This window comes from Enoplosus armatus, chromosome 1 (assembly GCF_043641665.1).
Source record: "Enoplosus armatus isolate fEnoArm2 chromosome 1, fEnoArm2.hap1, whole genome shotgun sequence".
Classification (NCBI taxonomy): Eukaryota; Metazoa; Chordata; class Actinopteri; order Centrarchiformes; family Enoplosidae; genus Enoplosus; species Enoplosus armatus.
The window spans coordinates 13,753,987-13,875,882 of record NC_092180.1 but is presented as its reverse complement, the minus strand read 5'-3'; the positions used below and the strand labels follow the sequence as shown (position 1 = coordinate 13,875,882).

General features: G+C 40.7%; 6 protein-coding genes across 14 annotated transcripts in view; all 6 read left to right on the top strand.

The window, feature by feature from the left end:
- Nucleotides 1–1,360: 1,360 nt before the first annotated feature.
- dennd5a (DENN/MADD domain containing 5A) lies at nucleotides 1,361–33,408 on the top strand. Of its 6 annotated transcripts, none has more exons than XM_070923444.1 (25): nucleotides 1,361–1,460; nucleotides 11,016–11,081; nucleotides 11,910–12,019; nucleotides 12,405–13,089; nucleotides 17,308–17,495; nucleotides 18,296–18,607; nucleotides 20,063–20,278; nucleotides 20,371–20,605; nucleotides 21,083–21,172; nucleotides 22,205–22,355; nucleotides 22,493–22,586; nucleotides 22,811–22,915; nucleotides 23,720–23,851; nucleotides 24,318–24,470; nucleotides 24,581–24,668; nucleotides 24,760–24,847; nucleotides 27,894–28,022; nucleotides 28,575–28,696; nucleotides 28,787–28,932; nucleotides 29,797–29,915; nucleotides 30,012–30,193; nucleotides 30,486–30,568; nucleotides 31,495–31,618; nucleotides 31,867–32,035; nucleotides 33,067–33,408. In XM_070923444.1, exons 1-25 carry the CDS (start codon nucleotides 1,361–1,363, stop codon nucleotides 33,248–33,250), a joined length of 4,071 nt encoding a protein of 1,356 aa, XP_070779545.1. In that variant the 3' UTR covers nucleotides 33,251–33,408. The 6 variants fall into 6 exon arrangements, with proteins under 6 accessions (XP_070779545.1, XP_070779707.1, XP_070779630.1 ...); XM_070923606.1 differs by lacking the exon at nucleotides 22,811–22,915 and adding an exon at nucleotides 21,525–21,527; XM_070923529.1 differs by lacking the exon at nucleotides 21,083–21,172.
- A 3,223-nt stretch (nucleotides 33,409–36,631) lies between these two features.
- On the top strand, nucleotides 36,632–38,337 carry sinhcafl (SIN3-HDAC complex associated factor, like). The gene is made up of 5 exons (XM_070908335.1): nucleotides 36,632–36,759; nucleotides 36,926–37,025; nucleotides 37,115–37,229; nucleotides 37,891–38,041; nucleotides 38,154–38,337. The coding sequence occupies exons 1-5, from the start codon at nucleotides 36,632–36,634 to the stop codon at nucleotides 38,335–38,337; spliced, it is 678 nt and encodes a 225-aa protein (XP_070764436.1).
- A 6,037-nt stretch (nucleotides 38,338–44,374) lies between these two features.
- scube2 (signal peptide, CUB domain, EGF-like 2) lies at nucleotides 44,375–63,121 on the top strand. Its single transcript, XM_070914212.1, has 23 exons — nucleotides 44,375–44,462; nucleotides 44,945–45,064; nucleotides 45,423–45,548; nucleotides 45,863–45,997; nucleotides 46,881–47,006; nucleotides 47,133–47,249; nucleotides 48,443–48,532; nucleotides 49,140–49,256; nucleotides 49,360–49,482; nucleotides 49,931–50,047; nucleotides 50,235–50,357; nucleotides 50,668–50,784; nucleotides 51,937–52,026; nucleotides 52,167–52,289; nucleotides 52,994–53,161; nucleotides 53,520–53,726; nucleotides 58,341–58,511; nucleotides 59,792–59,959; nucleotides 60,439–60,600; nucleotides 60,750–60,947; nucleotides 61,167–61,319; nucleotides 61,439–61,518; nucleotides 61,889–63,121. The coding sequence occupies exons 1-23, from the start codon at nucleotides 44,375–44,377 to the stop codon at nucleotides 62,033–62,035; spliced, it is 3,066 nt and encodes a 1,021-aa protein (XP_070770313.1). The 3' UTR covers nucleotides 62,036–63,121.
- Nucleotides 63,122–64,443: 1,322 nt separating this feature from the next.
- Nucleotides 64,444–69,081, top strand: tmem9b (TMEM9 domain family, member B). The gene is made up of 5 exons (XM_070903357.1): nucleotides 64,444–64,598; nucleotides 65,188–65,279; nucleotides 65,360–65,468; nucleotides 65,892–66,026; nucleotides 67,796–69,081. Exons 1-5 carry the CDS (start codon nucleotides 64,527–64,529, stop codon nucleotides 67,949–67,951), a joined length of 564 nt encoding a protein of 187 aa, XP_070759458.1. The 5' UTR covers nucleotides 64,444–64,526; the 3' UTR covers nucleotides 67,952–69,081.
- Nucleotides 69,082–69,762: 681 nt separating this feature from the next.
- dennd2b (DENN domain containing 2B) lies at nucleotides 69,763–115,678 on the top strand. Of its 4 annotated transcripts, XM_070929262.1 has the most exons (21): nucleotides 69,772–69,851; nucleotides 84,175–84,273; nucleotides 88,823–90,100; nucleotides 91,730–91,875; nucleotides 95,069–95,077; nucleotides 95,873–95,994; nucleotides 97,056–97,271; nucleotides 97,665–97,761; nucleotides 97,936–97,980; nucleotides 98,409–98,593; nucleotides 99,724–99,833; nucleotides 99,977–100,046; nucleotides 102,113–102,190; nucleotides 103,378–103,518; nucleotides 103,681–103,829; nucleotides 110,363–110,540; nucleotides 111,538–111,579; nucleotides 112,145–112,256; nucleotides 113,895–114,134; nucleotides 114,431–114,517; nucleotides 115,160–115,678. In XM_070929262.1, exons 2-21 carry the CDS (start codon nucleotides 84,200–84,202, stop codon nucleotides 115,192–115,194), a joined length of 3,414 nt encoding a protein of 1,137 aa, XP_070785363.1. In that variant the 5' UTR covers nucleotides 69,772–69,851; nucleotides 84,175–84,199; the 3' UTR covers nucleotides 115,195–115,678. The 4 variants fall into 4 exon arrangements, with proteins under 4 accessions (XP_070785145.1, XP_070785363.1, XP_070785217.1 ...); XM_070929044.1 differs by lacking the exon at nucleotides 95,069–95,077 and having other exon boundaries at nucleotides 69,763–69,851; XM_070929116.1 differs by lacking the exons at nucleotides 69,772–69,851; nucleotides 95,069–95,077 and adding an exon at nucleotides 75,071–75,100.
- Nucleotides 115,679–121,048: 5,370 nt separating this feature from the next.
- trim66 (tripartite motif containing 66) overlaps nucleotides 121,049–121,896 on the top strand; it is a 12,982-nt gene continuing 12,134 nt past the window's right edge. Inside the window, exon 1 of the mRNA XM_070906067.1 lies at nucleotides 121,049–121,057. Within this exon, the coding sequence (XP_070762168.1) occupies nucleotides 121,049–121,057 (9 nt within the window). The remainder of the gene's footprint in view (nucleotides 121,058–121,896) is intronic.

Here is a 121,896-nt window from a genome sequence, read left to right as displayed (position 1 = left end):
TTGAACAAAGTTAAACTGGACTTTCAGATAATTGATGTGCTTTTTAAACATTGTGTCAGTCATCAGTCCGGCTTGTTTTGTTGATCCGTAAAACATTAATCTTGTCATGAAATGTGTAGCATCTATGTCATAACAGCTGAATCCAGTATGGATGTACAAATGTAACAAGGGTAACTCTTCATAAAAAAAAAATCAGATAAATAAGAAATTATGCTCCACTATGCAATTTTCTGTATTTAACATTCAGTATTACATCCAAGCACCGTTCCATGTGTACATTTGCAGATATGTTATAACCTACACTTTTCTTTTTTTCCAAGAATGTTGATAAAATACAGATTGTTCCACTTCATGATCTATTTAAAGGCCATTGACATTTACGTCACATAAAAAAACACAGCGTCAAATGTTGATGCATATCAAGAAATAAACAACTGAAACCACTAATACATTGCCTCAAAACAAAGTGCTAGATAAAATAGAATACAACGCGAAATAACTGCTGCTTTGGCTGCTGGGCAGTTTAAGACCTGCCAGTTTCATGCAAAACAGTATCAGCCTTGTGTTGCTTTATGGATTCAAGACAGATGGTTACAGCTGTGGTGTTGTTGATGGACCACAATGCATTTCGACTGCAACGCTCTGATTTCTATGGATGTGTAAAGCCAGATAGAGTTAGAATTAACCCGGAGAAAACGAAAATATCCTTCAAAATAAATCAATTGTACAAATAAGGCTAAATTTGCTGGTCTTAAATCACTGCTGAATAGACGATACTGTGTATATTAACTAGGACGATTCATTTGACATATAGAAATAGTCAATTTTTTCATCTCCAAATGTGTTGGCTGACTTTCAAAGATTTTTTTCTTTGCTGCTAGATTTATGTATTTATTTATTTTACCTTTCCTTACTCAATATAAGTTTATATGTTCTTGTCATATATTCATATTTGCCTTTATAACTTTTAAAAATAGTAATTTGTACTTGTTTTATGTATTCACTTATGTATTCTTTTTTTCAATTTAAGTTTTTTAAAAGCTATCTACAGATACAACACTACAGATTAAATGACAGTTTAGGATACGGCAATATCTTTGACGAATGATTTTTGAAGTTTGGTGCAAAATCAAAGTTTCTTAGTCCGTTTAAGTGTGTGGCGATGACGTTTTATTGTGAAGGATCACGGCCGGATGTAAGATGGCCGTTGCCGTTAGTCGAACAGGTTAGCTTTATTGATACTGATTTCCGAGCTTCGCAGTAACGTAGCATCCGTGATGGCAGAGAGAAATCACCTCTCCGAGTTCCTTTAATATGCTCCCTGTTGAGGGGATAAGGGAACCACCGGGCCAGTCTCAAAATGACCACCGGCTTCAGCTCCGGTTCCTGCCGGTTCGCAGATTATTTTGTGATCTGCGGACTCGACACCGAAAGCGGGCTGGAACCCGACGAACTGTCCGGTAAGCACATTAGCCATCGGGGTAAATGTCGGGCTGATGCTGGAGCAAATAAGGCAGGAGGGAAGGGGTGTTAGCTATAACATCAGGTCAGCGTTGTTATTGAACCTTTGGTGTATCTTAACGCGACTGTCGTTTATTTATTCGTTTAACATATAATGTAATATATTAAGATGAATTCACAGCGAACATAACGTTAGGCCTCGCTCATCTTCTCTCAGCCTGTCTGTCTGTAATGCTCGATGAGGAGCGAGAGGATTACTGGCTTGTTATGTCTCTTTAACGCACTGACATGCATTTTAATTCAAAGGTCGATTAATTCCCTCCAGATTTCTATCCTCTACATATCAAAATGATTTGCTATTGCGCAGTTATACATATTTTATGTGAGCAACACTCCTCTTACAGCTAATTCAGCCATTGGTGTTGGTTGATATCCATATAATGTTATTACAACTGAAGATGTTGTCGTAGCTGTCATTTAGAGGAGATCAGGTATCAAGGTAGCAACACACATGGGCGGATTAACCTCTCAGATGCCCCAGGGCAAACATGTATAATGCCTCTCACATCCTCAGCATCCACCAGAGATCCACGTTGTGCAGGCAACCAACCTCTTCAAGTAACCTCTTTAGAGGGCACACCCTTCCCTTCACAAACAATTATATAGGTATCTTAAACATCTATTTAGAGGACAGTAGGTCATGATGTTTCTGCGACTGTGACCTTTTCTATTATGATTTTGCCTGCATGAGCATGTAGATTTGCATATATAGATATACATCTGGGTCCCTGGATAGTCTGGGCCCTGAGCATGAACTGGCATGGCAACAGTGCTGTTTTTAATTCTCATAATATATTCCTGATCAGCAGATTTGTTGAATGATACATTTGATAATAAATGAGAATACATTTTAGCATTAGTCAGTAGGGGTGGGCAATATGATGATATTGTTGGAAGGCCCACTTGCAGACAACACATGCGTTTACCATCTTCTGGATTCTGAGAAATGATGAGGACACTGAATCCAAGATGCAACCTACCAAGCTGCAGTTGTTACGTGACAAGCTAATTCCAAACATGAACAAAGACGTTTACCACTCTGCGCAGCTTGTTGGTTAGCTATGACAACTGACAGAAGAAGAACGTGACAGGGTATGTTACCAAAACTGCACATTTATTTATTGTCCTTATTTGTTACACGACAGAAGTATGATGTTTTGAGCCCAAACTGGGTCAGGTACAGATGAGCCAGTTTTTACAAAAATCTCATTGTTTACAGTTAGATCTGTGACATCAGTGAGTAAAACCTCAAGTCTGTAGCAATGTTGCATTCCCCAATCTGCCACAGATATTATTGGATTTCCCCTCAGAAATATTGCTTCAATGTATTAATGCATCTAATTGCATACTGTGTTTACCAACGTTGGATTATGCTGATAGTTGGAAAATTATTATTCTTAAATGTTCATGCCTGTAATCAGTGTTATTGAAGGCTTTTGTTGATGCAATGCATTTGATTTTCTGTGACAGATAGGTGCATTGGAGTTGTGTGGTTAATATAGTTTGCCCTAAAGGTGCTTCCACCTGGAGAAAAAACGATAGTAGTAATTAACACTCTTGAGTCTTTGTCTCATCTGGTAGTCGTGACAGTCCCAAGATATCAGTGGAGGTGGGAGTTCTGTGTGCTAAATAATAGTGTTTAGACTTCTGAGAATGAAGATTTGTATCATTTGGAGTGTATGCAAATATCTGGCCACACCAACATTTCCTCCACCAAGTAATGTCAGCGTTTCCCACAGCAACACCCCTGCTAACTAATATCCTAATGTTGGAGGGAACAAACTGGTAATGTATTAATGTAGTTTCAACTCAAGTGATGTCACTGCATTATCATTCAAATGGTGTGTATCTCACAAAGAATCACTTCAGTCCGACAAACTACAGTGCAAATCTACTAATGTGAACTGGCCTTAAGCCTGTTGTGAGTAACTGTGTGTAGGTGTATAAGCTCTTGTTGACCGGGTCACTGCTCCTGTACTCTCAATCCAATTAGTTCAGCCATTTTTACTGATTTTTATTCTTGTGAAAACAAAAAAAGAAACGTTTTTTGTACAACTGCTGTTCACAACACAGTGATCGATAATGATCGGCCTCAGTGAAGAGTCTGTTTTATCTGTATTTTCTGTGTGATTTGTTGTGACTCAGCAGGTAGTGAGAGGCCCGCAGAGTTGGCTGTTGTAGTTGAAAGAAAGTTCTTTCCTCCTTGAAGCAATGACTAAACCAAAAAAATTAATTTTCAAAGACTAAACCGCTGTAGTTCCTATTTTTACTTCCTTTAATTCAAGTTCCTGCTTACAAGTTCAGATTTACTTGAAATGAATTTCAAGAACAGTCACTACTCCGTTTTAAATTGAGCACAACCATGAGCACAACACAGGTAGTTCTGGTTGACCAGACTCTGGCCATGTCCACACTTATGCGGTTTAATCTGGAAATGCATTTTTTCCTCGCTGTTTTGGTCTTCCACCTGCAGTGGCCTCCACTCAATGTTGGCTTTACATCAGTGTGGTCAGAGAAAACTCCAGTGTGTGATTGTCATTCTTCAAAATGTGGTTCGGTACCATTTAGCGGCTGTAAAATTAAGAAGGCAAATTCTTATTTTGTGTCATCTAATTAGACAGTTGTCATTAATCTCTCAGACACTAACATTATCAGCTGCGCGAACACCATGTTCGTTTTTTGACAGATGTGGAAGATATAAATCAGTATAGATTCTTTTAATGTCCCATTGATTGACTTCCCCTCTCACCTTTTAAAAAGATCTAAATTACAGTAGCTTTATTATCATGTTATCAAATTACCCTTTTCAAATGGCTTTAATAGCATGGATTAACATGTACAACAATATGTGTTTCTGTTGTCGTAACTCGTTGAATGTGTGATAGTGGTTCTTTTAGGCCTCTCTGACTAGACAAAATGTAACCTGTTGAAAATCTGCACAAAAGTAGAAAGTGGGGTTCTGTGGTCAAATGTCCCTGACGCTGCTCTACTTACTGCATCATGCTGCTGTTTACTGTAGAAAGAGGTTAGGGGCTTGCCCTTATCGACTTTCAGTCTTGAGAGAGGAAATGGTGCGGAAATTCCATTGTTACAGGTTACATGTGATTATGTCAGCGAAACATCTGCTGTAGGTATACCTACAATCTCTTTTGCATTTTAATTCAAAAATAAAGAAAAAAAACACGCCTGTTTGTGCACGTTGTTGCGGGCATGAAAGGGTATCATAGTGTCAGTGTTTAATCTCTACTTGATGAAATCAACATACTTTACGTTTTTGGTAATTCAGTGATGTTTCAGATATCATTAATGTATATGTGGATTAGCAGTAAATGCAAGTGATGGGAAACTGCAGAAACCTAAGTGTTGATATGTGACGTCGACAATTAAAGTGCCAATTTTGCAGATGGTCCTCACATCTGAGGAATCTATTTGAGCTGCTTCTCTGTGTCACATTAAACTGAATATCTTTGGGTTTTGGACTGATGGTTGGGTAGAACAAGGAATTTGAAGACGCCATCTTGGGCTCGGGGAAAATTACAATCTATTAATTGAGTAGTCAGTCGATAGAAAATGAATCGTCAACTATTTTGATAATCAATGAATTGTGAAAGTCATTTTTTTCTCTGCAGAAATGGCCCACATTAATTGATTCCAGCTTCTCAACTGTTTGAATTTGCTGCTTTTGTTTGTCATAAACGACAGTAAACTGAATATCTTTGGGTTTTGGGCTGTTGGTCAGACAGAGACATTTGAAGACAAGACCTTTATAGACCAAACAATTGATCCATTAATTGAGAAAAAACAACATTAATCAAGTATAAAAATTATTGTTTGTTGCAGCACCACATTTTACTATTTTCTGACTTTTCGTGGACAAAACCATTAATCGACAAAGCAAGAAAAGAATCGTAAGATTCATTGATAATAAAAGTACTCAGTAGTTGCAGCCATATTAAGTACTGTACTTGACTTTATTCTGAAGAAATACTCGCTGCAGCTGTAATCGAAGAATAGTTTTGTGCATCATCAACAAAAGAAAGACCGACGAGGCAGTTCATCTTACAGAGCGAGATACTAAGGATGGTAACTTACTCACTTAGTAATTATTGTAATCACTGAACAGTTGACTAGACATTATTCAGTAATTATATGCCCAATTATTTAATCATTTAGAATGAATTAAAGTAACCTTGTCTCAAACTTTGTTGACAAAGCTGTTGACTATTGGTAGACACTTGAATGAAATGAGCCAAATCAAACTCTGTGGTGTTTTTTCTCCAGCGATTTAACCGTATGTGCCTCACTTTTAATATGCTGCAAATGGTGTTTCATGTACAGTGAAACACAAAGAAACGACCAAAACTTTCTTTAAGCTCAGTGTTTGGCAGCACAGGGAGGACCTGATTAGCATATGTATGACCTTGCAGCCTCACAGGCGACACTGGAAACACAGGGAGCTGAGGGACATAAGTACACTTGCACACAGGCTCCACTTATTCAAATGCTAAATATCCTTTTGAATTTCCCAGGCAGCCTCTCTCCCCCAATCCTACTCAGCAAACAAATGAGGATGAATGGCTCAACATGAAAGCTGCCTTTAAATGCATAATGTGGGCTTTCATATTTTCACTCAGTTGTTTATTTATGGGCCTGTAAAGGGTCTCCTGTCAGTGTTTTAAAAATGTGCTTGAAAATGTATTGGGACATTTTGGATGCAGTTTGAAGACTCGTTACAGATTTCACATAGGCTTTGAAGGTGCAGTTTAATTTGATCTTTACACATGAAATTATTACAAACTCAGAACCTGACCACAAGTGAGAAAAGACTGGCTCATAGGGCTGTAACTAATTATTAGTTTTAGTTTTATTCTAGATTAAACTCATTCATCATAGAGTAGCGACGTGGGAGCACCCTGCCTCGAGAAGTGAAGATCCCATTCATTTTTCTCAAAGACGATGTTACATGACTCTACACTATTTTGGATGAATTCGATAACTATGTGGCCGTGCTTTGTTCGTAATTTTGTGAAAATGAAGCAATTTGAATTCGTTACAATTCTGATTGGTGCAATGTTTGCAGAGGCTCATGGGTATTGTAGTATTTAGACCTGTCCATGCTGCAAAATGATATACAAAACATGTTTTCTTAGAAACAAAGTTTAAATAATTAATACTGGCGGTCATAATATAAACCTATAGGATTTTTCTGTAGGACATTATGGGCAGAGTGCTGGGTTTCTATGTTTAGTAACATATTTTAAAAGAAATGGGACCTTGTGATGGTTGTTATGCATCGGCGTTGATGTGCTCCTGAATGGTGAAGGTTTACATTCTTTCCCGTCATGGCAGAGTAATTAAACCTGCACGTTCTTGTCTAACAGACTGCGTATTTTCTGTGGGTCAAGTTACTCTGCAGTCCAACCCTGTGGCTGTTAACAGATGTTTTGTGAGCTGAACTTTCAGGCTGTCATGTTACATCAAACCAGTGTAAGATTTAAAGACTCATCGACAATTAGCTGTAGATGTGATGTACATATTGTTCTGGCTGGTCTTTGTAATTCTCATTGGCTTCGTAACTGACTTTATATTTACTTGTTGATTTTTTTTACTGGTGTGTCAAGACATTATGGACGTGAACAGCATCAGAACATGTTTTTATGTTGCAAGGCAAGTAGGACACGTCAAAGTAGGGAAAACACAGGTGCAATTAATAACAGTAATTATGACTGCTTTACGTTTGGGCGAGCCAGTTCCACGGCCCTGGAGTTGTTCAAGCATGCGCATAATTTACTGGGACACCTAAATGACACAGCCATAATTACGTTATTAGCTACACCTGTGCTCTGCCTTGTCAAAATGTGCATGGTGACAATGGCTTGTTATGGGTGCAGCAACAAAAAGCCGTGGGTGAAATAGGGCAGCGAGTTTACGAGTGCTGTTGAACTTGTCCTTCCTTTATGTTGTCAGCTGGATGTTTTGTTGCAGGTTCTTTGGCAAGAAAATCATTTCCCATCATATGTGGGTCTCCAACAGGTCCAGTGCAATTAAAGGAATTTCTTGACATATTGACATTTTTCTTTGACTCTCACTTTTTTTCCTTAAAGTTACCCAAGAAACAGGATGTTGGTATTTTGTGGCAGCTTGCGTGTAAGTGGTGTTACCCACTGATTTGAATGTTAGTGTGCCAGTTTTCAGTACACTGAAGTGCCAGTTTAGAAACCTTTCCCACACTGTAACAAGTAAAGAAATCTGAGAGAGTATTTGTGAAATTTTGTCCATTTTATTAAAAAAAAACATATTGTCTCGGTTGGGAATATAAGCTGTGAAGGCGGTGAGTTTAAGCTGAGAGTGAGCTATCATGCTCTGTCAGCGCTGGGTCCTCGGGGTGAATGAGTGTTGATGTTTTTTGCTGCTGAGCTATTTTGAAGTGTTAGCGGCGTCCTCACCACATTCTGCTGCCGGCAGTCGAGTCATGTTTCAATATAGATTTTATATTCAGAAAGGTACATCCCTTTTATGTCTGAGCCTAGTGGGCCATGCTACAGTAGTTGTGAGGGCGTATGAGCACAGAAGGGGTGCCGAGCTGTGGGTGGTCCCTGGCTTACAGGATGAGGGAATACGGCGAGAAGCCAGAGCTCAATGACGCTCCACTCCCACTGCTACCGGTCCACACTCTAATGGCATCACGGCCCATTTGTTGGAAAATATGACAGATTAAGAAAATGTTTACAGTAGAGTTTGTTGGTGCTCCTGTTGACGACCGTCTCCCCCAGTTAGCTTGTAATTAGCACTAATTACCAGGTGAAGACGTTGGCTGGAGGGAACACCTGTGTAGTCTCAGCCAACTGCACTGTGCACAGGAGCAGGGAGAGGCAGCCAACTGTGATAGACCAGGTCAACCTATGTTAAAAAACAAGGCATCTTTCTTCAAAAATAAAAGTATATATTTCATTTATTTATCCTGGAGAATAGTACAAGTAAAGCTGTGAGTCGAGGTGTACAGGGATGACACCGCTATGGAGGATCATTTTTCCAGAATTAAATTAAAAAGGGAAATATCTTATATCATGTAATTTTTTCTTTCCATTTTTCTTAAATATGCATTTGTTTTATTCATCTATTACATTTTCCATTTCATATTACATGTTCCAATTTTAGCTTTTGCATTTAGACTTTTAGTTTTACCATTTACATTTTCTGTTTTCCGTTTCAGGAATTTCAATTTTCACGTTGGCGTTTTAAAATGTCCCATTGTCATTTCAATATCTGACTTCCTTTTTTCAGTTTTCTTTATAACATTTAGTTGGGGCCTGGTTTAGGACGCCTCGAGTGGCTTAGGGGTTAAGACACTGATCTTGAACTCATCTGCCTACTGACTTGAAAAAATTGAACGTTACTATCAACCATGATACATGAAAGTCTGATTACTTTAAAAGAACCGTAATTGAGGCTGCTGGTCGAGTAAAGCAACACCAACTCACCCCACAGCCAGATGCTCCCAGATGTTTGTTGTCTTATTGCAGTACTTACAAACAGCTTCAGTCACATCATCGTGCTCCACGCCTGTTGTCACTTTCTGTCTTGGAATCTGACCTACATGTACAAGCTCATGAACAACGGAAGTCAGTTTGTGATGTCAGCGTTTTTTATCCTCTTTGAACAAAGTCAAAAAAACAATTATACGCCTTTTAAATATAGTGATTAAACACTGATTCTGGAGTCATCGTAGTGGTATAAAAAATGTCAAAGAAATTATAAGGAATTTGATAATTCTTCCCATCCCTACTAATCTTAAAAATCTCACTGTCTGATCTATCTTTGGTTGCTGACGTTTTTGTCGTCTGAGTTGTGTTTCTGGCCTAGTTTCTTCCCTGTAGGCAGTTTGGATGTGAAATTAACCAACAGATTAAACCACATAATCCTTACGACTTTTATTCCCTTGCCAGGATTTATTTCACTGTTCTTAACAGTCTAATGTGAACTTGTTTGTTCCTTCAGTCAACACCTCCCTTACTGCCAGGCTGGAGAAGGATAAGACTGTGGAATTAAGGGGATTTTAAATCATTGATACGTTCGGGGTCAGATATTGTCAACCTCTTTCTTCAGTAAAGATCTAGGATTCTCAGTAAATGCTTTCCAAGATTGAGTCAAGTGTCTTGTTCAAACAAATGCAACAGAGAGAATTACTGTAGTCATAAGGGAAGTGAGATGAGAGAGTCATCATGTCTTGTCTGTGTGTGTGTGTCACCACTGAGTCATATTATAAATTGATTTTCATCACCCACATGGTCCACAAAAAGTCCAGCAAGGAAAGTCCTAGTTTCACATCTCACAGGCCACATGAGCCTTGCTTTGGTTTGAAGCTGACGTGGTGTAACTACAAAAGAGGCGATGGCATGTGTCGGCTTTGACATGCTGCATGAATGTGTGTTTCTGCCAACAGGACTGTTTCATTGGTGCTTGGCAAATGTCATGCATGATGAGGACAGCAAAAAGCATTGCCTGGCTACATAAAGGGTTTTTTATGTGAAATGTTGGATAATCTAACTCAGCTCCAGGGCCAGTCAGTCTGCAATACAAGAGCAGTCTTTTACTCATTCAGTCCCACGACCGTCTACTGATGGAATACACACATTAGACCAATTTGCCACACACTGATATGTTTTTTCACATTGAAATTAAAAGGGCGAACTGTTGAAATGTCACATCATGTCTTGTAAAGTAAAATACTTGTGCTATGCATACCACTGGGTAAATCATGAAGCATGAGGGTAACGTTACTCTATATTTTCTTTATTGTCTTGGTCTTTTTGTTGGATTTGTTAACAATAAGAAAGATGCAGAATATTGCCAGTCTTATCCTTCAAATAGCAACATTTATGGTAGCCGATAAGAAAAAATATGGTTACAACTTTGAGCTCTTAGTACTCCTAGCTTAAACTATTCAGTAACATTGAATTATCATTTGAAGCTTGATTTGATTCATTTTCAGCCACAGACTGAAATATCTCAACTGTTGGATCTGGTGCTGTGAGCTTTTGTACAGACATGCATGCATGCTAACACGCTAAACTAAGATGGTGAACAACATGGTAAACATTATACTATACTATATATTGTGGGCATGTTAGCATGCTGACATTAGCAATTAGCTCCAAGCACCACTGTGCCCAAGTACAGCCTCACAGAGCTGCTAGCATGGCTGCAGGCTCTCTGCGGGGAGAATATAATCCATATATGAGCAATATGGATTTGCATGATCTCAAGAAGAAGAGGAAACTATGACACACAGAATCACTGTATTCTTGTTTCAAACCCCCACCAGCCGGCTTGAATTAGCATACCCACCTGACACAATAATGTCCCGCGTCTGTTTGCAGCTTGTTGTCCGAGCAGAGCTGTCAGGATGTGTTTGCACAAAAACTGAGAAGTGATGCGCGACCCATCCAGAACCAGGCTTTTAATTATATTTTTTTGTTTTATTTGTTGTGTAGCTTTATGCCAGTATATAGAAGCTACTAAATTCAGAGATGGGGCCAGAGGAAATTTGGCAAATGAAGGTAACCCTCCCACCACACACACTCCTCCCTCCTCTTAACCTGAGCTCAGCTTTAACGCTTCAACCTGTAACCTGGCACACCTTGTTTTGTTTCTCAGCAGCCCTCTTTTGTTACTTCAAATTCTGAGTTTTCACAGTTACTTTTTCCTGCACAGGTGTGGGGACTTGCCCTTTCTGTTTTGCGCACTCTGATTTCTCTCCTCCTGGTTTCTCTTTTCGCCTCCTCCCTCTCCCTCACATCCTTCAGCAGCAGCTGAACAATGAGCTGATGTTTGACAATCACTGCTTCTGTCTCTCTCTCACACACACACACGAATCCAGTGCTGCCTGCGCCGGCATTGCTTGGTCAGTGTTTACTCTCCCCCCTACACTCTGAATGACTTTTCAGTAGTGCCTTTGGTGTGTGCATCACTTCTGCTTTACTCTGGGTTCAAATCAACTCAGTTTGTGCTTTCTATGATTGATTATTTTGTGTGTTCCTTTGTATTGCCATTAAAGCTGTCAGGAAGCATTTAGATCTGTAAAGTTAGATTGATTTTTTTCCTCTGATAAATTATCTATTTTGCAGTATGAGATGCTGCCTGAATATTTTATTTTGTTTACTTTCCAGAGCAGGATGCAGATGGCAGCTTTACATGATGCAATACAATCTTCCTCTCAAGACAAACATGCTGACTAGCTCTTTCCTCTGGAGTTGCTCCTGGCACTTGAAACCTGCTTCTGATCAGACTGTTCTTCTGCTCCTCCATCTACATCGGAAAACCTGTGCTAACTGTTTGTCCCCTTTTTTTGTTTTTTTTGCTCTTCTCTCTGTTTGTTTCACTTTCAGGTGAGAATTTTGAGCAGAGTCCATTGCGGAGAACCTTTAAATCCAAAGTTCTTGCACATTTTCCAGACAATGTCGAGTGGAATCCATTTGACCAGGATGCAGTGGGCATGGTATGAGCTCCATACAGTCATAACATCTTCCTCATATCCTTTAAGGGTAATAGTTTGGCTGGGCGATAGGATTGAAATCAGTATCACAAAATGAATGAGTATATTGTATCATGCAAATGTATGAAAAATCACATGAATAAAGTTGCAAGCAAAAAATTGCAGCTAATAAACATGTGCCCAAAATGTTTATTATAATATTATGATAATATTTTGAGAACAAACTATGCCCTAAATAGTTGTTCCCTAAATAGGCTGAATTTTTCGACATGATGAGCTCGTATAACTTCTTTTCAACAGTGAATTAGACTGTGATGTAGTCTGATGTCCCCTCACCTTTCCTCTTTTCTGAACCCTCTGATACCTTTTTCTGCCTGTCCCCTCACAGCTCTGCATGCCAAAGGGTCTGGCGTTCAGGACGCAGGTTGATTCTCGGGAGCCTCAGTTCCACTCCTTTATCATCACCCGAGAGGACGGCTCTCGGACCTACGGCTTTGCCCTCACCTTCTTCGAGGAGGTGACCAGTAAGCAGATCTGCAGTGCAATGCAGACTCTTTACCACATGCACAACGCAGAGCAGTACGACATCTTGCACACTCCCACCTCGCCACAGGGACCCGAGGCCCAGCGACACCAACACGCCCAGCCTCGTCCCGTGCTCCACGCTGCACCCGCCATCTCCCGCCTGCAGCGCTTCAACTCGTATGACATCAGCCGTGACACGTTGTACGTATCAAAGTGCATCTGCCTGATAACGCCCATGGCCTTCCCTCAGGCCTGCAGGAAGGTGCTGCAGCAGCTTCACCAGGCGGTCACTTCCCCCCAGCCCCCGCCCCTCCCACTGGAGAGCTACATCTACAACATCCTCTATGAGGTTCCCCAGCCACCCTCTGGGCGGTCCCTCAAGTTCTCAGGCGTCTACGGGCCCGTGGTGTGCCAGAGGCCGAGCACATCTGAGCTGCCTCTCTTTGACTTTCCCATTGGTGAAATGTTTAGTCTGCTGGGGGTGGAGAACGTTCTTCAGCTGTTCACCTGCGCTCTGCTCGAGATGCAGATACTGCTCTACTCACAGCGTAAGTAGCTGCTTTGCCACAGTTACATTCAATGTGACCTTTAGCGACCAGTCCCATTAGGATGTATTGATTACAAGTACCTAAGTGTCCTGCTCACATTACAAACATATTTAAAAACAAATAGATAAGTAGTCTGGCTTACATTGAAATCCTGTGTTGTGTGGATGCAATTCATTAACACTATACATGTTTTCTAATGAGCTGTAGAGCAAAGAATAAAATCATGCATTATCTGTAACAGCTGTTTTTTTTTTAGAATAGTGGGGTCATGTGATCCTGTTAGTAGTCTCAACAGATGTCTCTGGAGCTGGCAGACATATCAGTGTCATGACATGAGATATTGCCTGGGGACCTGGTTATTACACGCTGACGTAGCTTTAAGGTTTTCCTTCCTGTTTATACATTTTGGATGGATGGATGGAAGTTGCAGAAACATAATGGAGAACCTCAGGTGCTCTTGAATACTTTGAGTTTGTTACTTAACTCACCAGGGCTTAATAGAAACACCTTAACTCAGTGTGGTCTCCAGTGGCACAAAACAAAACTATTTGGCTGCTGAGCTCTTTGTGCTCGTCAAGATAAATCTGACCACCATCCCTTTCATGGCCTGACATAGAAAATTTGTACATGTTTCACGTTGTGTCATTGCTACACAGTCGCTTCATAATCCAGCTTTATGGCCAACTTCAGAGATTTTAGGATTTAAAATGTCTGGATGGTTGTTGTATGGGAACAAAAACCACGGCCGAAGGCTATGACACATGTCTGATATGCATGGTGGAACCATTATCCAGGAGATTACATAACCTGTTGAGTGTTTCCATTAAAGTGATGCATGGTGAGTACCAGCCTGTGTAAATGTTGGCCCCCTCACCCATCACAGGCAGCTATCTCCGGGATTCACATGTAAATGTGTGTGAGTTGCTATGTAGGTTCGTCTTGTTTGCACATTTGAGCTCCTGGGCTCAGCAGGCCTCTTTTGGTAGCTGTGGTTCGTCCTCTTTGTGATTCATCCTTTAAGAAAAACAGGCAGCAAGAGTCTGATTATGAATTACCTAATTTCATAGAGTTTTTGATTAAATAAACCCTTTGGCAGGGAACTCCCTGTAATCCCTGTTAGTATTTATTCATTAGTAGTACCATCCTTTGCTAAGCAGAATAGTATTTTAGAAAAGGTGGCATTCATGTCATTGTTCACCATTTGTGTGTGTGTGTGTGTGTGTGTGTGTGTGTGTGTGTGTGTGTGTGTGAGGAGAAACAAGGAAATCATTTAAGGATGCTGGGTCTGGTGTGGTGATTGGATCCATTACAATGGCAAATGGTTTACAAAACGCCAGGGGCCGGGGGGGGCTCTTAAGGAGGAAAGCTGTGTTGTTGCTAGGCAACCCAGAGACAGGGAGGATAGCAGTGATGCAGGTTGATTGTTATTGGTTGGAAGTGACATCATGCCACCACCCCCCCCACACACACACACACGAGGCTCATCACTGCAGAACGTGTGACGGATGTTGTGTAGAGTTAAGCCCTGGCAGTCTTCCACTGAGAAGAAACGAGGGATTGTTAGCAGAAGATGTTGCGCACTTAAACACACACACACTGAGGAGAGGGATGCTCCGCAAATAAGGAGAGGACTGTATGTGCTATGTGCTAAAAATAGCACTGGAATTCTTAACTCTGATGACAAGAAATAGAAAAGACTCTGGCCAGTATTTCTTCCTTGAAGACATAGAAGAAAATATGTTCAAATACTGTCTGCTGCTTCCGTCTTTCTCAAACAGGAAGCTCATCATGTGTCAGCCATTGTGACATACTACAATTAAGCCGTTATTTGTTATTTCGTGGGCATTTTTTGTCTTTATGTGATTTGTGTGGTGCGAGTGACAGGATAGATGAGGGGACAGGGAGATCAGGGTGTGAAGGAGAGATCTGAACTGAGGATGTTGCAGTTACACGGTGCAGAGTTGCTTCATCTGAACTGAACTGGAAAATAAATATGGAGATACTTCTTCTAAATCATTTCTAAATATAAAAGAAGATTAAGCTCTCAGTGCTGGAGGAACTGTGGTGAAAGTAACGCAAACTATTTACATATATTTTACTCATGCTAATTGTTGAGTACATTTTGGTTAGAAGTTTTTAGACACGTCTTGGCTCTTTGGCTTTTCCATTCACCTCAGACAAATGAAAATATGAATTGATCAAAATCAGTAAGTAGCCTCCATTATTGCCAAACTGAGGCTGTTTAAATGAACACAGAACCCATTTTGTCAAACGAGTTGTTTGATCAGAAAAGTACTGAGCTGTAAGATCTGTAGCAGCAGTTTCACTTCTGTGTGTTCAGTGTATTTTTATCCTGCTGTACTGCATATATTTGCACTCAGTATGTAAACTGAATAGTTCAAGCATCACTTCAAGTCCAAACTGCTACCATTCTCAGTGTGGACATTTACAAAATGTCCATGCATCTGTGTATATAAGCAACAGCACTTGAGTTAAAGTGGTTTCTTCTTGTTGTTGTGGCCCAGTTAAAGAGCAGGCGGTGATGTTAGTATTCTTGTCCCCATCCTGGGAGAGAAAGCCTGCTGAGAGGGGGGATGAGGGGGAGGCCCAGTCCGGGCGTGAGAGTCTCTTCTCATGGACCAGCACATGACCAAATGAAGGAATGGTATTTATCTTGGCTCCATAACAGGAGGGGCAGAGCTGCTGCTGAATGTACAGTAGGTGTCAACAGGATAGAGCAGGAATGCAGATGAAGAGGAGCGGACACATATTTGCATGTATACCAGCTGACTTAAGTGTGAAACCCTGAACATGAAGGAGTGTTGCTGTGTGGAGTCATGGCAAAGGAATTTAATGGCAGCCTGAGGGCCAGCTGACTGTCGCTGTGTCACAGGTCAGAGTCTCGAGCCTCCAGAGCACACAGGCCACGAAGGAAATCCTCCTCAAATGAGTTGGTGTAGCCTCAAAGAGACTGAAACTGTTCAGGCAGTCAAGAATTTCAAATATTTGCAAGTTTATCACCAGTACAGTGTCTGGCCTACCAAATGTAAATACAGTGGTAAACAGCGGCAAGCAATACCACAATGTCAAAATACTCATTACATAAGTAAAGTTACTAACTTCACAAATTTATCAGCACATAATAGGTTTATGGAGCACTGAGGACTACAGAAAACACACCAGTTTTGTTGTCCAATTTCAGGCATTTCTTGACACATTTTTATGACTGTTTATCATAGTACAGGCCATATCAGCATGTTGTGAATCTACAAATATGGACTTCAGTGGATCCACTCCCTAAATTTGGATGTGGCTTGTGTGACATCAAAGCTAATTCTTTTAATGTTGGTCATTGGTGCCACTCCACTCCCACATTTACAGAACAGAGAATAACAAAGACAACCGGACTAATGAGTTAACACTGTGGTAGTGTTGTGTGTTTTCTTTTTGTCTTGTCAAGTTAGTCCACTTTGTCTCCACCGGGTAAAGCCTGTGCTCTTAATAACAAAAAGATTTTGAACAGCTGCACTGGCTAACAAAGCCAATGCTAATATTCTGGATGAACCTGTGTGTTACTGCAAACACTGCATGATTGGCTGGCATGCCGTGTGGGGCGGTTCATAGGTTTCAAACTCAGAGAGCAAACAGGAGAGCTGAGGCATAAACAGTGTAATCCCATTTAAATAACAGACATGCTGCACAACTCTTCTGTCAGATGTTGTTTATTGGAGGAGTAAACAACATTTTTCAGACAAATGCAGTGCAGCCCAGAACACTGGGGGGTAAAATATGGGAAAAGAGTTGTGCGACCTTTTTTTCCCCTTTTATTTTAATGTCAGGGATAGTTTAATAGTATAGAATCGTTTTAATAGATGTTGCGAAGACTGTCTATCATCAGCAGTACAGCAGGGTTTCAGTGTAGCTTTACTCTTTAAAGTCCTCTACTCTTGTCCAGTAAACATTGATTTTATCACTTCTAACGTCATTGAACAGGCATGTGGTGATTTTGATGACTGTGCTGTGGAAACCACCAGTCAGGAAAAGTTAAAACGCGAGTGATCATAATCATTATAATCGCCAAAGCTTTAAAGTAATAATCAAGTCAGGAAATGAGCCCTAAAATCTTTATGTACGTATATATCTCTGTGAATACTGCTGCCACATATCATTTACATGGTTACCATCATTCCTTCACCACTGTTTTTGTGTGTGACACAGATTATCAGCGGTTGATGACGGTGGCAGAGAGCATCACAGCATTAATGTTCCCCTACCAGTGGCAACATGTGTACGTCCCCATTCTGCCCGCCTCCCTCCTCCACTTCCTGGATGCCCCTGTGCCGTATCTCATGGGCCTCCACTCCAATGGACAAGATGACCGCACCAAGCTAGAGCTGCCACAGGAGGTACAAACACACCGGAGTGTCTTCCTGCACTGAGTTTAAACTTTCTTCATTTGGTTTATTTGAATATGTTATCTCTTGCAAAGAAAATAACTGTTCGGTCATGTCATGTCTGCACCGACATGGTAGTAATGCTGCTAAATTTACTGTTGTAGGATTTCCATATTAGTAGTGAGAGGTGTGAACAGTACTGGAGGTCCTCCTACGTATATTTGTCCCGCAACCTTCGCCTCTGCACACTTTTGTCTGTTGATCTAACAAGCAGGTTTATTATTGTCTTTCTGCATAGGTAAGGCCTTTGTTGTACTGCTGACAGAAGCTATGGAGGACAGTTTTTCTTCTTCTCATTCCTCTAATGGCTGCATTTTTAAGATTCTTTGAAGTATGTAGTTACTCCTGATATTCTTATATTTAACCAGCACAGTGCCCTCAGTGTACAGGGGTATTTCAAGGTCAGTTACTGCTCTCAGCACAGTGTGCCAGGTTGACTTGTCAGTCAACAGTTAGCTCATTAAAGAACAAGTCTTTTTTCTTCCTATTTTATACAAAGACAGACAGACATTTGTAGAATGTGCTGTCAGACATGTCAGGTAAATCGGGAGGTTGAACTGTCGGATCTAAAAGGGATATAAAAATAGGCCTTGTTGGCTGTTATTAGGACTTGTTAGACTTGTTAGCATTAGCACAGGTTGACTTGTAGGACTAGTAGCACTGACAGTGTTAGTGTTACTCCTGTTTTTGTGCATTAGGAAAAATATATATGATTTTCATACTTAATTATCTCGCTCCGCGCCTTCTTCCAGGCTAACTTGTGTTTTGTGGACATCGACAACCACTTCCTTGAGCTGCCCGAGGAGTTGCCCCAGTTTCCCAACAAACTAGAGTTCATTCAGGAGATCTCAGAGGTGCTCATGTCCTTTGGCGTGTCTCCAGAGGGAAACATTCACTCCAGCGACACCCAGGCCAAGTACCGGGGCTTTCGATCCGTCGATATGGTCTCTGACAAGCGTAATGGCAACCTGGCCTCCCCCCTCAACTCCTACCTGCTGAGGGAGAATGAGACGATTGCCAGACTGCAGGCTCTGGTCAAGAGGACAGGTGTCAGCCTGGAGAAAGTGAGAAAAGATGTCATCTCATTAATTAAAAATGCATGAAAGTGTCATATTTTGTCCCCAGGTTTGACTTTTACCAAAAATGAAATGGTGACTGTAGATACAAAAAGTGCAATATGATGATAAAGAAGATCAATTATTTCTCCAAGATCATTTAAATAATAAGTGTGATCTCTGTATCAGCCAGTTAGGTCATCAGGATCTTTAAATAATCAATGCATTCAATGTAAAATTAGCCTTGCAAATGTTGTTTTAAATCCTTATGTTCAGCAACTCCATCGCAATGCAGATACATTTTCAACTGGAATTAATGTCTTCTCATAAATGTGCAACTATATTTTGCCAGCTTATAAATGATGTAGTGGATCAAAGGTAAGAACATAGGGACGACAATCAAAATGACTGCATGAACTGAACGAAAAATACAAAGGTTCATTGTATCATTACGTTATTACCGTTCTTGTTGCAGTAACGGACAATAAACAAAAGGGGGAGCCTTTTCACACTGGACTGTATACATGGTTTGTCAGTACAGACTGAAAAGGAGCATTTTATGTTTTTTGTTAAGTTGTTTTAATCGTTAAGGTATGTTTTGATATTTAATTTTGAATATTCTGAATATTTTTTCCAAAATAATCATAGAGATTCTTCTGTAGCTGCCCTCCCATCCGTGTTTTGAGCATCATGTTAATAGAAGAGGGAGTCTCGAAGATGTTTTGCTTCATCAGTTCAAAACATCAGCTCCAGTGGCCTTTGAAATGCTGCTGGTTGATGCCTCACAGCCTAGATGACAGAAACCCTTTATAGACACTGACATCAACAGATGTAGTTGGCGTCTGCACCGTCTCATTTCCATTTGGCTCGAGTATCTCACAAACAGTGGTAAGTAGTATGATGAAATACTCACTCAAAGGCTGATGGATGGACGAATTAGCTGTTAATTAGAGAAAGTCTAATCAGCTTATGCACTGGTGGTCGGCATTAGCTTTCCGTGAACGGATTAGCTCATTGCCTGTGTATAGTTTTCCATCTACGAGGTCAGACCTCACTTATGATTATCTTTAAACTCACTGCTGAGCGCAAGGCAGTGATTTGATAGATTCTGGGGTTGTGTCATTGGATTGGGACGTCTTTTAAAATCCAGTGGTAGGCCTGCTCTGTGTTATTTTAGCCCCCTAATGCTGGCATCTGTCCAGCTGACCTACTGACATGCTAAAAAAAGAACTTGTTTTGGGTCATAAATCAAAATGGATGTCCTTGACCTCCTTTCCCATAACTCCGCTGTTTCATCTGCAGCCTGGTCAGATAAGATAACATGAAAAACATCCACCATTCTGCTTCTTTTTTTCATCCGAATTCCTCACACGCTTTCCTCTTTTTCTCTCCTTTCTTTTTCCTCTGTGTGTGTGTGTGTGTGTGTGTGTGTGTGTGTGTTTAATGAATGCTTGTGCACATCAGCTGGAGGTGAGAGAGGATGCCAGCAGCAATAAGGACGTGCGGTTTCAGTGTGATGAGGAGGAGCTGAAGATGCACCAACTCAACATCCAGGTGCGCGAAGTCTTTGCCAACCGATTCACCCAGATGTTCGCAGACTACGAGGTGTTTGTCATCCAGCCGAGCCAGGACAAAGAGTCCTGGTTCACCAATCGAGACCAGATGCAGAACTTTGACAAGGTAAAGTGCTTTGTTAGCATATATCATAGTAGAGTGAAGGGTATTATTCTTTCGTAGTATATGACATTGTATGTGTGTGTGTGTGTGTGCAGGCCTCCTTCCTGTCTGACCAGCCAGAGCCCTACCTGCCCTTCCTGTCACGTTTCCTGGAGACGCAGATGTTTGCCTCCTTCATCGATAGTAAGATCCTCTGTCATGACGATGAGGAGAAGGAGCACACGCTGAGGGTGTTTGACTCCCGTGTGGATAAGATCCGCATGCTGAACGTCCGCACACCCACACTGCGCACCTCGATGTACCAGAAATGCACAAACATTGAAGAAGCGGGTAAGGGAAAAAAATATCAGCCCTGAAAATCCTTGAAAAGCTTTGTGGATTTCAGAAAAAAAGGCTTTGGGAAGTTTTTGAACACAGTTGGATTGCTTTTAAAGCACCAGCACCATCAAATGTGTCAATATTCCTCAGCTGTCTGGACGTGTCTCTGTATCTTGGGATAAACAACTCATCCTGAGGAAAGCCTCAGGTTTTAGTTTGAAAATGAATAGCTTCACCACAGTATCTTGAGACAGTAAAATGTGGACTTGCATCATGTTTAAATATGGCCCTGAGTAAAGCCAAAATGTTTGTGAATGTAATTAAAGAAGACCTTAAAAGTCTACTATAAAACTCTTTTAATTGAACTTTTAATTTGAAGTCCAAATGAGCGTGGTCACAAATTAATTTGAAGGTGTGAACTTCTGACTGACTTTTTTTGACATTTGCTCTCTTCAGTGAACTGACTGGTAATTGCTGTCTTGTTTGCAGACAACCTGCTTAAAAAACGATATGAAAAAGCTGATTTTGTCGCTCCTGGACCTCATGCCATTGGGCTCGAGAACGACAGCACTCACCTTCGTAATATTTGCTCTCGTTACCTGAAGCATGCTTGGGTGGCAGCTCTCTGAATGTGTGGGCAATGCATTACGTTATTTACACTCACAGAGGATGGATGGGTGTCACTTCACTTTAACTCCAAACACACGATAACAGTGTGGTATACAGAAAGCCCTCTAGTTTGGAGATGTTAAATGTTTTTTATTTACTCCTTTATGCATTGCATACATGTCAGTTTTTACAAAGCTTGGTGAGCATAATGTTTAAAAGCACTATCACTGATCTTTCTGGTGGTGAGCTGATGACTCGGAGCATGCAGGTGATTGGGTGATAATAAACTTCAGATTGTTGTACCTGTGAATCACAGCTTCAGACAGTAAAGTTGTTTTTGGGGTTCTGTACTTTTCACTATTTTCATGCTACATTTCCTGTTTATCTATTTAAGGTCTATTGTATTTCTCCAAACTCGTGGGTGCTTTTGTTAACACAAACCCCATGTGTGGGTGGGTTGTTAATCAGGCATCAGAAAATCACTGTCTAAAGCTGCATTCATGGAGGACTCTGATCTGGTTCCTTTGAAGAAAAAGAACATCTATTCTGAGCCTTTATTCTGTCTGTTCTTTTGGTTCTCTGGGTGTTTGGGAGGAAATGTCTTTTTCGATTTTGACTTGTTCTCTTTCTTCTCTTGTCGGTCTTTTACTAAAAGAGAAATTAGAGATTCTTCATCATAGTTATCCTGTAAATATGAATTAAGTAGAATATGAGAATCTTAGTCTGATGATTGGTGAGAAGATGAAAAAAGAAAATTATGTTATTTCTGACTATATGATATTTCAAGTGAGATTAGCCCTATACATTATTTTATTTATCTCTTTTTATTGATTTTTTTGTATAAATGGCAAGGATGTGTCTTTTTGTGATGGTTATTTCGATGACATGATGTGCAAAGGACACTCACATCTTGACAATGAAAGCACTATGATTTGGGCAAATTAACAAAATGATGAATCCATCCTCACTGTCGTGTCACTGCCTCCCACGTCTCCTCCGCAGAGAAAGCCATTGAAATGAGAGTCGCAAAGATCGACCACACTGCCCTGCACCCCCACCTGCTGGACATGAAGATCGGTCAGGGACGCTACGAGCAGGGCTTCTTCCCCCGACTGCAGTCTGACGTGCTCTCCACTGGACCCACCAGCAACAAGTGAATATTTCACGTTATTGTCGCATCAAAACTTGTACTTATATTCATTTGAACCTTCGCTGTCTGTACTTGATCTGAGCTTGATGGCTGTCGTTTCTCCATAAAGCTGATCAAAGGTGTGTTGTTTCGTGGGACAGGTGGACCAAGAGGAGCGCTCCTGCCCAGTGGAGGAGGAGGGACCGACAGAAGCAGCATGCTGAGCACCTTTATTTAGACAATGACCAGAGAGAGGTGGGAGGTCACCGTAGTGTTTTTCTTCTCTCAGCTCATATTCACACAGATTGACTGCCTGAGCGTTGTTGTCTTTGTTCATTTTGCATGTCCTGTTCTCTGTTTGCTTTATTTTGACTTCGCTTGTACCATCTTGTCTGTTCTCACACTTCTGGTCGCCGTCTCTTTTCACTGTCTCTTTGTCTTTCTCTGCCTCTCTTGCACTCACGCTCGCACACTCTCAGCATGTAGAGTGTTTGTTTCCGGAGCTGCAGCTCCTGCTGTTTCTTGACTACTACTGGCTCTCGCAGTCCTTCAGGCCCTGTCTAAAGTCGGTGACTGTGGACGTGGTATGTGTTGGTAGTTTGTGAGGCCTTTAGCTTTAACACTGGGACCACATGACCTGTCCACCCATGTGGTCTTTTCCTCCCTCCGCTTCCTTCACCTCCAGCAGCTGAATTTTATTTGATAATCCAATGTCACTTTCTAAAGCATGTCATGTTTGGGGATACAGTCATTGGCCTCACTTGGAGAGAGCCCTCTTAGTTTTCTGGTTTTACTTGTATATAAATAAACAATATCATGTTAGCAGGAGCTCTTATTGACTAGTCACACTTTGATGTCAAAGTAAAGAAAATGTTCAGCTGTGTTAGTGTCAACTGGAGTTCTTAATATTAGTTCTTCTTTTATTAAAACAAAAAATCATGTTTATCAAAAGAAGTCAAAATTCTGAGAGCAAATCTTCCAAGTCAGTTCTTCTTTGATAAGCTTATATTTCATTTTTGTGAGTTTTGCTGCTTACACAGGGTGCTGCTTTAATATCTGAAGTCTGGATATTTACCACAGCAATCGAGCAGTTTGTTTTGGTGTCTCTTTAAAGTGTAAAGTCTGAAGTCCAAGTAGTGAATGTGTGGCACCTTAAATTATGTTTAGAACAGAAAGATAGTACAGCAACGTATTGTCAAGACCTCCATTACTTGTCACTGTAAAACAAACTGATTGAACTCCTGCAGTTATTCTAGTATTCCTTGTTCCTCTGTGGTAACCTTCACCAGTGATGTGAGCCCACCAGAAAGCTGAGTATCGAACAGATTTCTGTGTTTCCTTCTATGATTCGTTGATTGCTGACTGAATTCTCTCTGTCTTTTTATTAGAAGTACATCCAGGAAGCCAGGAACTTGGGCACGACCATCAGACAGCCCAAACTGTCCAACCTGTCGCCTTCTGTCATCGCTCAGACTAACTGGAAATTTGTCGAAGGGTTGCTGAAGGAGTGCAGGAACAAGGTGTGTGTATGACTATGTTTCCTGTGATCTCTGCTGCGCCACATTATTTCAGTTGAAAATAAGTTCACATTTATATACATGTATAAATATTTTAGCATCAAGCTGATTTTATAGCAAGCAACTTTGAACGAGTACTGCCGTGGAATAAAGTCAGCAGAGAATCCCAATCATTTGGAGTTATGGCCAACTTTGTAATGTCTACATTTAGTTTTCAATTATTAATCACTGAAAACTAAATGTAGTTTGCACTGTTCCTTTTAAAAATACAAAGTGTATGGTGTCTAACCTTGCATGAAAGTAACTGCTGTCTTGGCACCAGTTGAAGGCTTTGTGTTTACCTTGATTAGTCCTCTTGTAAAATATTTTTCCTTCTGCACAAAAATGAATATCAGAACACGGCCAACATTATTAGTTTGATTGCCCTGAATGTCCGGTAACAACAGTGTGTCTATGTGTTTCTCTGCAGACCAAGCGTATGCTGGTAGAGAAGATGGGTCGGGAGGCTGTGGAGTTGGGTCATGGAGAGGTCAGCATCACTGGTGTTGAGGAGAACACTCTGATCGCGAGCCTCTGTGACCTGCTGGAGAGGATCTGGAGCCACGGGCTGCAGGTTAAACAGGTCAGGAAAAAAATAATAAAATCAATGCAGTCGTTTTTTCACCACATTGATCCTCCATAGCTGGTGGACATACAGCAGATAATGGCACTAGTGCATGTTTTCTCTTTCAGGGTAAATCTGCCTTGTGGTCCCACCTGCTGCACTATCAGGAGAGCAAAGAGAAGAAAAATGCAACTCCAGGTGGTTTAGGACCTCCAGGTAAATGCTGGAACCAGTTCACCTAATGAACAAAATGAATGAATGAACAAATTAGAAACTGCCTAACGTCATCTTTTCCCCCCAACACCAGGTTTCATTCATGACGCTGAAAGACGCAAATCTGATGGTGGTGGATCAGCCATGCCCCCTCTTAAAGTGTCCCTGATCCAGGACATGAGGTGAGTAGGACTGGAGGGTATTTAGATGTGAGCTCAATGAAAGACGCAGTCTGCCTTGATTTCATCCAGTGTACCCAGAGCTGGTTTACAAATGTATTTATTAGCTGCTGGTCACTATCAGAAGAAAGGAAGTTGGACTAAGACTGCCCTCTTGTGGTAGACTGCCAAACAGTGGAGTTTCTATGTTCTGACGATAATCGATGCTCTAAGTCGGGGTCTGTGGATCCTCAGGGGATTTTCAGGGGGTCAAAATTAGTAATAATTTAAAGTTATCCCAATTAAGTCCTGAATAAAACTGACTGTTTTCATCCTGGGTCACATTCTTACGCTGGTTTCAACAACAAATTTCCCCCTCAGACAAAATGCACTTTGTGGCCTGATGTTTGTCTGTTTTTGGTTCAGTGACTAAAACAGATCCCATGTCTCAGATAAAAAAGGGCTTCTTAAAAGCTTTCACAGTTTACCAGATACATGTGATGCTTCACAGTTTGTTAGTTACAGTGGCACTTTTTTCTGTTTCCAGATAAAGTCATGAGTCTCCGAGAATATATCTTCAGAAACCAGTAAACGTTTGCTGTGAAAAATTAGAAGTCCCACTCTGTCCTGGTCAAAAAACGGTCTTACTTCACATCATGTACATTTTATAATAATAATCTAATAATAACTTTTATTAATGTAGCACTTGTGAAAATCAGCGATTACAAAGGGCAAGCATAAAGCAAAAAAATAAGACCAAATAGTAAGAACAGTGGACAAATAAAATACCAAATACACACATATGTATATATATATACATATATGTACACACACATTTCCACCTAAGTATACAGTACATGCACAGAGATATTCACATACACACATAACCTCACCTGTTTGCCAGATTAAAAAGAAATTCTTACAATAAACATGAGTTTTCAAGAAGTTTTAAAAGAAGTCTTGAGATTCTCTGAGAAGCTCTTATTATTTTTTGGGCACTTTTTGCTGTTATTACATAATAGAAGTGAGATATGTGACTGGAAATGAGATGAAAGAGAGAGAAGGTGATATGCAGCAACAGTCCCCGGACAGACGTGAACTGGTGACGCCGCAATTTACATGACCACCATCCCGAACCCCCAGAACAACCTGGTGCCCCAATTAGCTCAAACTTTTTTACACTCGTATATTTATATTCATTAAACCTTTCAATGATCCTGAGAGCTCCCGCAGCACACCTGCACGCTTAAACACCCGTGTGTGTGTGTGTGTGTGTGTGTGTGTGTGTGTGTGTGTGTGTGTGTGTGTGTGTGTGTGTGTGTGCGCGTGTGCGCGAGATCACTTTCGTCATGTTATGTACTGTACCCAGACAGAGTTGAGGAGTCAGGGCTTGTGTAGTGAGAAGGAGGCGCAGAGTGAGTCTTTGTAACAGCACGTTACTTCCAGCCTAATTACCAGACCCCCTGCCAGTCTGACTGAGAAGAGAGGAGGGGTCAGCTCAGGGCACAAACACTCGTCTCTACCCTGCTGATGGATGAACCCTCCTCCACACGATCATGGTGTAAACGTATGACACCATGATCGTGAACACACTCAGAAGCAACCATCAGCCGCCCTCAATGAGTTTTAATAATTGATAATATTGTCTCAACAGTAAATATTTTTTCTAAAAATCAATTACAAGACTTTTAAGCTTGTTAGAGATGATACCTCATATCTGTGTTACCCTGTGATTTCTAGGTAAGAGGCAACAACAATAGTGCATATAGTAGATGTTTTCCTCCGTTGCCATGGAGATAACGAGCGGAGAAAACTGGGTTACTTGGTGTGAGTGTGAGCATGGAGGGTGGAGACAGGGAGGGGGATGGATGCCTGAGTAGGAGACATGAGGAGCTCTTAGCAGACGAGCTTATGGCACAGGTGGAGTGGAAGGGAATGTGTCTGGACATCAGAGGCATGATGGTGGCTCGGAGCGATGACATGGGACCAAGTCTGTGGTTAAAAATGCCGTTACAGACACAGTCTCAGTTTCTTTGGCCATGAGATTCATCAGACTCATGGGCGGGTGATGTCGGGGAAAGCCAGAACCACGTTGATCATTAAGATTTTAAGAAATATTGATAAAACGTACAGTATATCTACATGTCAGAGTTTTTGAATAACATTTGTAGTGCCGAAAGGATTTGTTCATTAATTAATTGCCAACAGTTTTGATATTATTTGATATTGTTATAGATAATTAAAGATAATCAAAAATACCTAATGTCCACTAGTTATAGCTTTTCAAATGTGAGGATTTGCTGCTTTTCTGTGTCTTTATATAATTGAAAATTGAATATTTAATATCTTTGGGTTTTGGACTGTTGGTTAGACAAAAGAAGACGTTTTGTGACGTCACCTTGGGTTCTGAAATTTTGGATTTTTCACTATTTCATGACATTTTATAGACTAAATGATCAATTCATCAAAAAATAATTGTTAATAGCAGCCTTAAACATTTGCTTGTCATCAGTATAGACATCAGACCTGTGTATTATAATGTAAAAATAAATAAATGAAAGACACAGTTTTTTCACAACTGATCTAAATAAAAGTGCTTGATTGATGTATTTTGCTGGTAACAAGTTCTGAATACTTAAATTAGTCATTCATGCTGTATGTCACGATGTAGACCATAAAGTGCATCAACTACATTCAGCACGTTCGCAAGTTTCATTCTGCATTTTAAGATCTTCTTTGTTGTTTGTAAACAATGTCAATACCAGACACTTTTAAGACGTTTATTGGCGCATTGTTTGCGTTATTAAAAGTCTGTTTGAAACTTCCCCCCTTCAGCAGATAAATGTGAAAACCGCCTTCTAGTATCAAACTCTGCACATACATCATTCTGCACACTGAAGCTCAAACATCCAAGTGAAGTAACAATAATCAAAACACATCGATGACTTTGCCTCAGAAGAACCCTTTCTTTTTCTCGTGATGAATATGGGGGAAAATTGCCTTTGCTTTTGTGTATGTGTTTGAGCTTCAAACCACTTCTGAACCTCTCGATCTGTCCTTTTCTTTGCAGACACATTCAGAACATCAGTGAGATCAAGACGGATGTGGGCAAGGCCAGAGCCTGGGTTCGCCTCTCTATGGAGAAGAAGCTGCTCTCCAGACACCTCAAGCAGCTGCTTTCAGACCACGAGCTTACAAAGTGAGCAAAACGACACACTGCCAGAAGTCAAACTCTGCTGTCAGTTACAGTTTCAGTGTTGGTTCATTACAACAATGAGTTTTGCTGGGACATTTTAAAGATCATTGAGTATCTTTTCCTACCTGTTTTCTCATCCTGACCTTCTTTCTGTGTTTGTGGAGGAATGTCTGTCTCATATGAAATTAAGATGACGTGTGATCTACCCATTTATAATACATTTCCTCTTTTGAGATTGCAAGGCATCATACTTTAGTCCACCGCTACATGAATAATTGACAGCCTTCTTCATAATTGATATGAGTGGTGAACTGGGTCAGGGGGGTTTCTGTCTGCCTTTGTGACCTTACATTGTCATTTGTTCTACTTTATATCAGACAGTACTCACTTTGTCTTCCATTTCCTTAAAGTGTATTTATCTGTCATGCTGCTGACGCTGTTGAGGAATGTTTATCTGTTGGGCAACTTAACTTATTTAAAAAATAACAGAAATCATTTGATTTTGTGGGTCTAAGCATTAATATTACACTTTTCCAAACTTTCCCTTCCTTTTAGAAAACTGTACAAGCGGTACGCATTCCTCCGCTGTGATGATGAGAAGGAGCAGTTCCTCTACCACCTTCTGTCCTTTAATGCTGTGGATTACTTCTGTTTCACCAACGTCTTTACAACCATCAGTGAGTGCCATTTTGATGCCAAACAGCCCAGCAACACTGTCAATAAACAAAGTGATTTTGTTTGACATATCTCTCCTTTCTGCCTCCCAGTGATCCCCTACCATGTGGTGGTCGTTCCCAGTAAGAAGCTGGGTGGCTCCATGTTCACAGCAAACCCTTGGGTGTGTGTTTCTGGTGAGCTGGCAGAGACCGGAGTCCTGCAGGTCCCCAGAAATACTCTGGAGATCACTTTTGAGGTTGGTGTGAATTTCTCAGATAAAGTATAACTCCCCGTTATTACAGCTTGGGTTTTAATTTTGTAATTTTATCATCATCATTAATCATATCTGGTGGTTATGATGTAACAGTGTATTCACCACAGTAACAGCTGCGATCAGAGAACATGGCGATCCAATGAAGTCAAACAATACAAACAAATAATACCCAATAGTGGAGGAAGTACTCAGATCTTTCATTTAAGTAAAAAGTATCAGTACCACAGTGTAGAAATACTCTGTTACAAGTAAATCCTACATTCAAAACTTTAGTAGTAAAAGTACAAACCGCCAACCCGCTCTACCCTGCTCTACCTCCCGTGCAACAATTATTCACGCAATTATTGATGCATTAATGTGTAAGCGTCACTAATGTAGCTGGTGAAGGTGGGGGTAATTTTAACTACATGATATACTGCCGGGTAGCTTAATCCATAAAAATACATCGTAATTTATTAGTTGTTGAGATTAATAATCTGAATCTGCAAAGTAGTCAGTAACTAAAGCTGCTCCAAAATGTAATGAAGTGAAAAGTACAATGTTTGCCTTCAAAATGTAGTGAAGATGAGGTATTAAGTAACATAAAATGGAAATACTGAAGTAAAGTACAAGTACCTCAAAATTGTACAGTACTTCAGTGAATGTAGTTAGTTGTGTTCCACCACTGATAATACGTCATTGCACAGAGAACTGTGTGCATAAGTAGGTCAATAGGTCAAAGTTGATGTTAGACGTTGGTCTGAAAACTGCAAGTTTAATTATCCTTAAACAATATAAGCTCTTGTGGTTTTAATTACATTTTTGATTTGAGAGTTTGACGTCACCATGGTTCTCTCTCTCTCTCAGTGCCAGAACCTGGGCAAGCTGACCACAGTGCAGATGGGTCACGATAACACGGGGCTGTACGCAAAGTGGCTGGTGGAGTGTGTCGTGGTCCGCAATGAGATCACAGGGCACACTTACAAGTAAGCAATGTCCTCTTTTGAGAAAAATGTACCCATTGTAACATCGTCTTCACCGCTTGGTTCTCATAAAATGAACAAAATGTGTTTGCGCTGCAGGTTTCCGTGTGGCCGGTGGTTGGGGAAGGGCGTGGATGACGGCAGCCTGGAGAGGATCCTGGTGGGAGAGCTGATGACCCCCAGCACAGAGAACGATGAAAGGATGTGCCGCACACCTCCGATGCAGCAGTCCCCAGGGATGATGAGGAGGTTTGTTACCATCTCGCCAAACAGCAAACCAAGTAAGTACTCAACTGCTTAACCATCAGTCCTATATAAGAGTGGTGTGTAGACATGTTGTTATATTCTAGTTGAGGGGAAACATTCGTCTCCCTTCTTTGTTTTCTTAGAGGCATGGGGCAGCAGAGTTCCCCACTTATGACTTGTTCTTAATACCTTCACTGGTAAAAATTCAAATGCATGACTGAGGAAACACAACGACAAAGAGATAAAACCTGGATGGGGGATTTTTCCTCCCTGTTTCTGCTCGTATTGTCTTACAGCATCTTTGTTTGCCTTGTTCTTCTCATCCAGAGTTAAACACAGGTCAGATCCAGGAGGGAGTGGGAGAGGCCATCAATGGGATTGTGAAGCACTTCCACAAGCCGGAGAAGGAGGTGAGAGACAGGCAGTCTAGACAGGCCCCAACATGCAGTTCTATTATTCATTGCAAATGAAGAAAAGCAGCTCTCTGCTCTGGTGGTCCCCGAGCCCCTCAGTAACTGAGGGCTGTGTGGTATTATTCAAATTGTTAAAACATATTCTTGGTTTTCAGAAATGGACATTATTATTGATACGTTTTTTTCTGGCCTAGAATGATACTCTGTTCTGGAGGCAATAAAATAAAGCACCAACAATAATTATTACTTATTAAGGCACATGGAGTGATAGTTGCAATTCAAAGGAGATGCCTATTGAAGTTTTTTTTTTTAAGTGTATTGTAGCTTATCTGTCGATTACAGGTTGTAAGAGTCATTGTGATTCATTGTGTAGTCAAAGTACAAATGATTTTTACAGGGAAATCCCCTTCACTCACGCTCCACCTCTTTACAGTGCTGACAGAACAATGTAGGGAGGCTGCTGAGAATAACAACTGTCTCTAAAACTGAGAAGCACTTTGTATTCTGTTGTTGTGTGTGATTGTGTCTATCACCCTGTAAATATAGATGCTGTTATGTTATGTTTTTATGTAATTTACAGTATTTCTATCATGCCGTACACCCGTGATGGCCTGCCTACATGCCTCTCTCTTAAATGCTTTTACTCTCATGCTAATATGATGGCTACCAAACGTTCCTTCCATGATCTCATAAATGAATACATAAAACATTCAGTAAACTTAGTAACTGCTGTATCAGCTATATATTCTGCACAGGGCCCCAAACACCTCTCTTTTTCTGCAAGATACTGGGAAGTAAAGTTGTTATTTTAATGGGATAACTGTATCTAGAAAGTGCTCCATTTAATTGTCATTTGTGAGAAAACGACAGCCTTATAATCAGTTCCAACTACACGCATTTTCTTTTGTTTTTGCTCTCCGCAGAGAGGCAGTCTGACCCTCCTCCTCTGTGGGGAGTATGGCCTCGTCTGGGCTCTGGAGCAAGTTTTCCAGCACGGTTTCAAATCACCCCGACTTTTTAAGAATGTCTTCATCTGGGACTTCTTAGGTAAAGACTTGTCATTACTCCCTTTATTATTTAAGCCCTCAAAGTGATATTGTTTCGACTATCAGACACTCGCAGCCTCTAGACTTGAAATGTAAAAAGTAAAAAACAGCAGCTTTGGTCAGTTTGAATTGAAGTCAGCTACAATTCAAGCCCGGTGTGTCTGTTTAAAACACAAAATATTTGGGGTAAAGTATTCTTTCAGACAATTCAAATTGATGTGACTTTTAAAAATTTTTTTGCTTTAACAGAAAAGTCACAAGTGTACTTTGAAAGTGCGGAGCAGCGGGAGGTGACTCCAGATGAAAACTGGCAAACCAGAGTGCGCCACTTCTGCCGCTTCATGCGCGCCATCAACAACACGTCCAGAAACATTGGCAAGGACGGGAAGTTCCAGATGCTCGTCTGTCTGGGTGCAAGGTAGGCTGGTAGCACTCACTTGCCTCCCAACATAGTTAGACGTATTGAACATCTCAAACATTTCTTGTGTGTGACAAGAAGGTTCAGTCGTGAGAATGGATGCAATGAAACTTTGGGGGACACTGGGGGGCTTTTAGGTAGCGGGTTGGAATGATGAGTATAACCTGCCCCTCAAGCAGAGAATCGCACGTCAGCTACAGATACATGCGTGGTCTCTGCATCTTCGTCATAACCACCAGCTCAAGCTCGAGCCTCCAGGACACAAATCAATCCTTCCTGCTGAAATGTCTTTGGTAAAGACAGTTGAGGATGCACTGCTCCGTATCTTACCTGCCAGGAGTCAAGTGAAAATGATCTCTCCTTTGAGGATTCTTCAAGGATCAGATATTTTATTGGTTTCCTTCAGTTCTTCCTCCCTGTTGAAGAGTGTATGATGTGCCTGTGCATTGAGTGCATTAGAAATGCAGTGATTTTTGTGTTACGTACAACTGTGTTTTTATCCTTTTCTATTTATAGCTTCTCTATACAAAATATTAGTATTGCAACAATTAGGTAATTCATCGAGTATTCAATCAATAGAAACAATAGAAATCAATAGAAACTTTCACTTGTTCCTGCTTCTCTAACCTGAGGATTAGCTGCTTTTCTCTGTTTCATATCATTGTGAATTTGATATCTTTGGGTTTTTGACCACTGGTCAGACAAAACAACTAATTTAAAGAAAATCACCTAGAGCTCTGGGACATTGTGATTTTATAGACGAAACAATTCTTCAAATAATTGAAAAAATTACAGATTAATCTATATGGAAAGAAATTGTTAATTATGTTTCACACAATGAAACACATTTTCATGAAGCCTTTGTAGAGGAAGAGATTTTTAATTACAGTATAATGTGGTTTATCTTTGAATTTACCTTTTACACTGCCACAGTTTAACAATTAAAATTGCACCATGCAGTTATTGCTGATAGTCTATAGTGTTAAACTGTTGTGTTGACTCTACTTGTGTCTGTGTCGTCTTCTTTTCAGGGACCATTTGCTGCATCACTGGATCGCCCTGCTTGCAGACTGTCCAATCACTGCTCAGATGTATGAGGACACTGCACTGATCAAGGACCGCTCATTGGTAAACTCTCTGATCAGAGTACTACAGACTCTGCAGGAGTTCAACATCACCCTGGAGGCTTCGCTCGTCAAAGGTGTTGGTATCTAAACCGAACCAACTCCCCACCAGTTGTACCTGACCCTGAAGATTACTGGGCACCACTAAAAAGAATTAACTGAATCTTTTATATGCAGGAACTGACTTGAACAAAAGACATTTTCTGGCTTATATTAAAGCTACTGTTACATTTGCCATATATTAAGTGCAATGAGCCTTTTAAGATATGTTGTTATTTTTATCCTCAATGATGTTGCCATTAGATGTTAAAAATATGTTTTCTATTATGAACCATGATTTTCACATTATTGACCTACTTGTGCTATAATGTTTTATTGAAAGCTAAATATTTTCATTGTTATCGTGAACTGCTGACAATGGCTATATTTAAGGGAAAGCGAGGATCAAAACTGTTAATATATTTTCAGAGAAAAACAGTATTATTTTGTTAAATCAGTCAAGTTGCTTGCTCTGTTGTCAACTCAGATTCCTATGTCATTATGCAGAGCTTAAAGCAAATGATGTAGAAGTATGCTTTATAAGTATGTGTATGACAGGGGGTTTGTAGTGTGAAAGATGATTCACCTACATAGAAATAAAAAGGCTGTTCCATTTGGGCCTTTCCCTGAGAAATGTACTAGTATGCAGATCTTTTACATGGAATACCCTCAGTAGAGAAAATGATCCTTCTTGCATGATAATAAGACTGTGTGGCTTAAGCCTGCATCTAGTGATGGGCAGTATATTCAGTTGGATAAAGGAAAACACCCCAAGTCCTCCAAGAGATGCTTGACCCAGCTTTCTGTGCGAAGTGGATCACAATGACAGCCTTCGTGTAAATACCTTCAACCAGCCCCTTCCCCTACCATCATCCCAGCCCTTACACTACATCTGCCCTCTTCTCTGAACAATAACAGTGTGATGATCTGTGTAGACTCCTCTTCATAAAGAATGATCTCCTGCTTCCCATGTGTGGATATGCGGATAAAAAGGACATCTCTTTTTCCCTCCTGATTTTGTCATCATGGTTTCTTGCTATGCAATATCCACAAGATAAATTTCAGTCCCCTACAAACTTCATATCGGGGTGTCTTGAGGTATTACCGGGCCCTCTTCCATTACATACATTGAACTTTACTGTGGAGAACAAGAGATTTGATATGTGAAGGACTTCTTTTCTGTGCCAACAACGTCTGGAATGACTGTGTTGTACTTGTCTGTGTACGACCCACACATGAGCATCTTGGGAGATATATATTTTTGTTTTCCAATACTGTTGTACATTTATTGACATAGCTGTGTAATGTAGTGTTTACTAAGTGAGCAACAGTGTACAGTGTAAAAATATATTAAGAATAAAGCATCTGTAATGCGTTAAAGTGGATTTCATTATATTACAGTTAACCACTTATTGATTCACAGATTTATATTATCTGCTGAGTGTGCTTTCTCAGCTGAGAAAATGTAGTTCACTTAAAAAAAATAAGCTCCTTAAATGTGAATATTTATTGGTTTTATTAGTCTTCAATGATAGTAAACTGAATACCTTTGGCTTCTGGACTGTTGGTCAGACAAAACAAGCAATTTGAATATGTGAACTTGGGTTATGGGAAATGGTGATTGTGATTTTTTTTAGGCCAAACGATTTATTAGATAATGATAATAATAAGCAGATTAATCGATCATGAAAATAATTGTAAACTGAAGCCCAAAACAGTCTAATCTAAGTCTAATCTAAACTGTCCAATTTTTGCCCTACTTTGTATTTATTAAAAGCAAAATATCCCCAAATATTTAAAAAGTCCAATCATTGTCACTTTTGTGTCAAATAAATCATAGTTGAAAAGTAATATAGCAGTGATTCGATTGTATAAGCGTTAACAAGCTGTTCATCAATTGATATCTTCTGCTGAATGTGCTTTCTCAGCTGAGAAAATGTCAACAAACTCTTTCGCGCCATGTCGCATAGCTGTTTTTCTTTAAAGCCTTGGCCCAGGTGGTTTATGGGACTTTGAGTTTAAAAAGGAGGCCGCTAACAAGTGTGACGGCACAGAAATCTCCCGCTCGTTCACTACGCCTCCCATCATTCATGTCTTCTTGAGAGTACGCGAGGATAGCAGCGATTGGTTGAATCCAGGTTCAAACCCAACGGCTGCACTCCTTATATGGTCATTGTACGCTCAGCCCTTTCATTCCTTCTTTTTATGCTAATGATATTCTAATGACCAGCTGTATGCATTAGTAGTAAGAGCATGCGCAGTGCGTGAAAAGAATACGGCGAAGATTCAAAGTTTTTGTTCAGTAAGTGCACTCTTATTTCTCTTGTACAGAATTTACATTTGTGAAATTCTACGGATTTGTTACGTGTGAGGAGACTGATCGTTATGTGGTGTAGTCGTAACCTGACGCGTGCGTTTCCAATTGTTGCGAGCTACACGTACAAAGACTAACCGACTCGACAATGGGATAACGTGGAAGTGAACGAGAGCGTGGCGTGGTGGTAGCAGCGTCGGCTAGCTAGCATGCTAACAGCTAACAACAATGAGCCATATTTGGCGCTCTAGCGGGCAAAAGTTTGAATTTAAAGGGAAGGATGGGTTAATCGCATTTTTGTATTAAAATATTGACTACATGCATGAATTGTACCAAGCTGATAATTGTGTGTTTTTTTTAGATACGCGTGTTACACATAATTCAGCGAATAGCCCGGTAGCTTTTTGTTTCTTCACTTCAGAAAGCGCTGCTGCCCGCTTTTTGTTTCGAGTTGTCGCTGCAAACAAATTCACAGCTGAACAATGTCGTACATCAACTGTTTCCATTGTCTTTGTGCTACCAAAGTCGCAAAGTCTCCAGTTTAATGAACAGTGTTCAGCAAAGTAACATTGACGTCAGTTAACGATAGTGAAACGTTATGTTGTGGCTGTAACGTTTCTGTGATTGACCAAACGTAAACTGTGTGTGTTAGAAAGTTTGGGAGCCTGCATCAAATGTAACTTATCTGTTCTTTTTTTATGTTTTGACCATTTACAACACAACCAATATCATCAAGTTACAACGTTGGTGCAATGTCACTGTTGTGTTTTTTTTTTGACGTTTTGGTGTTCGCGCGACTTGGCTTTTAAATTCTAAAGATATTTGGGTGTTGTTGCTTTAGCCAAAGTTAATTGTGCTTTTTCAGTTGTTTGTGCAGTATAGATGGAATTAACTCCTAACTAAAACGGTGAATTTCATGCCCGATGTGTTAAAATTATGCGTTTAAGAATGGCTTGCTTATATCTCCGTGTGCGCGCGCGTTGGGACCGCCCCCTTTTCAATAGTAGAAAGCAAAACTGTCTGCAGACATCCACCGGGTTTATTACGGGGACTGGGACAATTACCGATCTTGTTTTCCGTTTTCAGGTTTTTGCCATAACATTGACCAACAGATAGACTATGTTTGGCTTTCACAAGTCAAAGATCTACCGGAGTAACGACGGCTGTTGCATCTGCAAGACCAAGTCCTCCAGTTCACGCTTCACAGACAGCAGTCGATATGAAGAGACATTCAGGCTCTGTTTTGGGTAAAAGCTCGCATTCATTCATTCGCTTGTATAGTGTTCATCTGTGTATCTTTGCTTCTGTGTATAGATAGATATATAAAGATAATAGAGATGAATGTTTCGTGATGTTAAACTCTAGCAATGGCACTTCTCACGGTGTTTGTGTGCTCCATTAATTTTTTTTAAGGCTGTCAGAAGATCGTGTTGGAGACATTTGCAATGCCTGTGTGCTGCTGGTGAAGAGGTGGAAGAAGCTACCTAATGGCTCCAAGAAGAACTGGAACCATGTAAGTGGTGTCTGATTAGTGGGAATCATAGTTGTCTTATGTTGCAGCTTTAAATTGACTTGATTTTTTTCCCCTCTCTCCTGACTCAGGTGGTGGATGCCAGAGCTGGACCAGGCTTCAAGATGACAAAGCCCAAGAAGATCAAGAACAGTGATGGGAAGAAGAAGAGCAAGCTGAGGAAGCTTCACAAGTTAAAGAGACAAAGTAAGTTGTTTGAAAATATTAATTAGTAACTTGCAAGTGTTGAGAGATTTGTCTTGTATCTAAAAGATTAGATTTAATAGATAATAGATTTGGAACTAGTTGGACAAGGAATATTTGTGTGTAGCATGCTCAAGAAAAAGTCCCTAATATCAAGGTCACACAAATGCAATTTCACTCAGTGTCAGTCTTGGGTTTGCTCTGGTTTTGAGCAAATGACTGTTTAGCAGCATCTTGTGGCTCTTTGGATAAGGGCACGCACTGTGTAACTGTAGTGCCTTGAGGTTCACATTAGGGACAATTCGCAGCTAATTTTCGGTAAATTAACTGGCAACAAACTTGAACTGTTGGTCAGACAAAACAAGCAGTTTGAATATATAACTTGAGCATTTTGCTATGTGCATTTGCACAATTCTATGCCATTTTATGAACCAGACAAGTGTAGGAAAAAAAGTCAGCAGAATAGATAATGAACATAATTGGTGGTTGTTGATCTATTTTCATTCACCTTTCCTAAAATATTAAGACTAAGTGAATTTCCCACCTCATCATTGTCACTTTTGTGCCTAATGATAAATCATGAAAAGTAATTGTTAAAACTATTATCAGCAATTTACCAAATAAATGTGATGAGTGTTTAAGTGTTTCTTTGGTTTCTAAGCAGACTCCGATGCCCACAGCACAACCTCCAGTGTGTCTCCTGCACAGTCCCCCAGCCACAGCAACCAGTCAGACGATGGCTCAGACATTGAGTCCAAACAAAGACGCACGACCCCCTCTATCTTCTCTTTCTTGGACCGTTCGTACTGGAAAAGGCAAGCTACTGCGCTCATTTAACAGCTTTGTGTTTGACAATGTGATGGGACATGTTTTGTGTCTTTATAAATATGATGATTAACTAAGGGGTCATTTTTTTTCCTCTTTTAGGCAAAAGGTGTGCTGTGGGATTGTCTATAAGGGGCGATTTGGCGAGGTCATTATTGATCCTCGACTCTTCAAGCCCTGCTGCAGTTCCAAAAAACAGAAGACACTGGCGTCCACTCAAGTGACCACACACCTTCCAGACACACTTCCTCCACAGCTCCCAGAAGACGTGAAAGAAACCTGGTGATTGCTCTTGTTGAATCCCCCTGTAGGGTTATCCATGGCATCCATCTGGATTTGTCTCCAGTGGCAGACCTCCCCATCTCCACTCCCCCAGTTGTATAGGTTAGACGTTTCTTTTCTATGTAATATTCCTTTATATATCTGTATTTTTTAACTTTTGTATAGAGTTGATTTTCTTTTTTTTTTATAGAAAGCAAAAAGGAAAAAAAATATTATGGGCATTAGTATTATTTATAGGATGAGGAAGAAATTTTTGTTGAGGCTCTGTTTCTGCTTCTGAATTGCTTTTGGTTGTTTTGTATTAAGTGATCAGCGTTTTGTAAATATCTCATCACCTTTTCATACATATCAAGACTGTTCTATTTTTTTCATAATTTGTTAAATTGTATGTGTGCATATGAAAGACACCAGCTATTTCTAATACCAGCTTCTTTGTGTGTGTGTGTTGGAGTGGCTCTTCAACATGTTGCTGAAATGTTTTGTCTTTTCTGTTTGCTCCAGATGTGCAAATGTGAGTCTGTAGGATCTTTTAGTACACAAATGGCTGTTGGTTACACCAAGGATCATTAATACAACTGTTCTTTAGGAATTTAATGAGCTTTTAATGTGTATAGATACAAATTATATTTTTTTTTTTCACAGCTTAAGCATGCCACAAGTTTGAAACACTCCATGCATGCAGTACATTCCTCTGCCTTTTGGAATGACAAGTGATTTTTATTTATTTCTTTTGTACAGCCTCCAATGAAATGACAATGCATGTTGTAAAGCAAATGTTTTTAAAATGGACTTTGTAAATACATTGTTTTGGCTCTTGGTACATCCAAACCTTTTAAAATTACAGAATGGCAAACCACTACTTCTGTTTAAAAAAAAAAAAAAAAAAAAAAAAAGGGCTAAAAAGGTTGTGTGTCTGAAAGGTGCTGAAATTTGTACTTTTACGCTAAGCCAGTTGATAACTTTTAGCACATTTTCACGTCTAATTTTCTCAGACACGTGTCTCTACGGCCGTGCAAAGCTGTAGCCTATGCTGTGTTCAGAAATGTCTAAACTGCAGGGAAAACTAGATATTTCATTGCAGCATCAGTGAGCTGTGATATTCCATATGTGTTTGCTAATGGCATAAGACGGTCAGAAGCTGAACATACGGGAAACACATAACCTATGTTTTATGGTTATAAATGCTGTTAGAGAAAATGTGTTTGTGATTGCTGTGATTTATCTTCAGAAGCAATTGTCAAAGTTCAAACTATGCAGACATTTTGAATGTGAGAAGTGCTCTGGGGCTGTATCACTTTTGCTATTATAGTGCAAAGTGATGGATACTTATTCAACCAAATTGGCTTGTAAAAAGCATCCATTATTTCAGCAATAATTTTCCATTTTCCCAATCACAACTCATAATTGTCTCAAGGTATTTCTTCTATGTTTTGTGTTAAAATAATGCTCACATTACACAGTTTTAGCCATGGCGCATACTGTCTCTCAAATTAATACAGCAGTGACAACGGTTACTTTTTCTTTTTTTTTGCATTGTTGTGACCAATCTCAAACTGAATTGATAGCCAATGCTCTGTAATGTTGCTTAATATATAAACTTTTCTGCGGCAGGGTAGTTAAATGCTGAACATGTTTTATGATTCTTATTAAAAGGAGAAATGATGCTCCCTTTTAAGCTGGGAAATAAGCTTGTTTTTGTCCTTAGGGAGTTGCCATATTGTTTTTGCGAGGTACATTTTTGGGATGTGAGATGTGCCTTAATGAATTACCTGACCTTTTCATTATGATTATCATGTAATTTATATTTATTTATTGCAAAACTTTTTTTAACTGAAATTTTGATACTTGGTGTAGAGCCTTTCAAAAAGTCTGTTATTTTGTGCACTTCCTTTGAACATGCAATGTAGATGTTTTTAATACTTTTTTGTATACTGTACCACAAGGTAGATCTGTATTGTAATAAAAAATGAAAGAAACAAACGTGTGCTTGTGGAGCTGTATGCATGCATGCATGCATGCATACAGCTCCTCTCCCCTCCCCCCTCTGGGTAGGTCAGACCACAACCTAGTGCACCTCAACCCCTGTTATGTGCCTCTAGTCAAGAGCCAGCCTGCAACCACGAGGACAGTGAGGAGATGGTCAGAGGAGGCTTATGAGACACTTCAGGGATGTTTTGAGGTGACTGACTGGCAGGCGCTCTGTGAGCCGCATGGAGAGGACATTGATGGGCTCACAGAGTGCATCACAGACTACATCAACTTCTGTGTGGACTCCACTGTACCAGCAAGGACTGTCCATTGTTATTCTAACAACAAGCCATGGGTGACAAAGGACATCAAGGCCATACTGAACAAAAAGAAGAGGGCCTTCAGAGCTGGCAACAGAGACGAGGTGAGAACGATCCAGGGGGAACTGAAGGTAAAGATCAGGGAGGCCAAGGAGAAGTACAGGAGGAAGCTGGAGTGGAAACTCCAGCAGAACAACACCAGAGAGGTCTGGAGTGGAATGAGGACCATCACGGGTTACAGGCCGAGCAACAACAGAGGAGCTGAAGGCAGTGTGGACCGGGCCAACGAACTTAATCTGTTTTTCAACAGATTTGACTCTGTGGGCCCTGCTCAACCCCCCCATGACTCTTCTGCTGTCTGCCTCCAACCTTCACCTATTCCACTCCCCCCTCCCCCTCCTGCTCCTCACAGCCCCCCACCCCCCTGTGAGAGCTTTCCTCACACCTCGTCCCCCAGTCCCCAGACTGACGGCACTCTTCAACCTGACGACACCACCCCTCCCCCACCGGTCACCTCTACAGTGTGCTTCACTGCCGACCATGTTAGAAGACAGCTGAGGAGACTCCACTCCAGCAAGGCTGCAGGCCCCGATGGTGTCAGCCCCAGGGTGCTTAAAGCCTGTGCCCCCCAGCTATGTGGAGTACTTCACCACGTCTTCAACATGAGCCTGAGTCTTCAGAGGGTCCCCGTGCTGTGGAAGACATCCTGCCTCGTTCCTGTTCCAAAGACGCCGCGACCCAGTGGCTCCAAGGACTACAGACCCGTGGCACTGACCTCCCACATCATGAAGACCCTGGAGAGACTCGTCCTAGAGCAGCTCCGGCCCTTGGTCAAGACACACTTGGACCCCCTTCAGTTCGCCTATCAGCCCCGACTTGGAGTGGAGGATGCCATCATCTACCTGCTCAACCGCGTCTACGCCCACCTGGACAAGCCGGCGAGCACTGTGAGAGTCATGTTCTTTGACTTCTCCAGTGCGTTCAACACCATCCGTCCGGCTCTACTGGGTGAGAAGCTGACGGAGATGCAGGTGGATGCCCCCCTTGTGTCCTGGATTGTCAACTACCTGACTGGCAGACCACAGTATGTGCGCTTACAACACTGTGTGTCAGACAGAGTGGTCAGCAACACCGGGGCCCCGCAGGGAACTGTCCTCTCTCCCTTCCTCTTCACCGTCTACACCACGGACTTCAGCTACTGCACTGAGACCTGCCATCTTCAGAAGTTTTCTGACGACTCAGCAATAGTTGGATGTATCAGTAAGGGTGATGAAGAGGAGTACAGGGCTGCTGTGGACAACTTTGTCACATGGTGCGAGCAGAACCATCTACAGCTCAACGTGACAAAGACAAAGGAACTGACTGTGGATCTGAGGAGGACCAAGGCGCCGATGACCCCTGTTTCCATCCAGGGGGCCAGTGTGGACATTGTAGAGGATTACAAGTATCTGGGAGTTCACATAGACAATAAACTGGACTGGGTAAAGAACACTAATGCCCTCTACAGGAAGGGCCAGAGCCGTCTCTACTTTCTGAGGCGGCTGAGGTCCTTCAACATCTGCCGGACTATGCTGAGGATGTTTTATGAGTCTGTGGTGGCCAGTGCTATCCTCTATGCTGTTGCATGCTGGGGCAGCAGGCTGAGGGTGGCGGACTCCAACAGACTAAACAAACTGATCCGCAAGGCCAGTGACGTTGTGGGGGTGCAGCTGGACTCTCTGACGGTGGTGTCAGAGAGGAGGATGCTGTCTAAGCTGCGGGGCATCTTGAACAATGTTTCACATCCTCTCCATGACGTACTGGTCGGACACAAGAGCACCTTCAGTGGGAGACTCATTGCTCCCAAATGCACAACTGAGCGACACAGGAAATCATTCCTGCCTGTGGCCATCAGACTGTTTAACTCCTCTCTCTGAATGTCAGACACTCAGGAAGAGACTGGAATCCGTATCTGTATCTACCTCACCTGTTCATACACCACCTCACTATTTATGCAAAATGTTTAAGTGCAATACATATATAGTCACACACTTTAGTGCAACACATACATACATATACATTGTTATTGTATATATTTTTACCTCATTTCACTTAAATACTGTAAATGTGTATATTTTGTATTTTCATTTCATTTTTCATTTCACCTCATTTCACTTAAATACTGTAAATGTGTATATTTTGTATTTTGTATTTCTTATTTTTATATTTTGTACAAACTTTTAGTTCTAAATTATGCTACTTTCTACTCTTGAATGGGAGCACCGGTACTGTACAATTTCCCCCCGGGGATCAATAAAGTATTTCTGATTCTGATTCTGATTATCTGCACCAGTAGGTGGTGCACAAGAGCTACTTAGAAGACTGCATTTAATCAACGAGGTTATGCTCCTTGTACACGACTGTGGAGGAGTTTGCTTTGGTTATTTGATTTGTTTGCGTGTCACTATTGAATTGGTTTATAGGTGTACCAAATTATGTGACCCGAATTGGAACTCCGTTTTTATCATCGTTTTTCACATACTGCGTTGCTTGTCAGCTGTTACCAAAATTTCCCCCACCCCCCCAAAACCTCCATAGTGTTGAAATAGGGTTACACATGTTGACAGTTGGAACCGAAATCATTCAAAATATGTGACACTCACAATTCACAAATCTGTAAACAAATGAAAAAGAATCTAAAAAATGGAGGCACACGTTTTGGTAAAAGCTATCAAAAACAGTATGTGACAAATTAACTGATAAAAAAACGTCACAGAATCTGATTATTAATAAAAGCCACTGAGGACAGAACTGAGCTCTGACCTGATAAAAGACTAAAAGATTTACTGTGAAAGTGGACTCCATTAGCGTTTTTTTTTTTTTTACCAATTGTACTAGGTTGAGTTTTTAGCTTTCACAATTTAACTTAGTTATAGCTTTGAAGGAAAAATACTGATTTATTTGAAACGGTAAGAAAACACGACTTATAAAAGAGAGCAAGGTGGCGTTCTTCCTCTGTGTTTAACGTTAGTTTCCATTTTTTTTGTATTTAGTGCAAGGTTTTTCAATTTTACACCGTAGTGTGTTTGGCTAACAAAATAAACAAAGTGTAAGGTCTCCGAGTTTCCATCGGCTGAGATGTAACGTTAAATTACAACCGATAAACGTGTGTTGCCTAGCAACCTGTTGTTTGGCTAACGGTACTCTTCCAGAACTAAGCTAGTTAGCTAGTTGGTAGCTAAGTTAGCTAACCAACCGTCATTGAAGAAAATTACATATTTTGTGGTTGTATTATGTATTGTTTTGTTTTTTTTATCACAAAAGTTTAACGTGGTCGACTTTTAAACAGACGCCAATGGCCATGTTTACAGAATTGAGACTTTGAAAGAACTCGTTACGCCAGGTTTACTAAAAGATTTCCGGTCCTAGCTTTCACAATAAAAGCCTCTTCATCGAACTGACGTTATAACGTTTTACGCTTTAAGTCTCTGTGCTTCCGGTTTTGCGCTGGCTATTTGACTGACTTGCCGCAGCTCTGCTTCAAAAGCGTTTTTTTCACTCTCACGTGTACGCGCGCGCACGCTCTCATTCTCGCTCGCTCTCAAACACACACACACACAGACACACACACACTCACTTACTCACTCCTTTCTCTTTTCAAAAGCCCCTTGTGAGGCAGATTGACAGGCTAGAATGAAAATGAGGCGGACGCTCGGTCACGACTTCAGTGCGTACGCGTCCTTTTGAGAAGACCTAAACTTGGATCATATCACCATGGGAGCTATTTGGGCTGCAAGGGACTTTTGTTTGTTTTTGCTCTTGTTAAATAGTCGCCAAAGCGCAGCGCTTCCAGAGATTCGAGGTGGGACTGTAGTGAGTGTGTGTGCATGCATGTGTGTGTGTGTGTGTTGTGTTTTCCAGTCGTGGAGAGTGCTTCTTTACGCACGCTTTCAGGAGTGCGCTCTTGTTGTTTCCCCAGTGGTGACTTTTACGTTTTCTTTTAGTTTATAAATGTTTATCTGATATAAAAATGATCGTTGCTGTGGGGATTTATGTGCTTCCTATACACACAAACTTGTAAAACACGTCTTGTTTTGTATGTAACTTATAACTTTCAGGTTAATTCTCCCTGGATTTTTCAAATTTCCTACTGCAGGCTACTATTATTATTATTATTATTATTATTATCAACTTGTTGTTGAATGTATGTTTTGGTGTTTGTCAGTTAAATCAGAATTCTCACAAAAAATGTGCATATGTGGTAAATGTCATACTATTTGACTTTTTAGACGATTTGAATGTGTTTTGGTAATCATGACCTATAAGATCCCATATGGATTTCAGGAGATCCATGTGCAGAGGGAAGTGATGGCTGTCACATTGATGCTATTTGTCAGACTACCCAAGGCTCATACAAGTGCACGTGTAAAGCAGGCTTTAAAGGAGATGGAAAACACTGCGAAGGTAATGTTTGGTTCACATTCTTATCTGGTTACCAAAGTGTCAAAGTGGGATCACAGAGTTTGGATGTTTAGGCACATGTTTTAATACAGGGTGGCATTTGGATAGGTTACATGTCTGTTATATTAACTTCGTGTTTGTAATTACCCCATTGTATCGTTCTTTAATCTATTGTGGCATAACTTTTAAATTCCTAGAACACACAACTTGTGATATCTGTACTCATCTATTCTTCCTATATTCATTTAAGATAGACCCTATATATCCTCCTATTGTTCTTACTGTTCAAAGACGAAAATGTTTTGCATTGAATGTTTTGATCAGTAGGTGAACATTAATTTATGTGGTGTTTACTTCTCAGACACTGATGAATGCGACTTGGAGTACAACGGTGGCTGTGTACATGAGTGCAACAATATACCAGGCAATTATCGCTGCACTTGTTATGACGGATTCAATTTGGCACATGACGGACATAACTGTCTCGGTAAGATCAGCTTGAATCATCAGCTCTGATGGTGAGGAGCTCATGTTTGTGTGGGCTGGATGTGGAGTCTCTCACACTCACTCAGATTAACCCTAACTAACCCTAACCCCATTTTCTTGAGCCCTCTTTGGTAAACTGTAGTATTTAAGCCTGAAATTTGATTTGAAAAAGCTTTGTTTTCACCTGCAACGTTTGTAAACACTGGGCAAAACAGCCTTATTTGATTTATGTACTTATTTGTATTTGTAAAAAATAATATAACGCATACTTTTCCAGAGTTTAATAACCAATGCAATCAATCCACTGTCCTGTAGATGTGGATGAATGTAAGTTCAACAATGGTGGGTGCCAACACACTTGTGTCAACACCATGGGCAGCTACGAGTGCCGCTGCAAAGAAGGCTTCTTCCTCAGTGACAACCAGCACACATGCATCCACCGCTCTGTGGGTGAGTGTACAACATGCACACTTGTTCTGTAAACAGCAGCCATGCCTCCCTCTATTAGCTCGACAGCACAGATGGACTGCACCTGAAGTACAATTAGTTTGAGTTATTGAAGATATTGTGTAGCACTCCCACAAATTTAAATGCAGTTTAAAATGTCTGAAGGACGTTCAATTTTAAACAGTGCCTTGTTCATTTATAAAAGAGGTTTTGAGTTAGTATTATTTGCGTGTGTTTGTGGATGCTTGTGTCTGCTAATTGTATTAAATCGTGAAAAAACGACAGAGAATTATGTAGCAAAGTCCCCAATATTCACATACAAATGTAAGATTGACGGCACAATGAGGGGTGACAGGTTCAAGCTGGCTCTCGTCACTGAGCTTTTATCTGCAGCAGCAACATGCTGTGGGAAAAGGATCTCTGTGTCCCAGAGAACAAAATAAGTTAATAACTGCAACACTCGGGTCTATGTGGTCTGTGTCACAGATTAGTCTGAAGTGCCTTTGTTTTGTCTTCTTGACTGAAGTCAACTTAAATGCGAGTACTTTCCACTCCATCAGGTCTTGACAACCCCTTTTAAATCCTGTGGACCTATCCACTCAGCTGTGACCCATCTATATAAATGGTGCTCCATCTCATCTCTTACATTTTACATGGAAGGCATGAACTTTTGAGCAACCTTTTCTGCTTACAGAAGTTTCTTTCCCACTGTAGAAGTGTTAAAAATAACACAGCGGTTGATGTTTTTGGATTGTGTAAGGCGTGAGAACAATCAGTGTCTTTGAGGATGCCAGACTAATCTCTCAGTATGTGTGCCTTTGTGTGTAGCCGGTCAGTCACTGTAGGAGAGTTTCATTGTGTACCTCTCTCCCTCTTTCTATCCCAGAGGGCCTCAACTGTATGAATAAGGAGCACGGCTGCGCCCACATCTGCAAAGAGACACCCAGAGGAGGTGTGGCCTGTGAGTGTCGTCCAGGGTTCGAGCTGGCCAGGAACCAGAGAGGCTGCATCTGTACGTGCTCAACGGCATGAATCTAACTTCATACTGCGCACCTACCAAGTCACGCACGCACAGTTTCAGGCTTCAAATGTTGCACTGATTGAAGGTCTTATGGTTGCATGTTGTTGACCCCTGCAGTAACCTGTAACCATGGCAACGGAGGCTGCCAGCACACCTGCGAGGACACGGAGAACGGCCCCATATGCAGGTGTCACATCAGGTACACCTTGCAACCTGACAAGAGGTCGTGTGTAGGTAAGCGCACTGTTTGTAGACTCAGTTGTTGTTTAACAAGGGGAATATAAAACCATGTAAGACATAATGTATGTACGTTATGCACTAATACACGTTTTTGGTAATTTTCTGTCATCTTGAACATTCTCACATCCATTTTTAATACCCCTTTAAAAGCAGATTTTAATCCTCGGATGGGTGTGCAGCCATATATTGTCTTTTAATCCAACTGACCAATTTCAAACTCATGCAGTGCAGCCAAACATTGTTCAAACTCACACAACATTATTGCAAATTCTAAAGAGATCCAAAATGTAATTCTTGACCTTGGAAACAGGTCCACTTACCAGCTTTTTCTGATCTCACGGTCTTCCTCAGTGGATGGAGGTCTGAGCAAGACCGTGAGATGTGGTTGAAATCTCGTAGATCGTTGGTAAGTGGACCTTGAGTTTTTTGAGTCCTTGGTTCGAAGCTAGTGTACATTATGCTATCTGAAAGTGTAGAATAAGATGACTTTAACAACGTAAAGCGAAACAGGCAGACTGGACGTTAAAGTCATTTTTCTGTGCATCTGTCATATTTCTTGGCACATAAACCACAACCGTCCGTCAGTGTTCGCTGGTTGTTTTTACATATATTTAAACAGGATCGAGATGACAGATGTTTTGGGTTCTTGTTCCTGATAGCAGTTTTTTCTAATTGTAATTTCTGTCCAGACTATAATAAAACTAGACCTCAGCTCAAATCCAGCACATTCCAGGAGTAGCTTACAGTATGTTGGTCTTTGTTCCTTTAATAATGCAGAGGCTATCTTGATGAATGAATGTAAACACAGTAACTGGAAACATCTCCCTGTCAGTTGTCTATTTAGGCAGTGTGCATTTTTCCACACAATGGTTAAGAATGATAAGGATCAGCCGTCAGATATTGGGTAATATCTCTCCCTCCAGCAGCAGTGTGTGTGTGAGGTCCAGGCGTAGCACTGCGATGTTGTCTCTCCAGATTCACTTTACTGATCTGGTGTGTTATCTGACGCACACCAAGCCACTACAAGCCAAAGATCTCAAGTGTAAACATGCATCTGGTTACTGAAAGGATGACGAACACAAACAGCCAGAGCTGGAGTCAGTAGGAAACTCACGGTGCTTGTGTAATTTAGTAAATGTGGGGAATTTGTGAACCAATTCTTACTCTATTCGTTTTGTGTGTCACAGAACGAGATGAAGCCACCACCGAGTCCTCAGACCACAACGCCACATCCTTTACTGAGGTGGACAAACGGGTCAAACGAAGACTGTTAATGGGTAATAATTACACTCCTACATTCAGAGGCGAACAGCTTGTGTTTTACGTGACGGCGTGTTGAGCTGCCAGGAACCTCTCAGGGGTGTTAAACAGGGGAGAGAACTAATGTCTAGTAAACCAATGCATTCCTCAGTCTTTTGAGCAAACTGTGAAATGACTGCGCACTCGCTTTCTCGCCCCCACTTCCCCCTGCAAAATATGCATTTGTGACAGTGTGGTACATTTCACGTTTTCCTTCCATTTGGGAAGTCAGAGTGTGAATCTTTTCTTGTATAGTTAGTATTTATCAGCTGTGTGATTCTGGGTCGCTCGATACATGTAAAACATAATATCTTTGGCACTTTACCGACTACGTGGCTAACACTTGAGATCTGGGAGTCTTGTCCTGTGTTAAAAATAATACAAGTTGTTAAAGTAAGCCTAATCAGCATTTATAAATGTTTAAAACAGTATTAAACAGTATATTTGTAATATTACATCGACTCCATAGTCCAGCTCTTTTTACTGCACAATGGTGACAAAGTTTTACTAAGAATCTAGTATCTGACATTGAGAAGTAACGTACCATTTTTCACATACGTCCACTTTGTTGTGTTGTAATTTCAGAAACATGTGCGGTGAATAATGGGGGTTGCGACTGCACCTGTAAGGACACATCCACAGGTGTGCGCTGTAGCTGCCCCATTGGCTTCACACTGCAGCCGGATGGAAAAACATGCAAAGGTCAGTCAAAAAAACCTCCACAGAGAGGAGGGGTCTATTGAAACGATGATTTAGCTTAGTTGATTTGTACAAGAAGCTAAAGTGTGTCACCTGTTTCCCACAGATATTGACGAGTGTGAGCTGCACAACGGCGGTTGCGATCACTTCTGCAGGAACACCATCGGCAGCTTCGAGTGCAACTGCAGAAAAGGCTTCAAGCTGCTGACAGATGAGCGTTCTTGTCAAGGTAGAAACGGCTCTTTGAATTGTTTTATTCAAACTCTGGACAGTCACTAGCGGACATTAGTGAGTTGTAGATAAAAAAGACAGGATCTAGCTATTTATTTGTGTTATATTGTGTATTAAAAGACCTATCAGTCTCTGTGAGAGTGATACCAGCTTCCTTTCTCGTTTTTAGATTTTTGATAACAGGGTCTATGCCGTTAATAATGCTGAACTGATGCAATTACACTTCAATTTAAGGTGTCTCAATGAAACTCTGCCTTATATTTTTACTTCTAATTACTATTAAAAGCTATTTTACCTGATATAGCGCACTGCACACGTCACGCTTCACTGAGTGGGAAAATTCAGGATCAAATGCAAAATGTGTGTCTGTGTGTGGGAAATCCCTCCTGATGAAGATTGCAGCTGACTGCCCTGCTATTATGTCATCTGTCTGATTCTGATTACAGATATAGATGAGTGTTTTTTTGAGCGGACATGTGATCACACATGTGTGAACTCCCCCGGTGGTTTTCAATGTCTGTGCAACAAAGGCTACACCATGTATGGACTGGCCCACTGCGGAGGTGAGTCTGCGTTGGGTGGAGGGAACTACACATAACAACTTGAGTGTAACACACAAGTGCTCAATTTAGAGATGTGTTAGGCTCAAAAAGCATACAAACAGTACAATCATCAATGAGTACTTACTCATTGATGTGTTGGAAAAATGGACTCTGTCATTATAATAATGGTTTTCCCTTTTCCTCTCAGATATAAATGAATGCAGTGTGAACAATGGCGGCTGTGAGCAGGGTTGTGAGAACACCATGGGTGGATTTGAATGCTTTTGCCATCCTGGCTATAAGCTACACTGGAACAAAAAGGATTGCATTGGTAAGCCAGTGCCTCTTACTATATGAGAGGCACATCTGTTGAGTGCTGCTGTCGTGTCTCTTTGGAAATTGTATGACATCCCACATTTTAGACTAAAACTTGGGGGACAAAAACAGGAGATACTTTCAATTCTGTTCTCTTCTTCTCTTTAATTCTCTGTCACTTGGTTTTCTTTTGCTTGAGTAAAACATCCAAAATGCAATGATGATGTTGGACTTTTTGTGCCTCATCTTCATGTGTCTCTTCCTACTTGTTACAGTCAAAAGTGTTTTCTTCTTTACCTTGGAGTTTTGTTGTGGTTTCTATCTAGAGGCTGATGGTTTACCACCTGCAAAACCCCCCTCTAAACCCACCTTGAACTGTAGTAAACAGGAAGGAGGGGACCGCTGCTTCCTGACATGCCAGTCCCAAGTTCATATCAGCAGTGGTGAGTTGGTTGAATCAGATCTCCATATAGCATGATTTACCTGCCAAGATGACCTGGTGTGATTACAACCTGGTCTAACTGTATTTCCATCTGACAAGTACTGCAGAGGAAATGATTTGGTATAATTACCATAATCATGTCAAATCACTTCACCTGCAGATCCGTCTTCTTTTCAAGTGTTTTATTCTCATGAACCAAAGCTGACCTGCTGAACTGCTGCGCACACACTAGCTCTTGCATAACATAGAGGTTACTGTCAGTTCTGTTACACCCCTGCATATTTTCCTGCTCTTATTATTCATCAAACAGATGAAAGCATCACTGTTCTGCTCCCATGTGCTACACTTTCACAGCTGTAATGAGGTCAGTTTCACTCATGCTATGTTTCAAACAGAAACAGATTCTGCAAATGAACGTACAGCCATTTTAGCTTGAAATCCTTCCAGCGGTTCAACAATCTGAATCAGTCCTCCACAAAACGTCCTTCAAGTTGCTGCTGTGCTGTGGAAACCTAGTGGTGACAGGTGACATCGAGTGATCACTGATTCACATTTTCCAACACCAAAATGGAATTGGACCAAAACATTTGACAAAAACTAATAGCAGGCATGAAGTGAGGAGGTGGCTGCTGGAGGGCTGTCAGTGTGAAGCAGCTGCAGAAAGTGTTGTTTAATCCAGTCAGTTGTTGATGTAGCCACTAGTATTCATTTTCTACTTGATTTGTGGAGAATTTTGGTTCACACGTTAGTTTGAAACATTGCAAGGGGTGAATGGACTTCAATGGAGCACTGACAAAGCATAGCTAACAATGAGGCTCCTATATGTACCGAGAATAATAAGAACAGTGACTTCAACAACATGTTTTATCCAAAACAGCATGGTACAGGACAGGTCAGGTATCTCCTGATGCAGCACGGCTAAATCATAAATCCTTTTAAAAAAATATGCTTTATAAATAAAATAAATTGGATTGGATGCTAATGGGATAAGTCAGTAAGTCACGCTGTTCTAGATGTAGTAGTCGTCAACATCGGTGTGCAGAGTGACTGTTCGTGTTCCTACATGCTGCATGCTGTTTGCTCTCTCTGACTTTTGTGGCCTTAACTTTTGTCTGTGTTGGTCTGTGTGTCACGGCCTCTTGTGTGTTTTCAGGGACGGAGGATTCCTACACGGTGACCTGTGGAATGCCTCTGCCCTGCCTGGCTGACGCACAAAAGAACAACAGTGGCTTGCATTGCTTAGGCAAGTACAAAACATCCCAGATGTACATCTATCTTTCCACTCTGCCACACGAAACAGCAACTCAGGAACAACTCATGCTTTCCTCGTTTTCTGTTGATGCATAAGTAGATCAAAAGGTTTTCTGTTTATCTGTCCTGCAGGTCCAGAAATGGCCAGTGTTCCACGCATTAAGACCACAGCCACTTTTAAGTCTGGCACTGCAAAATGCAACTTAAAACGCAGTCAGGAGAAACTCAAGGAGAGCTTTAACTCAGCACACTCAGGTACAGAGGTTGCCACACAACAAGCATAACAATGCCTCCAAACACAAGACTTAGATTACAGATAGACAAGGATTAAAATTACAGCTCCTTCATGTTACTGGTTAAAAAACATTTTGGGGTTTACCAAGAACTGCCAGCATCTGAAGCCACAATCTTTAGAAGATAAAGCAGACCTGAAGGCTGCTTCAAAGTAAACCAAAAACCAAAGGCAAATGTGAAAGAAATTTGTGGGGAAAGTGATGTGGTTTTGAGTGTCTTGAATGTCTCAGCGCAGCACTTTGTCTGGCAGTGACAGGGGAGGATGTAATTAGCCATAGCATGCCTTTCAGTTGGGTCTGACCTAGCCATCAATCAAATGGGTTTCCGATTGTAGGATTATTTTGCTTCTCCAAAGGGCTTCGGCATGGTCTTTTACATCCCTCACAGTCACAGTGAAAGGGCATATAATTGTTTCAAATAAATTAAATTGTCACTGTGACATAACATCCTTTTTTCAGCTTTCTAATCTACATGACAAGAAATTATCAAATTAACTGCTTATAAGGACTTTTTTAAACTTTCTGTGTATGGAGTGGCATTTGTTTTCAACATTAAATTACTTGTTTCTTTTCTGTAATACTGTCTATGATATTGTGCGATTGTCTGTGTTGTTTGTGTGTGTCTGCTGGCTGGGGGGGGGGGTTGGTTGTCTCCCATGTCCACAGATAGCAGGTTCCTCTTCACTGAAAACGTCCAGTTCAGCTATGTGAGCCTGCGCTGCACCTCGTCCGGACAGCGAACGCGCAGCCGACATGGCAGGAAAGCTGGCGAGGATGACGGCTCCTCGATAACAGCTGAGTTTGAGCTGGATGTGAACCTAGAGGAGGTAACAGGTTGGTCTCTCTGCGCTTCCTCTCTGCCTGCCTGCGACCTTTGCTTCTTGTTCTCCATCCTTCTTTCGCTGCTGTCTGTTCGTCACTAAACAAACCAAACTGTTAAAGTATCTCCTGTTTTGACTTGGCTATGGTGGTGGGCTTTAGGTTGGGACTCAGAATTGAGGTGTTTTTGTTTTATTTCCATGAATTCTTCATAAGTGGTGACCTAGATTGCTTTTCCCCTGACTTGATGGTGCATTTGTGTGAATGTCTAGGTAAGCATGTGAGCATCCAGGCATGAATGTACCATTTACGATAGGTGTGGGACGTGACATTTTGCTGTGGAAACAGTTGCGGTATCAAGTGCCTCTCTCAGCAGAGAGCTGTGACCTGAACTGCGTGCGCCGACGCTCAGAGAAGAGGCTCAGGAAGACCATCAGGACCCTGAGGAAGTCTATCAACCGGGAACAGTTCCACCTCCACTTTGCCGGGTCTGACTATGAGCTCGGCAAGAGTCTGGGCCAGCCGGCAGAACTGCCAGGGCACTGTGTGGCGGGACAGGTGCTGGTGGGCAGGAAATGTGGTGAGTTTGGTTTATGTATTTACTTGTTATTCAATACAGAAACCATGTTAAAGGTCAGGACATTCATCCAGGCATCATTTATGTGGATGCTTTTCATCTCTCAAGAGCACAGATCCAACTACTGTTGTTACACACAAGGCAGCAATGACTCTGACTGGTCCCTGTACACACAGTAGACTCACAGTCATGTCTTTAAGCAATTGAAATGGTCCATGCTAGTGAGATATATTTAGACAGGCTGGTTTAATGATTGGATTTGGAGCAGGTGTTGGCCAGATGAGTGCCATATTTGGTTTGCAGACATGCTGTAATGAGCTAGTTGGAGGGAGAGAGCGAGCTCGCATGGAGGAACAGAGAGACTGTTGTTGGGCCTCCAAAGCTGTGAGATCTTCCAGCATCTCCCCGGGATAAGAGTGTAACATGAGGGCTGATGGCAGGTCTCCTGGTAGCTGCTGCCTCTCAGTTGGGTTTTATATACAACCTGTGATGGAGAAAATGTTCATTAAATAAGACCGCACACTGTCAGTGTTAGAGAGCCGAAGGCTGACATGTGTTTTCTCTGGCTGTTGGGACCGTGCGCCCCTAATTTCGGGCCTCACAGTAAGTTTGCTTACTGCTGCACACCGTCTTAATATCAGTGAGAGGAAACTGGTGCCTTTCTTCTGTTGAGATGTCTAAATATTTATTCACAGTGTATGCGCTTTGTTGGATATATGCACCCGTCTGCCACCAGTGTTGAACATGTTTGAATCTGATCTAGACCCAGATCTTTAGGAAACCTCACACAACTTGTCAAGTGTGTCTTTTGAACCACTGAAGAATGGGGTCGTTGCACTTTGACTGTCCGAAACTATAACTATCGTATAGTCTCTTGAGATAACATTTGTTGAAAGAAAATCATCAGCTTTTCGTTGCATATATTTCCCTGTAACACCATATTTCTTTGGCCTCTACATTAATATCAAAGTTATTTCTGCTGTTGAGCTGTGCTGACATGATTTAAACCTAAACTGCTCCTGTTCATTATTTCTATCTTTCAGTAACACAGGTCTTAAGTGTGTTGATTCCTTAACTCCCCCGCTATGCTTTCAGGTCAACATTAAGCAGTCTATTGGCCATGGCAGGGGTGTAGACATGTAATTTGGGAGAGGAGAGGGGGGGGGGGGGGGGGGGGGGGGGGGCTGAAAGGCATTCTTCTTAACCTCCAGCTCTTTAAAGGAGCTATATTTTTCCCCTCCTCCCCCACCTCCCGCTCTGGCTTAGCTTGGAGTGAAGTTTAGTCCTTTTCAGTTTGCCCACTCCATTGAAAACTTGTTCTCACTGCCTCAGACGGATGACAACACAGCCTCCTGTGCAATTGGAGAAAATATGCTTTCACCTCTGTGCTCTCTCTTAAGTTTTTCTGCTCTGATTCTGTGATGTTTTGGTTTCTGGTCGCATCGATTTATACTCCAGGAAGTTGTTTCTGTTTAAATAGATTGTATGGGTGTTTTAGCTCATTAATTATGTAAAAGGTTTGTCGTTCAGATGTTTATTTGTACTGTCTGTAATTTGTTTTGCTTAACATTGTCAGCATGTGACTGCACCAGAATACATATTTATATAAAAAGTAAAACAAGTGCAAACCGGTCCAGAGAAGCCGTGAATGGTGCGTGTCCACGTCTTTTTGACCGTTCTAGTCAACTTGTTTGCGTGTTTGTTTTAACATTGAAGATGTTTAGGAAGTGCTGTTGATTCAAGCTGGCAGTTTGAGTGCTGTGTCCCCCCTGCCCCCCAGCTGGGGCCACTTTGCATGACCCCCAGCCACTAAACTGCTAAAGAGAATTGACTTCAGCCACACCATGGGAATCAATTAGCATCAGTTGTTTGGGCCTCCGCTTGATGGGCGCGAGCAGCGATTGGGCCAAGCAGAATGGGGGGATTCAGAAACCTGACCCCTTTTATTGGGTTCAGCTCCTTACCACTGTGATACCGTAGTGTTTTCCTATGTCATCAAGTAGGCAAAGACTGGGGACTTGAATAGAGGTGAAAGGTCTTTTAAACCTCTTTGGGGCCATCAATTCGAGGACTCTATAGGAGCGGTCTTTGCATTTGAAAGGCTTCAAGGTTTTTTCTCTCTTTCACTCTCACTCTCTCTCTTCTCTCACTGCTTCCCTCTGTCAAATAAAAGCTGTTAGAGGACAATGCAATGATGGCTCCTCATGGTCTTTCAGAATAAACAATGGGTTTCAAAAAATAAACTGCTCTTGAGAGAATTACATTTTCTTTCTTTAGAGGAAAATCTAACAATTTGCTGGGCCACGTATAATGGATCTACGTTCAAGCTTTTGTGTGTAGAGCTTGAGCTTCAGAGATAGTGGTTTCTCTGCTTACAGACAGCTTAAAGGCTACAACTCAGGCACATTTTGTGCTAAAGGCCTAGGATTTAATTGATTTATTCTTGTGTGAGATCAGCTTCAGTTTTCAAGTCAAGTTCTAAACACCATCAGACAGACGCAGTAATTCCCAAATTAATTACAGGCATCACTCTAAATGGGAGGAACCAAAGCAAAACGGCACTTTGGTCCCTTTAATCAAGCCTTTGCACTTTTGTGAGATAAGAGGGAAATGCTCTCTTTGATTTGCTTCTGTGTTTGCTTTTAAAAGAGGCAAGGGTGCTTATGGTGGCATTAAAAGTTCTTTCCTGATGCACAGCCGTGTTGTATCAAGTATTAGGACGTGTCAGATGTGGGGCACAAAGGCAGCTGTGGAGAGGGTTGGTGCTATTTTGTCTCAGTGATGTTGTATGGCTACATTTGGTTGGTTTGTGGAAGCATTTGAAAAGCTTAATGCTGGGTCCTACTCCTATGTTTACAGTATGTGTGTGAGTGTCTTGAATTGCATCTAAACAAATGTGAAAGAGTATGTGTAATGCGCCATGCTGCCTTTTAGCAGTCCAGAGAAAATTAGATTTAAAAGTGTTACTATAGTAATTTAAAACTATTAGTTTTAATGTCAAGTAACACATTGTAAGAATATACAATTACATTTAAGCAATAATGTTGCTATTACCAAGTAAAAGCTACATTTATTACTTTGTTATCAAATCCTCAATTGAAATTGATCAAGATTTGTTTATTCTCTTTGTTTTCCATAATTGTTCATCCATACCATAATCTTATAATTAATTGCTATCCTTTAACACTGTTCTAGCTTAGGTTTACTAAACTAAAAGTTTACTTTCTCTCCTCTAGTGTGATTTGAACGTGCAAATGTATGACAACTTATGTAATAAGACTACATTTAACGTGAGTATTCAGCAAAGCTCTTTATTTTAGTGACTAGAATCAGAGATAACTAATAAACATACTCTTATAACCTCTATGTCTTCAAGGACCCTGTAAAGTTTTGTATGTGAACATTTACTTTATTTACTTTTAGTACATAGTACATTCATTGAATTCTGCCATAACCTAAAGCCAGTATGGAAGATCTGTGTAATTGTCCTGCCTGGTTCGCACGATCTGTATTCTCTCAATTTTTATAAATGCTTATGTTAATAAACAACCTCACCAAACTAAGAACACAACAATCACTGTATCTTGTGAGTATTTAGAACTAGATGTCTATCAAAGGTTGTAGTCCTGGTTACTAGTCTTAAACTCTCAAAGGAGTTTGAGTGAATGAGTGAGTGTGAGTTTGAGGAGCATAAAAGTTGATGGGTGCTTTATAATACATCAGTAGGCATGATGTGCTCTTTTATGTCACCTCTGACAGAAGAGAACAGATAACTTGTCATAAGCATTCAGTTTGATAAATCATAACACACTTTTAACCAGTTGCAGCATTTAAAGCTCCACTAAACCAAGCTGTTACCTTCTCACACTGTGCTAAGCTGCATCTAGGTCAGTGATACTTGTGATGTTCATTACTATGCCAGCAAAACTCTCAAATCTGTCAACAGATTGATAAATTGATCTGGCTCGGCCGATGCCTTTGATGTGTTAAGGATGCTCTTCACTGTGTTTATCCATTTCAAGTATGTACACGGTCCTGTTTGATTACACTTGAGAGGCAGCTGATGAAGTCTGGGTTACTTTACTTTAATGGTCTTGTCATGCAAGTGAACCACTGTATTTATGGTGTAAATCTACAGTGTGGTTAGGACTGTTTGATAGTGTGTAGCCACAGGGCATCCTGCTCTATTTGTTGACTCATGTCTGTATTTTACATTGTCTATCTACCCTCTCCCAGTTTTTTCAGATGAGCACTGCCTGACACTGACCTGTCTGCTAAATTGATGTTATTAATTACAGACACATCAGTCTGTTTTGGGTGTCTTAATGTCAGTGTTTGTTTTCAGTTTGTGAGGAAAATGTTTGAGTTCACCAGCTTCAACAATTAAATTTGGTTCAACTTGGTTCCACGTCACCGTATTGTTTTTGAGAGAATACAAGATGTGTTCAAGTATTTAAAGAACTTGAGCTTTCAGCACAGCACTAACACAAGCCCTCAGTTAATATTTGCTCTGTGTATAGTCAGTAATGCACCTGTGTGTGAATGTCTTGCCACAAGTAAATCATTGAATTATTAACCTTAAATCTATCTTGGTGTCATTCCCCGCCTTTCTGTTAGTGAGCTGCAGTGCTGGGACTTACTTTGATGCGGATCAGGGAAGGTGTGTGTTGTGTCTAGCTGGAACGTATCAGGATGAGGAGGGACAGATGTCTTGTGAGGTCTGTCCTGGACCTGAAGGCAGAGAAGTCTCCAAAGTGGTCGGAGCTCGAAACATGTCAGAGTGTGGAGGTAAGAAGTCCAAATCAGTTTTATTTATGTAGCCCAAAATTACAAATGGGCCTCTATCTGTAGATCCTCAGTTCAGATGAGGAAAAACTTCCCAAAAAACCTTTATAATGTAACTCAGGCCATAAACGTTCATGCTTGAAAGTTAAACTCACTAATATTTTAATAAAGACACAGCTGTAAGATAGACCCACATTATGAAATCAGTCCTCTTTTTATAACTTACAGAGAGACACTATTTAAGGTGACTGGCACCATAATGTTGTTTTGTAATCTGCACAGTTTTTCACTACCTGACTATGAACAGTTCATCCATAATCATATCAGGAGCATTACAAATATGAACAGATTAAAGGAATAGTTTGACATTTTGGGAAACTTGTTAATTAGGGAACTTTAGATGTGCTGGTAGTTGGATTTTGTTCCCTATGGACAGAGCCAGGCTATCTGTTTCCAGTCTTTGTGCTAAGCTAAGCTAACCGGCTGCTGGCTGCAGCTTCATATTTACCTTACAAACATGAGAGTGGCGACGATTCTTTCATGATTTGATATTTAAAAAAAATGTATTTGGCTTCATCCTGTTGGTAATGACAATAGTTTAAATTGTGCAGCGCCTATAAAAAACATTTACAATGAAAAAAAATCAGAAAATGCATAAACCAAAGGGAAACGTAATGTCACTGAAGGACACAAAATGTAGGTAACTGTTTTGTGAATATGAGCCACACAGGAAGCGATGGTGCCTCGATAAAGATCTCTCCCCGGCAGATGTTCTGCTTTGTGTAAAGCCAAAGAAGCTTGTGCTTAGATGTTGAAGATGTATTTGAATTCAAAAGGTGAACTTTGCTTCTTTCAGCCCTGAATAAAAGCTGAAGGAGCCACTATGTTTTGGTCTCCTCCTGTGCTGTTATCGGAGTCACTTTGTGGCTGAATCCAAGATCCCATCTTCTCTGTCAGACTAAACAACAAGAGCTATCCCAATCTCCCTAAACTCCCACTGGCACCCAGTTTGGTGTATTAGTCACCCAGGAGTTACACTATGTGAGAGGCGGTGCACTTGGAGATAAAACTTGGCGTCATGCCATTAACATGTGCTATAGGCTCTTATCTTAACAGAAGGGGAGTATTTTTCTCTCATATTACACATGAAACCTAACAACAAAAACCCTTGAAATTAAACCGATCCAAGTGGTGCAGCTCTAGAAGTTTTGTAATTTGGCCAAAAACGCTGCTGTGTCCAACATTTCACACTCTGTATTGACCAAATGCTTGTGTGTGTTCAGGTCAGTGCTCCCCCGGTCAGTACTCTCATGACGGCTTCTTCCCCTGCCTGCCCTGTCCACTGGGAACGTACCAGCCAGAAGTGGGACGCACCTCCTGTTTCCCTTGTGGCGGGAACCTGGTCACCAAGCGCAGTGGTGCTGTTACCTTTCAGGAGTGCGAGACCAAAGGTGTGAAAGTCATCTGTGTTATTGTCTTATTTCAGGGAAAAAACCTAATAACACCAGTTTAGTTTTGATGATTTAACATAAGTGGAGGGATTAGATGGTTCTTTTGGAACTGAGAGGGTTTAAGAAAACCTTTCAAACATATTGGAGAAAGGGAAACATCTGTGGTTGTTTGGCTGATACTCTGATGTCTTCACTTGACATCAGAGTATCATGTACTCATTGCTGAGTCTATGGTGCTCTTTTGGGTGTTGACAGGAGCTTTGCTGCCATCTGCAGCTGTTGAATTGTCTGTACATTTATAAGCTCCTGCCAGTTTAATACTATGTCAGTATTTCAAGAACTAGGGGCACATGGCAGAAGATTTTCTGAACCCATTGATTAGCATGCAATCTTTCAAGAGATGTAAACTCATTAAAAAAAAACATATTCGAGCATTAGATCAACTAACAGCCCTCGATCTCTGTCCTCGGCTCCTGCAGTCCAGTGCTCTCCAGGACATTACTACAATACCAGCACACACCGCTGCATCCGCTGTCCCATGGGCACGTATCAGGGAGAGTTTGGGCAGAACTACTGCGTCGCCTGCCCTGGAAACACCACCACCGACTTTGATGGCTCCACTAACATCATGCAATGCAAAAGTAAGTATGTCTGTACACAGTTATGCCTCTGAAACGTGTGCACATAGAAAATTAAATACAGCAGCAATTTGAGATTCAGTTCCAGATAACTCACCTTGCTGCACCAAAACCAAAAAAAAACTATTTTACACATCTGTGTCACTTTACAGACCGACAGTGTGGAGGACATCTGGGAGATTTCACTGGCTACATCGAGTCCCCCAACTACCCGGGGAACTACCCAGCCAATGTCGAGTGCACCTGGACCATCAACCCACCGCCCAAACGCAGGATCCTGATTGTTGTCCCAGAAATCTTCCTGCCTATTGAGGACGAGTGTGGAGACTACTTAGTAATGAGAAAAAGCTGTGAGTTTTAACTGTATGTATGTTTGTGTGAATGTATTAATTAGAAAAAACTGTAACACCAAGAGGTTAACAATTATTTGAAGACTTGTTTTGGTTGGGTTATGCTTAGGTTGGGGCAAGGTTTGGGTTAGGCCTGTGGAGGTTAGAGTTAAGGTTATGGTAAGCTTCAACCTTTTAATTATAGACACTGTCTTGTGTTCTCATGTCCTTACTTCACAGCTCTCTCCAACTCTGTGACAACCTACGAGACTTGTCAGACGTACGAACGTCCCATCGCTTTCACCTCCCGCTCCAAGAGGCTTTGGATACAGTTCAGGTCCAATGAGGGAAACAGTGGGAAAGGCTTCCAGGTCCCTTATGTGACATATGATGGTAAGAATAAATTAGATGTTTTTGTGCTGTGACTATGATGCTGCTACCTCAGTATGCTATGCAAATTTGATTTTATTGATTGCATTAATGAGCTGTTTTTGGACTTTATTTATTTTCAGAGGACTATCAAGAATTGATAGAAGACATAGTCAGAGATGGAAGATTATATGCTTCAGAGAATCACCAGGAAATTCTCAAGGTACGTAGGTGCAAATGTTTAACAAAGAGCATGTATGGTTTTTGTGTTGTCTAGTCTAACTTTGGACCACAGTTAGCCAGAAGGTTTGCAACAGTGACAGGAGAGAACTGATGGCAGAAAGAGAGCAAAGGTCCCTGGCCTAAATTGAACCAGTGACATTACAATTATATGGTTCCCACCAGGGTGCACCAGCTAAGTTGTTAATTTTAACATTGATCACTCAGACCAGCACTATCCTCCACCTTTTGATTTGTTTTTCTGTTTATTCTGTACTTGGGTCCAGTGGGCATGTAGTGCCCTCTTTTGGAGATCTGTGGAAATACAAGTGGCTGCTTTTGCTTTCCATTAATTCAATGCGTTTTCTCATCAGGACAAGAAACTCATGAAGGCGCTGTTTGACGTGCTGGCTCACCCACAGAACTTCTTCAACTACACAGCACAAGAATCCAGAGAAATGTTCCCCAAATCCTTCATCCGCTTCCTGCGATCCAAAGTCCTGAGATTCCTTCGCCCTTAGGAGGCGCCGGTTGTTTTCATGAAAACCCTAGATTAGATACTGGCTGCAGTATCTGTTTTATCCACTGACGCCTTTAAGAATATTCTGTAGTTATCTGTTTTCACATTGAGCGGTACTAGAGGGGACTACACACTCGATGAAACTGATCCTGAAGAGAAAGTGGACAAGTCAAGCAAGTGGACTTTTAACTGGAGCTTTAAGAGAAATGATCGGTGATACAAAGTGTAGACCCACATGGCCATCCTCAGATGGGGACCTCCTCACTTTGTTTTGAAAATTTGGAAAAACATGTTTTAATTAGCAACAAAAGAATTGTAATGACTTTATACCCTCCTTTAGATTTTAAAGTCACCATCTCAGGATTCAAATCCAAAGTGCACGTCTGTGTATTTGAATATTGCTAAATACTGTACATGCCAACATTATGAGACATTTGCTTTTAGCATCATGATGAAAAACAAATACTAGCAGCTAAACAGATATATACTGAATGTCAGTGATACTGTATATAGAGTGTGTATCTAGTTTTAACATAGGCTACGTTCACAGGTAGAGGTTAATTGACAGAAATACTGCTAAATGTCAGAAACAAATATAGCACAAATGTTTTCTCGGGAACATTAGCACTACTAAAGAAGTAGTGGCACCACAAAAGCAATTATTCTGATGAATGTTTTGTATATGATGTAAAAAGTTTTAGGTGAAGCGCTAATGTATTGTAGCAACTACGTACATTTTTGACGGTATAGCATTGCTGCAATTGCTGATGGCCCATGTATTTGATGTTCTGAAGGTGTGTGAATGAGTGCTACTGTTAACCTGAAAAACCTTTTCACTTTCCAAATAATTTACAGTAGCTTTTATGCATTCATGAGACATCAGCTGCTTCAGCAAAATGACACCAGTGTGCATCAATACATTGTGTATTGTGAACTAGCAACCAAAGACAAGGTCAGAGTACATGAAAATAAACAAAAAAGTCCTGTAAAATAGAACTGAGCTATTCACATCTCTTAGATGACACGTTTATGTATATTTTTATGGTTTTGTACATCTAATATGCTGTAAATAAAGATAGGAAACTTATTTTGTGTTTTTATTCCCTTTCCCAACTGGCACAAAACAGAACGTTTAATTGTTTAAGCTGCATTTCATTCACATACTCAGAGGTGGAAGAAGTATTCAGATCTTTTACTTAAGTAAAAGTACCAACAGCAATATGAAAACACTCAGTTACAAGTAAAGGTCCTACATGAGAAATCCTACTTAAGTACAGAAGTATTAGCTGCAAAATGTACTTACTGTATTGAAGTAAAAGTACTTGTTTCCCTGTGACTGAAATATTACTATGTATAATATTATTCAACTGTTAATACTGACGCATCACTGTGTACTGTAAGCGTAGATACTGTTGTAGCTGGTCATGGTGGAATTAGTTTTAACTTCTCTATATACAGTTAGGTAGTTCAGTCCAGTGGTTCCCAACCTAGGGGTCGAGTCCCCTTCTAAGGGTCACAAGATAAATCTGAGGGGTCATAAGATGATTAATGGGAGATGAATCTGTGAATCTGTTTTCAGTTTTTGGATGCAATTTTGCTTTGTTTTGGGGAATACTGGATGATTTTACCTCTTTGGGTTATTTGAATAAGACCATGTGAGAAGTTTAAAGTGAAAATCACTGTTTAGTGGAGCTGCTAACAACTCATGGACATCTGAAACGTGACAGGGAGCCCCAACTTTACACTGCTTTGTTGTGAGAGGTCACAAGCCAAAATCCCTGGAAACCAGTGCCTAAATCTTTAACAAAGTGCTGTCTTTTATGAATCTATTCATGTTTTCTTAATCTGAAAAGTAACTTTGACTGTCAAATAAATGTAGAAGAGTAGAGTAAAAAGTAAAATATTTCCTCCTAAAATGTAGTGGAGTAGAAGTATAAAGTAGCATACTCAAGTAAATTACTTGAGTAAAGCTCATCACCCCATGGTCCTCTTGGTGTTAGTTACAATAGTTTGGTGATCCGGCTGTCTGCAACAATGTCAAACCAAGGGGTGCGTTCGTTCTATGCTATAGGAACCAGCAAGGGCGGAGTCTAGCGCATTATATGGGTTTTGTGAAGATTTCATCAGAATTATTAAAAGAAAATTATTAAATTTTCGAGTAAAATATTTTTGCCTCGTCATATTTAATACGAAACCAAACGATGGTATTACAAAACGGCCCGTCAGTTACGTGTATTTGACATTTCACCGCCCGCCGGGATCTCATTATATTCATAATCGAGCGCCCCCAGTCGTCCTGTGTGTGCGGAAGCTGCCCGCCATCTCCGGAAACTACAAGTCAGCTGCTGGGAAGCTGAAGGTGTTTATCCCTGAATTAGCTTAATGGCAAACGTCTTCAGTCTATAGGGTGTTCTTTACTCTACTGGCGTCGGTTCTGGAAACAGTTGAACGGCCGTTATTTGGAAACTGAAAACCTGTGACAGACTGTCAAGATGAAGTCTGTGTTTCTGCGCGAGGCTTTCTGTTTGGCTTGTTTTGTGCTATTAAGCCAAGTGACAGCGAAGGTAAGGCTAATGTTAGCTAGGTTAGCTAGCGTTAGGGAGAAAATGGTGATGATGGCTTAGTAACCTTAATTATCTTCTCTTTAAATCTCCCTAAAAGATTAGCGTAACGGCCTCTCGAGTCTTGACAGTTAGCTAACCGTAAGAATAGCTAAGGTAATTCTTGATATCCCGAGTTTGGGACTGTCCTATGACGACCAGAGACGTCGCAGGTGTTGCTAACGTGCTGTGGATTGCTGAATTGTGAGAATATGTGATCTTATACGCTCAGTGCCAGTTTATTTGGTATAGTTTCAACAGAAACTGGACATTATAGCCACATGAAAGTAGGATTTATTGCATGGCTTATGTATAGGACTGCGTTAGCTTTAGCTACCACGGTGTGCCAATTGGACTGACAACTGTACCTATGTAGGGTAGCTAATATTACCTTCAGCTGCTCGTCTATCACTAACCAATGATATGATCAATCTTTCTGTATTTGTATGTGTTATCTGCCTTTGGTCTGGGTATGTGTGAAGAGGGAGAAGAAGTAGAAGAAGAAAAAACAAACAAACATGGTGATGTGGTACATGTGATCGGTCTGTTACAGAATTCCGAAGACATCCGTTGTAAATGCATCTGCCCGCCGTACAGAGACATCGAGGGACAAATCTACAAACAAAATGTTTCTCTCAAAGACTGGTATGTGACGTTATGAATGATACAAGCTGTCCATGTCCTGCGTACTGCTAGCTTGTTAATGTTATTTTCTGGTTTTCCAGTAACTGTCTCCATGTAGTGGAACCCATGCCGGTTGATGGAAAAGACGTGGAGGCATATTGTTTACGTTGTGAGTGTAAATATGAAGAGAGGAGCTCGGGGACCATTAAAGTAAGTTGACATTGAAGTTTGTGCGTCAAAGTGTTCATTATTATTGATTACTTTTCCTTTGTTTTATCACTTACTTCACTGTAGGGCTGCACATATTCATTATTGATAATCTGTTGGGTTTTTTTGTTGTTGATTTTTTATTATTTGGTCTATAAAATGCCATAAAATATAAACCATCATACTGTACTTTCCCTCAATTTGACACCATCAAATTGCTTTTTTTTGTCTGAACAGTTCAAAACCCCAATCAATCAATCCTCACATTTAAAAAGCTGGAATCTGTGAATGTTTTTTGGTTGATATATGCCTTAAATGATTAATAGGTTAATACATTTGTTGTTGAATTCACTGTGTTTTCTATGTTTTGGATCGTACACATGTGGAAGGAAAACAAACCAGTCAGTAATCGCTCTATATATTTAGGTGACCATCATAATGTACCTCTCCATTTTGGGCCTGCTGCTGCTCTACATGGTCTACCTGACTCTCCTGGAGCCCATATTGAAGCGGCGTCTGTTTGGACACTCGCAGCTCATCCAAAGTGATGATGATGTTGGGGTATGTCTTCCTCTTAATGCTACAGCTTTGCAACTCACAGTAAGAAAGTACTGTAGTGTTTTACATTATGGTAAATATGGTACTGCTGCCCCACCCTTCTACCCAGAAATCAAGTTACTCTGAATTCTCTCTTGTTATGATCATTTTATATATGTGTCAATAACCTCCCTTGCACAAAATGTGACATGCGATTCTTCCTTCAAGGCCATTGAAGGGGTGGATTTGAAATGTCCAAATTACACATAAAATAACGACACATAATTTCATGAATCAGCAGCCTTTAGTTGAAATAATGTGTGTGTTACCACAGCTGGCCCTGTCTGAACAGATCCTGCAAGCAGTACTGAGTGGTAAGACCTACTCCAAACACAGGGAGGGATGTAGCTTTTAAATGTGCTGCCTCACTCTGTCAGATCCATTAATCACCACAATCACAGGCAAAGAACTGCAGCAGGAAACTTTCAAACACGTGTATGATGCAGGCAGCTTTAACCATTTTCTGTTCACATCACTTTCTCTAAATACTTTTGGCACCAACCTGATTCTTAAACGTCATTAAAATGATAAACAATTACATTTATAAAAGAAGAGAGGTTAATGTAGTTAGATCTCTGCTGGTTAAAACCTGGTTATGTATGTAAACATGGACACGACTAAGACCCAGGACAGGGAAACTTTGTCCCAGCGGTAAAGACACTCTCTCTTCTCCCACTGTAGCAACTGTCTCGTCACTGTGCCACCAGTGAAAAATCACTAAACAGGCTCTCCAGAACACATTCAATTATTATGGATCGAAAATATGCCAGTTCCCACTAATGGAAGCGGGTAGAAAAGAAAACTAATTACTGACCAACTTGAAGTAAACTGGGGACTGAGGAAGTGAGACATGAGAGCTTCCTCCTTTAATAAAAAAATAAAAAAAAGCTTTCGCTGTAAAAATGCGACTAAGCAGTAGTAAATACCAAAATATTTCACATGGTTAATGTGAAACTGTTGAAATTTTATCAAATAGAAATGGAAGATGACAACTAAATCAGCAACCAGATTACTGTCGGATATTGGGTTAAAACAAGACATGCTAATGTTCTGGTAAATATGCTGTTACCTTTTATAGAGGTTACTGGTTTGTTTGGAAATAGTGGAAGATATGTAATGAACTTTGCATTGACTGTATTTATGGCACAGCAGCAGAACAGGAAAATTACAGTAATAATAACTATCTACTTGACCCAAAGTTGAGACTGTTCGTAGCACAGTATCTTGTAAACTGTCACTGGGAACAAAACTGAGAGAGAGAGATTTGTAAGAAAAACCAATATAACCGGAAGTCCTGCTGCTACATTAATTACAGAGGAAATGATGGGCTTGTAATGTTTAGTCAGCCTTTGATACAGAGAGGCTGCCCAACTGATAGTCATCATGTTGGTCTATTTTCCTCAACGCATTTGTCACAGATGTCAGCTGTGATCCTCCCAATCTTGTTCTTGCATTTACTTTTATTATGATCTTTTTTTTCTTCTGATAACAACAATAGCAAAGTTTATTTTATAGAACTTTTAAAAAACAAAACTTTAGCACATGAAATTAAAAGTATGAGTGCAATAAAAATACAGAATAAAGAACAAATTAAAAAATGTAATTTGTTTTTCAAAGGGACTAAATGAGGTAGAATGTCAGAGAAATAGTCAGGAGCCAATACGTACTTCGCGGTGTACGTGATCCCATCAGACCTTTTAGGCTAATCATGTTTTCCCATTCTGCATTTTCAGGACCAGCAGCCTTTTGCCAACGCTCACAACGTTCTGTCCCGTTCTCACTCTCGACCCAACATGCTGAACAAAGTGGAACACGCCCAGCAGCGCTGGAGGAGGCAGGTCCAGGAACAGAGGAAGTCTGTGTTCGACCGCCATGTTGTTCTCAGTTAAGCTGCCCTGCATTGAGTTACTGGTGGAGCATAAAAACAAAACAAAACAACAACAACAACAACAACAACAACAACAACAAAAAAAACACTGTGACGGAGCCCTCAGTTTATATCGCTTCCTTTCTCTCATTTGTGGTTTGTATCTCATCAAGTGTGACACTTCTGAGGTAAACATGGTGAAGACATCTGCATCTGTAGAGCAGAAGTTCCTGGCTGGTCAAATCAAAGCTGGGAGCTCTTCTTTAGTCTGCAGGCAGCACAAGAGATTACAGTGAATTCATTTTTGCACAACCTTTGAATGAACAGTCTTGCATAGCGTTTCCAAAAGCAGAATTCACTCTCTGCCTGCCGTCTAAGTTTGCAGAAGTGCCAAGTCACCAGAGAATTTGCAAAGAAAAATTAATGTGCAGAGACTAAAAAAAGGCCAAATTAAAATAAATCTTTCAAGTGAATATTTTATTAACGTCCTCTAACTCTTTCTGGCCAAAGTGTCAGGTGGAGTCCATCGGTCCAGGGTTCTGGTGGAAAATACCCACCAGAACCCTGATATAACTTGGAACTACTGCTCTCACCACAGGAGAAAGGAAATAGTGTAAAAATATAAATCTTTCAGCCTTCTTTGAAAATGCATGTTTTATAATAAATCTTTTATAAATGTGTTTTCAATCCTTCATTCCTACCATAACGTTTAATGTCTGATAACTGGTGTGAAAACCATCATTTAATGCATCACATTAAATTTGATATTTGAAAGTAGTGTCACTGAACCTCCTTGCTGAAACCGATGCAATGTCTTGGTGATGTCATAGTAAACCTAGCTGTGCTATTGATCCTCATCTGTTGAAGACCCTATTGAAATCAGTGCCCTCTTCAACTGCCTAAACAAATCTAATGAACTGTCTTTTATGTTTGGCACTTCTGTGTGCTTGGTCTAACATTGGCTCCATTATGAAGGTCGGTGTTGTCTAACAGGCAGCGTTAGTGTGACAGAGGTGTTATTCCAGAGAAGTTGACTTTGTGTACGCTGGCGGAGCTGATAAAGACCTGCTGTTGGGAGACCTATGAAAGTGTTCTTAACTATTGTATATGTGATACCTTTAACTTTGAAATAAATTTATGTAATATTTGTGATTCTTGCATTTGTAATGTGTTGAAATTTGTTCATGCTTTACATTAGCTCCAAGCCTAAAAAAAAACAGTGTGCCTACCAGTTCGCACAGCTGTAAGTGCATTTGACATTAACAGATAATACCTATAGATAGTTTGATGTCAACATTTCTCACCATTGTTGTGAGAAATAATATGCAGGTGCACTTTGAAATAAATGACATGACAGTGTGATGCACACACACCTGTTATGTGTCCCAGGACTAAAATCAACCTCACACACACACACACACACACATTCCGCAACTAATTTTTGTTTTTGACGTTGTTGAATCAGCCAGTATTTCTACACTTGAACAGTATCCTGTCTCAGATTTCCTTTATGTTTGTGATCATTGAAACACAGAATTGATTTAGGATGTACGCCAACTAAAATATCTAAGGTATTAAAACTGGACATTGACACAAAAACATCTGGAAACACCTGGACCATTAAAATTTTCAGAACTAAACTGTGACTACATTCATTTGCCTGCAAATGTTTTATAACCATCACTATCTTCTTTTTTTTTATTAAGCAAAGTGATTTCCATACAGCTGCGTCATCATTTCCTGTGCAGTCCACTTTTCCCTTTTTTTTCTCCTCCTCATTGCATGCAGTTATACGGAGGAGACTTATTTTTCCGCAGAAAAAAAAAAGGGAGTCAGTTTTCAGGCTGCACAGACAGAAAGCGACAGAGGCTCTGTTAAAGAATGGATCATTGACCAAACGCTGCACAGCAACACACAGACAGGTAGGCGTTATGTTCCCGCTCACTAAATGTTGTCTATGTAGAAATGTTACGAAATGTAACCTTTTTAAGTAAGTTTTTTGTGGTGTAGCATCTTTAGAAAGTTGAGTTCACAAGAAAAGAAGAAACGTCCCTTTGTTATTCACAGTCTGTTGTGTTGGCATGATTCACATGACTGAGCTCGAAGTTATTCACATCCGCTGACTTTGATCGATGTTGGTAAACTGTCTAGTCCGCTGTTTGATGTTTAAGGGGGGGAAAGTAGTTCTTGTCAGTTGTAGTGCTGCATTTGCATTGGTGAGCCTACAGGGGGCGCCTCCGCCTTTGAATTTGGTCCATCCCAAATAATCAATGTCTTTTTGCACTCTTCAGATATGGAAGAGTGGATGGTACTCACCTGTGTTTACTTTCCCCTTCATGTCCCTGCAAGTTTCAGTTCAGCTATTTTTATGTCTTTCTGAGACATTTTGCCAAAAGCATCCCACACACACACACACACACACACACACGCACACACACACACACACACACACACACTTAACTCTTTACACTACATTTGCCTTCAAGGTTTCCGAGTCAGTAGTCAGGCTGATGTTGTAGCTGCTGTGTGGTGAAAAGCTAAAAATGCCACAAGACAAAGGAATGTCCTTGTCCTCGCTGCTCCACTAGCACAGCATGTTGTGAAACTGCAGCTGCACTTATTCAAAGCACTTTTAGAAACAGTAACATGGTGTTAACTTGCTATTGAGTGAACAGTGAAACTTCTGGCTTTCAGACAAAACAAATGATTCTGCCAATAATCAAAGAATAACCTGGTTGGTTCATTATTATATTACTTTATTTTACGTATTGAGTGTTTTTGAGTGTTTCCAGTGAATTGGTGATTTGTAATGGTGCACACTGTAACAACTGGTATTAATAAGCAAAAAAGGACACCTCCATCCTTGCCAACACATACACATAAGGTAGTCAGTGTTATTTCAGTGTTATTTTCTATCCTAAGTGAAGATAGATGGATGGAAGGATTTATTTGATAGCCGTTTTCCTCATGGGACAATCAAAACAGGTTTGAAATGTGCCCGAGGCTGTAAACTCTTGAATAATCAAACAGTTTACATTCCTGGTTGTTGTCTCACAACAACCACAGAATACCAAAAGCAACATTTTGCAAAGCAGGAATGTTTTTGCATTCAAATATTACAACAACAAAAAAAGAAGCATCGTTCTATTATTTTCAGCCACTCTGCAGAAGACACTTCAGTTTTAAAGAGGAGAGGATGTCTTTACTCGCCAGCTTGTGTCTTCTCTGTCAGCGCCGTCAGACTGTGTCTCAGGCTCATGAGCGGGAGTGTTGAGACACGTCAGCCTGACTCAACTTAATCCTGGAGTTTAAGTGTGGCCTCAGGTCTGTTTCTGAAACCTGATATGGTGGTTATCGCACCAAATATATTCTTATTAAAATACAAGCAGATAAATGTGCAGTGACTTTGACTTTTTGGCTGTTCTCTTCTCAAATGGGCTCAATATTTCCATACTTCCCTTGAAACCCCCCTCAGATGGTCCAGGAGCTGAAAGAAAGGACCCGAGGTGAATTTCTGTGTGTAGGTGGAAGAATCCCCATAGAGCTGTGGAATAATCCCCTTGAATGTTTGAGGATTTGGGATTCACAGTGGATCCTTAACAAACACACATAAGGTTTAGGGATAGTATTTGAGAAAACAAACACTCACTCTCCTGTGGCTGTGGCTTTAGCAGGTGTGTGATCATGAGAATGGGAAGCATCAGAACTCTGAAATAATGCATGTTAAGTTTTTGGAGCCTGGCGTGATACTGTAGAGTCATGTCATGGATGTATGTGAGCAGTTGCATGCTATGCTTTGATTTGAACTTTGTTTGATGCTCCCATGTGACTGCAAGAGGAGGATGTGGCTTTTAATGAGGAATACAGATGGCCCTGTGATCAATGGAAACAATGAATTCCATGAGAGTATAAACTTAAGTTACGTTCTGGTAAAACATCCCACAAAGAGCCGTCAGCGCCTCTCGTCTTTTGTGCTCAGACAGTGAGGATTTGCAGTGTTTTCAGGAAGGACCATTTTTACAAGACCCTGAGAGGTTTTGATAGGGTCTCTGAGAAGAGCTGCACAGTGGCAGGAGCTGTGTAAGCTTCCTGCTCACTTGATGTTGCAAACTGTGATGACGGACGTCTGGGTTTTGTGACTTCCTCTGTTCCCAAGTCTGTGGGACGACAAGAGACCCCGAGAGACTGAAAGGAGCCGGGCTCGGAGTGAGTGAAGTGCAGGTTTTATGGACGGGTAGAGCCTCGACATTTGGTGTAAAGATGTTACATGCAGAAGCGCAGAAAGATAAAAGGATTTCATGTTGAGAGATCATGAGGTTTGTAATTAGTTTGCCTGATATATCATGAAGAGGAGCTCTTTCACAGTAAAATCTGGTGTAAAACAGTTGGAAAAAAATATTTTGGTGCTGAGCTTGACCTTGAAAGCAAAACAATCCCCACTTAAGGTCCACTTACTTGCTTTTAACTGTATCACACTGTCTTCATCCGCAGATGTAAATGTAGGTGTTCAAACTTTCTGGTCCAGCAAACAGAACACCAAGCTACGGTTTAAATAGAGTGAAACTTAAAGATAAATCAGCTTCAAACAGGTATTAAAAATTCAGAGTTTGTAAGTAATTCATGTATCTTAACACTAAATCCCTTTATTTGTGTTCCATTTGATTAAGATGCTCCCTGTCATGTTATCCCTACAATGTCTTGTTATCCCTACAGTGCAGATAGGTTTTGTTTGGTTTGATCTGTAGTGTTTTTGAAGGATTAGCTAGAAAACCAATCGTTTCTCTCTAGAATTGTATTTAGTTTATGTCTTATGTCTTGATTGTGTCTTTTATTGTGAAACACTGTGGTATATGATCGAAAGAGACTCACTTATATTGTATCGTGAACAGAGAAGCCGAAGCACACTATAGATATTTGGAATGCATCTGTTGTTGTCTGGTATAATTCAAACTTTTTAGGTCTGTGTGGAAATGTGTCCTAATGAACATTCACAGTACACAGTGAGAAATGGTTTACATGAGCTGACATTACAAAGATGCTCTTTGTTATTTAATGAATGCTCCAGAACTGCAGCACAGAGGTAGTTAAGTGGTTTAATTAGTTTGGAGTCAACTCAAACCTCGGTGGGACATTACAGTTAGGGTGAATATTTTCATTTTTGTGGTCACCTCAAGTTTAGACCTGTGGTTCAGCCTCCAAAGCAACGACACTGTATAATATGTTGAGAGATATGCAATAGTGGAAGATAACGACGCACATTTACTAAATTACTGCACTTAAAGAGAAAGTGAAAAGCAGCGTTCTGCCCTCCCTGATTAGTTTCAAGCATCTGATTACACCCAACATCACTGATGGGTGTGGTTGCCCGTCTCCTGCCAGATTTGTGCTTTGTTGCACCTGTAACCACACCCACAAGTGATGTCACGGGGTCCTGGAGTACACCTCTGCATCACTGCAACCAGGTGAGGCGTTAAACCAGAGGAGGTCAGAAAACTTTTCAGGGGGTGTTATGTTACACTATAAGTTATGTTTTGATGCATTTGTATTTGTAAGTATGTTCATTTATACTTCTCCATGTCTAGTACTACATCCCTAGTTACTTTGCAGTAAAGACTTTACAGTACAAAACATCTGAACAGCACTTATATTTCAAACAAAAATGTTAAAGATTAAACTACCCTCTCAACCAGCTACAACATTAAAATGCTGTGAGTAAAAGTAATCCAAAAGTATAATAATTTGTTACTGACACAGGCAATTCTGCTGCATTATGAATATTTTTACTTTTGATACTTTAAGAAAAGTGTACTTTTACTTAAGATTTTAAAGTACATTTACTGAAGTACTGTATAGTATATACTTCTTATTACTTTATACTTTTACATGACAACTATAGTTACTAGAAAGTATGTTCTGTAACTTAAATAAGATTTTAATGCAGGACTTTTCTCAACTTGTAATGTAGTATTTCCACCTTGTGGTATTACCACTTTTACTTAAGTAAAGGATCTGAATACTTCTTGTACCACTGAAGATATGCCTTAAATACAGCGGTGGAAAGTAAATGTACTCATGTACTGTACATAAATACAATTTTGAGGTGCTTGAGTTTTTCCATTTTCTGCTACATTACACTTCAGAGGGAAACATTGTACTTTATACATTATACTACCACTGCATTTATTTGCCAGTTAGTCACTAGTTACTTTACAGACTCACTTTATTCATACAAACTGTTATCAACAAGAAACATATTATATATTATTATTATAGATGAAGCTACACAGCAGTATATAAAGTACTTATATCACCACTTTTACCAGCTGTAACATTAAAGTGATACATACATTCATCTATCAATGATTATAATCCAATAATATAACATTCTGATGAGTGTACTTTTACTTTTGGTGCTTTAAGTATATTTTGATACTTTTGTACTTGACTTAATTTAAGTAACATTTTGAATGCACGACTTTTACTTGTAACAGATTATTCCAACACTGCAACTTTTACTTTACTCTTTTTAAAGATCTGAGTACTTCTTCCACTACTGCTTAAATATATAATAATGTCACCTTTTGTATTCGTACATGACGCTTGTTCAGAACCTGGTCGGTGTCTACATGCACTGCTCTGTGGGCTGCTTGGCTGCACATTCATCTCTTGATCAAATGAAAGGCATCTTTGTGTGGGTGAAATGTATTCCTGTTGACCGGAGGGCCAGCGGAGGCTTTCAGCATGACAATGTGCTGCGATGCTGCCAACATGGTTTCATCCCATCAGCAGCCTTCAACTCCTGAATATTCATCCACACTTCCTCAGCCCACCGTGACAATAAACAAGAGGGAGAGAGAGGGAGAGGCTGAATGCCTGTCTGAGGAGGGCAAAGCCCGAGAAAAGTGGGGGGCAAACAGCCCGTTCCCATGGTGACAAGTCCTGCCTTCCAGTCTGCAGCAGGCTGTGAGAGGGGAGGCAGGAGGCTTTTTTTTTTTCTTTCTTTTTTTTTGTGTCGGTTTTGGTTGGAAAGACATAAGTCGGGAGTTTATTGAGAAGGGCAGGTAAACCAGCCAAAGTTTTCCAACGCGTAGAAGAAACAGGATTTGTGCGTCGCAAAGGGGATTATAATCTGAAAATGTCAGCAGCCATGGATGTGAGGAGAAACTCGGAGGTAAAAGCCGCCTGCCTTTTTTTTTTTTTTTTTTTTGAACCGTTATTGGCGAGCTAACGTTACAGCAGGAGGGTTAAACTTGTAGCTAGCTTAGCGGCAGGAAACCGGTACAAGCTACCGAGAGAAAGGGTCCGGAAAAAAAAGCCCAAAGGTTGAGTAAAAGGTGTCGTAGTAGAAAAGTTGCAAGGTGCGTTTAAATGTAGTCCTAATCTCCATGTGACCATATTTGGTCATCGACGTGTTAAACGATGAAGTGCAGTATGCAGGCTAAAACACCAGAGTGTGTGTGTGTGTGTGTGTGTGTGTGTGTGTTTTTCAGCTGACCCTTTTGAATGAAGAAAAATGTCCCAGCGGATACAAAGCAGCAACTCTGCGGATTGTAATTACACCAAGTTATCGCTTAAACATCCAAAAAGTCAAAGCAGCAGATAAGCAGAAACAGCAGTCCAGATCAGACCTCTCTGAAGTGAACTCACTGTGGACTTCTCCTGCTGTAGTGTGGACTTTTGTTTTTGTCTTGGGAGATAAAAACCCACATGAAACACAATGTGTGAACTGTTGTCTTTACATGGTCATGGTCAGAGTTTATACAGATTTTATACAAGATCGTACACATGCAGTTTTCTTTGTTACTGCTGTTTGGACTGTATATGCATAGGCATAGTACAGACCTATGGACAGACAAAACTGTAAAGGTTTAATGTAGTAAGTAATAATCCACAGCACACTCCACAGTAATTATATTTTCTCTTCTGCCAGTTATGGTGGGTTTTCAGCTGTAGTTAGTTAGTTAGTTAGTTAGGGAGCTCTATTTTCAACTTGAACTTATTTTACATTTAATATTAAGCTTAGTAGCAGATTTCAATGAACTTTGGTGCAAATGTAGGCCATGGGCTGAGCAAAACGTTCTTGGTTATTGGTCTTTGGGGCAGATGCAGATCCAGGAATTTTAGAAATGATTGTCTAACACTGAAATATGTGCATCTTCTCCAACAGCTTCTCTACTTTCTCATGACCTCCTGCACTTACTTAGATTAAAAAATCTGGTTCATGTAACACATGATTGTCCATGTGAATTTGGTGCAGATCTTGATCCAGATGCACACCTTTTAGAATAACACCAGTAACACTAACCAGTGCAATACATACATATATAGATATACATTGTTATTGTATATATTTTTTACTTTTATTTTTCACTTAAATATTGTAAATGTGTATATTCTTTATTTTCTTATTTTCTCATTTTTTATATCTTATTTTTGTACATTCTCTCATTTCTAAATTTATGCTACTTTCTACTCTTGAATGGGAGCACCGAAACTGTATAATTTCCCCCCAGAGATCAATCAAGTATTTCTGAGTCTGATTCTGTAAAGGCATGCTCTCACTGAGTGCTCTGTAGTTTAAATATGGGAGGCTCTGCGTCTATCGTGAATGTTTATATGAGTTTTCTTAACAGATTACAACTGAAATCCTTTCGATCCTATCTTACAGACTATAATGCAAAGCCTAGAGATGTGGCTGCTTTTCTTTAGCTCTTGTTTTTTTCTTTAAACACTTGCGATTGTGCAGATCAAACAATGACCTTCCCCTCTCACTGGACGGGACTGTCAACACAAAGCTATTGAGGAAATTCTTCTCTGTTCTCCATTCTGTTTAACAGGAGTGAGCTTGGCCTCTTACCAGACACTTTTAAAAGGGGCTGTTGTTCTCTCAACATCACAATGAAAGTAATTTTCCTCTTTCCTGGTGCTATGTATCCATCCAGATAGATTTGGGGTGACTTGTTGAGGATTTTATAAACCTAACAACAATGTCTCTTTGCACAGTGAATCATTTAACTCATGAGAATCCACATCTTGTTGGGAACAGTTTCATCCTTCTGGGTAAAAAAGTAGCTCTCAAGGAAATAGTCTGCAGCAACAAGGTGTGTGGATTTTACGACTAATTAAGATGTCATATTTATAGAGACATTGCTGTTGGGTTTTTCCAAATGTACTTGACTTGACACTCAGTGCCATGGGGTGTGTTGTATCAGGAAGACTTTGGCAAATCACCTTCAAAATGTGTGTGTGTGTGTGTGTGTGTGTGTGTGTGTGTGGTGTGTGTGTGTGTGTGTAAACAGCGCTTCCAGTAAGAGAGTTTTTGAGTGAACTGGATTGTCTCTGAATGTGAAAATGTGTGATTGAATGTGAATCTATACAGCCAGAAATATCAACAAATTTGGCAAAATATTTACTCCAGTATCAAATTAGCGGATCCTTTGTTTAATTAACATGTTTATCGACTCTAATAGTGACGTTTGAAGTAGTTGCTGTTGTTCCCTCAGGATATGCAAGGTGGTCATTAGAGCAGCCTTTTCATCATTGTGTTGATGGAGTGATGGAAGAGAGCATGTTTAATGGTGTTATCTCTTGTTAACCTGTTAGGTCTTTGATAAGTTGAACTCAGGTGCTTGCTGTTCATCAGTACTTCACTTCACACTCATACACTTAAACACATGCCTGAGAGTTGTGTAGTCTCACACTGTTTGCCGTAAAACAGCTCTGAAGGAACAGTTGTGTTCAGGGTCTTGCTGAAGGGAAACCACAGCCACAGCTGTTTTAGAGCGGAGAGAGTATTTCTGTATCATTTCTTCTAAGCAGATTTCTCAGTTGGGTATCTAGTCGAGTGTCGTTCAGGTCATAAGACCATCTCCCTTAACGTTTAACCCCAAGCTTAACTGAAGTTATCAACCACTGAGAAAGAATGCGTCTTTAGATAAGAAAAATCTACTTTCAGTTTCCATCGCCCCTCATGACGCATCCATCCTGATGTTATTTGTAACTTAAGACAAAGTGCGTTGCTGTAGTATGTGGTCGTATTGTAGCACAGTTGGAAGTCAGACTCAAGATCTGTTTAAACCTATTTCCGGAAATGTTGCAGTTTTGGTTATTCCTCTGTCTTTTTTTCTTGAAAGACAGTCTGTGACCTTTGCTTTGACACTTGTTGCCACAGACAGTATTCTACGCTGTGTTTTAGTTACCTTGGCTCGATGCAGGTGGCTTCTCTTTATTGACATGTCTTCAGTTTTGCTGTAACTCAACACATGCATGTCACATTATAAGCAGTTCTCTTTATGCACTGTACATTCAGCGAGGTGCAGTGATTTAATGGGATCACCATGTCAACATTAACATGCCATGAGATGTTCTGCCATTCTTTATTCAGGATGTTAGTTCATCTAACACTGCTTGCTAAGAGACAAGCAGTTCACCACCAGCTTTGATGTCTGAATACAAACAGTGTCAGCTGTGTTTGTCAACCTCTCATATCCTAAACACTTGTCAGAGTGAGAGAGATGCTTTTTCTTAAAGCTTGTGATTTGCATATCCTCTTTATAAAGTAGACAGCCTATAGCCTATAATAAATTGCCAGCGGCTTTGTTTTGGAGCATACTTTTCATAGTGCCATTAATCAGCACACCTTGATTTACATACACTGTTTTCATATCATTTAATCCGAAGAACTGAAGCGACTTCTTTATCACATACATGATGCTTTCCTTTATTAGATCACTTCCAGTTATCTTAATTCATTCACCAACTACTTACGTCAAGAGTAGTCATGCTAATGTCAGCTTTGGAAGCCAGGGGACAGTCTGAAGGACAAAATGGGTAATTTGACCCATATACTGTAACTGTTCCACAAACAGATCAGTGTTTTCTGATCTGCCTCTTCAAAGGTTAAATGAAGTTCACCTAGAAGTTGTTCAACTAAAACTACTTGGTGGAGGTTAGGAAAAGATCACCTTTATGGTCAAAATAAACCAACGCTGGTAACATTTTATGACTGTCTGAGGTGGAAAAGTGTGTGCACTGATAAAGAGAGGTTTAGCAAAATATTCACGTAAACAGATTTTTGAATAAGTGATGACACTGCAGGTCTGTGTCGCACTTTTTTATCTTCTTGCACTGTCTTCAGAATATATAACAGTTATTTATGGGAAAACACATTGGTTTTGTTTTGTTTTTTGCTGATTTCTGGAAAATTGCTTATGAATTGCACATTTAGATTCAAACTTCCCATTCAACAACAAACAAATCCAGTCTTAGCTGAAATGCTCATAGTAGAGAAAATGAGCAACAGCACAGGTGATGAACATGTTATCGTTGTTTTTTTTGGCTTTCAGACAGAGGCAAACAAGATTGCATCGTGTCTACTTTATGCCCTTGGAAAAGTCAAAGACTGTGTGTCAGAGGTCAGCTCTGTGACACAAATTCTAGCCCCCCTGCTGCAGCTCAGATGGATATAAGCCCGTTTTCCACATGCCTGCCTCTGCAGCTGTGCATGCTCATATCTGGGTTACACAGAAGGGTTTTTCCTCTTTTCCACAAAGAGAAAATATGCCATGATTACTCAAAAAAAAAAAAAACAGCTGAAAAGGCTAAAAAAGGAGATAAAAAAAGTTTCCAAGAATTGATTCCACCTGGTCAATTGAGCTATATAGTGGCAGCATGGTGAACCATGTGGTAGAGTAAGGGGTAATTATATTGGTATGGCTTTGTGCAACTGCCAGTAGCATCGACCTTGGTGGTTTTCTTTTACGTAGAGACACATTGAGGCTGTCAGAGCCTTAAACTGCTATTCAGAGACAGCAGGTTATATACAGAATATACATCCAGTGAGTATAATACATCAGTCTTTTAGTTTCAGCTGAGAGGCTTTGCTTTTCCATCATTTTTGGCCTGCAATACAAGGTTGTATGTGTGTACATGTGTACGGTTCTTATGTGTGTTGTAAATGCTTGTATGTGGACTGTATTATCCTGGGTTACAACTCAGCTCTCACAATGCTCAGTTTAACATGATCCGTCTCAACCAGCTCAAGTCTCTTTTTGTCTTTAGTGGACAAAACTGGTCTTTCTGCAGATTTTGAAACAATGGTGTGGATCAGTGCGTGGGCTCATGTCTGCCAGTGAATTGTGACGTCTGGAAAGAGTTGAGAATTTGATTTTCTCTCTTCCTTTCCCCATTGCTTCTTGGCTGCCTGTAATGCTCTGCGGTGGTTTTTAAAAGCCTTGAAGTCAGGTTGCTGATCAGCAGAAACTGAGGACCAGAAAAGCTGAGTAACAAGAGACAGAAGTAGCCTCTGTTGTGTCTGCTACTGCATGTTTCAGGATACACAAAGATCTTAAACTGAACCCAGTCGCAGGTTAATGAAAGTTTGTCCATCATGACGTCATGAAATTGTTACATAAATCGTGGCGCTCTCTCACAGTCTGAACATCAGGTGCTGAGAGAGAGTGCATATTTGAGTGTAATCTTTATTGAATGAAAAAGAAGCTCTTGGCATCAGGTCCAGGTGTTTCTGCCCCTCTCCAATGTTTTCTCCTTTCACCCTGTGAAAACATTCTTTCATATTTTGAATGTCTGATGGATGGGGCAAATATTAATACATTCCTGCATGTAGTGGAGAGAACTGTGTATCAGATGATCTGTCAATGTGACAGGGCAAAGGACATATAGACTCGCTTTTGACAGGCATTTTACCTAATAGAGTCTCTCTCTCTCTCTCTCTCTCTCTCTCTCTCTGTCTCTCTCTCACACACACACACACACACACACACACACAGCTGATAAAAAACTTACTTTTTAACCACATCTCCCTCTCAAGGACAGATTGAACACAAAGGGCTCTTTTATTCCAGGCCAAATAGCCTAATGGAGTCACTGTTGTAGTCCCTTTTCATGAATATGCCCTTGTTGCTGAGGAAAATATGTGTCATTGATATGCCTCTCATGTAATCAATTAGTGCTTTTAGACATGAACATGACAACATGAGGAAAAACCCCAAAATGGCTAAACTTGGTCATTAAGATGATGGTGTTGAATATCTTAAAGGCACAGTTTGGCTTTTGGGGTTTGTTTTAAAGTCAGAGCAAAGACAGACAAACTCATGGAGGCATTTTTCATCTCTCTGCTACAAGTATAGAGATTGAAAGTAGGGAAAGAGAACTTTTAACTTCTCCAAGGCTTTATGTCTTGTTTGACAAAGCTATAAGCAGTAACAGAAGAGGTAGTCAAGCTGCAGTCCAGTAGCTGGGAAGTGCAGATGTGTTTTTTTTAAGGAGATTTTGTGTGTTGAATAGAATAGTTGGATATCCTGTCAAGATGCAATGACATGCGCCAAGACGCCACCACTGTGTGAAATCAACAATGATTTCTAACAACAACAAACGCAACACTTCACTCTGTTGTGTACATACTTAAAGCTACTCTTATCAATATTTCTATATTAAAAATAGGTCAAATGGTGCAATGTAAAAGGCTCACTGTGATGAAGTCACAAAATTGTGAAATGGCAACAAAATCTTCTGTGTCTTTCTTCTGTGTTGTTCTTCAAAGCTAATTTCTTGAATAACACCCTCAGGCCTACATACATTAATGTCTGTTTGTGCCCCGCCTCATTCTGTAAAACACCATACATTTAACCCCAATCAATGTCAAGTGCGTCATCAAGACACAGCAGTGACTGAAGGCATGCCTCCCATCAGCATGAAGCTGTTGACTTCTCACTGTTGACCGCTTGCCTTTGGCTCTGACATCTCAAGAGAAAATTGTGTTGAATCTGGTTGAATGCATTTTAAAGGTACTCTAGAGCTTTCTTAGAAGTGGTTGTTTACAGCCTGTGATTTTGTGTAGGGAGATGGTATCAGACCTCAGGAAGTCAGTTGGCTAACGCCTTGGTGTTTACACTGAGAAGTCCATCTTGGGCCTCTGTGACCCATTTCTGTGATTGTAGCTTACGCTGTCCAAAAAATAGAAAATGATGAATTTACACATTTAAACATTGCTCTCAACTTAGTATAACTAAAGTGTGTTGAGCTGACATCATTTTAAATGTCAGCAGTTCTTCTCTTCTGGCAGCTGATTGTTTAACTGTTGCATGTTTGCTTTAAGGTGTTACAAATTGAAATGACAGAAACGTTGTGTTTTCAATCAGAGAGAGAGTCAGGGAGAATATTGAATGTCACTTCCAAAAACATACAGTATTGTTTCAGCAGGTATTAATTAGAAATAATAATTTACACAGCTGCCAGTGTTTCTGAATTTAATGTCAGCAGAATATTTTCATTTGGTTTAATGTAGAATAATATGAAAGATTGTATTTCTCAAGTTCTGCTTATTTTTGTCTCAATTTCCTTTTTGTTTTAGCTTTCCAGAATGATTTGTTTTGTTTTATCATGCAATCATGGATAAATTATTTAGCTAATTTCTGTTCCATTTGGCTGTGTGGCAAGTGTGTTTTCACGGGACAATCCTCAATGCAACCAATGCATTTCTTTGAGTATAGTGTTCCTCATAGTTCACAGCCTAACAACAGTACTGGAGAGTTGTACGCAGGACAGGACAACATCATTCTTTGAAAATAATGATGCATGCCCTGTCCTCTTAGCACAGTCCACAGTTACAGGAAATAGCTGACAGCAGGAATGCTCCCTCTCTCTCCTCATCTGTCTCTATAGGACTCAGATCCACTACTGGTTGGCTGGCTTCTTCATACAACAACTTCCTGTAAACAAGTCATGCTGCCAAGCACCCTCCCATCCTCCACCTCTGATCTCTAGGGATCTCCATTTGACCTCCTTTTGCACCAGAATAATCACTTTGAGCCCTCTTGAAAGGGTCATCGCTGCATTTCAAAAAGTGGTTTTAGCTAACTGCTGGTCTAATTTGAGATCAAGTCCAGGAAATGTTTATTATCTGCTGTTTGGACTTGGACTACATAGATTATGTTAAATGAAACTGATCCACAGACCAAAAGTCATGCATCTGTGAGAGCATGCTTCAAGCAAATGCTTGTTTGAACTGAGCCTTTAATGAGACTATTACCGGTGCTGATTTTACACTTTACCTTTGCCTGTAGTTAATAAAGTATCTGCAGCCACCTGAAGGCAGCCTCAGAAATAAACATGTGCTGAAGTGCAGTGCCAGACACACGATGATCCATTGTGGTGACCTTGATTAAATCATGCACAACAAACACACACAGGTAGCTGCAAAATAACATTAATGTCTCTGCACACATCAAACTGGTCGATTATAACTCTGTGTTCTCCTGGTTTATGTGTTACAAAACCACCAACAGGGTAGCAGCCACATGAAGAATGGCTTTCTTTCCAAATTTCCTGTTTGGCTATGATTCAAATGTGGATCAGGACCTTCTTTAAATACTGTCAGTTGAGCTGTTTTAGGGGCAACAATTTATTTCTGTGTTGTTTGATGTGGAAATAGACATTTATTTTAAAGTGGAGGAATAGCTGTGCCTGAAGCACTGGAGTTTCTCTGGCACGACATTGCCTACATGCTGTGCTAGTTATGCCACTTGCTTTTGGTTTGTTGAAATTCATCTGCAATGTTTGCACTGAAGATTCAACATGGCATCTGTGGGCAGTGGGATACTTTGTTGGATTTTTTATTAGCTTTCTTTATGAAATGTTGTCAAGGGCAATAACTGCCCTTGTACTCTACTCTCAGGTTAATCTGGGATTGAAAAAAGTAAAAATTGGTGTCAAGTCAAGCTAATATTGACTATAGGGTTATTGTACTTTATTAAGTCCATCATTTCCTATAAAAATCATCCTATTGTTATTGTTGGAACCTGTGTTCACCCTTTTATGCCAGAGTTAAGCAGAGTCTGACCAACATTAAACCCAGGTGGTGAGCAGAGCTGCAAAGCCAAGTCAAGAAACATGAGTTGACCTGTTCTCACTGATCCCAATTCTGTCTTGGGTCCTGGCTGTGGCCTTACAGGAATGTTAGCCATCTTGTTTTTTGATGTGGTTCTGGATTAAAGTCCATGTTCATGAGAGGATTGGGCCTTTTGTGAGTCTACTAAGTCTAATGCCATTTCAAATTTTAGTGATATCCTTAATTCACAGTCTAAATTCCTAATGACGCTCAACAAACCCAAACGTCCGTAGAAGAGTTTCAGTTTGCAGTATGAGTTCATGTTTCATTTTGTTTATTGAAATGTGTGGAATGCTGCAGCTTTTTGAATGCTTCACATCCTTATGTTTGTCCATCAGGTGAGTGGGCGGTTTGCAGACAAACATGACTGCCAACAAGAGTTCGAAGGCTGTGCCTCGTGCAGGAGGAGGTAAAGCTCCCCGGGACGTCCCCGACAGGTCAGTGACATCTGGGACAGGGGTGGGCTGGTTAATGTGCACTTCCTGTCATATCACATGATTTCTGAGGATCCATCTGACTGGATGTTTCGTTCTTTTCATTTGAATGAGAAACAAGCGCCGTACTTATCAGTTCATTCATTCTCAACCATCATCCCTGGTAGATTTTCTTCTTTTTTTTTCTTTTTTTTTTCACTTTACATGATTGTCAGTCATGATAAGGCTTCCAAAGCTTTTGCAAGTATGATCCTGTATCCTGGACAAGGGCCCCATCCAACTCTGAATTGTGTGAGAAGTGAGCTGAAGCTTGTGTTAGCATGTTGAGAGCTGACAATGTCCTGCTGGGAGAGAAAAACAAACTTTGGGAATGATATGTGATATCTAGACTATTCATTCTTACAGTTTATCATCCTGTCAAACGTCTTTCTCTGACCAGAAAGTCTTCTTAAGAACAGGCAGACTGGTAAGAAAATATTTTGTCTCATCTCACATGCAGTAGTTAAACATGATCATTGTACTTGACAGGTGTGAAATGTAGTCTGTGTTCACACTGTTACACCACCTTGTGATGGTCTGATGGCTGATTATTGATAGCACTAGTGCTGCTTTCGGTGTTGAAATATGCACCAATTCTACTATTTGACTGGCAGTGTTGCTTCTTCATTCCTTCCTCATTTACTGATGCTGATATGGCAGCAAAACATAAAGTAACCTGTGGCAGCTGGTTTCTGTTAATTGCTTGTGGTGTAAATTAGGTCTACTGGAAGTGGCAAACCACACAAATAATAATAATGTTAACATTAGGATGTAGATAAATGGCGTTCATTTGCTGGTAAATGTGCATGTTTTACCACAGAGCTGTCAAATGTTCACTATTCCCAAGGTAAACGTGGTGAATTAAAATGTGAGGAACACACTAAACACAGTAGCAGAAAGCTCTCGCACCCTGCTGGGTGCATTCCTCTAACGTGATAATGTGTGCATTTAACCTTAGCCTCTGTTGATGAATTTAATTGTCATTGTGGTAGAGCCTTATGAACAGCTTGCTGTCCTCATGGGATCATGTTACCCTAGATTTTTAAACATCATATTTAAAGCTCATGAGGCAAAGATGGCTTGCAGCTCCATGTTTTAACAGATGGAGAGAAATTAGATGTGTTGGATAGTGATACAAAATGCATTCCCCCAAACTATGAACTCAACCAGAGACCAGTTTCTATGACAAATTACACCGAAACTGTGTAGCCACACATGCCAACATGCAGCAACATGGTGGGAAAGAAACAGCACAAAGCAAAACAAAAAAACTGGGGGTGTGCTCCGTTCTTGTTCTGTGATCTTCTGTGAGGGAATCATTGACAATTTACTAAATACAGGATCTTGCCTGCCAATTGTCTGATGTACTTTGAATGAACGTCACAAGTAACTACAAAAGCAATCCAGCGAGGTGTTTTGGCAACACAAAACATACTGACAAGTCTGTGACTAGTGTTTTATACATCCAGAAATGCTCATTCACTGACTTTCTTATTTACTGATACGTAAGCAAATAAAACCTCCAAAACTCCAAAGACGACTTTTATGTATGATATTGCATAAACGAGTGACAGAGAAAAAGTGCTGATGGATGACAAAGTTTACAAATGTTGAACTACAACTGTAGAAGTGCTGTTTGTGTGAGCAGTCTGCTCCCTCCATCCTGGTCAGTAACAGGAAGTGGCCTGTGGTTAGCATGCCCTGGAAGCCTGAGTGAAAGCCAGAGGCCAGGTTGTGACTGGCATCCAGCTCTTTGTACAGTACTGTATGTGTGGCCGGCCCAGCTGAAGCTGACTAAACTGGGCTTATTTTTACAAGCATGATCCAGACCACCAGGGCCCTCTTTAAGTCCCCAAACCCTAAATAGACAAAAATTCTGCACATATTTGCTTTTTGTGTCTAATCAGGAGGTCTTCGTACTGCAGTCTAAATTTTATTTTACAGCATGAGGAGTAATCCTAGCTAAATCAGGCCATAATATTCTAAAATCCATCGTATTTGGTGGCTGATTTTACTTTTGCAGTTGATTAAATCTGCTGTTGTGTAAATAGATCAAGTACAGTGTGGTAATGAGATGTACAAACAAAATATACAAACAAAGATACAAAGTACACAAAAACTAAATAATATATAACTAAACAAACATATATGCAATTCACTTTATTTGAATAATGTCACCATGTCATGGATTATAGACCTACAAGTAAGGAAATCTAAATAAAATCAGTCTACAAGACTTCAGTCAAATGTGCATTTCAGACTAAAGACATAACAGTAAGCAATGCACTTACTATCAATATAAAATGAAACCTAGATGCAGTTTCTCTGAAACATTCACACACGACAACATGAAGCCAGTCTGAATCTTTTCTTCCATATCATCGCGTTATTGCTTGTTTACTGTCACATTGGTGGAGTCATGGTCGAGGGTGGAGACGGCGCTGAATCCTCCCCGTGTCTCAATTGTGAAATCAGAAAAAATATAAAAACCCACCAAACCAGAGAGCAAAGATTTAAACTGAGTGATTAACTCAATAAACTGTACTGTCACTGGCATTAGAATTACATTACTGAATGTTTTGTCTGGTTGCTACTAAAACATTCCCATTGATATTTAGATTCAGAGACACTGCTCCCTCTCTGGCTTCCTGCATTAGCCGTGCTCCTTGGCAGAAGTTTAGTTAGGAGTTTTACCAGAAGGAACCAGAAGGATTTTAATTTGCCAGACGAGTTCTAATAGCTCCCTGCTGAACCACTGCAACATGTCATGTGCTGGACTGCTGACTAATATCAGAGTGTGCTCAAAAAGTTTTTTCTTCATGAAGCCATTTGGCCAGTTTGACTTATTGTAGGGTTTCAAATATGAAAGTCTGATTGATATTTCACCTGAGGCTGGAATTTATCTTTATTTAACTCTTTTCAACCTCAAATTAGTGAGTGAGTAAGGTAATAATCAGAGCTCAATTTATTCATAGCATAGGAAAGAAGTCTGCTGATGTTTGATGCAAACCTAAATTACGTACATGCATTATTTTCTCATGAAAATATAGTATATAGCCTTTTGTGAAGTAGCTATCGTAACTCTAGAAACGAATGAAGAAGTCTTTGTTATGTGATTTAGGGGTAAGTCCCTTATTTAGCATTTAATAGTTTACAAACATTGAATAAATTGTTTATAACACACTATAATGTAGTTGTAAGCAGATATTTAGTATTATTAATCAATTATTTATCAACAGCTATAACTGGTATAAACAGATAATGAATGACAATATAGTAAATGTAATAATATAGAATATGTCTTTTGTTAACAAATACTTTACATTAATAAGCACTTAAAAATGTCCTTATATCTGCTTACAACTACATTATAGTGTTTATTAAATGTTATTATACTGCTAAGAACTACAGTATCCTTGTTATATAATAATTTTCACAGTTCATATATAGCGTTTTGTGTTGAAAATCTGTTCATTGGACTTCAGAATATTACAAACCAGCAGTAAAAATCTCCAGACATGAGTCGTCGTCTCGGGTTCTCATATTTCTTCAAGGGAAAGTAAGATGAGATGCATCCATCATGCTTGCAGCTTGCAGGTCCCTAGCTGTAGTAAAAGTCTCCCCACCCTGCAGCAGGAGGAATGAAACCAGGGAAGGGCAAATAGGTGTGAGGCGAGATCTGTCCCAACCTGCATTTGTTGGATCACAGTCCGCAGCCCTCAGCTTCCTCCTCCCATAACGCTTGTTATTCTAACCATGGCTGTGACATCAGATCTCCCAGCGCTTCACTTTCGCAAGACATAGTCTGCTTCCAAGTCATGACAAGGTTCCTGAAAGACTATGATCAGTAAGGTGTCACGGATTTACAGGGAAAGTTTGTCTCTCTGTGGAAATCTTTAAGGAGGTGAGCACCGTGAGAAAGTGTGTGTGTGTGTGTGGGTGTGTGTGTGTGTGTGTGTGTGGTGAACGATGGTACAGTCAGCAGTGACACGACTGTAGCACCAAGTATCACTTAGCTGCTGGGATCAGAAAAGGCTTTTAGGACCAGAGAGGAACAGTGAGACTTTTACAGGTAAGGCCGCTGTAATAAATCTTGCTTGTCATGCTGCTTTCTGTGTGAGGTCCACTGTGATTCTCCTCAAGTTATTTTGATTATGTGGAAAAATCCACAGTGGCATTTTAATGTAGTCTGTATTTCCTTTGGCCTTTACTTTAATCCCATGCTGCCAAAGACAGAATACTTTCCTGTGGTTATTCTAAATAAGTGTCTCAGGTTTTCAGTCTGTCTTTGATCTTGGAAATGAATTCAGAATTTTCAGCTGATTTTTTACAGTTTTCTTCCATCTGTTCCACATCCAGTTACTTTTCATGCTGCGGGGTTGAGTGGATTCTTTGGCAGCTTCTATGATTTGTCTCTTTTAATTTGTTAAGACCTGTCAGGCTGAAATTTTCCCCCGACAAACCTTTAAATGTTTACAATGTTTGTTCACACCTTTCTTTTGTCTTGTTTCAGGTGCCGGTCTACATCGCCGTGTCCTGTTCTCTCTGCCAGTCAGGGGCAGAGCCAGCAGCCTCTCCTCAGCGACAGTGAGAACTCGGGGAAGCAGAGCAGGTACGTCAGGACTGACGGCAGGTTCCTGGTACGTGCTGGCTGGAGCAGCAAGACCGCCAGCCTGTTCAGCAGTGCATCTCTCGTAGGTGACACTGACTCCCAAGGCCGTCTCACCAAGTCAAAGAGCATCAGCTGCCTGGACAATAGGCTCTCCATTTATAAGCCCCCAGCTCAAACCAAGCAGGAAAGTCAGGGCATCCAGGAGCAGAAGGAGAAACAAGGGGATCTCTCCCCAGGAGATGGACTTAATGGTAGGCCCCTGAGTTGGAGCACGCTCTCTCTGGGACCTTCCTCTAACCAAAGCCACAAGCGCACCCTCTCTCTCACCCGCTCAGTAGCAGGTGTCCCCCCCGCCACAATCCGCAAAAAGATCTCAGAATGGGAGTGCAGAAGGGTGGCTCTGCCTAGGATGAGCTTGTGTCTGGATAAAAGAGGAGGAGAGCGTGTAGGGGGCAGCGAGGGCTGCCCCAGCCTGCTCTCTTCTCCCTGTAGCGAGAAAACTTTTGACTTTAAGGGGGTTCGCAGGATGAGCACAGCTTTCTCGGAATGCTCCTATACAGAGACAGAGGAGGAGGAAGGAGTGTCAGACAAAGACGCCGTAGGTCGATTCCAGAAAAGGATAGGCAAGTCAGAGTCCTCGGGAACATTTGTACGTTCCTTCTCTGCTCGGAAGGAGACGTCCGCAGTCCTCAACAGGATACAAAAGATAGAACAAGCCCTGAAGGAGAATCCCAGTGCATCCCCTCCACGTTACCTGAGTAATTGCTATGCTCCTGACAAGAGAAGACAAAAGTCTTTTGTGATAGGTGACGACTTGGACAGCACATGCACCAGTAAGCGCAGCAGCATTTGCTCAGTCGCCACTGAACCAGATGCTGTTATGGTGTCTGATAAGCTCTCTAAACTCAGACAAAGGTTTAGTGTGAGCTCGGCCAGGTCTGAGAGCCCAGAACCCCCCAGCCAACAGACTTCTGTCGGCACACCAGTCAACCCCTTACCTAAACCCAAACGCACTTTTGAGTACGACGCCAAAGGGGACCAGAAGGGCACATTGCCAGCCAATGGACTACCTCCAAACAGAGCCTCGGAGTCTCCCCCGCCTCTGCCCTCGACCCCTGCACCCAGCATAACACGAACAGTGAAGGCCGAGGGGAGCACACCAATGAGACTCCAGGACAGGTGAGAATATCAGTGTGCTTAAGTTCTCTCCTTTAACTGGGATGAAAATACATAATACTGTTGGACGTCAGCTCAAGCATTGTGAGCTGTATCAGTTTGTTTCCTGTATTCTTAGACAATAAAACACACATTTGTGTCATATCTGTTGACTCCCCCTCTCTAGTAAACAGTTTGTAGAGGAGATGCTACTACATAATGCAATCTACAACCTAGCTTTTCTTGTAAAGCTTGTGTGTTGGGGATGAACTGATCCAATACATTGCATCTGTACTGGCGCTGATAATGACCTAATTAAGTGGATCAGGTTTTGGTCTGAGATGAGGTATCGGAAACTGTGTCAGGAGAGAAAAAGTTGGATTGGTGCATCACTATTGGGTGTTGTGTTTGCTTTTTTGGTGTGGTAGTTTAATAAGTAACTGATCAGTGTGTCTGGTTGTGGTGGAGCGATCCACTCTGGTTCTCCCAAGTTTGTTTTTAGTTAGGATTTGAAGTGGAGTTTCCCAAAAGACCATTGAAGGATAATAATATTTTTTACTTCAGATAAAGAACGTGATGTTCTTGTTACCCCAGCTTTCCTCATTTGATCAAATTGAATAAATCCATCATAGGTTTATCATGAGGTAAAAAGCAGCTCATTCTAGAAATAACTGATTTATTGTACAAACGGTTTGAAATGTCAGATTCTCTCTGGAAATTTATTTCGGTCCATAAAAAGATTTGGCAATTTAAATTCACTCAGCACACACCAGTAAATCTACCGTTCTTCTTACTCAAAAAGAAGTTCACTCATACTTTGCTTGTAACTGAAGACACTCTACATTCTCCAACTCTCTTTAAACTAGCAGAAATGAATATCCTATAGAAACCAGTGAAATCCAACACTGGATCATTTGTTGCATAATATTAGAGTCTTGGATACTGCCGTCTGCACTTGTTTTGATTCTTAACTTATAGCTCTCAGGATCGTCCTTGGTCTTTTTAGTGGGAGGGAGGGTGGGGCCTCTCCAGAGCGTCCCTATGTAAAATGGGGATGAAATCCTTAAACGTTCATCCGTTGGACTCTGTGTTTAACATTCCTGTGGCTCTAGCAATTTCAGACCAAGCTTAAAAAGCCACAAGCTGTCGATGGTGCGACAGGACCATACTGTAGATCCCTCCACTAATGTAGCAAAGGTCCTCTGCAGTGCCTTGACATGTGATGTGTGTCTTGTACTGTGCAGAGAACACAGAAATAGTAAGATATCTGCATGTTTACTTGTGACTTATCAGGAATTTCCTTGTGACTGGAGCCCATGTTGATCATGGTGTGTCTGTTTTTTCTGTATTTTATAATTAGTGGCTCCCGATTTAAGGTTTTTAAGGGAAAAGACAATGCTTTTGACTTGTGTTTATAACCACTAGAACCACATGTTCAGCCTGTCTCTATTCCTATTTGGCAAGTGGAGAAGAAGTAAAACTGGCGGTGTGGACTATTTTTAATACCATCTGGACTTTTTCTGTTTTCTCTTATCTGTCTACCTCCTTTGACACTGACTCTTACTGGGTCTTCGTCCTTGTAATTTTGTGTGTGCAACTACGCAACATCTTTCCCCCTCTTGGTCTGTTGTGACTTCCTTCATTTCTTTCCAGAGAGTCGTGTGAGTCGGAGGATGCTAGGAGTTTGCCATCTTCATATCCATCCTCACCTACAGAGAATGGCACACTAACCACAGACACGCGGAGTCGACCCAATTCCAAAAGCACTTTAGAGGAGAATGCCTATGAGGACATAGTAGGTAAGCACACTGGTTCACTGGCTTAGAAAACAGGAGAGGACCTTCATTTCACTTTAATCACCCACTGGTTTCTGTCTGACCTGATGAGTCAATTAATTGATCAGCAGAAAATTAATCTTTTAATCAACTTTTTTGATAATCGATTAATCGTATAAGTCATTTTTAAGTAAAAGAGACTTTCTGGTTTAAGCTTCTTGAATGTGAATGTTTGCTGGTTTTCTTATATGATAGTAAACTGGATATCTTTGTGTTTTGGACTGTTGGTCGGACAAAACAACACATTGGAATATGTCAACTTGGGCTTTGGGAAATTGAGGATGGACACTTTTCACTATTTTCTGATATTTTATGGACCAAACAATTGATCGATTAATCAAGAAAATAATCGACAGATTAATTGATAATGAAAATAATTGTCAGATGTTAGATGTTAAATTCACACTTAGGATCGTGTGATTTTAGACATTGGTTATAAGGAGACAGTGACAGTAATGTGACAGTTGCTTTGCCAAAATCCAGATGAAGGATTACTGTGAGGGAGTGCATTAGGCTCCAAATATTATCTATAATATTATAGTATATATATTATTATATTATTGCATATATAGCATATATAATATTTTTGATAGATTTTGTATTTATGAGTATGTACTTATATCGTTTTAGAGATGTAATGACACGTTGACTATAAATTAAAAGTATTGGCACCCAGATTAAATTAAAGGTGACACTCCCCTGGATCAGAAGATCTTAACTTCAAAGACATGTGTGTTCAGAACCTTCCATGAAGAGTAAATACATAGATTATGTGGTTATTGCAAATGCAACAGTGGCCTTAGAAGATAGTAGTCAGATGTTTAATGGAAGCGATAGCCCCATGCAGCACAGCCTAATGTAATAAGAGTGTGAGGGTAACTCCTCCTCTTGCATCTGCCTCATGTAGAGGAGTGGGTTATAGAAAAAGTCTCAGTGTGGGAGCAGTAATTAATAAAAGTGGTTGTATAGGTTGTATTTTACTGTAAAGATTATCTGGTTGTCTACATATATAACTAATAATAACTAACACTTACTGTAAAGATTGTCGAGCACCGACTCAAATGTTCTGTGAGATAATGTGTGTATGAAATGCTGAACATGTTGAAGAGCCAAATTCCTTTCCGCTACCAAATGACCCCAGGCCTTCTGCCCAGTCCAATTGCCAGTTCCCCCAGTGCATACTTAATGTGGTGGAAATGTGTGTCAGTGTGAGTACAGTCTCACGATGAAGCTTGGATTTCAGGCGCAGTAGAAATATTTCACACTCACTATTTTTCATGATAAATGCTCAGTCATGACCAAATAAGGGCTGATGCAAGATCACATTATTTTTACACTAGTTCTACAAGCAGCCATGTTGTTCTCGAATCAGTGATCAGTGTCGAGCTCATCAGCTTTTCTTTTTTTTTGAAGCTGAGGGTATGCAGTAGTCTCAGAGAGAGTGTCAGGGCATGCCTGATTTTCATGTGAATCCTAACAAAGCCCCCATTGTTCATCCAGCACTGTGAGTGTAGAGTTCGCAGTTTGGAGACGTACTTTTGCCAATCTCAGTTTGTTCCTCCTGATACAGACATCCAGCTATTTCAAACAAAGCTTTCAAACTGAATGGAGGAGAGCAGCGGTTTACAGATCAGATGATCCATGTGAGAAGCAGCCACAGCGGTAAATGAGCCATGTTTTGGTCCCTCTGAGCCCCTATTTTAACAAGCATTTCACAGAGAACCAGAAGTCCCCACACATTCACTCACACCATTTGTGTTTTTGGCACCTGTGCTTGATGCCAGATGTTTACCTTAGGAGTGTAAGTCATTTGTAACCTATGCTACGGTGTTACTACAGTTGCATGATAGATTGTGATATTAGGAGACTGTTTTAAGTGCTTTTGACTAGTGTAGTTGATAAATGGAGTGTCAATGAGAGATCTGTTTACACAAATCACACCCTTCGCTCCAGTGACACTGATTCAGTCTGTCTGTGTCATAGAGTCCTGGTCTTGTTCAACCTCCCAGATTTGTGTCACCTTTGCTGACGTACTTTGCTCATGTGCATTTACTCTTGTGAGTCAATCTGTCTGGTACATTTCCAATAAAGTTACACTTAGACAGTCACATGCACCGTTGGATCTATGATTTTGGTGCAAAATATGCCAAAAAAAACTGCATTCTCCTATATAATTCCCCCAGTGTGGTCACAAGCAGACTATCTGTATGGTTTGTAGTGCTGCCAAATGTTCTAACAAAATTGTAACCTATTTTTTCATCCCATGCTCATTTCTGTTTTCTGGGTGGCCTCTATACTGTAGCTCGTCCACTTTATAGGGTAAGCTGATACTGACATTGTTGGTATAGTTTGTTCTGTGCCTCGCCCTGCCCGGAGAGTCCATTGTGTGCACAGAAATGTACAATCACAGTGTGCACCCGAGGTGTGTCCACTCCCTGCATAATACTGTGTGTCGGGGAGTGTGTTCGAAAGCGATCTGGATGTTTGTAATCAGAGGAGTAGATTAGTACCCTCCAGTACATAAGCAGCTATACAGACATATCATTTTCCCAGCAGGCTCTCATTACAGTATTGCTTCAGTTTAATGGAGTTGCAGCACAACGTGGGGTCAGACTAAGCCCTCTTATTCTGCTCCTCAGCTTTAATGACGCACAGAATACGACGCACAGCTAATTTACTGTGTGACACGACATAACGCTTTAATGATCCCTGCCACTGTATATTTGTCTTCGTATGTGTGCGTGGGTGTGTGCATTTACCTCCAACATGTTCAATAATTAACCTAAAAATAGATAAGCGAACAAAGCTCTGCCTGTAGGTTAATCTCAGATGTTTTTGAAACACACACTCATTGTTTGAGATGCTGAGTTCATTGGGTTTTCCTCTAATATACTCAGGAAGAAGGAACACAGCTACCAAGTAGATTTTTTGCTCTTTCCCTTTCTACTGACAGATAACACTGCTTTTCTTTCGCTTAAAAGTTCCCCTCATGCATTTCGACGCCATCTGGCTCTGTTTTTATTCTTCAGTGTGGTTTCTTCACTTTCTCACAACCTTTTTCAGACCCTGCCAAAAAGCTATTCTCAGAGCACATGTCTGAATAGACATGGACTGTGGTACACAAGTTTTCTCTTTATTGAAGTTGGCCCTCTGCCAGGTGACATCAGTGAGAGCTGTGCAGTGCTCTGTATGTAATGTTCCTTTTCTTTCCTTCCTTTCTGCTATCATTTAGTGACTCAAGTACATCTATAGAGCAGTAGCAAAGTCAGTAACTCTTATTGTGACTTCTTGAGGTACGGTGTTGCATTTTTTATGTTTAAGTCCTTAAAATCATTTGACAATTGACACCCTAGTCTGAGTATAAACTGTGGTTTTTAAACCTTATTGCATGTGCCTTGTTTGCAATTCCACAATATGTTTAAGCACATTGCATAGGGTTAAATGTTTTCAATTTCCATATTCTGGATATTTTACAATTACATATGTCACTTGCAAAGGTTATTATAATCATATATTTGTACATTAAACTATAACTTTTCACATTAGTTGAACACTTTTATTGCTTGACTCACAGTCTAAGAAGATGAGCCTCCTCCTCATCTCTCACAGCAGACAGTTGGCATGCCTGGACAGTGACTCACCGGCAGTGTTGTGTCCAGAAGTTGCAGCTGGGCCCACTGGGGCCTGTGGTGCCCAGTGCCAATAGTTTTGAAAAATGGGAGTTCACTTGAGCCAGCTGGGAGTGACCTCTGACTTACCTTTCATGACTCATCTCTTTTCAGACTAACCATAGGGAGGCCCTCATGTGCCCCTGACACCCTTTACTGCCCCCTGTTCACCCTCTTTGACCCCACAGCGTCATCTGTCTTCTGTTGAAAACATCCTCTGTCCGTGGGCAGTTGCTAGCTTTACTGCTGACAGTATATTTGAGCTACATTGAATACTGACTTCATCCCCACAGAGAAGGAGAACCCATATGAGGATGTTGACCTGAAGCGGAAGAGTTTGGGTCGGAAGTCTTTCCTGCTGGAGAGCAACAGATCTTGGACCACCATGGACAGGAAGCTAAACTCTCCACCTCAGGTAAGTCTATAAGCCTATTGGGATCAACAGCACTGATGTTTTCCGGTAGTAAACATAGCACATATGTTTTCCTGTGGTGAATCCCCTCACTAGGTGTCAGTGCCTGAATCCTGGACATGCTCTCACACCTCATTTGTGTCACTACAGGAAACAGTTTGACATGTTCAGATCTGGAGATTCTCCACAGAGAGGCTCATCTGCAGATTTGGCCTCCTCGCTTCAATGCAGAAGCGCTTGTTTTAGTATAGAAAGGGGAGACACCCATGGTTACTGGTGGTAACAACAAGTGCGGTTTAATACTCCAGCAAATACTCGCTGAGCGGATACTTTGTCAGGAACACAACAGAAGAGCAACTGCTGTGTCTGTTTACAGTGCAGCCAAACAAACTCATGCTGTTTTAAGAATAAAGGGCGATAATTGACTTCAATCTGATTTCCTGCTGCACATGATGGGAATAGTTTTCCACACAGCAGCAGGGAACAGTAAAGTTTGTTACTTTTCTGAGTAGTTGTAGGTGTGCATCCAACAGCTCACTGTGGCTGCGCCTTCTTGTCACAATGTCTAAAATTTAGGTGTCAAATGCAGAAAATAGCCATGTCTTGTTTTTTAGATACATTTTTGATGACAGCGCTATCCTTTGAGATAAATACATGTGCTTCCTGTGACTGCTTCACAATAAAGGCCACCTTGTGTTCCCCTGGTTGAACGATTTTAATGCTTTTAATGTTCGATTTGCTCTAACTAACACAGCACAGATACGATGTAAAGAGAGGGACCAGTAAACAGTGAGGCTGATACCAATGTGATAAAATTAGAAACAGTAATGTTGGATTACATTTCCAAATAAATTCCTCATGCTTAGTTAGGCAAATTGAATCCAGCCCAGGGATGGTGGACCCTGCCACTATGAAAGAAGTAATTACCTCAGAAATGGGGTTTTATTTCGTGAAAATCTTAAGGATTATAACTTAAAGGAAAATATCTTGAATGAATGTACTGGGAAATACAAATGAATGAATGAAATGTCCCAAACCTACCATATTCTTTTCTCTCTGACTAGTTGCCTTCCAAACCCAGTAGCCAGTCCCTTCGCCTCTCTGGTTCGAGTGACAGGAAGAGCCACCGGATATCACAGTTGTCCAAACGCTACAGCCACGATGAAATGCTGCTTCTCCCCCAGCTGGGTGTATCAACTTCATCTTGTGGCCTGCTGGATGATAGCCTCTGTAGCACCAGTGATACCCTGGCCTCACACAGGCAATGGAGGATCCCCAAGGTACACACTACTGGATCCTACACAAACACCTACACTAAGTCCTTGCTGAGCTCTGACTGTGTTCTCCTTGCTTTCCTGCTTCTCAGACCAGCTCAAGTTTCTGTAGGGACCGAGTCAGACTCAGAGCAGCTCTGGATCACTTGTAATTCCTCTGTTTGGAAAAGACGTTTTTTTTTTCACTCAACACGCTCAATTACTGCTTGGGTTTAAGCTCTTGTGGTACCTTTCTCAAGAGCCCGCCTTGAAGCTTTTCAGTTCTATTTTTCAGCAACCCTTAAAGCACAGTACAGTATTACTTTTGGCCAGGTACACCCCCTTCTTCTATACTTAGGATCAAAAGAAACAAAACTTCAGATTCCCCAACAGAGAATTTCCTCTTCCCTCTGTTTACAGCTGGTCCAGAGGATCAACTCCATTTACTGCACTAAACGTGGGAAGAAGAGGCTGAAGAAGCTGTCCATGTCCAATGTTGAGACTACATCTCTGAGAGGTAAGGGCTCTCTTTATTCCTTTTATCCACTGGCCAGATAAGTGAGTAAATATTTGTGTCTCAGCCACCCACATAGAGTTCTTGCTGTGTCCCTCTCATGACATAAACACACGTTTGTGAAAATGCCCTCTGACCTGTAGAAAACCTTCTTGTCTGTCTCATGTCTGCCTCCAGATGACAACAGCGAGAGTGAGAGTGACTCTGACGACAGGTTCAAAGGTGAGTGACCATAGCATTCATTTGCACAGTTAGGTGCTACATGGCCGTCAGCTCTGAACTTTTTTTAGAGCTGTTTTTCTCAGTGCTTGTGCAACAGTTTCCCAGTTTTGTATTTAACAAGTGACCCTGTGTGACCGGACAAACCACAGAATTGCAACTGAAACATTTGCCATATGCACAGATTATCAGTAGACCATACAACATTTATCACATGTCTAAATTCAATGGAATGAATACTAGTGAGATTTAGCAATGTATTCTCTCTGTTTTGGACACAATCTTTCAGTAGTGTCAGTAAAAATGAATTACACCAATACGTACAGCAACATTTAATTTCCTGACCCTGTGAGCCTTAGATTTACAAGTGCAAAGTGTGAATTTAGTTTAGACATACATATATATGTATTAATGTTCGCTTCCCTCCTCAGCTCACACCCAGAGGTTGTTGAAACTGCAGTCCATCCTTCGACGGGCCCCCAGCTACCGCACGCTGGAGCTGCAGCTCATTGAGTGGCAGGAGAGAGAACTCTTTGAGTATTTTGTGGTTGTTTCTCTAAAAAAGAAGCCCAGCAAAAACTCCTACTCACCAGAGGTCACCTACCAGTTCCCCAAGGTAAACGCATGTCATAACTGAATCCATCCCCTAAAATGCATGAAAGGACCTCACCAAGTGTTTTAGCTAAGGAATTGCAAATCACAAATACTACACAGACTACTACACCACTCCAAAGCTTATGAAGGGTCACTTGATGGCACATGAATATCATTGTTTAGTGCTGTTGACGGTGGAAAAAACACCTTTAGTTTATCAGTTTAAAAATCTATGGTATGTTCTGAGAAAAAAAATCAGCCCTAAACCTAAATATAGTCAATTTCTTAGTTTAGTCAAATAGAAAAAAGTAATTATTTTAATAATAGAATATGCACATGGGTACCAGCAGAGCTTGCACACTGTTGTCATGTAACAGATGTCAGCAGCACAGACAGCAGCATTCAGAACAAGTTCTGTGTTCTCAGTTAATGAGTTAATTAACTGTTGGACAATTGGAGATGATGATGGAGGTGAACTGTTGATTTTCAGTTTTCACAAGCAAATGTAATCCGGTTAAGTCATCAGTCATCATCAAGACAGCCTGGAAGATGTAAATGTTAAAGCCACAGATAAATTGGGTCTAGACATGTTAGAACGAGAGTTGATTATGTACTGTAGGTTTTCTAGAGTTTTCCCACCGTGAGCTTTTAGTCATGGATGCAAGTGTGTATGATGAAAGTGATGATGATGTCTCATGTAGGACAGTGACTCAATGATTTTTCAATATTTAAATTGAAATAAAAATCTATATTTCTGTCTGCAGGTTGTTGACAATTTAAAGCTGTACGGGCAATTAAGATTTACAACATAGAGCCTGGGGAGTCTTGGGAGCCTATTTACAGTTAAAAATAACCTGGATCCGTTTCTGTGGCAGGGAAGTGTTTTTAGTTATTCAAAGATATATTTTAAAGTTATTTAAGATTTGGTTCAGCACCAGTGTCCCTCGGGAGAAGTACATCTCTGCCAGCCAAAGGAAACGCTCTGTTGTGGAGCTAATGAGGACTGGAGGGGGCAAAGGTTTAACCTTGTAAGGGGAGAAATGTTAGTCTGGTCATTTATTGGTCACGCTGACATCCATGGGGATTTTTCAAAAAGGAGGACACAGTTATCTAAAGGAGAATGAGCTGACTGAAACTCCTCTCCTCTCACAGCTAGAGAGGCCCACCAAGCAGATGAGGGAGGCAGAGCAGAGACTCAAAGCCATTCCTCAGTTCTGTTTCCCAGATGCAAAAGACTGGAGTCCTGTGTCTGAGTACACCAGGTATGGCTGAGAATCTTCCTAATTCAGTGTCAAATCCACAATTACTATTAAAGGCTTGTGCTCTGTGTCTTTAATTATTATATGCATGTGTCTTTGTCTTTGTGTTAATTCTCGTGTGTATATATTTTCTATTTTTGCCACAGTGAGACCTTCTCCTTCATGTTGACTGGAGAGGATGGCAGCAGGAGGTTTGGATACTGTAGACGCCTGCTGGTAAGCCACTGTTCAACCCCTCATCCTCTGCTCCCTGTTCACACCCTGCTGAGCCCTGTTTGTTGTGACAGACCTTTTTATGTGAACATGTGATACGGTTTTCTGGTAGGGCCGTTGATGTGCAGCATGACCGTCTGCTGTGGCAGCCGTAAAGAGCAAAATATAAAGCAAAAAAGAAAGAAGCTGTGCTCACGAAAAAAGATTCACCCACTCATTGCTGCTGATCAGCATGAGGGTAACGCACAGGGACTTCTCAGCTTGTTGTTGTTCACGTTTTGCCAGGAAATACCGATGGCAAGCAGTGGTAACAGAAACATCTGGAATAACAAACATTCAAACCACATCACTATCCAAGAGCAGTGATTTCAGTTGCTACAAAAATGCGTTTAAGTGGTTTAATATTAAATATGTAAATCTGTCATTATAAATGTATTTTGATTTGTATTTGATGTAATCACATGTGTGTCTTATAAAATGAACAGACAAAAACAGTTGCTACATACTATTTTAATAGTGTTAATACTGCAAACATTCAGTCATAGTCATAAAAAATATATAATAAAAACATAATAATTTATGATAAAAATCCAACTCCTTCAATTTAACGAGAGTTTCTCAGGAGAGGCAAGACAAAGAAACCATGAAAAATCCTAACTTTGTCATTGTGGAGCATTTCCTCCGCATAATGAGGCTGGAGAGCGCTTTGAAGTTTCCTGTTGAGCTTCCCATTTAGCTTGCGGGTAGAGAGCATGGCTGTGTGGGATGCCATGAATGTGGTGGTGATTTTGTTTGCCGTTTGGTATTCTCTGACTGTGTTTACAGTTCTACAGTGTGTATGTTCTCAGAGTTTTTACTGGGAGTGTCTTTACCACGGCGTGTGTGCATGTGCTGGATACCAGCCGGACGTTTTTTGTGAATTCTTTGACCAGAGAAAAATCCCTTTAAACTTGATCTGCGGCGTTGATCCGAGATTCATCTTGATAGAAGCAGATTTTAATGAAGGTAGAGGAAGAGGTGAGCGGCTCTCCTCCAGTAACTTTGTTTCCTCCCTGCTGTCTGACCAGCCGCTGGCAGTAACCGAGCATTCCTGAGGACTTGAATCAAGCTCCACATAGTTGATTTAATCATCCATTTGGAAAAGCGGCGGAGAAACAAGAGGAGAAAATCGTATACCTAATATGGACAAGTGGATTGGCGTTTCTTGAGTGCCTGTGCTCATTTGTGTCTGTGTGTTTGAGTGTCTGTGTCCCGAAGCACATAATGGTCTATGAGTGTACAGAGGAAGGTAGATACGATCAGCAGGGACAGATAAACCACCTGTGTTTAGGAAGCTGGTAACCACATGAAAGACTTCCACCTCAGATCACTGCCTAGATTTAAAGACTTCAGCTACAGTATATAAACTAACTAATCTGCATATTTTATTATCATGGTCTACTGGTTGTACATGGTTGTATTATCATGGACCCTTTAAATAAATACAATTCCACACATTTGATCAAAAAAATAACCCTTTTCTGCTCTGGTTCTGTCAGCAAAATGTGAAAGGTTATCGATCTACAGATTTTACACATCAGGTTCAGTTAACTTGACGGGGGGTATTATTCATTCTGTGAAAAGAGATGTTTAATGTCTTCTGTGGCTCTGGAGGAGCTTTCTAAAGCCTGAGAAGTAACCTTAATGATTTCGGCCTGTACTTGGAGTCTACAAATTGTTAGCAGAAAGCTTGTGTTACAAAGTGGGGGTGTAGTGTTTGAAAGATGTAAACAGTTACCAGGGAGGAAGGCTCTGACAGAAGTTGCATTATGGGAAATGCAGGATCCAGTGCTTTTGGGGGCTTGACCTATACTTGAGACTAAAAGTCAGGATATCTCGGCCTCTGCTGCTTTGATTTTGACAATTGTTTTTTGAATCTGTCTCTTTTAAGTCCCTCAAATTTGTGGAAGTGCAATGCTATATTGCTGGACTACGTCTTTAAATGTGTTTTCAGAGCGTCTGTGAATGTGTCTCCTCATAAAGTCTATTGTCACCAGTGTCCAATGAGTCTCTGTGGCTTTCTCTTACAGCCGACTGGGAAAGGGCCTCGCCTTCCAGAGGTGTACTGTGTCATCAGCAGACTGGGCTGCTTTGACTTGTTCTCCACGGTGAGTTCAGCCTTGCGCATGCATGTGCTTGCTCACACCCAAACACATGTGCAGGAGACAGGCAGCTGCAGTGAGCAAGCTGTGTGTGGTGTTGAAGCTGCGGTTAACCCGTCTCACAGCTGAAGCAAATGACTTTCAGCAGACCTTCTGCTGTTCATTGGTAAACCTTATTTCAGTCTTTTTTAGTCAGACAGGTTTTTTTTACTTTCTGATTTCCCAGAGTAATTATTTCCTTCACTTCTGTGTCAGTGGCGCTAACACAGAGCAGAGCTGTCACTCTGTTTGACTTTTTCAGCCTTATCTGATTACTTATTAATTCAAAGTGAATATGTCCAGACTGTTGAAACAAAGTGGCTGCTATATGACATGAACATAAAATACCATAGTATATTTCAAAGACAGTGTGCAAACATGCACTATATTCATTGTTTGATAATGGGGACCTTGTGAAGCACGTTGAGACTGTGATTAAAGGCTGTACTGGTTTGGAAAAACATGTAAAATCTGAAATCTGTATTTAGTAGTCAAGTTAAAGCAGAATAACTGTGTTATCAATTTTAGAATTTAGTTAGTGAAGTGTTTATTTGCACCAGAGTTTTGTCTAGTTTCGAATCATGTGATATTTTAGGACATTCGACAGACGTAAGCGTGCAAGAGAATGCCTCAGATCTCCATTTTGAGAACAGTACAGCAGCAAACCTGAGACGGAAATGAAAGGAATCTATTTTACAAGTGCTTTCATGGTAAATCAGAAGCCAGTGTTTGATTTCAGAGGGAGTTGTGTGTGTGAGAGAGAAACAGACAGACAGAGAGATGGAGAGGATGGGAGAGGTGATATCACATGAGCTTGAAAACAAGCGATTCTCCAATCAACTTTCCAGACAGGAGGCAGCTTGGACCAAAACAGGCAGACAGACACGCTGGGTGGAATTTTCCAATCACACAGACATGGAAAGAAAATTTATTTGCTATTTTTCCAAACAGAAGCTCCAGACAATTGGTAGTCGTCAAACATAACAATATGTCTCCATTAATTGTTGCCATAGTCAATACTCTTGATTATGCACTGCTTGGCTATTCATTCAACATAGATAAAACCCAAGTCTCCTTTCATATTAACAGATTTCCAGAGACTTTTGTTAAAACTGGTTGAAATATGTTAATGAAACTGTGCTCTGTCTGTTCAGATCCTGGATGAGGTGGAGCGGCGGCGGGGCGTCTCAGCGGCCCTGGTCTACCCCTTCATGAGGAGTCTGATGGAGTCGCCCTTCCCTGCACCAGGGAAGATTATCAAAGTGAAGACCTTTCTGCCCGGTGCAGGAAATGAGGTCAGAGCTGCAAACAAAGCAGAAACCAACTGCTTCCTCTTTTACTACTTTAATTACGCCCTAAATAACTTTCAGATACATTTGTGTTAAAGAAAATCTTCTTAGTTAATTAGATCCACAAACTGTGATGACATACATTTGACATTTTCTGTTGTCATTCAGGTCATCGAGCTGAGGCGGCCCACTGACTCCAGACTGGAGCATGTGGACTTTGACAGCCTGTTCAGTTGCCTCAGTGTGCGGCAGGTGATACGAGTTTTTGCCTCGCTGCTGCTGGAGCGTAGAGTCATCTTTGTGGCTGATAAACTCAGGTGAGGCTCCACAATTAGTCTTAGTCCCTCTGCAGTGAAACCATGACCTCCAAAACATAATTTAAATGCTCTTTCACCTATTTGATCTTTTTCCTCTTGCGGTGTGAGAGATTTGGTCTGCTTTGTTTGAGCCTTTGTACATATTTTATTGTAATGTGGCCAAAACAAAAATTGTTGATAATGCCATGGAATAGATCATTTCCTACATTTTTGTTGTAATATAAGATTGCCCAGGCCCAGGTACTGAAAGTTCATTTAAATTCATTGATATCACTCATGGAGCCCTGTGATAGACTGGCAACCTGAACAGCATATACACCACTGCTCATCCATTGTGAGCTGAAATAGGCATCAGCCCACTGTAGCCCTCAACATAATAAAGGATATCATGGATGGAATGACTTGTATGGCAATTTGTGAACATCCATTGTCCAAGACACTACATTTTTCTAATCTCTACATTAATGTTTTATTCCTTCTTTTAGGTTTGTTTTGAGTTTAAATACAAAAGAACAAAGTTTGAATGTTAATTGGCAGACAGATGTTCAAAGGACATCTTCAGGTCAGTTAGTTGTGCTGCAGTGACTTTGATTTACCTGTCCTGGCACACTGTTGTAGTTTTCCATGCCTCCTGGTCTTCCGAAACAGAGAATATCTCTTCCAAAAACTTTTCACAGACTGCCAGCTAGACCGTCAGCTTGTGTTCCTCAGCCTGTCTATATAATCGTTGCTGATGATGGCAGAATTAAAATAACCTTTCTACCCACACAGACACATGATAGTAGCATTATTCTGTATTTTTTCAGCTGGTGCTCAACAGATGCACCTGATGTGGAACTGTTAGATTATTATGTATTGATTAGTATCAGAAAGTAAGTCAGCAGGTCAGTCCGTTAGCCAGTCAGTCTGTCAGCTGCCAGTTTTGATACCAGGAGTAAAGTGGGTCACACCGATGAGAGTCACTGCCAGGGGAGAATTGGGTGGGGCTGATAACATGCGAAGAGTCTCCAAGGACTCAGTGTCCCAGTCTGTCCTCTTGTTACAGAAAAAAGAGGGATACTTTCAGAGCATTGGAGGCGAGGGTGGAGTGGAAGGAGATTTGAGTGGAGAAGTAATCTCTCCATGTATCAAAGCCCAGTTTAAACAAACATCAGTGGGGGCAGTGACTGTGAGGAGAAGGAATGCACTTCCTGTGCGCGACTCTGCCCTCTGTGATCTGTGGCCCGACTGTCACCGTTTGACTTATGATGCCACGTTCACTCCCTACGTATGAGCTACGGCACTCTCTGTGTCCCTGGAGAAAATCGTCTATTACCAGGGGTGATAACATCAAGGAGTCATAGGGTGGGATTCATGTGGTAACTCACGATACAATATTATCATGATAAATTGCACAAGACAGTGATCGTATAACTATACAGGAAATTCTGCTATCTTGTGACAACTTTCATGGCAATCATTTATGATGCAATGCAATGCAATGCAATGCAATATCTGTGTCATATAGTACATCACTCACTGTATTATGAAAATCTATATACTATATATATATATAGGTTGCAGAAAACTGAAACAACTACATAAAAGAAAATTATAAATATGAGTTATATCATTTTGTGTCTAAATATGCAGTCATGGCTTACTGTATGATCTGTTCAAACTGTGTGTGTATGTGGATTAATTGTGCAAGCATGCATGCAGAGCTCCTGTGTTTTGGTTTCTCTTGAAAACAGTGACAGGGCCTCACTGCAGCATTAATGACTTCTATGATAAAAGGGCTGCTCCCTCTGGGGCTCTGGTACATAATCCATTCCCAAAATACCTCGCCAGCAGAACATGATGTATGTTTCTTTCCCTTGAAATGTATATCCAGTACGAGCAGGAAGCGAGAGGAAAAGCCATGTTAGGCAATAGTTTTCTGTGGGGTCTTCTATCGCACGTCTCTTTGGCGTGTTACGTTCACTTAACTCGTGTAAAATTACACTGAAACCTTTTGTTGGTTTTTCCAGAGAGGTTGTTGCCTCTGCATGAAAGTCTGCACAAACAATTTCTTTTTAAGTGATCATTCACCATCTGATGCCTTTAATAACAAGTTGGACGTCTAATCAGATAAATAATCAACTGTGTCACTCTGTAATTGCTTAACTCAATTGACCTACAGATGCTGCATGAGTTTTGTCAGTGCTGCAGACTTATGTAAACAGGCTCTGTGAGTCCTCGGGCTAGAGTTGAGGACGGTTACCAAATGTATGTGCGTGTCTGGATTTACCTCTTGGCATGGCAGTGAAATACTCCTACAGTTAAAGTGTTACTGCATATTGGATCTAAATGACTTTCCCTGATTTGACCCCATCGTTAAGATCATTGAATCCCACCATCTTCCCTGCATTATTTTAATCTGAATTGCCACACTCAAACTCAAAAGTATGAAATAATATTTTATCGCAGAGATGTCCTGTTGCAGGAGGTGGATGTCTCACATGTTGAGGCAGCAAAGAAGAAGAGTAAGACATCTAATGATGAGAAGTCTATGTTTGAGAGGAAGAGAGAGGGGAATAGTAAAAAGGGAGGAGACTGTAGAGGAAAATTAAACAATGGCTTCTTAAAGCCATTGTGAATTAATCAAGCTCACTTTTGTGTGGTACAGGAGGCTGCTTGAGTTTCTGCATAGACACTCTCTGGTTTCTCTTTAATGGTGTTAATTTTGGTCCCCATCTGTGCCAATAACAAACTCAACTGGTATTTAAACTGCATGATAAAAAGTACAATGTGAAGTATTCGATGTATGTTGAGTTTGTGGTGTGCTTTTCAGTGAGTTGGAGGTATGTAGCGCACCGACATGTTGTGCAGCTGCAGTGCTATGATCAATGGTGACTGTAATCCTTAGACAGGTAAACTTATTGCCACTGCCGCTGGCATTTTTCTAATCAAGGAGTAGGGTAGCATACTCGTTTCATTTTGTCCTCCGTTTTTCTCAAACACTTTCTGTAACACGCTCTGCAGAGCTGGTGCAAAGCCAAAACCTCTTTTAACAACTTAACCGGTTTCCCATGTGGTATTTAACTCAAAGGCAGAGTGAAATCCACACACTGTAAACATGTGAAATGTTTCTGTTTTTCAAAGAGTCGAGAAAGACTTGGCCATTACCGGAGCCTGACCAGCTGATTTTTACATCATGAATGTTTACACCCACATGTAGCCACTCACATACACAAACACCTGCACACATTCATCTGCTCTCTCGACAGTGCTGGCCAAACTCATATTCTCTTGTTCTCCTATTGTGGTTCAAATAAGAACATGTATAGAGTTTCCCACTGGGAAGACATTTCTAATTGTAAAAAGGCTTCTGCTGTAGCCTTCTGTGGAGCCAGAGAGATCCTTTAAGACAGGAAGTGAGGGTAAACCATTTAGGGACTAAGGGAGCAGAGAACTTTCTGCTAGAGGATAAAAATACATCATGTGCAGCTCGTCATAGGAATCCTATGGGTCTATATGTGCTCTGCTGCATCTTTATATGCTTTCTAGGTGTTATTTTGAGCTTGGGAAGAGCTTTAACATTGAAGAATGGTTTTGTGAAGCTTTTTAGCACAGCTGTTGTCTGACAGCTGTGGCTCAGTAAGCTCTCAGTCACTAGTCCTCTTTGTCCTCTGTCTATGGAATCAGTATTAGCCATGCCAGGGCTGGTAGACACAGTGCAGTGCTTTAGTAGAGCTGTGAAGCATGTGATGATGCAGGCTTTTGTCTCTCTCCCTCTCTCTGTCTCGGACACCGAAATTTTCCCTCCTCCTCTGGGCTTCACAGACTAAGCCTCTCGATCCCATGTTTCCTGGAGTATCTGCCAGTTCAGCCTCACACACACTAAACCAGGCCTGGCAGACCCACTAGAGCTAATATGTCAGGATTAGCTCCCAAACCTCAACACGTAAGAGCTCTGCACAGACCTCACCTCTTCTTCTGTCTTCTCCTGAGAATGGAATCATGAATTAAAATGAGTGTGTAATCAGATTGAAATGAATCACATCAATCTTTGAATCTTAGTTTATGCTTGCATGGTGTAATTTTTTACAAGTAAACATTGAAAAGGTTCTGTCTCACAAACCTCGCATCACCTTGGTACGATAAAGTCTTACTTTCCAACCAATCCACACATACAGTAGCTTATTGCTTTGGGTACAAATCAGTCAAAATCAGCTGTCTTCTTTCAGAGACTATTACAGCCTGAAAGGTTAGTAAAAATGCCATACAAGCCAGACAGGGAATTAACTCTGCCCTCCTCTAGTATGTATATGAGGACAACAAACAAGAGGAGTCCACAGCCATGCTAGTGGCTCTATGAGGCTGTACTTGGTGCTTTGAGCCACATGCTCACAATGACAATGCTAACATCCTACTGTTTACCATGTTTGCCACCTTAGTTTAAAATGCATGCATGCTGACATGTTAATTAGCACTAAGTACAGCTGAGGCTGAGGACAGTGTCACTAGTTTTGAAGTTTTTGGTCATAAATTCTGATTCTGATTCTGATAAACCAAAGTATTGAACACAATTTTATGATGATCCATCCAATAGTTTCTAAAATATTTCAGTCTGAACCAAAGTGGCGGAATTGACCAACATTTACATCCTTAGAGCCACTCCTCTAAAAACCATCATACAACATAATCCAATCTGATGCAATCACATTGATACTTATCTACTTAAACAAACCCAAAATAATAAAGCATTATTCATTCTGAAGATTTTTTTTTTTTTTCTAAAATGTCCTTCTGCTGATGCTGTCTAATTAGCATCTTTCATTCAGGATGTTTAATTTTTTGTTACCACTTTTAATATCATCACATATTAGTGGACACGGAGACCAGAGAGTATTTTCTTTTATTTTACGACCCACGTGTGGTCTGAGGGTCTGAAGTTTTGGTCTCTGGATCTAATGGGAATGTCCCTCTCTCTCTTTCCAGAGTTGAGTGGCAACCTCTGGTAGTGCAGAGTGTTTTCATTGCAAGTTCATCTTCTCCCAAGAGTGTGCGGTTGGGGAATGAGTGTAATTGATCCTTTTGGTATCAGTGGTGTGTAGGGCCGCGTGTAGCCTGTGGCGAAGGTTTTCTGAGATCTGTGCCCCATCACTCTCTGTTGGAACTCGTCAAACCCAGGAGACGGGATCTGTTAGGAATTATCAAGCCCTCCTCAGGCAAATGGAAATCAGACCGGCCAAAGCAAAGCTGCAAGTGCTTCATGTTCTGAGTGAACTGGAAAAGGCCTAAGAAGACTGAACGCTGTGGTTATTGTAGCCTTTGGGTTTTTACTGGTGTAATTCTGTTTTACCCTGTCAAGAAAACACATTTTAATCTTGGCAATTTGACTCATGGGAAGTTAAGTTGAAAAGGCCCGTGGCCAACATGTAGCCTGAATGAAGGGAGTGGAAAAGTTTGTGGGAGTTTGTCATTCATCTCAGCACATTGATTAATCTGATCTCTGCTCTCTGTATGTTGCTCCGAAATGCAGTTAAAAGTTTCTCCTTGCTACAGCTGAAGCTCAGTGTGATTGAGGTCCCATAAAAGGGAGTAACGTCTGTTTACTTGGATGTTCTGTCTGCTGTTGATGACAGCGACCATGGAAAACATTCCTCATTAAAAGTGTATATATCTCAAGCGGGGTGCGTTTGCATACCATGTTTGATCCCTGGTCTTGTTCTTGATCCATACTGATTTAGTGCTCCGCTGTGTGTGTGTGTGTGTGTGTGTGTGTGTGTGATTGAACCCGCAGTTTATTTTGACTCTCTTTGTGTACATGGATTGGACAGTATGCAGAGGACAGAGGGGAGGAGGGTCAGCCACTGTCAACAAGCGACGGATCGTGAGAAAGACGGGCTGCTATTTGTGATCTTGATTTTATACCACAGCTGTCGGAGTTAAACCGAATTGCTGCTTTTTGGGATTGCGTCAACAAGCCTCCAGCTTAACTATAGCAACATGTCAGAGTCACGCCACCCCTGCAGACAAGCTGGAGTAATGTCACAATAATGCATTTTATTGGGCTCCCCCTTCCTCATTATGGTTCGTAGTATATGGTGTTAAACTCTAAGTGGAAGTGCAAAAGATGATGAGCTGCAGGAAAAACAAAGTGTCAAAGCCAGAGTACATAGCTGTGCTGTTATGGCTCATATAAAAGTAACTGTTTCAAGGAAAAGAGGATCAAGTAGTCATTTAACCTGGGAAAGGAGCTTAGTGATGGAAATATACTGTTTGTGCTCTTGTAGTTCAGTATGTGGCCCAGTAAATGATTTAAACTTTTTTTTTTCTACTTTACAAAAGTTCATGACTGCAGTCGTATTTTTAGGAAAATGTTGTTTCCATATGAACCACCACTCCCCTCTCAGTCTGGAAAAAAAAGTTTTTCATTATCTGGTAAAACATCTGCCCTGTTTTGACCGTGTTCAGTTTAAACTGGTGTGGCCCCTGCAGGGTTGTTTTTGTGTGAGTGTGAAGGTGATTGATGGTGTGTGTCTTTTTTTTTTGTCTCTCATCATCAGTACCCTGTCCAGCTGCATGCATGCAGTGGTGGCGCTGCTCTACCCCTTCTCCTGGCAGCACACCTTCATCCCTGTGCTGCCGGGCTCCATGTTGGATATTGTTTGCTGTCCCACTCCCTTCCTGGTGGGGCTGCTGTCCAGCTCTTTGCCTAAGCTCAAGGACCTGCCTGTGGAAGAGGTGAGTACACCGTCTCTCTGACTGTCTACCTCTAAGTGCAGTCTCTATTCCAGACTAGATTTCACATTTCAAAGCAATGTCTCTTACAGTCTTCATCTAGGTGTCCCTGATTGCTCTGTCTCTGTCTCCATGTTCTCGACTTTCTGTGATTGAAGCCTGTTTCTTGGAATAGTGGATATTAGTGTCTTGGCTGATAAATCACAACAATACAGAGTAATTCTGTTATAAATTGGCCGACTGTTGCTGTGTCTGTCTGACCTCCTCTACCTCTAGTCTTTATTATATTAGGGAACCAGCCAGGTGACTTCCAACCAAAGGAAAGGATTCAAAACTGAGGTCACATTTTTAGACAGTACCTTTCAGACCAGAGCAACTTAAAGGTACATTTAAAGACCATTTGAACAAGTTGTAAACGCAACATTTATATAAAAATATTGATTAGTGCACCTTTAAGTTTTACAAAATATTGTTAAGTTTAATTCACATCTTAAGTTATAAGACATTATTGTTTGTTGGTCATTGATTTAGCAAATTACTGTTGAATCAGACAATAATACAGGACATTTCAAAAAGTAATTTAGGGTTTTGGAAACTTGATTGCTTCTCATCCTAGTTTTGACTCATAATAAATATTTTGGTAGAAGAAGCCCAGTGAAGCAGTGCCCTTAATTAGTTATAGAGGTATTAGGTTTGCTTATGAAAATTGTTATATCAGCAAAGTCACAGTTAACCGACCTGTTATAACTCTTCCTGTTACTGATAGACTCATGAAAACAATCTTCTTTAATAAATGTGTTTTAAATTCGATTTTTTTTGTGCTCTAGCTTCTTTAAATGTGATGGTTATTTATTGTACAGATTGTGTTTTGTGGAGAGTAAATGTACATTTCCGCTGAAGGTGGAATAAACAGTTTTACCTGTAAGAGATTAAAGAAGGGGGTTCACAGGTTTTTAAAATAGTTCTGAATAATGATGCGCACTTCTTTTCCTTTTCTCAGGCTTTAATGGTTGACCTGGGAACTGACCGATTCATCCGACAGGTGAGTCTATGAACCTGTTAAAACAAAGAAAGAAAACTACCTTAAAGCCAGACTATTAAACTTCTGCTGAACAGTGGCAGGTGCAAGATAATGGCTTATCTGTTTATTATCTTTTATCTTCTATCTAATAAGGGCAATATGTTTCCTGGAGAAGTATGTTGTGTATTTTTGTATTAAAACTATTAAAATGTTTATCTGTGACATGCTAAAATGTAGTGTAGTAAGTGTCTCAGTAATGTATGTTACACAGCAGCAATATGTATCTATATGTAATATTTGTCTAAACTTTTCTAACTAAAGTTAGCAAATATTAACCACCATAAGTTACTGATCAGAGACCAAATATGAATGTATTGAGCTGAGTGAGAGTGCATTTTATTGCTTATGAATTCAACTTTTCATTTGAAAGAGGAAGATTGTGTTTTTTACTTGGTAGTTACTTGATGTCTCTTTAAACAGGATTGTAAAACATGCGGTTCTCTCTTGTAAGTCTGAGCCTTTGAAACGTACTCTCCAAACATCAGTGTTTATCGCTGGTGACTGCAATGTTTTCGGTTGTTTATAGATGGACGACGAGGCCTCGCTGTTGCCACGGAAACTTCAGGCAGCTCTTGAGCAAGCACTGGAGCAGAGGAATGACATCATCAATCAGGACTCTGACAGCGAGTCAGACGAAGGTGAATAAGTGACAAATCATTGCTCCCTACCAAGACAGATGTTTTCCTTGTTAATTAGAGCCACAGTTTCTGTGGCAGAACATGTTCAGTCCACGTCTCAGTGAAACTCGGTGGAGATGACGTCCTCTGTACCGACTACTCATGACAGTGAGTCACAGAGAGAGTGAGATAATCTGGTATTTCTGATGATTAAAGGTACGTGTCGAGCTGACTGATTGCACTTACTCTTCATGTGTTCCACAGACGGTTCATTAGAGTCCACATATTCTCATGTGGTGGTAAAAAAAAAAAACCTGGAACAACCACATGTTGTACAACTATGAGAAGAAAAAAATCAGGAACAGTCCTGATTTTTTCTTCAGTAAAATATTTTTCTTTTCAAAGGAATTCAATGATTGCACATTATTGTCATGTGTCTCTCCCATATGGAGTGGTTAGGATTCCTGGTTTTCACCTAGGTGGCCCGGGTTCAACTCCCGGTATGGGAATTTGATTTTTAGGAAGGTTTATCCCAGTGGACTATGATGGGAAGTACTGTTAAAAACAACATAAATGTACAAAACAATAATATGAACATTCAAGAGACAATAATGAAGACCTTTTAGTTCAACTACCTTTCCTTTCTGTCTTCAGCTGTCATTATACAATAAAGGCAACACATATCTTAAAAGGAAAACCTGATCTAGTGCACTGTTTCCTCCAGGAAGAGAGCCTACAGTGGGACAGTCTTTCTGTCTCTGCTTTCCACATTCTTTTCCAAAATAAAACCGTCAGCTAACGCTTGGTTGCGTTTCATGTGCCGCATGTCAGTCACAACCTGTTCTCACTAATGTGCAAACCACAGTGAGACACTTGTGCAACCTGCAGTGTGTGAGATGTTTAAGAAGGCTCTACGTAACTTACTTTACATACATCCTTGTACGTTGTAATGTTTAGACACCTAACATTTACTGTATAAAACAATGAATATAAGAGGAACATAAGAAGCACCAACAATTATGTAAAACAGAAAGGAAAAGCAGAAAATCGTGTTGAGATTGTCCTTTAACGACTCTCTTAATGGCCTCACAGTTAAAGCTCTGGTTGTCGTTTTTTCTGTAATATTGACTGAGCGTCTTGGCATTGTAGATTTATCTTTCACAGAGTCCCTTCAGCTTCAGTTCAGATTCTTTCAGAGTTTCTTCATCAGACCCTTCAGAGTTGTAACTTTCACAGTGTCAGAGTCTCGTCCGTGCCTCTGTGAACTTGCTCAGATTTTCCAGTAGTTCTATACTTTTGGTACAGTGGTAACACCAGTATAAGATGAATAGATGAAGAGGCAACCACATTATTATTCTTATTTTGTGGTTTATTAGACTCTGATTTGACCAAGCATTACAGGATACGTCTCCGAATCTCCACACAGTTAACAATAGCAGTGATTACATTTTATTACTTATGTTGCTGTGAGCGTTGAGCCAAACCACGTATTCCTCTTTAATCATTAAAGTCTGACTGCTCTCAGGCTACTTTAAGAATTGTCTGACTATCTGTTGGAAATTGTCAACATGCCATACTGTGTGACACATCTGTTTTATTACTTTATTATGAATACCGATGTGAATAACTGAAGGAAGGACTTCTCCTTTGTGTCTACAGAGTATAACTCCTTGAACAGCCTGGTGTCAGAGGCCTTCATCCGCTTCTTCCTGGAGACCATCGGCCATTACTCCCTGTTTATCGCTCAGAATGAGCGCGGAGAACGCGTTTTCCAAAGAGAGGCCTTCCGCAAGTCTGTGGCGTCTAAGAGCATCCGTCGTTTCCTGGGCGTCTTCATGGAGTCTCAGATGTTTGCAGGGTTCATTCAGGATCGGGAGCTGAGGAAGACCCGGGCTAAAGGTAGACTGTCCTTGTTGAGTGTCAGTTGTTTCCAGGGATGTCCTCTTTCTTCCTTAAAAGTGTTGATGGAAAGTCACACTATTCTCTACTGATTTCCACCTCTGTGCTTACTCTAATACTAACTGTGTAGGAGGAGGCACTGCAGTAATACTGATCTCTAGTGGCTGAAAGTTATTAGTTTTCTCACCACATCATGGTGCTCCTTGGCAGACAAAAATAATTGTAACTTCCTGGAATAGTGAGATGTTTCATGTTGTCTTTTTTTTCTTTAATCTCTTGTATTGTTCTGTTGACAGGTCTGTTTGAGCAGAGGGTGGATCAGTATCTGGAGGAGCTCCCAGACACAGAGCAGAGTGGAGTCAACAAGTTTCTGAAAGGCCTTGGTGAGTCCTGCAGCAGACTAAAAAGCAGTTTTAAAATCAGGCTGCATAACACCCTTCAAGGGAAACTTTAAATGTTTCTTTTCTAACTCTGTTGAACACTCGCACTACAAGATTAGATCAGGCACGACTCTTTTTTGTTATCTTGCCAGAGGGAGCTACACACCCACTTTTCCAACGTTCAATTGCTGCTACTCATTTGCACCGTCCAGGTTTTAACTCATAAGTATCTAACATGATAGAAATCACCACGGTCGTCCTGATAAGTCTGTTTGAGCTTCACTGTGCAGAATGATATATATTTAGAGTTTGACACTAGAAGGCTGTTTTTGCTACATATGGGCAGGATTTTATTTATCACCACAAGACACAAATTATAATTCAAAGCAGAGTATTTGTTTATGTCTTTAAACATGTCTGGAAGGGATCTTTAAAGATTTTATCAGAAGATCAACACACTTAAGCAGATGCTCAGATTTCTACACAGACTGCAGACAGATGAATCAGGGTTACATCAGATCAAACCTTGTGTAATCTCAGCCTGGCTTAATCCCCCATATACTGTATAATAACCTGAATTAAATGCAACCTCTGAGAAGTTGTGCATTTTACATGATTTAATGGATTTGTTTTAACTGTTTTCAGGAAGTAAAATGAAGTTTCTCCACAAAAAGAACTGAGGGGAAACCATCCTCCTGTTTTCAGTCATACAACAAACTGAAGACCTGATGTCTCAAGCCTCTGCATTGTGATGATTCTCACTTGTTTTTAATAATTTTTTTATGTAAACATGTACATATTATTTCACTGTAAGCTGGCTGTGATACTCTTCAGTGTATGTTTATAGTACCTTATGAGATAGTGATAGCAGGACGGTACACAGCGAGTGAGCCGTAGAGTAACCACTGATGTCCAGGTGTATTTGTGAAGAGTGTTATCAGGATGTGTGTGTGTGTGTGTGTATGTGACTTGACATGGGCATAGATGTACAGTTCATATGTTTTCTTTTTGCATTATTTCACGACAGTGTTGTCCTCTGTTTAAGGAGTGTAAAACCTATTTCGAAAACTGTAAATGCATCAAGACGATGAAGAAAATGATTGTAACTCTTCATAGAGTCTTTTGCAATCTTTTATTAAAAAATGGTAGTTAAAATGCTTCAAATGCCTCAGTGTACAGTATTGAGTTACTAATAATATACACGTTAAATATTTTTGTTGTTAAATGTGGGTCAAAGGTCAAATCTACAATTTTTACTCATCTGCCATCAGAAATTTCCTGTTTTTCTTACACCTAGAGAGAAACAGAATGTCACACTTTTCTTGTAATATCAACTAATTATCAATATAAACAATACAGATGTACTCCTGAAGCATACAGACATCACTTTTGGAAACAGAAATATGATATAAAAATCACCACTTTTTACATCTGACATCTCAATCACAGCTCCCCCCAAAGCTGTGCATTAGGAGGCGCTGATAAGATCCCAGAAGGCGCTGTTAGTGTAGCACCAGCTACCACATGCTGCTGGTAACCTTATTACGTCTGCACACATCACTCTGGTGACTGTCACTGCCACGCTGTTATTAGCTCTCCTAACTGAGAGGCTCACTGTTGATTCAAGCCGCCATATTACTTTTCCTCTGCTTGTGTCCTTTATAGCAATTAAGGGTGACATTTGATGTGAAATTACAGCGTTCTCTGTTTAAGCTGAACACCTATTTTACCTCCCGTTTCTTATCATACAGGGTAAGAACGTGTTTTTTAAAAATGAGTCATGTCACATTTCAAGGTAGTAGTACTTGATTTGATTTTTTATATTTTATATTCAGATTTTGTACTTTTACTCCACTATGTTTATCTGATGGCTATTGCTTTACATATTAAGAATTTACATACAGAAGATATAAGCATTGCAACCCAGCAGCACAGTACATTTGGTGGTGATACTGGACCACATGCTACATTAAAAGACTTATTGCAGGTTAATGCACCAATAATTTAACACCATGAAGCGGAGTAACAGAGTGAGTTCTGTTACTTTAGGATATTTTATTGCCACTGCTTTAATATGCCTAAGAAAATGTTTGAATGCTGTTTTTTTAATGAGAATAATTGTACATGGTGGTGTTTGGTACTTTAACTCAGGAAAATTTTATACTTTCCCCACCTGACAGGCTGATTTCAGCTGTTTTAAATATCCTGTGATTTGATTCCACTATAAAATACATAGACTTTTTGTTTTAAAGCTGTATTGAAATATGACCGTTATTTGTATGTCTGAATCATACATGAAGGCTAGTTGATGTTCATGTCTGATTTGATTGAGTTGAGACTGATCTGGTGGAAGGTATCAGGAATTGTACCCAATTACATTTTTTAAGGTACTTTACTTGATATAGCCCACTTGACTTTACACTGCCAAACAGTATATGACATATTCAGCTTAACTACCACATTTAAATGCTGCTTAAATGTGAAAGCAGTAGCCTAATAGTCCAATAATACAGATAATAAATAATACTGATAGGGATTATTCTGCAGCATGATTACTTGTACTTGAAGATTTAAGTACTGATAATACTTGTGTGCATGATTACTCAGGTAAAATTCCTGATTTTCACATTGTGTGTGAATACTTCCTCCATCACTGAGCAGCAGCGGTGTTACCGTGATGTCGTCCCTCTGAACTTTCATCACGCTACAGCTTTGAGAAACGTCAGAAGTATTGCATGAGAACGAGTATAAAATCTCACGATTAACTGCGAGACTTGGAATCCCCCAAATTTTGTCCGGTCTAAAGAGCGACATCCGATGGGGGGGGACCGACACTCGGAGATGCACGGGTCAAGGTAAAAAAAAAACCTCTCGCGCTTCGGACAGACACATGCTGCAGCACACCTGACATGACTGACAGGCCGACAGAAGTTGAGTCGCTCGGCAGACAGTCTCGTTTGCACTGGACTGAGAACAGCACTCTGACATCCTCACACGCGCACACACTGATGTTTACCTGACAGGATGCTTTGCATGAGCTGCGCACTTAATGAGCGGAATTAATTTGTACACAGACACAGTTTCTAGCTTCTCTGTGCGCCAAACGAACCGCGTGCTGACTCCTGTTGTCCCCCTGTTGTGTTGAGGATTGCACCATGATGCCGTGATAGGGGCGTAATCTCATGCGCACTTTCTAAAAAACAATATCACGCTCAGTGATGCGCTGGAGGTGAGGCTGCTGCTAATGCAGAGGCAGGCGGAGGATGCGGGGGCTGGCGCTCTGCAGTTTGACTGGCGTGCTCGTTGTTATTAAGCGGAGGCGCGTTAATAAAGAGCTGTCAGACTGACACGTTCAGGAACAGATGGAGCAGGTAGCCAAACGTGTAAGATGCCATAAGGAAAATCACTGGAAGTCCCAAATTCCCACAGCTTTGTACAGTGAGAAATAAAACACAAAACTATACTTATACTTAATTGTAGTTTCCCCATGACTTCAGTGTAATATTCAAACAGGGGTTTGTTGTTCCACAGTGACATAGTGTACTCTAAATACCAGGCCACAGATAGTAACACCACCAACTCAGTATGTTGTTTTTTGTGTTTGTTGTGAAGTTAAAGCTCCCTTTTAACTTCACTACAAGAGGGGAAAAAGGTATGAAATGTAATAGGTATAATGTGGGGAAAACCCTATTTAATTCAAAGTTTTGGGGGAGTTTTTCCATATCCAAATAAAGGGTCTTTTTTTATTTGTATATATTTTATGCTGTATAAATAAAATTTGACTTGACTTAGACATTACCATAAATTATGGCTGCACCAGGGCTGTAACAAGGATTTTTAGAAATAACAAGTTCTCATCCAAATTCTCAGTGCAACCCCACCCACTGATGAAATGAATGTCTCTCTAAATGCTGTTTCAGAGCCTTTTCTTGTGGTGAAATATTAAGGCCCTTAACTAGATTTCATTTTATTTGCCGAAAACTGTGTGAATGTGAATTTTAAGATATTTAGTGTAAAACCATCAGTCAGCCTTCAGCTCATAATTTGAGAATTAATTAGGGGATGTAATTCATCTTGAGGTCGTTTGAAACCCAGAAACTCTCAGAAACAATAGCAGACTTGCCCTCAGTGTCCTCAGTGCTGCAGTAGCTACAGCCTCGGGCTGCACCATGTTGTTTTACTTAATATTGCTCGTTGCAATCTGGCTTACAAATTGCAATACAATATTTTAGATTTTGCATATAAGATTTAAAATAAACAGAGGTGTTATTGCACAATTTGTTTATTTATTTATTTATTTATTTTTAGATAAACATTAGATCCTACAGTTTGGCCAACTACTGTAAATTAAATGCTGTTAAGCTGCAATAATCAATATAATGTTTATATTAATATTGAATTAAATGACTACATGTCATTTGAAAAGGATCGCCCACAGTAACAGACCGACAGAGAAATATTAACCAACTCTAATTCTTTATGGATCTGTTTGGCCATTTTAGCTCATTGTTTTGGATTTATGGCTCACACACATTGAGTCTCACTGCTCTCAATAACCTCGTTTCCAAACCCAACGTGTGCTGCCTGTCCATTGTCATAAAATAATTACATCTGTTGTGTATGAATAATAGGCAATATTTTACTGAGTTTGCCACAACTAGCGGCCAGAAATGTATTAATGGCCCTTTAAAGTAAATAATGAGGGTGGTTTTAAAGGACGTTTTAAGATGAAAGAAAACTGTGTGCACAAGAGTGAGGTGTCACAGCAAACAGAAAGTAAACCGTTTGACAGGAGGCACATGATGAGATCTCATCAGCTGAAGCCGTTCAAACACCCTGTGATGAGGAGATAAACATAATGGGGCAGATATCTCTTAACAATGTTGTTTCTTTGTGAAGTGGCAGCAACTGAAGCTGACTTTTTAACCAAGGAGAACTCCTACAGGGGCTTCTCAAATGATTTACATTGTTCTGTTATTTTTTGATATACAGGATTTTTTAAACAGAGGGCAAGTGAAGATGTTTCTCTCCTGTTGATGGATTTCCTTGCTGAACAGAGAGTAAGTTGTTCAGTAAGTTGAGGACAGAAATAGTAAAATGGCTTAATAACTGAAGAGTGGTGGAAGATAATCCTGCCTTCGCTGTGATCTCATCACCTCAGTGTTAATAGATGTTACATGGAAGGGGGGTGGGGGTGCTTTCAAGGGAGAGATCACTGCGCAGGTTTCTATTATGGTGACGTCTCTGGAGATGGCATGCGTATCTAGTGCCAGCTTCACTTAGCAGGGTGGGGAAGCTGGCGGGAGGTTTCAGTTTGAAAGATAAATGTAAAGGTGCAGTGAAGGCAAGTGCACAGTGTGAAAATGCCACAGAGCTGAGTGAGCGAGAGGCAGGGCGTACTACGACTGACTAATTGTGTTTCAAATTGGGTCTTTGAGCGCACAATGGGGAATGGGAGTGCTCTGAGCTCCCCACTGAAGCACCCAAGGATGAGAAAGTTGTCAGATTTGTAGGTCAGGCTGCAGGGGTTGTTGTTAGGCAGACTTGCTCACAGCTCCAGATGTGACAGCGGTTTGATGCTGGGCTATATTTGATGGCGAGTGTTTGTTTTAAGTTTCGATTGCTTTCAACAACACCCTGTTCCCCATTTCCCCTTTTCAACTTTCATATTGTCACGCTGCTGTTTCTTTTGAAGATATACTGTCAGAGTATTATCCCCTCTGTGTCTTTCTTCTTCTTCATCTGCAGTTTAGCTCCTTTGCTTTCCTCTCACGGTGTGTGCTGTACATGTTCTCTGACATGCTGACTTAAAATCTTAATTGATTTCACAGTGTTAGAAGGAATTGCATGAGTGTATCCTAGTCCCATCTGGAGCTTATCAGAGCCTGACCCGGTTTTGGTGCGCTACGTTAGTGTATAGCTCCACTGGGACCTGTCCCCTCCTCGCGCTGATAGAGGGAAGGAGGCCACGACTGTCCCATCCTAGCCCGGCCCGACATAGCCCGACACAACCTACGCCTCACATCACCTAATCCTGCCTTACGCTGCCTGCTCCAAAACAATAAAAGTTGCTTACAGTACAATTTCTCCCTCCTTCCTCATTGTAGGTCACTTGGTCTTCCTTCCTCCATTTTGGAAAGGGCTTCCGGGGATATTTTGCCCTACAAAAAAATAATTATCTTATCTCCCTAATTCCCAATTATTATGCACAGGCTTATTTAAGAAAAAGGATTAGATTTTCTCTCTCTTTTGGTGGCTGTGCCAGCGAGCAGGGGATGAATTTGAATGTGACACTCCTCTCCTCTGCTGCAGTGAGGCTTGGGTCCCACACATGGATGAACTGGGGGAGGAGAGAGCACAGTGAGGCTGTCATGTAAGCCGTCTCCTCTGGGGCCACCTCTCGGTGCACGCTGCTTCCTGCCTCAGGTAGAAGCCTCAGTGTTTCTTGCTGCTGAGGCGTCAGGCTGCTCGCTCTCCTCTCCTCTCCTCTCCCTCCCGCTCAGCAGGCAACAGCTCCACTCTCAAAGCACTGAAATGGAGAAGGTAAGGTGCTTGTTTCAGCATTGTTTCCTGTCTTGATTTTAACAAATGTATGCTTTTCTGACACAGCTAGAGATAGATGGTTGTTTCTTTTTGTGCAGCAGTTTCTGAGTTTGCACTGTTGATACTTTGATTGAACTCCTTTAGGGCATTCGGGGCCTTTCTGCGTAGAGTTTGCATGCTTCCTATGTTTGATATCAATTATGATATTAATATTAGGAATACCCCTGCCATTGCCTTTGGCCCAGGAACAGGGTTTTACAAATGGGTTTGGTCCTGAGGCGCTGTTCACTGCTCCTAATTGGTTGCAAGGGTCCACTGCAGAGGATGAATGTCCCCACAGGGATTTATAAAGTGTTACTTAGGTGAAAATAGTGTGTGTGTGTGTGTGTGTGTGTGTGTGTGTGTGTGTGTGTGTGTGTGTATGCATCATCTTACTAGATTTCTGTTGACAGCTTTCATGCTCTTTTATTTGTTTATATGTGAAACAAAATCAGATGTCAACACAAGGGACTTAGAGAAGTTTTATCGTGTTTATTGATGATAAAATTGCCAAATCCTTATTTTAACAGATTTTATTTCTTTCCTTTTTAACGTTTGCGTACATCATAATGTTTAAATGCTGATGGCTGGAAAATTAAATCCATTTATAAATGATGACACAGATTATTCTCAAGCGCAGGTTTGTTTTCACTCATATTCTTCTGAAGTCTCCGAGGCATTTGCAAGCATGAGAGCAAATAACAACTCCTGAAAGTGTGATTTAGCCCGAAGTAGAATGGCAACACAAATGTTTCTGACATATGCCACCTCGTCTTTTTATCACAAGGGCCTGTATGTGT

Excerpts from the sequence above, each read along its gene's own strand:
- dennd5a (XM_070923444.1), top strand. The coding sequence starts at position 1,361 with ATGACCACCGGCTTCAGCTCCGGTTCCTGCCGGTTCGCAGATTATTTT. Across the intron at positions 12,020-12,404 it reads ACCAGGATGCAGTGGGCATG|CTCTGCATGCCAAAGGGTCT; the intron begins GTATGAGCTCCA and ends GTCCCCTCACAG. Across the intron at positions 32,036-33,066 it reads CTCGTCTGTCTGGGTGCAAG|GGACCATTTGCTGCATCACT; the intron begins GTAGGCTGGTAG and ends TCTTCTTTTCAG.
- sinhcafl (XM_070908335.1), top strand. The coding sequence starts at position 36,632 with ATGTTTGGCTTTCACAAGTCAAAGATCTACCGGAGTAACGACGGCTGT. Across the intron at positions 37,026-37,114 it reads CCAAGAAGAACTGGAACCAT|GTGGTGGATGCCAGAGCTGG; the intron begins GTAAGTGGTGTC and ends CTCCTGACTCAG. Across the intron at positions 37,230-37,890 it reads TCACAAGTTAAAGAGACAAA|ACTCCGATGCCCACAGCACA; the intron begins GTAAGTTGTTTG and ends GTTTCTAAGCAG.
- scube2 (XM_070914212.1), top strand. The coding sequence starts at position 44,375 with ATGGGAGCTATTTGGGCTGCAAGGGACTTTTGTTTGTTTTTGCTCTTG. Across the intron at positions 50,048-50,234 it reads TGGACTGGCCCACTGCGGAG|ATATAAATGAATGCAGTGTG; the intron begins GTGAGTCTGCGT and ends TTTTCCTCTCAG. Across the intron at positions 52,290-52,993 it reads CTTTAACTCAGCACACTCAG|ATAGCAGGTTCCTCTTCACT; the intron begins GTACAGAGGTTG and ends CCATGTCCACAG.
- tmem9b (XM_070903357.1), top strand. The coding sequence starts at position 64,527 with ATGAAGTCTGTGTTTCTGCGCGAGGCTTTCTGTTTGGCTTGTTTTGTG. Across the intron at positions 64,599-65,187 it reads TAAGCCAAGTGACAGCGAAG|AATTCCGAAGACATCCGTTG; the intron begins GTAAGGCTAATG and ends GGTCTGTTACAG. Across the intron at positions 66,027-67,795 it reads AAAGTGATGATGATGTTGGG|GACCAGCAGCCTTTTGCCAA; the intron begins GTATGTCTTCCT and ends CTGCATTTTCAG.
- dennd2b (XM_070929186.1), top strand. The coding sequence starts at position 75,361 with ATGCAGGCTAAAACACCAGAGTGTGTGT. Across the intron at positions 97,762-97,935 it reads TGAGACTACATCTCTGAGAG|ATGACAACAGCGAGAGTGAG; the intron begins GTAAGGGCTCTC and ends GTCTGCCTCCAG. Across the intron at positions 97,981-98,408 it reads CTCTGACGACAGGTTCAAAG|CTCACACCCAGAGGTTGTTG; the intron begins GTGAGTGACCAT and ends TTCCCTCCTCAG.